Raw genomic sequence first — 142,105 nt, 5'->3', positions numbered from 1 at the left:
TGTGTGTGTGTGCATGTGTGCATGAATGTGTGTGTATGCGTGTCAATGTATGTGCATGTGCGCATGTGAATGTATGTGCGTGTATGTGTGCGCATGTGAATGTATGTGCATGTGTGTGTGCGCATGTGAATGTATGTGCATGTGTGTGTGTGTGCATGTGAATGTATGTGCATGTGTGTGTGTGCGCATGTGAATGTATGTGCATGTGTGTGTGTGTGCATGTGAATGTATGTGCATGTGTGTGTGTGTGCATGTGAATGTATGTGCATGTGTGTGCGCATGTGAATGTATGTGCATGTGTGCATGCACGTGAATGCATTTGCTGCTTTCCATGTTGTATTTTCCATAAATGCGGCGCGTAGCCTTTTCCCCTGAACAAGGGCCCATGTGCTCCTGACAAGCGTAACAGCTGCCTCTCGAAGTGCAGCTGCAGGCCTGTGGCAACTGTGAGGCTGTTGAGCACCAGAGCCGGTTCCAGCCGGCAGCCACGCTGCCTGCCACATTGTAATAAATCGTCCTGGGCTCTCACCCCAGCACTGAGCCAGCCCGTCCCACCGGCCAGCCTGAGCAGCTGTGGGCCGTGGGGCTGGCTCTCCATCCGCCAGGCCCGCCCGCGTCTGAGACTCAGGCAGGAGAGTCCCAGGGACAGTCGCTGTCCAGGAGGGGCAGAGCGACACACAACCAGCACCTCGGGCTGCCCGACGGCACCTCCTCCGGGCGATAGCTCTCCAGCCCTGCCTGGGGAGACGGCAGGCCTCCCTCAGCTCAGGGCCCCCGCCCCGGGCCACAGCCTTGCCGGGGAGCGCAGATGGCCCCCTGGCAGGAACAGGGCAGACCTGAGGAACTGGGGCTTTGCTCTGTCCCGGGGAGAGGGGACGTGGCTCTCCCAGGGCTTTGCAGCCTGAGACCTGGAGTTGGCTGACGGGGCAGAGACCCAGCCCCCCAGGAGACCTCTGAGCAGGGCAGTGACGTGGGAGGGAGGGAGGGGCGGGTTTCTCGCGGCTGCCGAGCCAGGCGCTGGGCACAGCCGTCCTTTGGAAGTGCCCGGCCACTGCTGCCATGGCTGACGAGAAGGGGTCCACACAAGCCAAGTCCCTTTGCTGGCTGGGGCTGGGGCCCAGCCCTGAGCAGGATGAGCACAGGCCAGCAGGGAGGATGTCAGAGGCCCCGGGGCAGGCTGCTCTCAGACACCGTGGCGCACTCAGAACCCCCGGGGCGGGCGCTAAGCGTGGCCTGTTCGGAGCCAGCGGATTTACTAGGCCTTTTGCCTCCATTTAAACGAGTTATTCCCAGGCCTGGGAGCCAGCACACCTGGGGGCAGATCTTCGCAGGGCCTCTCAGCCTCAGACGGGCGGGGAAAGGCCCCTCGTGGGCTACGCAGCCCTTGGAAGGGGCCGGCATGTAATCTGCGCCTGGTTTCAGTCCTCCCTTCTAGCAGGGGCCCAGGCAGTGAGGTTCAGGCCACAGTCTGTCTCCTGTATGTAAGGGACGGGAAGTGTTGTGGTGGAAATGCCCTTGGGCCCTAGCCAAGGAGATTTAGAGCAAGGGGCCTTCAGAAATAACCCTGTGCAAACGGGGACATTGCCGGGCCTGGCGGAGCCGCTGGAAGGACACAGCTTGTCGGGGGGACCCTCTGACTCTGGGCTAGCGAGACCTTTGAGTCTGTTCCCTTTGTGGACGTGTCCCTGCTTTGTGAATTGCTGCAGCTCAGCATCCCCAGCTGGAGAGGCGGTTTGGCTGGGGTGGGTTGTCTGCCACCAGCACCTGGGGGCCAGGCATTTTCTCCAGCTGACTCCAGTCTCTGAGCGTTACCCGAACAGACAGAGTGCGCTTCAAGCCCCCTCCCCCCACTACACCCCCACAGCCTCGCTCCAGCTGCCTGACACAGCCAGCCTGGAGAGGCTGATTCCAGCACATCTTGCAGGGCAGTTGCTGCCAAAACAAATCTGGAATCTCCCCGTAGCTGGGGATTGCTCACATCTGGCCCCAGGCTGGTGACAGAGGCATTTCCACAGCTCTGCGGCACGACGGGGGGTCCTGAACCCTCTGCAGCAGGAGTCAAAGGAAAAGGGAGGTTTGTGGCTGGCTGGACGGTTCAGATGGGCAGGTCTAGCCTGGCTTACAGGCCCATGACCCCTGGCTTTGGCTAGTGAAAGACAGGGAGGGCTTCCTGCTGGGCTCTCCTGCAGGCTGCCCTGCTAAGCAGCGGGCAAGGGAAAGTGCTTGCACCCCACACCCGGTCGGGACTGCCCAGTCACCCCCCAGAACGCAATTAGGGGGAAAAGGGGCCGAAGCCCCACCCCCACATTCCTACCAAAGCTGCCTGCTGCAGTAGCCTCCCCAGGAATTGAAATGAGGGGGGTGCTCAAATTAACAGGGGGGGTGTCAGGGCCGATGTGGGATGAGACCGTGAGGGAGAAGGTGGGCTCCATGGCACCATAGTTCACAAAACTGGGGGTTGGGGAAATCCCTGGCCTGTGCTTGCTGTTCCCCCTCCTGCTGTCGGGGAGGGAGAGGGAAGCGGGCAGCTCGCCTGTCGTCCTGGCACTGAGGGCGGGGGCAGGGGAGTGAGGGCCCCACGCTGGGCGCTGCCCCCCTGCTCCCTGGCGGAGGGGAAGAGCCAAGCAACACGCAGTGTCCGTAGGAAACGGGCAGGACTTCAGCCCCCCTGCATTGACCACACACCACAACCCCCTGGCCTGAGCCCCCTGCCCTGGTCCTGCACCCCACCACGTACAACCCACCCACTGCCCTGAGCCCCCTCACCCCCAGCCCCCCTACATCTGCACCCCCTGGCCTGAGCCCCCCTCACCCCCCTCAGCTCCCTACATCCGCACCCACTGCCCTGAGCCCCCTCACCCCCAGCCCCCCTACATCTGCACCCCCTGGCCTGAGCCCCCTCACCCCCCAGCCCCCTCACCCCCCAGCCCCCTACATCCGCACCCACTGCCCTGAGCCCCCTCACCCCCCAGCCCCCAGCCCCCCTACATCCGCACCCACTGCCCTGAGCCCCCTCACCCCCAGCCCCCTACATCCGCACCCACTGCCCTGAGCCCCCCCCACCCCCCAGCCCCCCTACATCTGCACCCCCTGGCCTGAGCCCCCTGCCCTGGTCCTGCACCCCTCCACGTACAACCCACCCACTGCCCTGAGCCCCCTCACCCCCCAGCCCCCTACATCCGCACCCACTGCCCTGAGCCCCCTCACCCCCCAGCTCCCTACATCCGCACCCACTGCCCTGAGCCCCTCTCACCCCCCAGCCCCCCTACATCCGCACCCACTGCCCTGAGCCCCCTCACCCCCCAGCCCCCCTACATCCGCACCCACTGCCCTGAGCCCCTCTCACCCCCCAGCCCCCCTACATCCGCACCCACTGCCCTGAGCCCCCCTCACCCCCCAGCCCCCCCACATCCGCACCCACTGCCCTGAGCCCCCTCACCCCCCAGCCCCCCTACATCCGCACCCACTGCCCTGAGCCCCTCACCCCCCAGCCCCCCCACATCCGCACCCACTGCCCTGAGCCCCCTCACCCCCCAGCCCGCCTACATCCGCACCCACTGCCCTGAGCCCCTCACCCCCCAGCCCCCCCACATCCGCACCCACTGCCCTGAGCCCCCTCACCCCCCAGCCCGCCTACATCCGCACCCACTGCCCTGAGCCCCTCACCCCCCAGCCCCCCCACATCCGCACCCACTGCCCTGAGCCCCTCACCCCCCAGCCCCCCCACATCCGCACCCACTGCCCTGAGCCCCCTCACCCCCCAGCCCCCTACATCCGCACCCACTGCCCTGAGCCCCCTCACCCCCCAGCCCCCCTACATCGCACCCACTGCCCTGAGCCCCCTCACCCCCCAGCCCCCTACATCCGCACCCACTGCCCTGAGCCCCTCTCACCCCCCAGCCCTCCTACATCCGCACCCACTGCCCTGAGCCCCCTCACCCCCCAGCCCCCCTACATCCGCACCCACTGCCCTGAGCCCTCTCACCCCCCAGCCCCCCTACATCCGCACCCACTGCCCTAGCCCCTCTCACCCCCAGCCCCCCTACATCCGCACCCACTGCCCTGAGCCCCCTCACCCCCCAGCCCCCCTACATCCGCACCCACTGCCCTGAGCCCCTCTCACCCCCCAGCCCCCCTACATCCGCACCCACTGCCCTGAGCCCCCTCACCCCCCAGCCCCCTACATCCGCACCCACTGCCCTGAGCCCCTCTCACCCCCCAGCCCCCCTACATCCGCACCCACTGCCCTGAGCCCCCTCACCCCCCAGCCCCCCTACATCCGCACCCACTGCCCTGAGCCCTCTCACCCCCCACCCCCCAGCCCCCCTACATCCGCACCCACTGCCCTAGCCCCTCTCACCCCCCAGCCCCCCTACATCCGCACCCACTGCCCTGAGCCCCTCTCACCCCCCAGCCCCCCTACATCCACACCCACTGCCCTGAGCCCCTCTCACCCCCCAGCCCCCCTACATCCACACCCACTGCCCTGAGCCCCTCTCACCCCCACTGCTCTGTCCAAACTGGTTTTGTGTTCAAACCAAGGCTGCACAGTCAACTGTGTGCCTCATTTTGCATGTGCAGTTACCCTGAACGTGCATGCAAATGAGGCACCCCTCTGCATGGATGGCCGTCGTTGGTACAATCAGAGCTGACTTAGAGATTTTCAGCAACACTTTTTTTCTGTCAAAAAGTGCCATTTGATCAACACTGAACTGTTTTGTGGACACGTTGATTTCAACAATAGTTTCACTGAGGTTTCAAAACAAAGTGACTCTGACTTTTCATAGCCCAACGGGGAGGTTCTACGTAGTGAAATAGTAGTGTTGGGGAGTAGAAATGATCATAAATTATTAGCATGTTTAAAAGCCATTGCTAGCAGCTCCAAAACACTTTCATCTTATGCCACCAAAAGTGCAGCACCACAGCTTAGACGTCTACGACAAGACAGGGACTGATGCGTGTAGCTGGCTTCTTATCTGGAGCAACCTTGCGGCATGAAGTTATAATATGACAGCTGAGCAAGAATATGAGACCTTCACCCTGCTAGAAATACAAATGCCACGGAAGGACACAGAAAACCTCACCCAAACCAGTTCTGTGGCAGTTTCAAGGCAAGGGCTGGAAAGAAGGCGAGAACAACTCAGAGGCTGACACCTATCATACTGCTGGGGGGCCAGACATGAGGGAGAAGTCCCATGTGCACCTTGCGACTAGCAGACTGAGAGAGACAAGCTGAGCAAAGACCATTGCTACAGAACACTCTGATCACAGAGCACAGATATTCTCCGTGTGCAGAACTTCATCGCAGCCATGAAAGCAAGAGGCATCACACCCTGGCCAAACGTGCGAGGGGCTCTGAGCCCAAGCGAGGAGTCCTGGTACATGTGGAGAAACGCAGGCCAAACAGCAGAAAGAGACACCGAAATGTACACTCTTCCCACCAGACTTGAAGTGCATCAGGAATAGACCCTGTTGCTACAAATCCCACAAACTACTGTTGCCGACAGATTTCTGGGAACTAGCTAAGGAGACACTACAGCAGTGCCCATCATCCCAGAGAAAGCAATGCCACGCTGGGCTTGGCCCGCAAACTGTGCAGTTAAGACAACAGATCTGTGTACTTGCTCTGAGTTTGTGGGAATGGGAGTTCGGTCAGATCCCTCAACGCAGTGCTATACAGCCAGGCGAAGGGCAGGTAAAATTGTTAAGGCTCTATTAAAGATAGCTGTGAAGAGCAAGGTACATGTATGGCAAGCCACTCCTGACTGGAGAAACACTCCCACTGAAGCCTTAATAGCGGCCTAGTACAAAGCCTGTCTAAATGCACACAGCTTCGGAAGGAGTAATGGACAAAAAACAAGAGAGACAAGCAAAGGCCAAAGATTATTATGACTGACAAGCTAAGTACAACCCAGAACTCCAACCGGGACAACCTTTCCGGACCAAGCTGTTTCCTTGAGACAAATTGTGCTCTTGGAAGCAAGCGACGTGTGTTGAAGAGAGAAATCCTTATTCATATGAGTAGTGAGGGGACGTATATTTCACCACAGTGTGCATACGCTCACCCCTTATGAACACAAGACAAAAACATGCACGTGGAGGATGTTGAACTCTTGCCCTCTGTTAGAACTTCACCAGCAGGACAGGGAAGGAACACAGGCCAATAAGTGACCGATAGGTATTAGACAGGATGTGCAAAACACCCCCAGCCACAAGAACCAAACCCCAAGCAGCTTTCTGCCACTACAAGAAAGACTTGCACTAACTGCCACATCACTTTGCCCACAAGACTTTGTCCAATAGGAAGGCAGAAGACAATACCTGAGCTTCCAAGCACACTTCTAGTGAAAGTGTTTGTTTGTTTGAAGAGTTGGTGTTAAGTGATGTGTCTGCCTTCAGGGGCTATACCAGCATGTGCAGGTGGAAGGCTGTGGGGGCCATGTTTAGTTTTGTTATCAGATACATGGGACAAAAGGGATTAGACAAAAAGGCCAGGTCTATGCTAGGGGATACGCTTGAATTAAGATACACGACTCCAGTTACATTCATTGTGTAGCTGGAGTCAATGGACCTTAATTCAGACTTTGGCACTGTCCCCACAGCAGGAGGTCGATCAGAGAAATGCTTCTGTCGACTTCCCTTACTCCTCACGAATCGAGGGGTCCCAGTGTCAAGGGAGGCACCTTCAGGATTTGATTTAGCGGGGCCTTACTAGACCCGCTAAATCGAACGCCAGAAAATCGAGCTCCAGAGCGTCGCTGCGCTGTAAGCATAGATGTGGCCTAGGCAGCGTCACAGTGGGGTCCGCTGTAGCGTGTGCTGGGACAGTCACCCCTGGCAGTTTGGGGAGGATGAGGGAAGGCAGGGACGTGAGCCTCAGAATGGTTAAAGCCCTTTCTCCTAGGAACTGAAAGAGGTTACTGCAGGTTAATTATGGACAGCTGAGTCTAATTAAGGGCAGCCAATGACCTTTAAAACCCCTTCCCCAGAGAGGGCTGAGTGGAGGAAGCTGAGCAGCAGGCTGCAGAGGGGCCGTGTGCAGCGAGGGGAGAAGGCGAAGAGCTGTCGGTGTTTGTGGCTGTTTGGGGAGGGGAGGGAGGGACCCTGGAGCTGGGCTGCCGGGGGCAGAGAGGGAAGCGGGGGATTGGCGGGCAGCAGGGCAGTGGGATTAAGGAAATGTCGTTTTGTTTTTGTTTTAAGAAGCTCTTGGGCCTCCCCTGTCCAGCTCAGGAATGGGGCAGATTGCTCCAGGCTCCCTCAACGCTAGAGGGAGAAACTCGAAGCCAGAGGTAGGAACCTTTTTTGGGTCGGGGGCCGCTGACCCCTGAAAAATCAGTCGGGGGCCGCACACAAGTGAGAAGCAAAAAACCCAGCCCAACCCTCACTGCCGTGGCCCTGACTGAGCAGCAGAAAGACTCTTGCCACATTCCCCTCCCACACCAGAGCCTAAGCGGGCCCAGGCGAGTAGATTTTGTGTGCGCCAGCCCCACGGGGAACCGCAGGAGGTTGGAGTGCCAGAATGGACTCCCCAGTGCTGGTGGAGGAGCCCCGAGCCTCGGGGGCCAGATCCAGGAAAGCAGGGGGCTGCATCCGGCCCCAGGGCCGTAGGTTCCCCACCCACTTCGTCACGGTGCCTGCATGCACAGGCCCTTCGAGAGCTCTGCTTGCAGGAAAACAGAGCGTGTGGCGGAAGGAGTACAGCCAGCACGTTGCATGAGAGCGCGTGTATCTCTCTCTTGCTGCTCGACCACTTGCACGGGCCATCACCGGACATGCAGAACACGTTGGGATCATGCCGTGGTGCGAGCCAAACTTACAAACCAAAATCCATTTCCTGAGACTGCCCCTGCTGAGGGGAAATCCGTACAGCAGCAGGGACTCTTTAGGGAAGGTCCATTTGGAGGCCATGCCTGGACCCCATTTCGAATACTGTTCCAACCGCCTCCGAGGGAGGGTACTGGGGGTCAGCACCTCTGCTTTGGCAGAGTTTCCGTGTGATGACCGGAAGCCGGCCCTGCTAGCGTTCGCTGCTTGCATCCAAATCGCCTTCTGCTCTCCGGCTGTAAGGCTAGTAAGCACCGATCGGGCAGGGGGTATAGTGCCGAGGGAACTCAAACCAGAAGTTGCAGAACTACTAACTGGTATGTCACCTAGCGCTGAAATCAGCCTCTCTCCCAGATAACTGTAAAATAGCTGGTCCTGGACCTTGATGGAGCCAGGCCCTGGGCCGGGAATATTCCTGGTACCCGGCACCATGGGCCCATATGACTCTGGGAGGACTAGGGGAGAGGTAGGTGGGACATGAGAGACATACTTGATATAACGGAAAAAAACAGAAAAAACGAGTGGTCCTGTAGCACCTTCGAGACTAACAACAATATACAGATACTGTCCTGAGCTTTTATTTTGTTGTTAGTCTGGAAGGTGCTGCAGGAACACCCGTTTTTTAAAGTTCCAGACTAACACGGCTGCTCCTCTCCGATCGCTACAACGGCTGCAGCTCTCAGCTCCTTCCCATTGACGTCACAGGAAGGTGGGGGCCTCACTCAGCAGCTCCCCGGGTCAGACACAAGAGCCGAGTCTTTCAAATGCATCTCCTGACAGGGTTGTCCCTCCGAATAACGCTGAGGTGTGTTGTCAGATCAGCTGATGGAGAGCAGGGCCAACATGAAAGGCTTATTGGGACTGAGGAGAGCTCGCTCAGCCCTGTTCCTTCCCTGGTCTTTGGCTATTATTTGTCAGCGAATGGTCGTGTTTCTAAAAACGATAATGCTGCACGCGCACAGAGGGCCACAGACACATGAGCACATGGCCCCTCCAACAGGACGGGGGAAACAGAGACACATTCCAGTGATGTCAGATCCGGGGCTCTGCAATTCTGTGCAGACTATTCAAATATACAAGAATTCTGCTCTCCAAAGCACCTGGAGGGATGATTGTTCTGCCTCAGACAATTCTCTGGTTGCTCCAAGAATGAACACGTATTGTGTGTCACACACACACACACACCACACGCGCGCGCGCACGCACAGGTGGCTTGGACAGATCTCATTTTAGCCTCAGCCATGCTGACCCTGAAGGGGAAGATGCCCGGATAAACAAAATGTTGCATTTTCCCGTTGCAGTTCCAGGGTTACGTATTTTCGGTGTCCAAGCTCGGAGCTGGGGGGGGCAGGAGATGCAGTGTGTATCCAGAGGGAACTGCTAGGAAAGTGCTTCCCACGGATCGGATCGGAAGCTAGCTGCCCTGAGGACGTGCCCATCTGAGACACTGCTGGTCTCCCGTGTGCGGCGTGGCAGCTTGATCAGTTAGTGCAGACATATTGCCTGGAGCTGGAGTTTACCGCTCAGCCTGACGAGCAGCCGGCCCTAGGAACACGAGCTCCACGGATGCTCTTTGGCTGTAATGATGGGTTGTGGTTGGGCCATGTGCAGCACCGGGGTGGCTGAGTGGAGGGTGCAGTGGAAAGAAGGGTCATTGGGCCACCTCCACCGCCCCTCCCCAGCCAGCAGTGCAAGGCCAGGCACTCGGGCTCACTCTCAGGCCCTCTCAGTAGCTCATCGGTGGGGACTGAGGGATTTGAGACTGTGACAGGGTGCACCAACCTGCACTGGACCTGTAAGGGTTAACCAGGGCTCCCTAGTGGAGAAAGCCCCGCCCCCATGCCCTACTGGGCATGCTCCAGCTGGAGGACAGGTATAAAGGCCGGAGGAGCAGCTCCGTCAGAACTGACCGCTGCAGGGGGAGGTGCCGCCAGCGCCGGAGGAAGGGCTCCAGTGGGACCGACCGACAGAGGCCAGTCAGTGGGGAGCAGCTGGAGAAGCTTCCAGTCTGGTGGAAACTGGTGAATTGTCCCTTGGTGAGTCTGTAGGAGGTAGCCCAGGGTGAGGAGTTAATTCCCCAAGAGCTCAGTGGCTGCGTCTAGACTGCTAGGCAGCTGCTTTTGCGGAAAAACTTGCCAGCTGTCTACACTGGCCGCTTGAATTTCTGCAAGAACGCTGACGATATCATGTAAGAAATCAGTGCTTCTTGCGGAAATACTGTGCTCCTCCCGTTCGGGCAAAAGTCCTTTTTCACAAAAGGGCCAGTGTAGACAGCTCATATTTGTTTTGTGCAAAAAAGCCCCGATGGCGAAAATGGCGATCGGGGCTTTTTTGCGCAAATCCGCGTCTAGATTGGCACGGACGCTTTTTCACAAAAAGTGCTTTTGCGGAAAAGTGTCCGTGCCAATCTAGACGCTCTTTTCCGCAAATGCTTTTAACGGAAAACTTTTCCGTTAAAAGCATTTGTGGAAAATCATGCCAGTCTAGATGTAGCCAGTGTGTTTTGGGCGGATTCCCTGCTGAGCCAGCGGTGGGATATGCTCACCACTGAGAGGGCTGTGGGCTCAGACCTGGTAAAGAGGGTGGGCCTGGGTTCCCCTACCCCACTCCTACAGCTATGATACTGACTCTGGCTACTAGGCCTCACTGCCCGTCAAGAGGGGGTGTTTTACTGTCTGTGGCTGCTAGGCCGAGCTACCCTAGTGGACGGGGGTGAGTAGCGATTGGCCATGAGCCAAAGGGACTGAGATGCACGTGGGGTAAAGCACTTTTGGGGCGGTTGTGAGGCCTAGGGTCCCTCCCCCCCAAGGGGGCTGGGCATACCCACCCTCTGACAGGGACCAAAGCAAATGCCTCGGACTCCGGGGACCCAGGTTGTCGTGCTGGTCACTTTCCTCCTCCCTCCCTCCAGTACAATGGGAGGTCAATACGAGCTGTCAGCTGGGGGCTCCCTTCCCGGGTGCCGCCACGTGCACTGAAAGCCCCAGCTAGAGGCTTGGCTGCTTTGATACAGGGCAGGCTCAGAACACCTGGGGATGGGTTAAACCAGCCCAGCCGCCTTCCCTGTCTGCCCCCAAGTACGCGCTGGTCCCAGGGCCGGGTGGCAGGAGGTGGCTGGGAAGGGCCAGGCTGTTTGTCTAAAGGGCTCTCCCTCCAGTCAGTGTGTTGACTCTGGAGCCGGCCCAGCACCCACTTCTCACCTGTGGTCCCATTGCTGGTGCCAGCCCCGCCCCGCCCCGGCGACGTGAGATGACAGCAGCTGGCTGGTGTAGTCCAGGGCGGGCGTGGGTCCAGGGACACACGGCGGAGGTGGCAGGCCAGCTGCAGAGTGCTGTCAAACAACACCTGTGAGTCACCTGTGCGGACATGAGAGCCAAGGCCCTGTGGCCAGCAGGCAGTGCAGTCTAGTGGCTGGAGCACAGCCATGGCATCCAGCTAAGCTGGGATCTGGTCCCAGCTCTGGGGTGGAGGGCCTCTGGCAAGTGACTTACCTTGAAAATAGATGGTGTGATTGTGAGGGGCTGGGTCCCAGAGGTCCCCTGGAGAGTGTCCCCGGGGTGTGCTGATCATACCACTGAGCCCACCTACCTGCTCTCTGGGGCTTCCCACCATCCCGTCCTGCTGGGCCAGAAGTTCTGGTCTCCCCCAGCCAAGGCGCAGAGCTGGGGAACCAGCCCCCGCAACAGAGCGACCCAAATGCCTCTCCACTCTGGGAGGGCTCGTTTATAAGGACTGGACAGTACCCCGGAGCACAGCCAACCCCTAATTAGTCCCTTTTACTCTGTGTGAAAGTGCTACACCAAGAGAGCTCAAAGACGTCTGTCCCTTTATCCATGAGAGGGAGAGAGAGAGAGACAGCTGTCACCCTCCCCCCCAAGGTAACAACGATTTATACTGTGCTTGATAATACACAGAAGGGGGTTTATTAAGTGCTAGCAAATTTACCTGGTGTTCAAGTCCTTATTTTTTTTAAATAAAAGGAGACTGTACATGTTTGATTTAAATGCCAGTATTTTTCAAAAAGTGTTATTTTTATGAAGTTAATTTTTATTTTGGATTTCTTTAAAAGGGATTGTTAAAATTGTCCATTGAATTTTTTTTAGTAATATTTTAAAATGAGAATTCCATCAAGTGTATTTTTTTCTTCATCCCTATAAACTCCTATCATTTCCTATGTTTTAACCAAAAAGGGCTATAGCTGATTTGGTTTCCAATAACATTTTCTTCTTGTTTTCAAATCTTAAGCATTGATTTAGCTGTGCCAAAACAGAGCACTACTCCACATTTCTCCATTTTATCTCTTTTCTCAGGCTACGTTTAGACCGCAGGCTTCTTTCGGAAGAAGCTTTTCTGGAAGAGATCTTCCCATAAAACTTCTTCCGAAAGAGAGTGTTCGCGCTGCCAAAGCACATCGAAAAAGTGATCTGCTTTTTCGACAGATAGCATCCACACTGAATGGACGCTTTCTGGCATTTAAGCCATGATTACTATGGGCGGAGTGGCCACCAGGGCACCTGTGCTTTTTCCTCTTCCCTCTTCTTTCGAAAGAACTCCCTCTCCCCCATCCACACATGCCTTTTTCCAAAAGGCTTCTTCCTCGTACAATGAGGATTACCAATGTCGGAAAAACCCCTTTGTTTTTTCGATTTTCTTTCCAAAGGATGTGATTGTAGCATGGATGTAAGTGAAGGTGGGTTTTTTTGGAAAAAACAGGCGTTTTTTTTTTTAAACCCTCTGTAGTGTAGACCCCCTCAGGTTATTGAGATGCAAGCCTATTCCAGCTTCATCCTATTTTTCTGGCCCATCGGTTCAGTCTCTTTCAACAAGCTTCCTCTGATGATAACTTAAAGCAAGGGCGGGGTTTGGTTGTGCCAGGAAAAGGGATGTGCCTGGAATGGGATTGCTGCTCATCACCCTGTAGAGAAATGAGAGGGAATTACCAGGCAGGTGAAAGAGGCTGCCGGGGGGGGCAAGCCCCCCTCCAAGATATCCACCCCTCCAGGAGCTCTTTCAGGAGGGTGGAGGGGTTGAAGCCCCCCCCTCCTTACGCATGGGAACATTGCTGGCTGTTCCCCTCTGTCAGGGAGCAAGGGGAAGGTGCCCAGTTTGCTGCTTTCGTCACTCTCTCTGGGGAGCACGGGGGCAAAAGTACCTGGACCGCTCCAGCCGGGGGATATGCACTGGCTGTGCCCGCTGGAGCTGCAGCAGCCATGGAGAGGCACCTCATCTGGCCCCAGCTGCTGCAGCAAGAGAGGGCGGGGCAGTGTCTCCTCGGGGCAGCCTGCGCCCTGAACCCCTCCCCCCAGCCCCGCCCCCAAGCAGTGATTTCAATGAAGCCGAGACACTTTTTATTTTCCGAGAAACTAAACAGAGTTAAGGTCCTAGGCAGATCTTCTAGTCTACAATGAACAAAAGACCAGCTAAGTCTAGTACACGGAGATAAATGCATTTCTCCCTCTACTACTGTTTGTTTCTCACCCTAGTCCAGAGCTGGCCTGGCCTGGGTCTAACAGCCTCTTGTGTATCCTCTTAGGTGGGGAGGAAGTTTTCAAAAGCCAGGCTGAAGATGATCCTTGGCTGCTCTCTCTTCCTTAAATAGAATTGCTCCAGGGTGGCCATCCTTTGTTTAATCCTCCATCCCAATGGAAAAATACTCAGTTCAAGATGGATTCCAGCCCCAGGTGGCATGGTCACGGGTCTTTGTAGAACCAGCCACGCTTCGGGCTTACAGGACAAACAAGCCATTTACAGGCCATTGTCCAGTAAGTCCCTTAAGTACCACTAATGGCTCTCACTCCAAATGGAATTCTGCAGTAAGAAGCAGGTTGACACTTCCTCTGTCTCCCCATCCAACAGTGATACCTGTGCACACACCGAATGGAGCTAGGCAGGGGACGTGACCTGTGTTACATGAAGCATGTCTGAGTTACGGTTTGATATGGATCTGCATATTTCCATAAAAGTGGGGGGTGGCGGTGTCCGTGTCCCAGTGCGACGGCGCCTCCTTGCTCAGCCCAGCGAGGGCTGCAGGCGCTTAGTGGCTGGGCTGGCAAATCTGGAGCGGAGCGAGGCGTCCAGGAGAGGTGGGGTCACTGGCTGCAGCCTGAGCAGGATGTCTGGGGGCAGCTGTTTGTTTCTCATCCCTGGCAGATGTTCGCCCTGCTCTGCCTCGCAGGGGATGGGGGGGGGGATGCTGAAAGCTTTAGGGCAGGCACCTGGCACCCAGGCAGCACCGAGGTTTGCAGCGCTGGGGTGAGGCTGCTGTCGATCATCCCCTCCCCATTTCAGGTGGGCGTGGGGTGACTGAATCCAAAGGCTGAGGGCACCACCCTGTTCTGATGCTGGTGAAACTCTATGGCTGGCATTGGAGAGGGCAGCATTCCCCTGCCTTGTGAGTTGTGGGGTAGAATGACAGCCAGGGACCCCGGACCCCCAAGCTATCGTCCTGGCTTTGCCATTTGCTCACTAGGTATGAGCATCTCTCCACATCACTGCCTCAGTTTCCCCACCTGTCAGCTGCACTACAAGCCAACGGGCTTGTGAGACTCAGACTCAAAACTGCAGTGTAGACATGGGAGCGCCGGCTGGCGGCCGAGCCTGTAGCCAGTGGGAGACGGGAGGTGTCTCAGAACGTGGGCTCCAGCCTGCCCCCAAACATCTTCACTGCATTAGGATAGCCCAAGGCCCGTGAGCCTGAGCCAGCGGCTTTGAGACTTGGGGCTGTGCCGGTTTCACAGGGCAGCATGGGGCTTACTGGCAAGGAGAGCGACCGAGTTAGCCCTGACAACGAAGCCTCCAGCAGGCAGGTGAAGGTGGCCGTGGGGTCTTGCAACGTGGGGCCAGTGGCCGTGGGTCCTGCGGCGGGAGGCCGGCGGCCGTGGGGGTCTTGCAATGTGGGGCCAGTGGCCGTGGGGTCCTGTGGCAGGAGGCCTATGCTCACTGGCTGGCTTGAGAGCTGGGACAGACAGGGACACAGTCTTGCGCCCACCTGGCTCCTTCCCAGGGACAGGAGCCGTGTACTGCTCCTCTCTTCGGCAGTCGTCTCTTGGCACTGCTGGCCTGGCCGGGTGAACACCCCAGGCTGCCATGTGGTGCTTTACGGCGAGCCATCCGGTCTGCCCTGCCTGGCACCGGGGCTTGGCTAATGGGCTTACTGGTCACGCCTAGCAGGGAATGGCCTCAGCAAGGGGGTGTCGTGTTTACTCTGAGCCGACAGCTGCGTGGCGGACGGAGAGAGCAGGTGGCGCCTGCGGCCGAGGGCGCCAGAGCGCAGGGCTCCTATCCGGTTAGTGGCCGCCCTGCACCGACGGGGAGGCAGCATGTCGTGCCGGCCCTTGGGATGACCCAGTGATGTTATTCTACAGAGAGGCAGGCTCCTGGTACCACTGCACCGCGCTGGATGCTCAATTGAATCGCGTGTTCTTCCCTCCCAGCCTCTCTCTCTTTAACTTAGGGAAAAGCGCCCTCGGCATCTCTCCCGGAGGTGAACAATGCCAGTTACATGCCAGAATCTGCTGGGTTGTGCCTGGAGGCCCAGCCCGGCCCAGGCCAGGGTGTGTCAGGAAACATGAAGAGAGGGCGAGAAAATTCAAAGAAAGAAGGAGACACGCGGAGGAGTCTTGAATTGCGTCCTTCTGTAGGGCTGGGTGAGTCGCCTTTTTCTACCTGCGGTTTCCAGCTGTTCTACCACCACAGCTCCCTAGCTACTGGCAATGCTGGAAGTGCTAGTGCTGATTATATCCTGGTCTTCAGCCAGCGATCTCTGCTTGGAGCATGTCTGAGGCCTGGTCAAGACTGAGAACGAAGGTCGATCTAGCCACTTTGCTGAGAGGTAGAGATGTAGGTAAGCCAATCCTAGGACTGGCTACAGCAACGGAAGGGGTTTTCTGTCACAGAGCACTGGAACTGGAAGGGACCTTGAGAGGTCATTGGGTCCAGTCCCCTGCCCTCACGGCAGGACCAAGCTCTGTCTAGATCATCCCTGATAGACGTCTGTCCAACCTGCTCTTAAGTATCTCCAGAGATGGCGATTCCACAACTTTATTCCAGTGTTTGACTACCCTGAATGTTAGGACATTTTTCCTAATGTCCAACCTAAACCTCCCTTGCTGCAATTTAAGCCCATTGCTTCTTGTCCTGTCCTCAGAGGCCAAGGAGAACAATTCTCCCCTCCTCCTCCCTGTGACACCCTTTTAGACACCTGAAAACTGCTGTCATGTCCCCTCTCAGTCTTCTCCTTTCCAAACTAAACAAGCCCCGTTCTTTCAGTTTTCCTTCATAGCTCATGTTCTCTGGACTTTTAATCATTTTTGTTGCTTTTCTCTGGACCGTCTCCAATTTCTCCACATCTTTCTTGAAATATGGTGCCCAGAACCGGACACAACACTCCATTTGAGATCTAATCAGCGCAGAGTAGAGCGGAAGAATGACTTCTCGTGTCTTGCTCACAACACACCTGTTAATGCATCCCAGAATCATGTTTGCGTTTTTTGCAACAGTGTCACAATGACTCGTGTTTAACTCCTGTGGTCCACTCTGACCCCTAGATCTCTTTCTGCAGGATTCCTTCCTAGACAGTTGCTGCCCATTCTGTATGTGTGAAACTGATTGTTCCTTCCTAAGTGGAGCACTTTGCATTTGTCCTTAATATTAATCTTCATCCTGTTTACCTCAGACCATTTCTGTAGTTTGTCCAGATCATTTTGAATTTTGACCCATCCTCCAAAGCACTTGCAACCCCTCCCAGCTTGGTATCATCTGCAAACTTAATAAGCGTACTCTCCAAATTGTTGATGAAGATATTGAACAGAACCAGTCCCAGAACAGACCCCTGTGGAACTTATGCCCTTCCAGCAGGATTGTGAACCATTAATAACTACTCTCTGAGAATGGTTCTCCAGCCAGTTATGCACCCACCGTATAGTAGCCCCATCTAGGCTGTATTTCCCTAGTTTATTGATACGAAGGTCATGCGAGACCGTATCAAATGCCTTACTAAAGTCTAGGTTTATAGCTTCTCCCTTATCCACAAGGCTTGCTATCCTACCAAAGAAAGCTGTCAGAGTGGTTTGACGTGATTTGTTCTTTACAAATCCCTGCTGGCGTTGCATCTGCTATTCTATTACTTAGTCTAGACGTGGCAAGGATTTTCGGTGTTCACACCCCATCCCCTACCCCCAGCCCAGGGTGTAATACTGCAGGAATGTTGCTCTTAATGCTTAGCATGCACGGGTCTGTATGCCCTCAAGGCACTTGCAAAGGTGAACTAAGGCCTGTGTCAGGCGAGGAAGAGGAAACGTTACCGCCCTGTTACCAAGGGGGAAGGGAGGACGAGCTGTTCTGTGCCTGGGTCGAAGCTAAGGGAGGCACTTGCAGAGGTTGGGTTGGAACTCTGGGGGGCGGGATGCTCAGGAGTACGGCCCCACTTCTCCTGCGGCAGGCTCCCTGGGGCACCGTGCCGGCTGGTCAGGGAGCGGGAAGGAGACGCAGCGGCAGGATGAGCAGGGCCAGGCCCACGGGCAGGAGCTCAGCAGGAAAGCCTGAAGGGCCCTGAAATGTTCTGGTGTGGGAGGAGGGGCGCAGCAGGAAGGGCTGGCCCGTTGCACGGGGGCGGAAGGCAGTGGGGCGAAGGGGTCCTAGGCCACCGTGAGGGCGAGGGGCAGGAGCAGAGGCCACGGGAGGCCACTCACAAGCCAAGGATGAACAGGAGGTGGAGGAGGGCTGGCACCTGGCCGGGAGCGAGGGGAACCTCGGAGCACCAGGCAGGTTGGCGCTTCAGGGACGAGCCAGGTCCCCTGGTGAACGGGGTAGGGGATATTCGCAGGGACGCCGGGACAGAGCCCACGCTGCTTTCCGCTTTCGAAGCTCAGCCCCAAGCAGAATCCTCTGCCCTCCCCCCGCCTACGTTTCTGTTTCCAGCTCGGTTCTTCCATTAGCACCTCTCCCCCGCCCAGCCGTGCTGCCAGCCTGCCCCTCCCCACCAAGGCACTGCTGCTGGAGCCCCCTGAGCCATCAGCGGAGTCCTGCCCCTTGCCCTGCATCCCTGCTAGTTCCAACCCTGCCCTGCGGCAGCAGAGGGGTTCGCTCTGCCCGTTCTTCCGGGGAACCCAGGGGCCTGTCCAGGCTAGTGTTTTCCCCGGCCTGTGTGCCGGAGGACAGATGCTCCCCTGCCCCGTCCATGGCCAGAGGCAATGGGTGACACCAGTGTGGTGCTCTCTGTCTCTGCAGGCGTCAGCTCCCTTATCCATTCCGGCCTGTCTGTCAGGGAGCCGCTCAATGTCCCCCCTCGCTGTGCGTACCCCAGCCTGTTCCCCGCGGGGGAGTGGCTTTCATCAAACACCTCACCCAAAGCAGCGGTCACACCAGGCAGAGCTGCTTTCCCATGACATGTTCAGGGCACGCTGCCTCGTTTCCACTCGGCTGTTAACGTGGGTTAGCTAACACTCCCGCATGCATTGAAATCTAGCACGGGTGGGCACCAATGTCTGAGAGTCTATAATGCTGGAGCGCTACAGTCTTGCCTCTGGGGGACGCTCTTGCCTCCGACCGGGGTGCTCAGCTGAGTTCTGCGCCGCTCGGCCGGGCCACCGCAGGGGAGCCCAAACGGCCGCTTGCTTCCCCGCGGCGGCCCAGCCGAGCGGCGCAGAACTCAGCCGAGCGCCACAGTGGGAGGCAAAGGGGGCGGGGCGGTGACGTAGACAGCCCCGCCCCCCTGGCTGTATATGTCACCGCCCTGCCCCCTTCCCCTCCTGCCGTGGTGCTCGGCGGAGTGCCGCACGCTCAGCCGGGCCGCCGTGGGGGAGCCCAAACAGCCGCTTGCTCCCGCGCGGTGGCCCGGCTGAGTGGCTCAGAACTCAGCCGAGTGCCACGGTGGAGGGAAAGGGAGGCGGGGCCGTGATGTACACGGCCCCGCCCCCTGACTGTGTACGTCACTGGGGTAGGGTGTAAAAAAAAACGGACACCCTTGATCGGGGGCGGGAGGGGGGAGGGACCAGCCAGGAGAGGAGTGGGGCTGGCTGGGGGGGGGAGCAGAATGGGAGGGGTCAGAGGCAGTGTAGCTGGCCAGGGGAGAACAGGGGAGGGGCGGCCGGCGGGAAGCAAAGCTGGTCGGGGGTGGGAGTCGGGGGCAGCGAGGCTGGCCATGGGAAATCAGGAGGAGGAACTGGCTGGCGGGGGGGGGGGGGGGGAGAGGGAATCAGCCGGCAGGGAGCCAGACTCACCCGGGCGCGTGCAGATCCCAGGGTGCTGCCCGCCCCGCTCAGGCATCCCCACGGAGACAGAGGAGAGTGGAGAGAAAGTGAGAGGCAGGAGGGGGAGGAGAGAAAGAAAGAGACGGAGAGAGAGGCAGAAGGCGGAGGAGAGCTGAGGGGGGGAGGCAGTAGGAGGGGGAGAGAGAGAGACCAGAGGCTCAGGAGAGAAGACCGACATGGAGGAGAGACCTGAAAAACCCGTCTTATGACGGGCTAATTGGCTAGTTATTAATAACAGCTCTAGTACTTGGCATCAGTAGATCTGAGGCAGTATCATTATCCCCCGTTGACTGATGGGGAAACTGAGGCAGGGAGCAAGGCAGTGACTGGCCCTGGATCACGGGGCAGTTGAGCTAGGAATAGAACCCAAGTATCCTAAGTTCCAGGCCAATGCACCTCCCCCAACGGCCTTTCCATTCCAAGTCTGAGTCTCCCTGGTCTCCCTTCCCATGGAAGCAGTTAAGATTCAAGTCGTACCCTTGGCCTGCTGGCCCAGCTATCGCTGTGATGGGGCTCTCTGGCTGAGACCTTAGAACTGCTCTCCACCTGCCACGCAGAGCTGGCTGCCAACGTAACCGCTTGCAAAGAAAGAGCCTGGCTCTGCACCCCAGGCTGGGGGGGCGGGAGTGTACGCTCCCTGGGGCCATCCCGGAAATTGACCCTGGCACAGAGCTGTCGTGCGTGGCATCTGCTAGGCAGGGAGCTCCTCCAACGCCCCGAGTATCCGTTTACTTTAAAAAGCAAATATTCGCTTCCGGATGCTGTGTGTGCAGCAAGGCTCATATAGCGTTAAGGCATCGCCTTTCGCCGTGTCACATGCTCTGACTGTGCGTCTCCAATGTGTTTACAGCCGCGTGCGGGGCCTCTGGCAGATGGCAGGCAGGCTGTTAGGCTCACCACGGAGACAGATTAGAGCCACACTGAAACCGAAATGCTGGCCGGTTTGGGGAGCAGCGGACTCATCTGCTGCAGCGCTCTGAGCTGCACCTCTCCATGGCGGCGTGTCCGCGCTGTCACAGATGTCGGCACGGTGCAGATCCGTGTCTCGCCGTTGGGCCCACGTTCATGCTGGAGACACTCTGCTAGCCAGGTGGCATGAGGAGGAGGGGGGCTTCTGCGCATAGGCACAGCCCAGAGGCATTGGCCTTTGCTATTGCCCCTGACCTCTGAGGCTCAGCTTGTGTTCCTGCCTAGCAGCAACAATGGGAGCTAATCTCCAGAGCAGGAATAAAAAGCCTCAGCCAGCTTGCCTGAGATCCAGCCAGAGCCAAGCTCCAGGCAAAGAGATTTCAGTGGCCAAGGGTCTAATAAGCTACGACTACACTTACTGAGACCCTGAGGAGAAGGGCTCTCGTGCGTCTAGGCGGCTCACCAGCCAGGCTCCGGAAGTGACTCTCCGCCCGGCATCAAAGCACAACGGGGCTTTCCTTGGACGTCAGAGGAGACAGACCGAAGATGCCGGAGCAGCCAGGCCAATGCTGTTTCTTGGGGCCATTCCTACGCGGCTAGCAGCCCAACACATCCGGCATGATGCCAGCTAACGGAGAGGAACCTGTACTCCAATCCCAGCTCCTCCCCTAGCCCGTGCGGGGCTGAGAGGAAACGACATCCTGAGCGCCTCCGTTTCACGCTCCAGAAGTAAAACACCATTTCAGGGTGACCGCGAATGCAGATTCCTCGCAGTCCATCACTGGTGACCCCCCCATCCGCTGTGGCCCCAGAGGCTGTTGGCATCACAGTGGCCGGTGTGACCCACTCACGCACACCAAACCCACGCGAAGGCAGGGAGGCCACGCTGAGACGCCAGCACAGCGAGCCACGTGCCAGGACTCACAAAAAGAAGGGGAAGAGGGACAGCCTGGGGTCAGCAGGTCTCTGCGGGGATGAGGATCAGCTCTCCTCTCTTCTGGCCTCTCCAGCTGGGCACCGCACCCCAGGGACAGCCCTCCTCCTTGCTGGTTTCTGCTGTAACCCTACCGGTGCTCCTTCCACTCATGGGGCCTCACTCTAGAGGAACAAGCATTTGTTTCTGCACCCACTGACTCGCTCGGGGGCTTGTGGGACAAGGGCCAGACAGAGCCTTGGACTGGAGGAGCAGAAACCCCTCCACAAGCATCACGTCCTTTTCTCCGTATTCGGAACATAAGAACTTAGGAACGGCCACACTGGGCAGACCAAAGGTCCGTTGAGCCCAGTGTCCTGTCTGCCCACAGTGGCCGTTGCTAGATGCCCCAGGGGGAGTGAACAGAACAGGGAATCATCAGTGATCCCTCCCCGGTCGCCCATTCCCAGCCCCTGACAAACAGAGGCTGGGGACACCATCCCTGCCCATCATGGCTAATAAGCAGGGCTCAACAAACCGCTGTTTCTACTCTCCCGCGGCGAGTAGATTTCAGCAGGTCGCTCCGTGCGCCCCATTCACTGGCGCTGTGCACATGTGCAGTGCCGGTCTGGCACATGCGCGGTACGGGGCTGGCGAGAAGCTCTCGCCTCAGTTGATGGACCTAACCTCCATGACTCTATCTATGTCTTTTTAGAATCCTGTTAAAATCCTGGTCATCACAACCTCCTCTGGCAAGGAGTTCCACAGGTTGACTGAGCACTGCGTGAACAAAAAACTTCCTTTTGTTTGTTTTAAACCTGCCACCTATTCATTTTCAGTTGGTGAGCCCTAGTTGCTGTTTACTTTTTCCTGTCAGAAAGCAACTGACGCACAAGGGATTGAAGTGTGGATGCATCAGTCAGGAGCCTCTCCAGCAAGCGCTGAAACTGACGTTCATGGGAACGCGAAGAGTAAAACAGCTGTTCGTTGCAAGCACTGTTCCATGGTGCTTTCCTTCCAGCCCCTTTGCTGTTGCTCAGCTCAGCCATCCTGCAATCCAGGAGCACCAAAGGGCTTCTCCACTTTCCCATCTGGTTACAAAAGTTTCTTCACCCCAGGGAAGGGCAGCGAAAGCAACGTGCACACTCAGTGAGGAGTCCGGACTCTGGGTAGATTTTTCCCTTTGCCCTCCCGGTCACAGCCTGGCCAAGTGCAGGCGCTTCCTTCGCTTAGCCCTGCACGGCAGAATTGCTTGGGTGTCCCGTTCTTCGGGGGCTGAGAAATCCACATGCACTGACCTTCCCTCCTGGTGCAGCGTGGAGAGAGAGCGTCTCCTGTGGCCCCCGCTCCCGCCCCTCGGCTGTCCCGCCCACGCCAGGGCAGCTTCACTAACGTGTGGCACGGCTGTCGTGCTGTGCGGGAAGACAGGCCCCTTGTCACAAAGCCCTTGCTGTGTTGCTGGCTGCCTGGGGGGTAGGCAGCCGTGCTGGGGGAGGGTTTGCTGCCGTGGTGGTGCACATTGCGCAGGGAAGCTGAAACGGATGCGCCGTGCGGGGGCTGTAGCACCACCGGACGTTGGGTGGGAAGTGGCAGAGCTGATGTTGCCCACGCTGCAGGGGGAAGCCATAGGGCAGGGGTTGCACATGGCACAGGCACTGGCTTCTTCCAGGCTTTGGGGGTGCTCAACACCCCTTCTGTTCTACCCCAAGCTCTGCCCCCTTGCCTCAAGGCCCTGCCTCCACCCTGCCTCTTCCCATGCCAGGCCCCTTCCCCCAGGCCTCCTGCATCCTGGGAACAGCTAATCATGGTGGGTGGTGGAGGAGTCCATCTGGAAGGCAGGAGGCGCTGCCGAGAGGGAGCAGCTGGCCGCCGGGAGGTGGCCAATGCCCACTCATTTTTTTACGTGGCCAGTTGGCCCCTCTGGCACGTGGGAAAGCGATAGTGCAGGGTCGCATGCCACGTTTCCAGTCCCACCCTGGCCACCGTGCCTGGGAAAGCTCCTCTTCGGAAATTTCAGAAACTTTTCATTGATGTTTTAATCTGTTGTGAGTTTATTTTCCTAAAACCTCCGGCCAGATTCGATCTGCCAAGTGGCCACGAATTAGTTTTCTTTGATTTCAGAGTGCGTGCGGTCCCGATTTACAGAAGTACTAAGCACTCCCTTCTGCAACTGGAGTCCATGAAAGCCACACCCTGAACCCATTCATTCCTGTCTAATGCTAAGGACTTGGAATTCTGGTTCTAGGGTTCTCAGATCAGGCGCCCAAAATTAGTGGATTCTTTTGACCTTAATCTTGCAGTGCCTCAGTGTCCCCATCTGTACATAAGGCTAATGCCACCCTGCTGCCTCAAAGGAGAGTCCTGCAGATACATCCATTAATGATTGGCAAGCACTCGACCCTAAACAACTCATGAGGACTGTGGCGCTGGCAGACAAGTGTGAGCAGCTCATGCCGAGATCCCCATGTCTCAGCTGACAAATCCAGTCTGGCTCCCCTGAGCATTGGGATTGCGAGACCGTGTTTAGATTTTACTGAATGCTTGTGAGTTGCTGCCATGCGTTAGTTTCACTTATACCGTGGAAGGGAGTAGTTGAGCACTGGCGTTGCAAGCCTCTATAACAGAACCATGGCAGGAGGGGATAACTACCCCTAACAAGGAACCACATCTCTATGTGGCTTTGACTCTGGAGGGCTAGGTTTTCTAGGCATGCGCAAGGGCCCCCCCACTGGCTAGCCCTTAAGGACCTATAGAGTTTGCTTATTATAAAAGCTTCTATTACCTTTTGAACTGTAACTCACTTGGGTATCTCTTAGATTTACCTGCTTTCACCTCATACTACAACTTTCCTGTTAACACAGCTGTACGTATCGTACTGTAGACGGGCCACAAGCGTGGTCTTTGGGTTGAGATCTAAGATGTGCTTGGCTGGAGAAGTAACTGGAACTTTGGGCCCGAGTTACACCGAGAAGTGCGTAAATAGTCAGAGTAAGGAGCCGTCTCTCTCAGGCAGGCTTATCTAAGTGGCAGGGCAGGTGTGAGTCCATATTAAGGCTGTCACAGTGCCTGAGGGGTTCACACTTAATAAGTGGTGGGTGAAATCAGTGCATAGAAATCATCATAACCAGTCTGGGGGCTGGATTCTAGCTCCTAACAGGCTGCCCTGAGGCTGGTACTCACACAGCAGGCAGCTGTCAAGGCCATTAATAATTGTCTTCGGAGCTGGCTTTGAATGGCATGTGGAAATGCGGCCTGGAGCCATCCACGGAACAATGAGAAGAAGCATAATAGTGCAATAACGGCTCGCCATCTGGGGAAGTGGGTTTTCCCCACGCAAGCTCAAGCTAGAATATATTTGTTAGTCTCTGTGGTGCTGCAGGACGGCCCTTTGTCTAAAACTCTGGTCATCTGAAGAAGTGGGCTGTGCCCATGAAAGTTCATGAACCCATCGACATATTTTGTTAGTCTGTAAGGTGCTACTAGGCTGTTTGTTGTTGTTTAAGTTCTTCCTGTTACTGACTCGCTTGGCTCCCCCCATAAGCTTTGTTTTTAAAGTTACAGACCAACACGGCTGCCCCCTGAGACTTTTTGCTTTCATTGAGTGCTCTGCTTCCTGGGCCCTGAATGAAACATGGAGCAGTGGAAAAATAACACGGGATCATGTCCTTGAACAGTACAATCCAATATGTACTCAGCAGCTTGACAGGCAACCTTCAGTCTGGCATTTCCTAACCTCTGAGTCCTAGACTTTAACCTGAGTACTCTGCTTTTGCTGTAGCCAGTGTTCACACACACACCACACAGCTTGCATTTTACACCCAAAGCATAGTTCAAGAATTGCATTTGCAATGATCAAATGAAGACAGGGCCACTCTTCCCTGTGCCCATACATCTCCCCAGTGCATGCAGCTATTTAAAATCTATTGAGCAGAAGGACAGCTCCTAGAACACAACAGGGAAACAGACGGACGGACGCTGCTCAGTTGCACACGGAACATAAACCCCTAGGCACAGAAAGAGGTCAGGGTTTTTTAGCGCAGCAAATAAAAACTGCTCCCTATACTGGACTGGGCTAAGATGGCAATTAACCTCTGTGGGCGATGGTTATACAAGCGACTGCACTTGCCTGCTGTACCTCAGTCTGCCCGGCAAGCTGCAAGACACTCCTGGCTCATTATGGGGTCACACAGAAGGATCCATAACCCTAACGCTCAAGGCAAGAGGGTTCCTGGGTGGACGATCGCTCTCCTGAGAGAGCCAAGAGGCAGAAAGGGAGGAGCTGATCTCTCTTGACACAAAATGTCACATAAGTGCTGGGGCGAAAGGGCTGTTACCGCTCAAACTTGGAAGGAAGGAAGGAAGGAAGGAAGGAAGGAAGGAAGGAAGGAAGGAAGGAAGGAAGGAAGGAAGGAAGGAAGGAAGGAAGGAAGGAAGGAAAAAGGGGGGAAAGGAATAGTCAATTAGAGTGTTCATTTCTTTCCCCCTTTTTCCTTCTTCCCCCTGCCCATCCCCTATTCATTTTGGAACTGGACCGTTATTCACTCCAGTCATCTGAAGAAGTGGCCCACGAATGCTCATAATCCCATGGTTTGTTCGTCTCTCAGGTGCTGCTAGACTATTCATTGCTTTTAAAAAGCTTCAGCGGGGGAGCGGAGTGGGTCTGGTAGCACTTTAGGCTGTGTCTAGACTACATGGCTCCATCGACGGAGCCATGTAGATGAGGGCTGTAGGCAAAGGGAAAGGAAGAGGCGATTTAAATAATTGCCGCTTCATTTCAATGTAAATGGCTGCCGCGCTGAGCTGACAAACAGCTGATCAGCTAGTCTGGACGCTCTGCTGTCGACATCAAAGCCCTTTGTCGACTACCCCGTTATTCCTCGTGGGATGAGGTTTACCGGGGCAGTCGACAAAGGGCTTTGATGTCGACCGTGGAGCGTCCAGACGAGGGCGCTGAGCCGACAAACAGCTGATCAGCTGTTTGTCGGCTCAGTGCGGCAGCCATGTAAATTTAAATGAAGCGGCGATTATTTAAATCGCCGCTTCATTTGCCTTTGCCCAATAAACAAATCTACATGGCTCCCTCGACGGAGCCATGGAGTGTAGACACACCCTTAGAGACGAACAAACCCCGTAGATGGTACCGTGAGCGTTCGTGCGCCCAACCCACTTCCTCAGATGGCCGGTCGTCTGAAGAAGGGGGTTGTGCCCACAAAAGTTCATGATCCCATCTACAGGGTTTGTTTGTCTTTAAAGTGCTACTAGACTATTCGTTGTTTTTAAGTTTTTCCAGAAACCGAGCAGTTAGCTGCAGCCACGTCTGGTAAGAGCCTCCTGCATTCAATAGCATGCCTGTTGCAGTCAGACCATGTTTTCAATTATCTGAGCAGCGCAGGGGGGTGTATTGCCTCACCAGACCCCTGGGCACAGCGGGGGGCGGCTCTGTGCACCCAGAAGGGGCAGGGCCTGGGGGGGTAAGCACAGGGTTGGGGCAGCCAGCTCTCAGCGCCGCCCCGTGTGTGCCATGCTGCGCCCCCTCCTCTCCCAGCCAGCCCTTCATGCTGCTCAGAGCATGCTCCCTGGGGCTCCAGCGGCGATTTAAAATAGCCGTGGGAGCCAGGAGTCTCAGCCCCTTTTGGATTGCCAAGTCCAGAGGCAGCTGCCCCTTTTGCCCTCTCCCCTGCTGTTGGAGGCTGGAGCATCGCTGCTGTCTGCCTTTCCTACAGGTGATCCAGCCATTGAGCCTAGACCACGGACAATCAGCTGTTTGTACGGCTGCAGGCTGACGTGATGGTTGTGGGGTGCTACTGTTTCTGCAGAACAGACTGTCCTGCCTCCTCTCCTCCGGGCATCCATCTGCCGCTGGCGTCGGAGCCAGCCCCAACTGAAAGCTGTCTGCTGTGACGAGCGCCTGCGGGTCCAACCCCAGCAAAGCAGAGTGCGGGTTCCCATGCTCCTCCGCCCCTCGTGCTCCCTGTTCGATCAGTCAGTCCCCCAGCGGGTGTTGTGGGAAGCCGGGGGGGGGGGACGAGGGGGGGGTCTAGTATGTTAGAAAGTGATTTTTACATTTTACCAGGGTTTCTCCCCCACAAAATTCCTCAGTGACTCTACAAGGCACCTCTCTCAGAAAGGCCAGCGACTCAGCGCGAAAATAGAGTGACTAGCCCGAGCCCTTTAGGAGACTGCGCCCCAAGCCACATTTGAAATGAATTCCAGATACGTTTTTTCCAGACGCTCTAACGTTCAAGTCCTTTCCTGGATTTTCTCCCAGAGAATTCTCCCGGGATGAGCTGTGCTCTGTGGAATCTCAAGCGCCCGCTTACTCTGTGGAAGTTAGTTTCTTTTCTCAAGAGAGGCTGTCACCCAGGGCTCTGCTCATCACTGGGTGGGTGTCTCCTTCTGGCAGTTTTGGGGCGTCGCTCCCCCCAGTTCACGCCCACTCTGCTCTTCGAAGTGCAGCTCTCCTCCGGCTCACAGTCACACTGCAGCTTCTTCACGCCAGCTCACCCTGGTATCTGCCCTTTCAAAGTCTCTGTATCAGCAGCACCAGGGAGTCCCCAAGTCACCCCTCCAGTGACTCAGGCCGTCTTCCTGTTCACCGCTCCAGCAATTCCGTTCTGCAGTGGCAGGCAGGGGGACCCAGGCCCACCTCTGCTCTGCATTCCCCTGCGGGCCCTACAGCGAGCAGTTACGGCCTGGGCCTCCATTGATCGCACTGCTCTTGCCCCGGACTACTTCCTCAAGCTTTTCCTTCTCCAGCCTTCCCAGGCAGAGCCCGCAAGGCCAAACGGTTTCGGTGGGTGGGTTGGTTCATTCTTCCCCTCCCTCAGGGAGCAAGCCCACAGCCTTCTTCCAGGCAGCCTCTGACTGCTCCTTACCACGCTGATCAATGTTTGAGTTGTCTGGGGTCCTGTCTCTAAGGCCTTGTCTACGCTTCCCTGCACCATCGACCTACTCAGCTACGCAAACAGCAGCGGTGAAGGTCACAGCCTCACTGTGGTCTCTTGGACGCAGTAAGGTTGGTGGGGGCTGCTCTCCTGTCAACGCTGGCTACTCGTCTCACCTGGATGGAGCACAAGCATCAATGGGAATGCTCTCGGAGATCGATTTAGTGCATCTACTGCAGACGCAAGAAATCCATGGCCGGTGTAGACAAGGGCTGACAGTAGCACGTACCGGATGCCTCAAAGGGTAGTTCAAAACCCCCTGTTACTATGGCATGTGAGATCCATGTAAGTGTCCTTCTACCTTCCCACTCTGCTGGTTGGTTTTCATGTGAGTTTATATCCTCTCTAAATGTTTGTCCTGTCTCCAGGGGCATCATTTCAGATTTTGATGGCAGAGGGCTGACCAGGGACATCCAGTATCCTAGGCAGGGGGAGGCGTTGCCCTTCCCAAACCGCCAGCCTGGCCCCGCCCACACTCCGCCCCCAGAAGGTCTACTCTAGGTGTTCTGGGGGCCGAGTGTTGCTGCCCCCCAGCGCCAGTCCGCCCTGTGTCCTGTGACTCACAGATTTATTTGGACATCAGTTTTCCTGGGTAAAAACGACGTCGTTGGATGCACTGGAGTGGCAATTACAGAAGTTCTTCATGAAGTTGATGGATTTCCACTTCATGTTGGGAACCATGGGTGACCTTTCTCTTATTAGTGCTAGGTCACTATGTAGGAAAGACCTCAGGTTAGATTTTGACTGTGAGTCACATTTCTTCTTTGTTTTTGCAGACACAGACCAACATGGCTACCCCTCTGAATCTTGTCTCCATGCAAGGCACTGAAATCCATCAACTTCATGAAGAACCTCTGTAATTGCCACTCCATGCATCTGACAAAGTGGTTTTTACCCACGAAAGCTTATGCCCCAATAAATCTATTAGTCTTTAAGGTACCACAGGACTCCTTGTTGTGAACCATTAAGTTGTGCACATACCTACATAACTCTTGCTTCTCTCTTGTCCTGCTCTTACTCTGCTTACTACTCCCATGCACAGTGCCGTGTCTAAAATGAGATAGGAAAGTCTTCAAGGCACAGACCATGTCCATACCTATACGTTGTGTAAAGCATTTAGTCCATTTCCAGGAGCTGTAATACAATTAGAAGGGGGGCAACTCTCTTGAGGAGGGAGGAGGTGAAAAGATTAATACAGGCATACCAGAATGGTGAGGAGCAGATGATAATGCAACAACAAAAATGTAAATATTAAATTCTACGTAAAAAGGCCTCAGGGAAAACTTTATGGCAGTGTGAAAAAGAATAGGCAAGAAAATATCAGAAATATTGCCAACCATACGGATGCTGCTATCATAAAGGCTCAGACCTGATGGCCGGTGGAAATAACAAATCTTGGCAGCATAAATCTAATCCAAAGGCAGAACAAAGTAAGTGGGAAGAAAGAACATGAATCAATTGCATCCAAAGAGGCAGAATTGATGTTTACCAAAGATAATGGAAAATGAAAGAAAAATCACTTAAAAGAGAATGAGGCTGCTAAGAAACAGCTCTCGACACGAAAGAAGAACTGGAGCGGGAATCTGAAAAGCTCCATTCTAGGCTCTTTGTGAAGATTCATACCACAGGTCAAGAGATCCATGAGATTCCAAAGGAAGCTAAAGCAAAAGCTGCTTGTCTTGAAGTAATCAGCGGCTACAGAGGTAAAGGAAAAGTGACTCAAGGTCAAAAGCTAGCCTGAGGCCTTTACTATGAGCACTAGTAATAGAAAGCTCATCTGTGTTTCCCAACATGCATATTTTACAGTATGTTCATATATATGTTTAATGAGACAAAGTGGAGCAGAAAATGTTAAATATATCTAGGCTTGCAAGGATTTATCTTTTATTAGTAAATGTCAGTAAATATCAATTTCACTGCTTGCAAAAACCTCACAAAATAATAGTTCAACTGATTATAATCCAAATTTACATTATTAGAGTTAAAATCCAATTTTCGAATTAAACTTGTTACAAATGGTCTAGTGAATGCATTGTAAAAATGGGTCTGATTTGCTGATGCAAGGATATTTACTTTGTATATTTTGACAATTTGTGTTTTAACACTTTATAGAGCTTTAACTTTTGACTCTCAATGTCCGTTGTCATTAGATAATTGTCGCCGCCCCATAATTTCCTGTAACTGTGAAAATTGAAATAGATAAAAAATAAAAATGTTTAAAAGTAAACTTCAATATTACCTATCCAAATTAATAAAACAACCAACCAAATGCCAAAGATAAAATATATACTGTGGAGTGCTGGCCCATTATTAGGACCATTCTGACCATTTGTTATGGTAATACAAATAATGAATAAAACGGCCATGCAATGTTCCCTCTATTTTTTCCATCCACGTGTGGAATAAATTTTGTTATGTGCACAAAGGCATGTGTAGATGTATACCACAAGTAGAAAGAAGTTGAATTTCTCCTGGGTGGCTGCCCAAGCACTCATCTTACAGGAACACTGATGCCATGTGCCATTTTGCTTTAAAAAATGATAAACTAAAACATGATTTACACAACAGATCTACTCTGCGTAACCACAGTCCTCTCCTCCTGCATTTTGCTACTGTTAACACTGCGGAGTTAAAACAGGTACTGGAAAAAAGTGAACAAGACTCAATTCCCCCTTGTGTCATCTGAACAGAATTAACAACCACAATCCAATCACAATACCAATTTCAGTCCCTCAGCCTCCACTGAAATTGTATCTGGGCATAAGAGCAGAACAGGAGTAACTGAAGATAAATGGAAAGCAACAGGATTATGTAGCTATAACTGGGGGCAGAATTTCATTTCTGCATTGTAATGCATGAGAAATAAAGATGCATGTAACTGCTGGCAGTTCATTTGAAATTACTGATACAATAACCACAAATGGAACCATATCATGGCATTTTTATGGTCACTTTGCAAAGTAGAATTAAACTTTGTTACAAATGGAATCTTAACTACGCATTTTCCTTTTTACATTTTAACCACAGCTCCTTAATGTTGCACTGATTATTGCATCATCCAGTGAGTAGGGATTGGGGCTCCACTGTGTTTACACACTGTGGCTACGTCTAGACTGTCATGATTTTGTGGAAATACTTTTAACGGAAAACGTTTTCCGTTAAAAGTATTGCTGCAAAAGAGCGTCTAGATGGGCAAGGATGCTTTTGCGCAAAAAGTGCTTTAGCGCAAAAGCATCTGTGCCAATCTAGACGTGCTTTTGCGCAAGAAAACTCTGATGGCCATTTCAGCCATCGGGCTTTCTTGTGCGAAAAATTAAGGTGCCTGTCTACACTGGCCCTATTGCGCAAGTATTCTTGCACAAGAGGGCTTATCCCTGAGTGGGAGAGTGAAAGTATTTGCGTAAGAAGCCCTGATTTTGTTCATTACAAAGTCAGTGCTCTTGTGCAAATTCAAGTGGCCAGTGTAGACAGCTGGCAAGTTTTTCTCCTAGACATCTTGCCAGTCTAGATGCACCCAACAATTCTAGGTAGTGAAGTAACAGAGAAATAGCCGTGTTAGTGATGTTACAGTCCTGCCCCAAAAGACCTTGGTCTTTGATTTTAGATAGATTAACTCTATGCACAATTTAAAATTATTTCTAGAAGGTTATCTAGTTGTTATAGCTGGAGGCCCAGCAGTACTCAGAGTTAAGGTTCTCAAGTAAGGATGTAAAATCCTGTTTAATTGGTTAAACATTTTGTGGTTCCCAACTTTTTTGAGCATACCAATGCTTTTCCATTCCATTAAAATTTCATGGACCCACCCCTCTGGGGGAGAGAAAAAAAGAGAAAATAAAAGTAAAGAAAGAAAAGGAAAATAAGGATCGGGCCCCACCATGGTGGGCCCAATTCTTATTTTGAAACTTTCCGTGGACCCCCTGCAGTACCATCGTGGACCACTAGGGGCCTGCAGACCACAAACTGGGAACTCCTGGATTAACTAATTAAACGGGGTAGGACGGGGGAGAAGGGAGGAGGGGTGGAGAGTAGCCCCCTGCCTGCTATGGACGGGCTGGAGCATGCCTCCTCCCTTCCTGCCGTGATCAAGGGCTGCTGTGGACCACGGGTTGGAGCAGCCCTTGACTGTGGTGGAGGTGAGGGGGGCTGGGCCAGGCCAGCCACATATAGGAGCTGCTCTGGCCAGCTGGTCAGAGCAGCCTGTGGCTGTGATGCGCTGCCTGGGCCAGGCCTGCCACAGATAGGGGCTGCTCCGGCAGTCCGGTCGGACTAGCCCCTGACCGCAGTAGGCCCTGCAGTGCTGAAGCAGCTCCCTGCCCGTGGCCCTAATCCTGCCCCTGCCCGTGGCTCCGGCCCCACCGGAGCTGGTAAGGCTCACCCATTAAGAGCAAGGCTTACAGGTTAACAGGTTAACCGTTCACATCCCTGCTCCCAAGTCTTTGCAGCCTAAGTCCCCATTTTACACTATTCGTGGCTTTCGGATACATTCACCTCCCGAGATGAAACTCCCCAGGCCTGGCTTGTGTACGGGATGAACTTTTAAGGGGCGAGAGTTGGGGTGGGCCGTGTGAGCGCCCCAGGGAAGTGCGTCGCGGAAGGGGCAGAGGGAACTTCTTTTCCATTAGCAAAAGAGCTTTTTTTGGTTTGTTTTAAAACCACAACTACAGCCCTGTGCCCTCGGGACGCTCGGGGCCCAGCAGCCCTGGGGACGGGGGAGCCAGGGACCCCAGTGCTGCAGAGAATCTGCTTTCCCTGGCCCCCCACAGGAAGGGGGCACATTGCAGGGGGCTACTGCTGCAGGGGCAGGGCCTGCACGAGCTGGACCCCAGCTACCCCCCCATGAGTCAAAGGCTGCCACTCAAATCCCAACCCCGCCCCAGCCCCGCCCCCACCCTTCTAGGCCGCGCCCTCCCCTCTGCTCACGCCACTCACAGCCGCCGGCTTCCTCCGTCGGCCAATCAGGGCTGGCGAAGGCGGGACAGTCGCCGGGTTGAGCCCGGGCGCGCTGACGTAAGCGCCCCGCGGGGGGCGGGGCCATCTCGGCGGGGCGGGGCCTGGCTGGCGCGGCGCTGGCAGTAGCCGCCCGTCTGCTGTCCCGTGCCGGTGTCTGGCGCGCGGCCCGCCCCGCCGGAACAAAGCGCGGCCCGGCCGGGCCATGGTGGGGATCCCGGGAGCCTTCCAGTGTAAGCGCCGCCCCCCCGCCTGTCACCGGCCCCCCCCCGCCTGTCACCGGCCGGGCCCCCCCCCCCCCCCGCCTGTCACCGGCCGGGCCCCCCCCCCCGGCCCCCCCCCCCGCCTGTCACCGGCCCCCCCCCCCCGCCTGTCACCGGCCGGGCCCCCCCCCCACCCCCCCCCCCCCCCCCCGGCCCCCCCCCCCCCCCCCGCCTGTCACCGGCCGGGCCCCCCCGCCCGTCACCGGCCGCGCCCCCCCCCCCGCCTGTCACCGGCCGGGCCCCCCCCCCCCCCGTCTGTCACCGGCCGGGCCCCCCCCCCCGCCTGTCACCGGCCGGGCCCCCCCCCCGCCTGCCACCGGCCGGGCCCCCCCCCCCCCGTCGCGCTGACTTACTGCCCCCCCCGCGGTGCAGCGGAGCGGAGCCGGCCCCTGAGGGGGCTGATCGCGGCGTAACTCGGGGCGAACTCCGCGGTGCCGCGGTAGCTGCTGCGCCCGGACCCTCCCCCGGTGCCCGCTGAGCGCCTCCAGCGCTGGTTTGGCCGCGGGGCTTGGGGCACGGATGCCATCGCCCTCTGGGCTAACGCTGCGGCGCGCCGGCCAGTCCCTTACCGCAGCCCTCGGGCAGTACGAGGACAGTGCTGCTGGGCTGAGCCGGGCATGAGGCATAGTCCTCTGCAAAGCAGCGCTTTGAGAGCGAGCTGGGGTTGCAATGGGCCTCGTTGTGTTGTTGCATTCCATGACTCTTTGGCTTGGCGAAGAGAAGTCTGTGTTTCAGAGATCTCCGGTTTTTAGGGCCAAATGTTGGACTCATTGAAGTCATTCAAGGTGTCTGTTTACTTCACTGAGAGCAGGACTGGGCCCATGTGGTAAAATTTGCTTCTGGGCAATGAGTAAGTGCAAGGGTTGAACTGTTATGTAGGCTGTGTGCTGGCATTCTGCTTTGGGGTATAGTTCACCTCTTGTGAGGCAGTGATGATCTCAAATGTTAAGATAGCATGGTAGTAAGGCTGGGCTCTCTGTATGCACGTGTCTTCACTAAGAAGGAATAGATACTGTAGTAGGATCGGACCGTTGATGGGGAAAAAGCTTGACTCTCTCTAATTGTGAGCGGACCTTACAAACGCGTGTTCTTAATTTTGAGCAAAACTTTGAAGGTAAATGTTTTGTGGATACCTGAGGATTATACGCTTTTTTCCTCTGGGAAATTGTTTTCATAACAAATGTAAGTTTTTCTGCAACTCAGCTACATTACAAAGCTCAATTAGATTGATTTACTCCAAGAATTAGTTCAGTGTCATGTAACATTTAAGAATTAGGTCTACCAAGCCATTAATTATGATCTCTTCATAAAACAGTAGAATATAATTTATTTAAATTTTTGAATATTTCTACATTTTTATTGCACAAAATACGTGTACAATGCTTACTTTAAATTTTGATGACACAAATTTGCACTGTAGAAAACAAAAGAAATAGTGTTTTTTCAATTCACTAATACAAGTACTGTAGTGTAATCACTTTATCGTGAACACTGAATTTACAAATGTAGCATTATGTAAAAAACCCTGCATTCAATAATAAAACAGTGTAAAACTTTATAGCCTGTAGGTCCACTCAGTCCTACTTCTTTTTCAGCCAATTGCTCAAACAAATTTGGTTACAATTTGCCATAGATAATGCTGCCCACTTGTTTACAATGTCCTCTAAAAGTGAGAATTGGTGTTTGCATGGCACTGTTGTAGTGGCTGTTGCAAGATACTTAAGTGCCAGATATGCTAAAGAGTCATATGTTTCTTCATGCTTCAATCACCATTACAAAAGGACACACATCTATGCTGATGATGGGTTCTGCTCATTAATAATTCAAAGCAGAATGGACCATTTTTATCATCTGAGTCAGATGCCACCAGCAGAAGGTTACTTTTCCTTTTTGGTTGTTTGGGTTCTGTAGTTTCTGCATCATTGTTGCTCTTTTAAGACTGGATGGCACTTCAAATTCTTAAACTGTGAGATGAGTGGTATAGCTATTTTTAGAAAACTCACATTGGTACCTTCTTTGCGTTTTGTCAACACTGCTGTGAAAACGTTCGTAAAAAGAGTGTGTACTGGGTCATCATTCGAGATTGCTATCATACGAATATATGGCAGAATGCCGGTAAAACTGAAGAGGAAACATACAATTCCCCCCCCCCCCCAAGAACTTTGGTTACAAATTTAATTATTTTTTTAATGAGCATCAGCATGGAAGCATGTCCTCTGGGATGATGGCTGAAGCATGAAGGGGCAAGCAAATGTTTAGCATATATATTGCATGCAGAGTGCCATGCAAACACCTGTTCTCACTTTCAGGTGACATTGTAAATAAGAAGCAGGCAGCACTATCTCCCATAAATATAAACAAACTTGATTAGCTAAACAAAGAAGTAGGAATGAGTAGACTTGTAGGCGCTAAGCTTTTACATGGTATTGTTTTTGAGCGCAGCTATGTAACCAAAAAAAATTTAAAATTTGTAAACTCAACTTCACTGATGAAGAGATTGCACTGCAGTCCTTGAATGAGGTGAATTGAAAAACTTTTATCACTTTTATAATGCAAATATTTATAATCAAAATTAAGTATAAAGTGAGCCCTGTACACTTTGTGGTGTTATTGAAATCAATATATTTGAAAATGTAGAAAAACATTCAAAATTTCAAAAAATCAATTTAACAGTGCTATTAATCTCAATTTTTTGCATCATCGTGTAAGTCAATGGTGGCTAATTGACAGCTTTATTAAAAATTAATATTACTCCTGTTTGCTTGTGAGTGTAAGCTGTCAAATGCTTAGGGCTGTCCACAGTAAAATAGCAGCTCTGCAATTGTATTGGTTGGGAGAGTGAATTTTTTTGACCATTGTACCAGTATAGTTAAGCTGATAGAGCTATGCTGGAAAGGCTCTCACCTTCAGATATGGTATATTAGTGTAGTAGCTTATTCTGCTTCAGCATGAAAATATGCTAACCTGATATAAACACTTATACAGGTATAACTGTTCACACTATTAGTGTTGTGCTGCTTTACATTGGTATGTATATATAGCGAAATAGCTTCCTGTTCATTCTTTTAATCTTTTCTTATATGTGCACCACTTGTTGATTTGTGGATAAACCTGTGTGTTCAGAATTAATGTCAAGAACCGGGACTGAGTAGTAAAGTGCTGGAAGACAATGTGATGTCTTTGTGTAACTATGGAATAGGATTGCTAGCCTCTAACCTCACTGCTAAACTGTATCCTGAGTGTGAGCGTGTTGACAAGTTAATTATGGTGAAGCAAGGCAACCAGAGAAAGTGCATCCCAAAGCTCATAGAAAATAAGGGCATTTTAAAACGAACTTAGCTGTTCTGAAAGCGAATCAGCCTAAAGACAGTTGCCAGCAATAATGCTGAAACAGCCAGAAAAGCTATACACCTGGTTACTTTGAATGAATTTCCAAATGAAAGAAGGTGCAGATGATGAATGAATCTTTGTTGGGATGCACAACATATACTGGGATGTACTGGGAGTGAGAATATTGTGCCAGTCTACACCAGTAGAATATTTTTTGTATCAAACTGCACACTCAAAATATGGTATTGCCAAGATGGCTTCTGAGAGAAGTAAACTCCAGTAGAATATAACAGGTTAGATCATGTAATTACATGTCACATATCTGCAGGCTGTGGAAGAGGTCTCTTCAGCTTGGATGTGTCTTGCTCAAAGTCCCATTGTGACTATTGTGCAGAATGACTCTGTAGTCAGTGATGCAGATAAGACACCGTACATTTGGGGCCTTACCAAATTCACAGTCCATTTTGGCCAATTTCATGGTCCTGGGGTTTTAAAAATGGTATGTTTCATGATTTCAGATATTTACCTCTGAAGTTTCATTGTGGTATAATTGTAGGGGCTCTGACCCAAAAAGGACTTGTATGGGGGTCACAAGGTTATTGTTTTGGGGTTGTGGTTTTGCTACCCTTACTTCTGCGCTGCTGCTGGTGGCAGCTCTGCCTTCAGAGCTGAACAGCAGGAGAGTGATAGCTGCTGGCCAGGAATCCAGCGCTGAAGGCAGAGCTACCACCAGTAGCAGCGCAGAAGTAAGAATGGCCTGGCACAGTATTGCCACCACCTTTATTTCTATGCTGCTGCCTGCAGAGCTGGGCTTTTAGTCATCAGCCTCCATTCTCTGGCCACCCATTTCTGAAAACAGCAGTACAGAATCAGGGGGACATGGATATGATATTATCACCCTTAATTCTGCAGTGCTGCTGGCAAGGTGCTGCCTTCAGAGCTGGGCACCTGGCCAACAGTATAACCATTACTCTCCTGCATTGCCTTCAGAGCTGGGCAACTGAAGTAAGGGGGCAATACCATGACCCCCCGCCCAAATAACCTGTGATCCTCTGCCCCTCCCCTTTGGGTCAGCACCTCCAATATGAGAAATGCAGGAGACCTCTGTAAACTCTGTAGTCTAGGGTAAAAGCACACAAAAAGCTAGCCTTTGCTAGAGAACACAAAATTTCATAGAACATGAGGTGTCTTGCATGGCTGTGAGTAGGTAGGTGGGTGTAGTGGGGTGGAATGGCACCCACTGAGCCAGAGGCAGAGGAAACCCTCTGGGAGCCATTTTGGGCCCCGCCTAGCCCCGCCCCCTCACCTGACCGGAAGTCAAAGGGCGGGGCTAGGACTATAAGAAGGCTGCCGGGGAGCTCAGTCGGAGCCCAGCCTCTGAAGGAGCCGGTGGCCTGTCTGGAGCTCCTGCCTGGGGAGGCTAAGACCCGGGCTAGGCCGCCCTCAGCGGCCGCCTCGGAAGCCAGCCAAGGCTTCCCTGCCAGGGCTACTGAGGCCTGGGCAAGCCAGCCAGCGGAACCTCCCGGGGACCCCGAGGACTGGACCGAGCCGCTGGACCAGCTGGAACCCCGATGGGTATTGGAACGCCGGGGCCGGGTGAGCCCGCAGGACGCTGCGGGGTTCCAACCCCTTGACCCCTGGATTGGGCCAGCCGGACCCTGCTGGGACAACAGCGCCTCGACTCCCTGCTCAGACCCGCTGAAGGTACAGGTACCAGCGAAGGGGGAGACAAGAAGCGGCCCAGGGGGTAGCATGGGCTGAGAACTGCCCTAGGCCAGCAAGTTGCGGGCTGGAGCCCCTGCTGAGCCCGTAGCAGCTGAACTGCTGCATTCAGGGCCCCTGGGCCAGGGCGCAGGAGAGTGGGTGGGCCTGCGCCCCCCCTGCCACCCACTAACCGGGTGGCAGTCTCCCCCCTTTGCCACTGATGCAGGTGCACTACCTGCCCAGCTCTTGAACTAGGAGCGTCTACAAACCTGGGTGTTTGTCTACGGCCCTGCCTTGGGTTAGGGCCGGCTCAGCTTACTGTGGTTTGCTGCCATTTGTTGCCCTGCTCGAGGGCCTGGGCCTCCGTATGGTGGTCTTGGTACCTGGCCAGGATCCGGACCGGGCCTTTTTAAAGGGCCAGGACTAGGACTGTTGCCCTGCCCTAACTGAGTTAAGGGACTGAAGTATATGCAGAATTTCTTCCCCCATGGCCCGGGCCTGAAGCAAGGCCGGGCCCCTGAACTATTGTCTCTCACCCCGACCTGAAGTAAGGCCGGAGGTAGACTCACAGACTCGGACTGTTTTAAGGCACGGTAGGGCCATAGGGCGGACTATCCACCCATTGGTCCAGGGCGGAGGAACCGCCTCCGAAAGGCCTGCTGACCTACAACTAACAACTGCCCCCGAAAGGGGGGAAAGCTCAGGCTATAGTGGGCATTGCCGGAGGGCAGTGTCCTGAAAGACTGCGCCACCTGCCGGCAGGTCTAATTCCCCGAGCAGACGGCAGGGGGCGCTGTGGTGGAGCGGGAACCCCGCTACAGTGGGGCACCAGGCCTCTGGTGTAAAGACAATCTTTTAACACCCTACTCAGAAAAGCCATTCAAGAGGAGAGGAATGAACCGGAACAGTTAGTCACCAAGTGATCCCTGTTGCCAGCCTCTGACAAACAGAGGGTAGGGGCACTATTCTTACTCATCCTGGTTAGTAAGCTTTGATGGACCTAATCTCTGTGAGTTTATCTAGTTCTTTTTTGAGCCCTGTTAAAGTCCTGGTCTTCTCAATATCCTCTGGCAAGGAGTTCCACAGGTTGATTCTGTGCTGCATGAAGAAATACTTCCTTTTTTTGTTTGTTTTTGTTTTAAACCTATTAATTTCATTTGGTGACCCCTAGTTCTTATTTACTTCTTCCCATTACATAACTTTTCCTTATTCACTTTCTCCATACTAGTCATGATTTTATAGACCTCTATCATTTACCCCCTTAGTCATCTCTTTTCCTCGCTGAGAATTCCCAATCTTTTTACTCTCTCTTCAAATGGCAGCCATTTGAAACCCCTAATAATTTTCATTTTCTGAACTTTTTCATATGCTAAGATACCTTTTTTGAGATGAGGCAGTACACTGTGTGCAGTATTTAAGATGTGGACGTACCATGGATTATACAGAAGCAATAAGATATTTCTTAGTAAGGGGAGGAGGGATAGCTCAGTGGTTTGAGTATTGGCCTGCTAAACCCAGGGTTGTGAGTTCAAACCTTGCAGAGGCCATTTGGGGCAAAAATTGTCAGAGATGGTACTTGGTCCTGCTGTGATGGCAGGGTACTGGACTTGATGACCTTCAAGGTCCCTTTCAGTTCTAGGAGATAGGCAAATCTCCATAAATTTAATTTAAATTTATTCTCTATCCGCTTTTTAATGATTCCTGACATTCTGTTTGCTTTTTTGACTGACGCTGCACACTGAGTGGATGTTTTCAGAGAACTGTCTACAATGACTCCAAGATCCTTCACTTGCATATCCCTTTCTTTATGATAGTGAGGACAGTGCTGATGCACAAACTGATCTTTTAGAGTACGTCTACACAGCAGTGTGATTTCAGAATAACTGATATTATTCCAAAATAACAGTCCACACCTATACTACAAGCAATTATTTTGACATAATATCAAAATAATTTTGAGCAGGAAAACTTCTTCCAACTCCTTTAACCCTCATTTTACAAGGAGTAAGGGAAGTTAGAAGAAGAGTACTCTTCCTCGGACTTCCTGCTGTGTAGACAGCTCCAAATGCCGAAATAAGCTGTTTTGACTTAAGCCATGCGATTGGTGGTGTTGAAGTTGTGTATCTTATTTAGGCTTTAGCCCTGCTGTGTAGATATGCCCCTAGGGACTTGATTTTGCTTTTACACTGGGGTAATTTTATTAGCTTTAGTAGAGTTACTCTTCCTTTTCACAAGAATAGGTAAGATTAGAAGTGGGCCATTGAACCTTTAGAGCTGTCTGAATAGGAGAAGCATTTTCTTGTGTATGGTGTGCAACTCTTCTGAGGATTGGCTGGAAAACAGCAAGTATATGAGGTAGAACTCAGGAACTGATTTACTTCAGTGCAGTGTTAAAATGAAAAATCACCAAACTTGAGACTGTTACTAAGACTTCCATCATATTTTAACCAGGTCTCACAACTAGCTCAGTTTTCACAGAAGCCTTTGAAGTTTTAAAATTAGGGAAAAAAACCAACCAAACAAAAAAAACCCAGGCCTGCTCTGCTTTCACTTCCATTGATGTAAATGAGGAAAAGTCCGTCCATGGAGCTGGCATGGCATAAATCCCGTGTTAGTGAGAAGGGAATGAACAGTCTCAACCTAGATAAGTGATTTGACCAAAACTATTTCTGGAAGTTCTAAACTGTTTTCCGAGGCTTGTGTGGCAGAGAAGTGTCCCTAGATTTGTCTTGTCTTCTTTTCCCCACACCCAAAGCCTAATTCAACAGGGAAGGTACCATCTGATGTCTGTTCTGTTGTCAGAATAAACTTTGGTCTCCAGGGTTATCAAACCTGTGCCTTTTGTTAGTGCAAAAATCCCCCCTCTTTCACCTCCACAAAAGTCCCTCCTTCTGGAAAGCGAAACACTAATTGCTACAAGCAATGAATTATCCTGCAGCTGAGCTTGATTCTATACATCAGCTTTTACGTTATAAGCAGACACACAAGATTAGTGGGCAGACAACCCGTTGAGAGGGCAGAGTCTTCATGCAACATTTCCCTACAGCATTCTGGAAAATGTGAGACATCATTTGAAAGTGGCCCTCACCCCTCTGGTTGTAAGGATGCTTTACATCATCTGTGGCTGGCCTGATGGAGCTGGACAGTGACACAAGAATGCCTCATTCCACTGAAAAAGCCATTGAACTGGAGTGGAGTGCTGGGTTTCAGAACTTGCTGGTGATAGAAAATCTTAATATTAGACATTTTTTCTGTGGATCATCTCAGAAGGAACTGTTTAAAGCAAGTATCTAGAGGGGTGGGCTGTACGTGATGTTTTGGTAATTTGAAACAGTGCTGTAGATGAATACTGCTGCCACTTTTAAAGACCATATAAACTGGTCTTTGTTACAATAAATTAAAAAAAAAGGATAAAGGGTTGGTTCTAATGTCTCTACTTCTAGTGCCAACAAATATATGCATTCTAGATTTGGGGTTCCTGTCCCACTTACTCTTTCTGCTAAAATTCTGCAGAGATATCTGCATCTTAATTATATGCTGTTCTAAATCAGAGATGCTTAAAAGCCACGTGGGGCTGTTCTTTCCCCAAGGCCATACCCTTGAGAGCTAATGAAAGTTGCATGGCCCTTATGCCAATGGCTGTTTCGTGGAATCAAATCTTCAGTGGTCCCTGTGGTTACACTGCAAACTAGGAAAAACAAGGAGTCGTCCTGTGGCAACTTAGACTCCTCATTGTTTTTCAGATACAGACTATCAGGTCTACCGGTCTGAGACTGCAAACTAGAATATCTGACGCACTTATCTAAAACTTCTAAAGCAGCAGTGACTCCAGATACAGGGGGTTTCAGTAAAGGGCTGCCTGGGTAAGTCTGTGGGTGAAGAGCTGAGGAGCCAGGGTGTGGAGTGTTTTAACTGATTCACGGTGCCAAAACACCAGGGAGCCCATACGCGCCCAGGATTTTCACCACAGTCCTGGCTCTTCTGTTCAAGGAGCCCAGCCAGCAGGGTTTCAAGTCTGCAGCCAGGGTCTTCCTTTCCCCTTAGCCTTGTGAGGGACCAAGAGAGACCAATTATCACCTCTAATACTATTAACTCACAGACATTTCCCCTTCCCCACCTCTAATATCATTAACTCACTGGCATTCACCTTCCTTCCCCCTCCCCCCTACATCCCTCTTCTGTTCTGTAATGTGATTTGTCCTTTTCGTATGTGTTCATTTTTTTAAAATTGTATCCTTTGGTATATATGGTTGTGACTGTTTTCTTCCATTATTTGATCTGAGGAAGTGGGTCTGGCCCACGAAAGCTCATCACCTAATAAACCATCTTGTTAGTCTTTAAAGTGCTACATTGTCCTGCATTTTGCGTCAGCTACCCCAGACTAACACGGCTACATCTCTATCACTATTCAAGAGACTGTTGGATATTCTGGACTCTGCTGTATAGGGGTTTTGCTAGGGAGGAGAAAAAGTCTTTAAGATGTTTGGCTCCCTGATGGGCCATACTCAGGCAGTGGCCTGGGTTTGTGTTGTGACATCACACTGATGCCTGACATTTCTAGCTCCCAAACCATAACTTGTGCTAAGCTTGACTTATCTGTGGACATGTTTTTTTAATTAAAGTTAAAGCTCTGTAAATATTTTTTAAATGATTGAATTGCCAAAATATGAAAACCACATGTTGGAAGTCAGACCCACAGAACACCATGTGCAATTTCCCATAGCCCTGCACTTGGGAAAGTTAGTGTGATGCAGATCCTAGAGCTGTGGATGACAGGTTTATCTGGGATGATTGGCAAAGATTTATAAACTAAGAGGGGATTTACTTCACACCCCTCTCTTTCCCTCTCTTTGGTTCCACCCCATCTCAGAAATAGGAAATGGGGATCACATTCAACTCCTAATTGGTTTGGCTCCAGGAAGAGTTTGGCCGCTGCCAAATAGTTAATTTATTGTGTGAGAGTTTGGCCATGTGTTGGGGAGGCAAATTTGCTTTAAGCAAAAGATCTTTTGTAAGTGGAGTCTATTCATTCGGCAGGCTCTGTTTACAAGGGAGCTCTGAGCAGGCCTCAGGAGGAACAGGGGCCTGTTTTACATAACAATCAGAACACACCAGGGCCCATGGATTTCAGTGCAGCACGGGAAGAGCAGAGAGAGGTGGCTTGGGTCTTTCTTAACTGAGCCTTGAGCTCTCTTTGTGAGGAGCTGTATCAATGGCTGGAGGGTTTGTCCTCTCGGCCCCCTTTAGAAAAGCTTTGGAAATACTTGGACAAAACATTTTAAAGGGTTTTCTAGACTGCCATTAGTTCTAAATCTCCATAATATTTGTCTTAGCGAAAGCGGGGAAATTTTGAGAAGAAAATTTTGGAAAGACAAGCCCTTGCGCTGTCATCTCTAGCCCAACCAGGTGGGGAGACCCTACAGGGTAGTTAGTTTTCTTTTCCTGTAATGAGGAAGGGCAAATTGGAATGCACTTTTATCTGGCTGACTTCCTGTAGGCTTGGAGGACTCTGCTTTGTTCTTGCCAACACTGTAGTGAGCCTGGTGCTCTGTGAGATCGCGCTTGCTGGTGATAATTTTTCATGTCCGAGGTTTGTTACCTCTGGCTGTTTTCTCTTGGGTCTGGTGGATCTTGTAACGTTTGACTCCTGTGAAATCGCGTGGGAGGCAGTCTCAGACTCTCACAATGGCTTTTACAAAAAACAGAACTTTATTTAGACTGTCAGCTTTGTTTGGTGATACTGAAATGGAATTTGCATGTATTGATAAGGATATTGCAGACTGTGATGCAGTATCTTATTCCTGTCATGGTTTGGGACTTGTATGGTTTGAAGAAGCTGATAGGGACTAAATCATGGCTGCAATATTGTCTTTAATTGATCACTGACAGTTAAATGACTAGCTCTGTGTTAGGGAGCTGCTTCCAGCCATGGAGAAACAGTGGTATTACTGCAGTACCCAGTGGCACCCTTATCGTTAGTTGCATTTCCGTTACAGATTTGATATCCTAAGGGCCAATACTTTCAGCTGTGAAATGTACCAGGCATGCTAACTAAAAGGCAGGAGCTCCAAGGGGGATTTTAGGTACTTAGCCCTGAGAAGGAATTTGTTCTCGTGCCATCAGATATTTCAAAGTGCTGAGTGTTCAGGAGAAATTGGTGAGTGGTTGCACATACTCTCAGCAATACTTTTTCTTTGTAACTTTCATCTGCTCCTCAAGCTACTTCCTGAGCTGTGATTAAATCCATTAAGTCCTATTTATGATATACAGCCAAGTACAATGCATCTGTTGATTTGTTTGTATACATGTAACCTTTCTACTGATTATTGTAATAATTCTGAAGCCCTCTAATAACAGTATAAAATAGTCAGTAAAGGTGTATTTTGCATCTGTATCAAATATTCCAGTGGAAGCATTGCTGTTATCACAACTAAATGTTAACTAGTTTGTGGGGAGAGAGTTGCAGAGCCATCAGTTCAACAAACAAAATTAGATCAAGTAGAACCTCTTGGTATCAAAGCTGCTTCTGCCTGAGGCTGACACACATTATTCTGATGCACAGACTAACATTCAGCATGTGCCACCCTCTGTTTGCCAGTTTTTTAGTGTTGCGATGATAGCAGGTTCAGGCAGCATTAACAGATAAGCTGGGTGAGTAATGGAGCAAACAATAATGATTGTTTTATAGAACATCTTCGCATCCAAAAGGTTTCTGAAGTTAAAATTGTGTCCAAGAAACACCTCTTCTGCACCCAGAGCTCAATTGGAAATGTAACAGTTATGCGAAGAAATAGTTGAGTCAGGAGTAAAGAGGAATACTGTATGCAGTTGCAGAGCACAATAGAATGAATATCAGGATTTGCCTCAAATAGAACCAACCATCTTCGTTCCAGCTTTGCCCAAGTTGGAGGAAAGTCTTATCTCTATTATCTTGATTTCAGTGAGATATTCTTTAAATCCTTACATTGAGAAGAATTTTAAAACAAAGTAGCAATTTTAGCCAGAAACACTTGTGAGCTCCTACCACCTTTGTGTTTGCAGTTCAGATTACTTTACCTGTGAGAGCTGTTGACCTTCAAGCTTTGTCTACACTGTACACGGAGTTCTGTCAACCAAATGGAAAGGTCTGGCAGTGTAAACATTTTGCCAACTAAATACAGTAATTCCACCCCTACATGTGGCTCAAACCTTTTGCCCTTTGCAGAGGGGAGGGATTTTTTTAACCCCCTGTGAACAACAATCAGCAGTGTAGACAAAGCCTCAGACTCCAGTGGGTCAATCTTTGCTCATTAAGCAGGTTAACTCTGTAGTATGAGCACGTTGGGATACAAACCAACTCCATCTTCATAAAATTGTTCTATTCTCATTCTCAAAGCTGTGTGGACTTGGAGCCATTACAAAGAAGTTAAACCTAGTTTGGGGTCATGTGCATCAGTGTAAACACCTGCCTCCTGTTCGTAACCGGATACAGCTAAAGCAGCAGTGGCTGGATCTCTCCGTTGTAGGGTAACTTGGGTGAAAGTAAACAGTGCCTGGGTTGGTTAGGATCTGGAACCACCCTGTACACCTTTCCAACTGGTTATATTTACCAGGATTGCGCTATCGACAAGTAGGGGTGCATCAGTGCTTTTTTCACCTGTTTTATAAAACAGCAGCACAATATGCAGCATGTCCAAGTAATTTATACCCAGCAAATACTTCCTGGCATTGGGAATGTGAGTTTCCATCTCATTAAGCTGCTGGCAAAGCCTTGGTAATTCCAGTCAGTGGTACAGCCCAGGAATTATCCCACCAACGCTGCTGGTTATGTCAGTCTAGAAAATCACTGTTTATCTTTACCATTGTGAACTGTTGCTTCAGTGGGGTCTGTGTTAATGTTCTTGTTTTAAGAAAAAGGGTTTTTAAAAAAATACATGTAATTGAGGATTTATGTCCATGGAATTTAGTATTGAGGACTGCACATAGGTTACAATGATAACTTGTTCAAAATCCATGGTTTTACATGTAACAGATTGCTCTGATATTAAAGCATACAGAGGCTAGATTGCTTAGCAGTTTAGCCATGGTGTATGAAGCCTTCCACTTCCAGATCGACTGCAGCCCAGGTTGGCATTGACAAAGTTGTTATTATCAGACAGCTGTTTGTTGGCCTGTGTGAAATGAGTTGTTGGTTTCAGTCCATTTCCTAGCAGACAGGTGTCCATATCACAGTTGGTCCCTTTTTGGCAGCCTCAATAGAGATGCCAGGAATTAAAAAGACCTTGGAGGCAGGCTCTCAGATGCCTAGAAAGGAACCTGCCTGAGTAAGAGGTGAGGCACATTGATGGAAGAGCAATATGCGTGGTGGGGGGTTTTCTTGTGGTGGTGAATGCAAGGGAAGTTTGCAGTGTTTAGGATTTTACAGGTTTTGAAATATTTTGTATACAAAGAGGAGAAAAATGTACCTTTGCCTTGTGTTTCAATACATAACTCATAATGCCTTATAGACTAACTGAAGTGTAGGAGCATAAGCTTTTGTGGGCAAAGACCCACTTCGTCAGATGCAAAAGCTTATGCTCCTACACTTCAGTTAGTCTATAAGGTGCCACAGGACTCCTTGTTGCTTTTGCAGATTCAGACTAACACGGCTACCCCTCTGATACATAACTCATAATAGTCTTCTTCAAAAGACCCTTTAGAGGTCTGTATTGCAACCTTAGTGAGAGAGGGCTGTAAAGGAGAGGTCTTACAGGTCTTTCACGAAAATCTCTGCATTTCATAGTGATAGAAATGTAGCCGTGTTAGTCTGGTGTAGCTGAAACAAAAAACAGGACTATGTAGCACTTTCAAGACTAACAAGATGGTTTATTAGATGATGAGCTTTCGTGGGCCAGACCCACTTCCTCCTGGCCCACGAAAGCTCATCATCTAATAAACCATCTTGTTAGTGGAGGAAGTGGGTCTAGCCCACGAAAGCTCATCATCTAATAAACCATCTTGTTAGTCTTTAAAGTGCTACATAGTCCTGTATTGTGTTTCTGCATTTCATGAAACACTTTGCTGTTTCTTCATTAAAACAGGATTATCCAGTTGAGATTATCCATTTCACATGGGTTGGGCAAGCAGTATGCTTCCATTTTTATGTTAAAACCCTCTTGGCTACAGAGCCATTGTAAATTTGCAGACTTTTCAGGATCCAGGAGGCTACGCACTGAAAAGTTTTGAAAATCTGACCAGAGTTGAGAGAAACTTTACCAGCATCAGTTCAGTTGTGTTTGACTTTTGGACACAGGGACAGACTTGTGGGTTGTCTTTGCAAACAGCATCTCTGGTGATTCTTATCATTCAAGAATCCTGTCTTAAAGATTCCTTCCAGCCTTCGCTAATTGCTTTTTAAAAATCCTAACCTTAGGAAAAGAATGCAGAGTTTTCTACGCTTAACACCAAACGAAATTGAGAGACTCCACAGTTTTCATTTGCCTAGAGGTGTTCTCTATGATGACCACTCACGCTTCTTTTGAAACAATTGTCAGATGATTATCATTTCCTTGTTACACCTAAACATAACATTGGCTACTGCAAAAACTTTACCTCATTTCTACGTTTATTGCATTTGATACAGTTTCATACAACTTTAGTAAAATTCATCTCACGTGGGAAATACTCATCTGATCTTTTCCATGTTTGGGTTGGGAAGGCTGAGAGAACTCACTCCCATAGAGATGAGTCCAGTGCTTCTTGTCACTGCCCGTTCTTCACTGCGTCTGCAGTCGCAATGCAGACATCTCATTTGCTTCCATGGAAGCTTGCAGAGAGTGGTTGTGGAGGTAAAGCTAAAAGTAGCAATGTGTGGAGTAATCAGATTTATTAGTAGCTTAGCTGAAATAAGGTTTGGATTCTTTAGGCTCTTTCTGAACTACTTTATCCATGTTGCAAGAGCAGGTTGTACAGAGGTGTAATTAAAAATGGCCAATGTATGAAACAAAGGCTGTACGCATTTGTTACTTGGACATTTTCCTTTGCCATTTTCTCTAGATTTATAAATAGAATGGAGCCTATCCAAGCCTCCAGGTATCCCTACCCTAAATGACAAAAACAAATAAAACACCTCATCAAAACTCCCCTCCTCCACATCTAACCCCAGTCAAGGGTAGGGATGTTAAGGACTAGTCGACTATCCAATAAGTAAATGTTATCAGATAGTCAGTCGACTAGTTGATTCCCTCCTTCCTCCTCCCCCCTTGCTGCCTCTGTCAGATAGAGGCAGCAAAGAGGAGGGGAAGAGGGGGTATTTCAAAGGGGCAGTGCTGCACAGCTGAGCCCAGGATCATCTGTGTGGCTGTCCCTTTGAAACATGAGGCTCGGGCCCTTGTACATTTCAAAGGAGGAATGTGGAAGTGCCTATCAGCTGGTTGAGTAGTGGATGGAAATTCCATTAACTACACGACTAGTAAATTAACCGTTACTTAATATCCTTAGGCAAGACCCACCCTGTTTCAGAGCTTGCTGAAGGCTAGCAGTCCTGGGCTATTTTAGACTTGTGCTGAGCTTATTCCAGAACTGAGGATCCTGTTGGAGAATGCTCCAATGCCAGGCCCATCTCCTACCTGGTGTACCTCTGCTGATTGAAACCTGCCAATGGGAGCTGCAGGGTTGGTGCTTGCAGGTGCAGGCAGCACAGAGACCCGCTGTCCCCCTCCCCTCAAGGGGTGTGCAGAGACACTCTTGACTGCAGCATTTGGCAGTTTAGAACGGTATCATACAATACTAGGACTGGAAAGGACCTCGAGGGGTCATCGAGTCCAGTTCTCTGCCCTCATGACAGGACCAAATACTGTCTAGACCATGCCTGATAGACATTTATCTAACCTGCTCTTAAATATCTCCAGAGATGGAGATTCTGCAACCTCCCTGGGCAATTTATTCCAGTGTTTGACCACCCTGACTGTTAGGAACTTTTTCCTAATGTCCAACCTAAAACTCCCTTGCTGCAGTTTAAGCCCATTGCTTCTTGATCTATCCTCAGAGGCCAAAATGAACAAGTTTTCTCCCTCCTCCTTATGACACCCTTTTAGATACCTGAAAACTGCTATCATGTCTCCCCTCGGTCTTCTCTCTTCCAAACTAAACAAACCCGATTCTTTCAGCCTTCCTTCATATGTCATGTTCTCTAGACCTTTCATCATTCTTGTTGCTCTTTTCTGGACCCTCTCCAATTTCTCCACATGGGGCCACCATGGCATTCAGGCAGCTTGCCGGCCAGGAGCCACCTATGGTAGCACATCCCAGCTAGCACCAGATCCTGTGCTTGGCACCCCTTCTACAAACTAACCCTCTGCCCCAGGTCAAAACCACCACCTGCACTCACATTCCCTCCCAGATCCCCCACCACGTCCTATACCCCTGTCCCAGGTCAGAACCTCCTCTTGCATCCAAACCTCTCCCCCTCACCCTCTCTCCACTAATATAATAGAAAAGTGCAGCCAAAATTCTTGAAGTGGCTCCCTGCAAAAATTATTGCCCACCCAATAAGAAGGCCTGAAGCCATTTAGGGCTTTATTGCTCAAAATCAACACTTCATCTTCTATCTGAAAGCCAGGCAGCAGGCAGCGCAGCTCATGGAGCACAGGCGTCATGCATGTACCAGGAAGCGTGCTGCTGCTTACTGCACTAGTAAGCTTCTGGATCAATTGACTGTGTAACCCCAGGTCGCAAATCAGAGGTGGAAAAGGCAAAGGTAACTGGCCAAGTCCACATCCAAAAGAAGCATTTATAATCATCTAGCCAGGTAAAGGCTGTAAAACGCCTTCCTGGACAAAGCTGCTGTGTGATCATTTGTGTACCCCCAGATGACAGGCATGGGTCACAAATGAGTCACACTCTTGATCAAAGATAGTCACATTACACGTGCTGTGTCTTCCAGTTGCTTCCAGCATCAACATAGTCTCCTGGGACTAAGTTTCAGCCTGCTTGCTCTCATGCTTATTCTCCCTGGGACACTGGGCCTGACACTGAGTACCTGCCCAGGTGAAGAATATTTGTAAGTCTGACTTTCAAATGTAACATGTCAGCCATTTGAAACTATTTTCTTACGGGTAGTGGGTTTGTTGGTTTGTGTGAAATGTACCTTTAAAAAAAAAATCAAGGTGTCGGGTTGGCAAAAAATAGACCACATGAGACTCAGGGACTTCCATTGTTTATGCTAAACTGTCAATCAAAAGCTAAGCAAATGTTAATGGCCCTTGTCAATATAAGAATCTGTGTGACATTCAGAAATTTCAGATTGGGGTGTTTGAAATGGCCAGCATTTTAAGTGCCCAAGTAGGCTTTACAGTCAAAATGCTTGATACGGCCTTAACGAGGTCAGTACTGTGGGGAGCTGTTGTAACGCTAATCTACTTATAGGCCAGGTGTTTGCCTTTAACTGCAGCTGCACCATCTGTGGTAACAGGTGGAGATACACAGGGCAGTCAACAAAGCACAGCTGGTAAAAGTTAAGAAAAGACCTCTGTGCTATTTTACCTGGTTAAAATGGACCCCAAGGGGAATCACATGCAATTAAACACAGCCTCACCTTAACACAGGTGTCAGCTTGGCACAGGATTTAGAAATTGAACAAAAATGGATGTTTCAGCTGTGTTTGTTCTCTCTGGGAAGCAAAGATGTCAAATCAAACCAGCCATTTCAAAAGCTGTTTGGGGGTCACTGAATATTGGGGAGATTTGCCTGCTTCACAAGATTCTTAATGATGAGCCCTGCATGTTACTGAAATATTGTGTTTTTAGCATTGATTTCTTTTTTGTCATCTTCCTTGAGGTCCGTTCTGTTTTAATTAATGTTTATATTGAAAGGGTTGTATTTTTAAACTATTTGGTGAATTGGCCTGTTGGAATCTGCCATGAAACTATATTGTAGACAAACTGTGATTAATTTGAATCCATGCACAAACTAGGGATGTAAGAGTTTAACCAGTTAACTGATAAGCATAATCTAACTGGTTTCTGTTTTACTTCACCTCTTCTTCCCTGCAGGGTTACTATATCTCCTGGAAAGCCGGCTGCATTGCAGGCTCTGCAGTGCAGTATAAGCTAGAACTGCTAGGATTTTTAGTGGTTACATGGTTATTTTTTTAAAACCTTTTTTAAATTCCTAGTTTAAACTGGATGTGGACTGGTTGTGGCTCATAAACATGAAACCTCTATAAAGTTCTCTGATCTACAGTTGTGTGTGTAATTCAGCAAAACTGTTTAATGTAAATGAAAAGTTCTACTTTTTGAATGGTTTTCTTAAAGCTTGTCCATGTATTATTGATTTGCACTGCAGGAATACCTGCAGGCTGTGGTCTATGATGACTGGGTGAGGCACTGGGCAAATGCATAGTAGTAAGTCAGTTCCTGTCACAAAGAGTTTATGGTCTGAATATTTGGAATGTAAAGGACTGTTTTCAGTGTGTGAAATTAAGCAAATGTATAATGATAATAAAAACAACCTAAGTTTAAATACAGTGCAACAAAAGAAAGTATATATACAGTACTGTACTACCTAGCACAAATTTAGCTTATAGACATGAAAAATGGCAAAGCACTGTACTGTGCAATTAGTGGTCTTCTGCTTGATTACCTACATATGATGCTAAAATCAAAATAGAAGTTTGAATAAATTAAGGATTTATTTTATGATCTGTTATACATGTACCACACTCTATAATGGTTTGTACATTCAAAAGCTTTAGTAGTAGACTTTGTTTACCCTCATTATGGCGAACACCCATCGTCTGGAAAATTCCATAATCTGGCTTAGCCTGTTTGCCAAGGTTGCCGCATTAAAGTGGTTCAAGTGTATTCTGTCATATTGGCTCACTTGAGTGACGAAAACAGTTTTTTTTCCTTTGCTTTTTCCTCCTGTTCACCATGCTGAGCCTGCTCGGCTAAGGGAGCCAGCTAGAGTTGGTATTTTATGTGTCCTTAACAGAATTGTTTGTTAAATTCTACAGACAAAGATGGGTGCAGTAATATCTTTTATTGACCAACTTCTGTTGGGGTCAGAGACAAGCTTGCCATCTGACCCAGAGCTCTTCTTCAGGTGAACTTTTGTTCAATCATAAGATAATTTGTTTGGGAATTTTGAAAGAGCTTTGCCTGTTTCTGCTCAGCATGGCAATCCAAATTCTCCCCTGGGAGAAGCACTTCTCACCGTGGAGTAGGAAAGCAAACGTTAACCCTGGAAACGTGTAATTGTGGGCCCAGTTTGAAATTCTCCATGGTGCTGGAAGAAAGCTTCATTTGTGACAAAAGGTGGTCGAGATTTTCAGACCTGTTGGCCTAGAACTTAAGCTCCTAAATCCATATTTAGGGGTTTACAAATTTAAGTGGCCCAGTTTTCAGAAGTGCTGAGCAAGGGTTGCTGTTGATGCTTCGCACTTTTGAAAACCAGGCTGCCTTTTCTTTAGTTGCCGAAATACGGATTTTGGAGCCTACATTTAGATCCCGAGGTTTGGCCTGAGGTAAGTTCCATCTTGGTCAGTGTCATCCTCTCCATTTTACAAAAGGGGAAGGTGAGGAGCCAAAAGGGAAAGTGTCTTGCCCCAGTTCAGCCAGCAGATCTGTGCCGTAGTTGGAAGTAGAATCAAGGTCTAGCAAGTTTCAGTCCAGGGCTCTCTCCACCTGACCATGTTGTATCCTGTAAGAGGCCAGAGTGAGGAAACAAAGTCTTTAAGAATCTCAGATCTTTAATTCCTCGCAGTTCAGCATAAACTCTGCGTACGGTAATGCAATGCTAAACTGTTATTTTAATGGACACACGTAGCTTGTGCCCAAAACAGAATTTATGTGGAAAAGAAATCTTAATATTTAATAGAAGTATATGAACTTTGAAAGAGTCAAAGGAAGTATTTGCTGGGCTGGATTTAACTGTTCATTGCTCTGTTTGGAGCCCAAACATTGAAGCTCGTAGGTTGAGAGATCTAGACTATACATGCACTGGCAGCCCAGGTTCAAATAAGTGCTCTGAAGATCTCAGTAGGTGCTTATCTTCATCTTTGGGTTCCTAAATACGTTTAAAATTGGCCTTTGGTACTTAAAGAGCTGCCTGTGGCTTATGGCCATGTTTACTTCAAGTCATAGTTCAGGGCCATTGCTGCATCACTGGTCCAAGCAGTAGAAGTCCAAAAGCTGTAGACTCTTCGTGATCCAGCCCTACACCATCTGAGAAGGAGCATCTGGCTATGTCTACACTGCAGCGCTGCTATCCCGCATCTTAACATCAAGCCTGTTATTTTGAAATATAATGGGCTCACTATTCTGACTCCCTGTAAACCTCGTTCCACGAGGAGGAAGGGACATTTTGAAGTACAGGCAGTCCCCGACTTACGTCGGATCCGCACTTACGAACGGGGCTTTCTCGCCCCGAAGGTCGGGGCGAGAAAGCCCCGTTCGTAAGCTGCTCCGGTGCCCCTGGTCTGCTGGAGACCGTCTCCAGCAGACCAGGGGCACCGGGCGGGTTCCCGCGCTTCTGAGGCTTTGCCAGAGCAAAGCCTCAGAGGCGCGGGGAACCGCCGCTGCTGCCGCTTCAGTCTGGGTGCCTGTGGTCTGCTGGGGACGGTCCCCAGCAGACCACAGGCACCCGGACTGAAGCCGCAGCCGCGGGGGGGTCCCGCGCCTCTGAGGTTTTGCCAGAGCAAAGCCTCAGAGGCGCGGCACCCCGCTGCGGCTCTGCTCCCTGTGTCCCTGGTCTGCTGGGGGGGGGGGGGGCGCAGCTAGTGTGCTCCCCCCCCCCCCCCCAGCAGACCAGGCTTTTGTTTTGGACTCTGGGGCAGAGCAGCTGGGGCGCTGCTGATTGGTCCTGCAGCGCCCGCTCTGGGCACTACTGTCCTGATCTGTGCCCCAGGTCCTGATTCAGCCGCTGCTGGTCAGTTTCAGCAGTGGCTGAATCAGGATGCCTGGGGCAGAGCAGATGGGGTGCTGCTGGGTTGGTCCAGTAGCACCGAGGAACGGAGCTACTGGAGCAACCCAGCAGCACCCCAGCTGCTCTGCCCCAGGCGTCCCCAAGTCAGCTTCTGCTGAAACTGACCAGCGCTGACTACAGGAAGCCCCAGGCAGAGTTGCTCTGCCCCGGGCTTCCTGGAATCAGCTGCTGATCGGTTTCAGCAGCAGCTGACTTGGGGACGCCTGGGGTTCTTAAGTTGATTCTGTATGTAAGTCAGAACTGGCGGTCAGTTTCAGCAGTGTCTGAATCTGGACGCCAGTTCCGACTTACATACAGATTCAACTTAAGAACAAACCTACAGTCCCTATCTTGTACGTAACCCGGGGACTGCCTGTAGCTGGTTATTTAGAAATTTACAAATAAGCTATTTCGAAATAACATCGAAATAAGATACGCAATTTGCATAGCTCAAATTGCGTATCTTATTCTGAGCTACGGTGCAGTGTAGATGTACCCTCTGAGGCCTGCAGTTATCTGTCAGTAGTGATGCCATTTGAACAAGCAAGCAGTCAGCTATACTTTCCTTTTCTGTCAGAGAGATCCTGGCAGGCTGGGCTGTCAGGCAGCAGAGAAACAGCCTCATGGGTCCCGTCCTCCCTCCTTTGGTGTATTGATTGAATGGTATGCTTTTGGATGGAGTGAGCATCTGAGACAGGAATGAAGGGTATGGGGAGGCAGCTGGACTTGATGTAAATGTGGGGGGGAGGGATGAAGGGAGTAGAAGGAGCTTATTTTAGGGCCTAGTGATGTCTGTGTGTCTAAGGAATAGAGGAGGAGTTGAGAGTAGAATTGAAAGAAAGGAAGAACTACACAAAGGACCAAAAGATGCTGAAAATGTGCAGGAAACACCCCAAGAAGGAAGGGAAATTAGAAGTGAAGAGCAAATGAAAGGGAGGTACTGGAATTCATAATCTCAAAAGTTACTAGTTGGGGGAGAAGACAAACACTTCCCCCGAGTTGTGCTTTAACTGCTCCTTTGTATTTAGCAGCACCACAGAATGACTGAGATCTGGCCATTCTTGTCTGATCTCCACTCTCCTCCCCTGAACATGGTGGGTTTGATAGGTTGCTTGGGCTAAGTGAAACCACAACCTTGCAAACTCCTCTAGGCCGAATGAAAGGCACATGGCATCCATGTGAGGAGCCTCTTGCAGTCTAGTGTGCTTGGGTGGGCGTGCTGGTTCTTTCATAAACTAATAGCTCCCAGCAGTGCTGCTAAATCAGACTTCATGGAGCCAAGAGCTGAGAGCTTGGAATGCCACTGCAGGCACAAAAGGTCTGTCTCTCTTCCAACTGCCACCATTTGTTATGAGGCTAATGATCCAGAGGTCCAGTTGACAACAAGAGCAGGCTGGCAAAAATTGCCTCTGGGAGGAAAAAGTTCCCATTTAGATAAAAACAAAACCGAAAGTTAAGTTCCTTTTTTTTGTTTTGTCTTTAATCAGGGAGGGGAGTGAGTATTTCGTTCAGCATTACATCTGCAAAGCTAACAAAAGTTTGGCAGCCATCAGCGTTCTAATTTATATTACTTCACTGGAAAGTGCTACTTCAAATCCATTAGTTGCTGGTTCACAGTACTATGCTGGACACAACTTTATAGCTTCTGGGTGCACTCTTTTAAGAGAGGCTGTGGTTTGGGCTAGAATCTTTGGTTTGAAACCTCAAGTTATGGGGTTAGTGACCTCTATGAAAGTAAACCTGTGCTGGATGACCTTGTGAGGTCCCTTCTAGCTCTGCGTTTCTTTGATTTCCTTCTGTGCCTCTCCACAGAAGGTAAGGTACACCTGGAAGCAGCCACTTGATAGTAAATATTATTCAGTTAGAATGTGTTGCTTTTTTAGTGCAATTGAAAAGATAACCAACATGATTTTCATGTAAGACTTGTGAATTGCTGAGTGCTGCAGTTTTCTCCAGAGACAAGAAATAAACCCATGTTGAGGTATTTAAAAACCTCTATTAAAATAGAGATGTGATGAGAGAGCAATAAAACAAGCTATGGGCTCGGTTGGGAAAAGTCATCAGCCTTTAAAGAATGAAGTACTGATAGAGGAATGTACAGTACCAGGAAGTAAACTACCTGTTGGGCATTAAGTCCTACAGCATACTTGAGATGTTTGGAATCCATCACAGTAATTTTATTCATATTCTGGGTTGTGCATGTTATTCCTACAACAAGAGACAAATTCAGCAAATCTTAGTATTACAAGTTCTTGTTTCAGAGGTTTTTAACTATCGGTTGGCATTGATAGGGGCTAAGGCAGGGGTGGGCCAAAGGGCCTCCGTGGGCTGGATGCGGCCTGCCAAGTGGGTGGATCGGGCCCGTGGCGGCCCTGCTGCTGCCCCGTCCCCAGGCCTTAATTGGCTGGGGGCAGGGGAATGCGCGAAGCCTCCTCCCACCCTGCGAGCAGCACGCGGCGTGAGCAGCGCACAGTGCTTCAAAGCGGGGGGGAGGGAGGGGGAGGGAAGGAGAAGAGAGGAGGATGCTTTGCGTGCTTCCCTTCCCCCCCAGGCCAATCAGAGTCTGGGGGCGGGGGAGCTATGTAAAGCTTCCTTTGCCCTGCCCTGGCCCTGCGAGTAGCCCGTGGCACTTCAGAGTGCCACGTGCTCCTTGCAGGGCGGGAGGAGGCTTCGTGTGCTCCCTCGCCCCCAGACCGTGCTTGGCCTGAGGGTGGGGAAGCATGCCACGCCTCTTCCAGGGCATGTGTATCTAGTGGGAAGGGGGGGCAAAGGCGCTCCCCCACTCCTTCCTGTTTAGGCCCTGCCCCTTCCGGGATGCCACAGTGCTACTTCAAAAAATTTTGCCCACCCCTGGGCTAAGGTTTGACTAATTGGTGGGGAGAGGGGTATCAAAGTGAATTGACAGATGCTGCCAATAAGTGCCTGGGAATCCCAGGGCTGTGTGGAAAACAGAGAGATGTGACTGAACTTGGAAATAGATTTTCAAAACTCTCTAAATACACAGTCCATTTTAACTCCTAAGAAAAAACTTGTGGGCAGAGAGGGATACAAAAGGTTGAAGCCCTTTAAATACCCCAAAATGTCAATGTGTTTAGTTAGAGAGTAATGCTGGGTGTTTTTTGAAGTGATTGAGTTAATTATGCCAGAAAAATACTTCAACCAGTTTGTTCCAAAGCTGGTAAATATCTTTGGTAACTGATTAGGAATAAGATGTGTGGATATTGGAGTTATGAGGTATGTGTATATCTTTTAATGAACATCTGAAGTTGAATGAATCCAGAATCTGGTGTCTTTTCTCTCTGCCTTTTGGAAAATGTTGAGTTATTGCACTATTGAACTGTTTAAATGCAATCTTCTACAGGCTGGGTTTTACTCTTTCCTAACAGGATTACTCATATTTTCCATTTTTCAGTATTTCGTTTAAATACCCAGGACAGTTACACGCACTTGGATTTCTGGTCAGGACAAGGAGGGTGTTAGATGTAGAAAAAGTTCCTTTTGTTGGAAAGGATACAGATTTCTCAGGTACTTTTCCTTCACTCCTTATGTTGAGTGGCAACAATGAATAGCTTATTTTTCCTCCTGTTTTTCTCATATGACAAACGTCTGTATCAATTCGGTAGACTGCATTGTACTGTCTGCTTATTCATTGCTCTTGAACTTGCATTCCCAGCCTCTTTCCTAGGCCGCCTTACTGTTAAATGAAATTCCGTGCACCTCTAGTTCAGACTTTGAAATGAGCTGACATCACTTCATTCTGTGTGTGTGTGTGTGTAATTTATTTTACTTTAAGGTGTGGAAATTTATGCATTTTAACTGCATCCGGCTTCAGTATGTAATAAAACCAACTGGTAAAACCTTGACTGCTTAGTCCATGTAAACAATCAGCATTAATTGCACTGGCACCAACAGGAGGCATTCTGGTAAGGCCAGCCTGTTACGATAAATGAGCCTGTTAGCAGAATTTGCCATGTGCTAGTTCAAAGAATGAACTTGTTGAAATGGGGATGTTTGTGAAATGTTCTGAAATTATTACCCACCTAGGGGAATATGGCACCACTGCACAATGCAGAATTTTGCAGAAATTGGCGCACATGCAGAATTTCCTCGTTTCCCTCCACTGTTGGGGAGCGGTGGAGCCACTGGATCCAGCCTGCGGGCCACTCTGCCAGAACACTCAGGCACAGAGAAGCCCCACTCCACCTTTAAGCGGCTGACTGTTCCTTGTGGCTCTCTCCTCTGGGTGCTGGAAGGGAGCGGGAGGGGACATGGAAACCAGCCAGTGGGAGCTGAGAGATTTTCCTAGGCGTGGGGGGCAGCCCACAAAGCCTCCCTCTCCACCCTGTGCCCGGAGCAGAGAGCCACAGGGAGCAGCTAGTCATTTTGAGCAGCCTGGGGCTGTGGCTCAGGGTTCTGCAGGGGCTGCTGGTCGGGAGCCACCTAGGTAATAGGAATGAAAATGGTTAACCAGCTGATGCTTACCAGACAGTTAACCAGTGGGGGCTGGAGCACCTCCTTGCCAGCCATGGGCAGGGGGCTGCTCCATTCTCACTGGGCCTGCCATGTGCAGGAGGCATGCCAGCTCCAGCCCAGCCAGAGCAGCCCCTGCCCACAGTGAGAGGGCCCCTCCAGCCCAGCCAGGCTGGAGTGTCCCCCTCAGCCACCCCCGTTTTAATGGGGTAACTCATTAAACATTATATTTAACTGGTGTACTAAACAGGATTTTACATCCCTACTAGGTAAGCGCCTCCCAGCCCCAGCCTATCCCTGGCACCCCAGCCCCAACTCCCTGCCTCAGGCCACCATTCAAACCCTCTGCACCCCGCTCTCCCACCTCCACCAGGTCCCAGCTCCCAGTCCCTGAACCCCACGTCCCTGACCCAGGTCACAACCCTCTCCTTCCCCCAAACTCCCTCTCAGACCCCTCATTCTCTCCTGTACCCCAGGCCCCCTAACTTGAGCTCCCTTCTGCACCCAGCCTGCATCCCAGACCTTGCACCTCCTCCATAGAAAAGTGTGGTCCTTGATCTTGGCTTGGCCCCCCATAAAAAATTATTGCCCAGCCCTGGGCTAAGGATTCCTGATAGCTGCAGTTTCTAGCATGAAGGAAGGAGAGGGCTGCAAGCAAGAAACTCCCTGCGAGCCTGGGACTGAACATCAGGTTGTTTCTGCATGCCTGGTCTCTGGGTGGGAGGAGGCGGAGGGTATCTGGGCATGGGGGACCCTGCAACTGGGCTGTGGTGGGAGAGAGTGTGGGTTTCTGGGCTGGGGAATCCCACGATGGGCTTAGGGTTAGGGGGCTTGGATGTACTGTTGTGTGTAGGGCAGGCATGTCCAAAGTCCGGCCCGCGGGCCAATTGTGGCCCGTGTTCCGATTTAATATGGCCCCCGCTTCCTCCCCCTCTCCTGGCTCCCCGGTGCTCTTTTGAACTGGCACGCCCAGCGCGCCACTTCCGGCCGCGCCGCCGCCACCGCCGCCCATGGCCTCCGCGGTCCTAGAGCCTGCCCTGTAGGGCACGTCCGCAGCCCCGCTCGGCTGCGGGTTCGCCCTGCGCCCGGGCCGCCGTGAGGCCGGCATGCCCTGCGCTCTCCGCCCGCCTCCGGCCTTGCGGGCCCTCCGCCTTGGGGCTGAGAGTGCAGGGACGGCCCTCACGCATGTTCATTTCTTCAGATCTGGCCCTCTTTGAAAAAAGTTTGGATACGCCTGGTGTAGGGGGTATGGGTGTCTGACCTCCTGGTTGGGCTGTGTGGAGGGAAAGGGGGCAGAGATATAGAAACTGGTCTGTCCTAGGGGATTCTTTCACTCTCTACTCCTGGGTGAATTTGTGTGTCTATGTGCTGTTACCAGTATACTTGCTGACTGGTATTTGGAAATAAATTACAAACATTATTGAAATGAGTGTGATTATGCAGCGTTGGTTTGGACAACATTTGCAGAATTTTGCAAAATTTTAAAATATTGTGCAGAGAATGTTTAATGTTGTGACCCAGAATGCCCCCAGGAGTAACACACAGAGCTAATCTGCAGATAGCGTACCTGAGAGACCGACTTCCATGCAGCATTCAGGGTAACTTGAATGAGCATTCGCCAGGCTTTCCCAGACAGCGAGACAGGTGAGCCTCGCCTGAACTTTCACATACACCTGAGGCTAGGTCTGCACTTAAACCATTAATGTGCTTCCGCAGCAGTGCTTTGAAATGAATGTATGGCCTTGGCTCCAGCACTATATGTAAACCACCTAACCAAGGAGCGTGGCTTCCAGCATCGGGGGGGGGGTAATTTACATTGGCATTTTCATAGAATCATAGAATACTAGGACTGGAAGGGATCTCGAGAGATCATCGAGTCCAGTCCCCTGCCCTCATGGCAGGACCAAATACTGTCTAGACCATCCCTGATAGACATTTATCTAACCTACTCTTCAATATCTCCAGAGATGGGGATTCCACAACTTCCCTGGGCAATTTATTCCAGTGTTTGACCACCCTGACAGTTAGGAACTTTTTCCTAATGTCCAACCTAAACCTCTCTTGCTGCAGTTTAAGTCCATTGCTTCTTGTTCTATCCTCAGAGGCCAAGATGAACAAGTTTTCTCCCTCCTCCTTATGACACCCTTTTAGATACCTGAAAACTGCTCTCATGTCCCCCCTCAGTCTTCTCTTTTCTAAACTAAACAAACCCAATTCCTTCAGTCTTCCCTCATAGGTCATGTTCTCTAGAACTTTAATCATTCTCGTTGCTCTTCTCTGGACCCTCTCCAATTTCTCCACATCTTTCTTGAAATGCGGTACCCGGAACTGGACACAATACTCCAATTGAGGCCTAACCAGCGCAGAGTAGAGTGGAAGAATGACTTCTTGTGTCTTGCTCACAACATACCTGTTAATGCAGCCCAGAATCATGTTTGCTTTCTTTGCAACAGCATCACACTGCTGACTCATATTTAACTTGTGGTCCACTATAACTCCTAGATCCCTTTCTGCTGTACTCCTTCCCAGACCATCGCTTCCCATTTTTTATGTGTGAAACTGATTGTTCCTTCTTAAGTGGCACACTTTGCATTTGTCTTTATTAAACTTCATCCTATTTACCTCAGACCATTTCTCCAATTTGTCCAGGTCATTTTGAATTATGACCCCATTCTCCAGATTAGTCTCAACCCCTCCCAGCTTGGTATCATCTGCAAACTTAATAAGCGGACTTTCTATACCAATATCTAAATCGTTGATGAAGATATTGAACAGAGCCGGTCCCAAAACAGACCCCTGCAGAACCCCACTTGTTATGCCTTTCCATCAGGATTGTAAACCATTAATAACTACTTTCTGAGTACGGTTTTCCAGCCAGTTATGCACCCACCTTATAGTAGCCCCATCTAAGTTGTATTTACCTAGTTTATTGATAAGAATATCATGTGAGACTGTATCAGACGCCTTACTAAAGTCTAGGTATACCACATCCACCGCTTCTCCCTTATCCACAAGACTCGTTATCCTATTAAAGAAAGCTATCAGATTGGTTTGACATGATTTGTTCTTTACAAATCCATGCTGGCTGTTCCCTATCACCTTGCCACTTTCCAAGTGTTTACAGATTTACAAGTCCTTAATTACTTGCTCCATTATCTTCCCTGGCACAGAAGTTAAACTAACTGGTCTGTAGTTTCCTGGGTTGTTCTTATTTCCCTTTTTATAGATGGGCACTAGATTTGCCCTTTTCCAGTCCTTTGGAATCTCTCCTGTCTCCCATGATTTTTCAAAGATGATAGCTAGAGGCTCAGATACCTCCTCTATCAGCTCCCTGAGTATTCTAGGATGCATTTCATCAGGCCGTGGTGACTTGCAGGCATCTAACTTTTTTAGGTGATTTTTAACTTGTTCGTTTTTTTATTTTACCTTCTAAAATTATAAATTTTACAGTGCTGTGACTTGCTGCACTTGGGGGGGAGGGGTGTTTTTTCACACCCTGATCCAGAAAGCTGCAGCACAGTGAAGTGGCAGAGTAGACATGGCCTAAGTCTGCTGGCCCCTCCTGCGGCTAGTGACTTTTATGTAAGGAATAAACAAGGCAACCTGATGTTTGACTTTCCTGCCCAGCTTGGAGACTAGAGGAAAAGGATTCCAACTGGTTTCCATTGGATTCTATTTAGCATGAATTTACAGTTTCCATTTACTCTGTTAAATGACTTTGGCTGCCCTGGTATTTGGGTTTATTTTCTGGGCAGTGGAAAGTGAGGAGCGTAAGATGGCAAACATGGTTGCCATGAATAAATGCAAGGCGACTTTCCAAGATAAGAGCACAGAAAGCAAAAATAATGCCTCAGTCCGTCACGAAATATGTGAGGAATCTAATAGAAGTCAAAGCGAGTTCAGATTTTCTTTGCTTGCTGGGGAAATAGGCTGTGATAGGCATAAAAATTCCACTGGAAACAAAAATTTCCAGATTTCTCTGCTTTCCCAGAAACCACAGCTAGCAGCAGGTATCAATAGCCTGCAGTGTTCAAGCTTTGTTTTCATAGTTCTTTCCATGGAACATTCCCATGTGAAGAAAGTAGAACCAGATTAGTGCACAGAGACAGAGAAGCAATTTTCCTAGCTGCTGCAAGTGTAGTCGTTCTTTCCATTGTGGTGTTCATGCACAATATCAACATCTGGGTAGCAGAATCCTTAGGGATGGCTGCTGTCAGAGCAAGCTAGTTTGTTGCCTGTTTTAATGAGGGATCCTGCTTGATGACTGGCAAGTTATATGGTTTATTTTTTCTTGCTGGTGGATCTCACCTTTGTTTTCCCTTCTGTTGGCAAAGGAGCAATTAGTGGAAGCCGAAACTTTCTAGGGAAATCCCATCACAGTAGAAGGAGTTGTGCTTTTTCTCAACTGCTGAGCTTTTGTTGTGAGGAGTCATCAATAACGTGTTTTTGAATGCGTTCCTCTCTGAAGAAAGAGTAAAGGATACAAAAGCCATTCCCTTTTGGTCTAGTCATGAATGGATACTGAGCAGGAGGTTTGGAGACGTTTTTTCAGCAGTTGCATTGGTGGGCTATGGAACCATGGGGAAGGTCACTCTAGGCTTGAGCCAAAGCCCATGGGAGTCAGTGGAAAGACAGCTCTTGGCTTCTGTGGGCTTTGGATGAGGCCCCTAGGCAAAGTGACTCAGTTTCTCCATTTGCAAAATGGGGGTAATGGCACTCGCTGTTGTGAAATGATTGATAGCTGGAGATTAAAGGAACCAAATGAGTGCTGCTTTTATTATGGTGATGCCCCTGTTTGACCAGATCCATCTGTGCAATGTGTCCTCTTTGTATGGCACTGTGTAGAGAGTCTGACTGTTGAGCTGGTGTATTTGGCCCTGGGAGGATCGTCCCAACACCTGAGGGATTTCTTCTGGCATAGAGCAGTCTCTGCCCCCCTCACCCAACTACCAGCATATGCGGTTGACTAGAGGAAAGAGGGTGTGTTTGTGACCAGTGTTTCCCCTAACTTTTGTCTACCCATGTGCAGAATAAATTTAGTTATGTGCACTAAGGCATTTGCAGATGCATCTCACCACTAGAAACCTATATTGCCGGCGGCTGTGAGGGCTCTGCTAGTCATCTGGGTGGCACCTGAATCTCTCTCCTGAGTAGCTGCCCAAGCTGCCCAGCTATTTAACAGGATTCAAAAAACCTAGATAGATTCATAGAGGTTAGGTCCATCAGTGACTGTTAGCCAGGCAGGGCAGGGATGGTGTCCCTAGCGTCTGTTTGTTTGGGGCTGGGAATGGGCAACAAGGGAGGGATCACTGGATGGTTCCCTGTTCTGTTCACTCCCTCTGGGGCACCTGGCATTGGCCTCTGTCGGCCGACAGGACACTGGGCTAGATGGGCCTTTGGTCTGACCCAGTCTGGCACTCCTATGTTCTCTCATCTTACAGGGAACACTGGTTGGGACTCCCTTGTGCTGTCTGTTCCTGACTGTAGCTTTGGCCCCTGGGGGTTGGTTGTAGCTAGAGTTTAAGCAGTCTTCGCCTATTCTATTATATGCTGGAAAACCAGCCGTATGTACAGCTGCATTGGTGGAAAGCAAGAGCAACCTTTATACCTCTTCTCCCCCCCCCCCCCCATGTCCCCTTCCCCTTGCTTCAGCTGTTCCCCCTAACAGTCTGGCTGGTTTCTTTTAATGACATGCCCTGCAAACTCACTTTGAGTTCTGGAAACCAAGGTGGGTTCTTTGGCTTATGTTCCATAACCAATTAAGGGTTGCTGCAGATGGAATCTAGTTGACAAAGGGAAAAATTAGTTTAACTCCTCTTGGCTAGTTGAGTTCTGGATGAAAAGGGAAAAACTTTTGTCACAAAAGAAAGATGAATCTGCACCACACAGCTGGTCTGAGTAAGGTGCCATCTGGATAAGAGGATGGAGAGAGATTTCCAGAGGCTCTGAATTTGGAGAAATACCTTTACGCAGCAACAGTATTAAAACAATACTTAACAGTACTGAACAATCTTTTGTGAAACTGCAGCATTAATATTTGACTAGTTTATCTAATTATGTTGTTTAGTATCTGGACTTAACCAGCTGTCTGCAGCTGCTGCAAATTGGCTTTTCCCTGTTGGTGTTTGGGACTGCAGGCCAATACATAAGGAAAATAATTGTTAAGTTTTGAATAAAGGTCCATTTTTAAACTTTTTAGTCTCTGCATAACTAAGATGCACATTTTATCTTGTTTTGTGAAATATTGAGCCTCAGTATTTTGCACAGGTTTTGGGTGTGTTTACCACTTTTACAAAGCACAACTATTTACAGAACAGATGCATATCTGGATGAGGCTGTTTGCAAATGTACATTCTGGTTCAACTTCTTTGTGGACAGGAAGGCTAAATGTGTCAGCTCTCCAAGTGATGCCCTCCCCAAGCTAGATGAAAGTGTGCACAAGGGCAAAGGGAAGCAATTGTAACGGGACCGTTATGTTGAAATTTCAGCTTCCTTGAGGAGATGGGTTCAAATGAAAACGAATAAACCTAAGTTTGTTGTGGCCACCTTTTGTATTGGTGTACCGGACATGGTGGCTGTCATTTCTTGGGACATAGCTATCTGAGAACAGGCTTAATCTAGTGCCCCCTCTGCTGGCTGGTTGGCTGACTGTAAAGCACACAGAAGTGGCTTTTAGGATGTTTGAATATGTTTTAGTTAGAGCTAGAAAACCAATCCCAAGCAGTTGGAGGTGTGAAACCTTGTGATTGGATGACTTCATAGGCTAGTTAGGAGGAATTCTCCTTTGTGAGCAGACCCCTCGTTGGCATGCTGTGATAGAGGCTGCCTGAAAGGCACCACCTATTGGGATACCTCTGGAGCATTTTCTGGGTCCTTAAATCCTGACTGAGGCTCTGTGGGCTGGAACTCCAAAGCTGAAGACAGAAGATTATTAGCCCAGGGTGCTGTTGTTATCAGCGATGTTAAGAAGTGGTTAATTAGGTAATGGTGTAATTGCTGAGAAATCTCAGCAGTTACATGCTCCGGACTCTGCAGTATAAAGTTTGTACTGCAGAGCCTGCTGTGTAGCTGGCTCCCTGGGAGCAGAGCCGGCAGGTCCCACTCCCGGGGAGTTGGCTGCACTGCCGGGCTCTGCAGTATAAGCTCTGTACCACAGAGCTTGCAGCGCGAGGCAGCAGCTGACTCCCCAGGAGTGGGTGCACTCCAGAAGCCACCTTTTAAGCCAGCTCCTGGCAAGTACCTGCTCCCTCTGCCAACCCTGCTCCCATGGAGCCGGCTGCCACCCTGCAAAGGAAAGCTATAGTGAAGTGACAGGTTTATTCATTTTCATTTGAACCCTGCCTCCCGCTTGTATTAGAGGCAGCAGCCGGCTCCATGGGAGCCTGCGTGTAGCCATTAACAGTAACCAGTAGGCCCAAGTTTATGGGCTAACCATATAAATGGTTATGCTATTACATCCCTAGTTACTACTGAGTTGGTAGGGGCCTGGCATGCTTGAGCAGCTGGAGTTCTTTCCCTCAGGTGTGCCTCTTACTCCCCCCTTGCTGCTTAGGAAGGACTAGCTCCCTCTCCCACACCTTAATCAGCTCCTCCTCTGCCTAGCCCCCCTTCTGTTCCTCCCTTCCACGGGAAATGAGGGGACCTTAACCTCTCTCGGAATGATGAAAAGGGATGAAAAATGGGGGATGAAAAGGCAGGGGAGACATGGAAGTGACCAATCTGTTGGGAGCCTAGGACTGTGAGTTTCTGAGGACCAATAACCAAGCAAAGCCCTGGGAAGTTAATTGGGAGGCCCATTTCCAACCCCAAATGGGCATCTGTAGCCCTGGGTTCTGATTGGCTGAGGCCATTGAATTTCTGTATAACTTCCTGTTCCTGCAAGTATTTATTGCCATGCATAGTAGTACTCTGTTCAGAGCAGTCAGATTGTATGCTTAGCCCTTACTGTGCTAGAATCATGCTGTACAGTTCTCAGGGAAACTGAACGTGTCGCCCTCAATCTGCCACCTCTGTCCTACTCATGGCAAAGATTTTCAGAAACGCAGTATCTTAGTCGAGATTTCCATTGCTTTAAAGTCTGCAGTGGCAATGCTGAGATTTACATTCTCATTAGGTGCTGGGCATTGTTGAGCTGCCTAGCTTTCAGTGATGCCCACAGGGTTTTCCGAGGGCCAGGAAACATGACTGAGCCTGCACAGCTCAAGGAAGTCCCCAGGAGCAGTGTGATGGTGCTGTCACCTCTCTGCTCTTTCAAGGAGCCAAAGCAGCGCTGAGCTCAAGCAGGGGACCGTGGTGTGCGCGGTGTCAGCTGTGAGTGTAAGCCATGCTGCCCTAGTTCCCAGCATCTGCAAAGCCCTGATGCACTGGAGTTGCTGCCAGGTGAGCTCTGTTGTCCAAGGTGTATGCTGTGAGTGGCTACAACCAAGGGGGAGTCCTGACAGAGGTGCTCTCATGTTGCAAAATGATCATGTGTAAGGCTGTGCTTGTTAACCATACAGTGGCCCAGCTGAAGCACTGCAGTGGAGCAGTGTAGACACCTATTACGGTTATGGGAGGGGTTCCCTGTCACTGTACTGACTCCACTCCCTGAGAGGCACTAGCTAGGTAAACAGAAGAAGTCTTCCTTTGAACAAGCGCTAGGTCAGCCTACGGTGTGGATTTTTCACACCCCTGAGCGATGTAGCTAGGTCGATGTAATTGTCTAGTGTGGACCAGCCCCAAATACTTTACAGATTCATGGGAAACACTTTCTTCTGTGAGCTTGCTCGGTGACTGCTAAAAGATTTATCCCACGAATCCTCTCCATGTAGTGTTAACCAACAAGACACGTTTTCCTTTAGCACTTCCCCTCCACTGTGATTCGGATGTTATGTATTTAATAACTCTTCCTCTGAGTTTTCCAGTCCTAATTTGATTTCCCTGCACCATGAGAATAGTATGTTCTTATTGCTTCTAATTGTTAACACATGCCAGTTCTGCAATTTACTTTAAAAAAGGCAGTTTACGTGAAAGATTTACATACACTAGGAAACCTTTGGAAAATTAATTTGTTTTCCAAACAGCATATCCAAATCCAGTTTTTAAAAGAGTTCTACAATTAAGGCTCTCTTCAGCACTACAGGCTGCCTGTGTGAGTGATTTACAACAGACGTTCTGTACAAACAAGAGCTGCACAAGTGTGAAGGCATAATAAAGGATTTTGGAATGGGCAGTCCAATTGAACATCCTTTGAAGCCCCTCTTCACTGGGACCTAGCATGGATCATTGTCCCACAGTGCATTATCAGTGTTCTTGTCAGCCACAAACAAAATATGTGTATTTAACAAGTTAATGTCAAAGTGGTTGCGAGTCACTGGTAGGTGTGTGCTTAGTGACATCAGCTGGCAAGGAGCCCTGGTAACAGAGCAAGCAGGGTGGGGGGGAGAGAGAGAAAGAGACAGCGAGGAGGGAGGGAGGGAGGATGTGTGTATATCTGGGTATTCTGGCGCGGTAAAGAGCTGGTCTGTTTGGCTGGACCTTCCCATCTGGGTTCCATCTGTGTTTCCCTGGAATCGGACAGGCAGCTCTAGTCAGTGAGAAATCGCAGATGTGAGAGAGCTGACACATGTCCAGCTAATGAAAGGAGGAAGGCTGGTCTGAGGCTGTGCTCGAAGATTAAGAGCAGAAAAAGAAGAGCATTTTATTTATATGTCAAAGAAATTAGGAGTATTCTACAATAGCTGGATTGTTGTAGCCTCCTGGGTATTTTGGGTAAGCAAATTTTTAAATTCGGTTATTTAAAATGTTAATGAGGTTTATTTGGGTTTTTTGTTCAGCTGTTTTGCTGTTTGCTAATTTTTAAGAGTAGAAATGTTTTTCTGTTCTGTGGATCAGTTGAACCTTGAGCTAGATAGTGTGAGAAGGTGTATATCTGTGCGTGGGAACCCTCACATATGTAGTGCTTTGCAATATCGCCTTCCCCTCTCTAACCACCTCATTTTGACTGCAGTGGGTCTGCTGGTAAAAACTTCAATAGATGAGCTGACTTGGTGTGCGGATTATGCAGCTGAAAAAATAGTAAACTGTTTCTCTGAGGAAAGCTGTGATGGAGCTTGCTGTCCTTTCTGTCGCTGTGGAAGGGTTTGGCTTTCCTGAGTAGAAGGCTAGTATTCAGCATTTCCTAGGCAAATGGAAAAGTGGGAGGATATTTGTTTGAATGCAATGTGTTTTTCATTGTGGGAAGCCTTGTTCTCAGTTTTGCAAAATATTTTATTCGGAGTAAATATATAGGGCTAAGTGACCTCCATCACCTCCCAAATGTTCTCAATGTGCTTCATATTTTTTCTGCATTGTGCATGAGTGTTACCTTTTTTTCTTTATACTCAAAAGCAGCTATTGATGCTACCAACATTTAAATCTCTTCCTTCAGTGTTGTGATGCAGTAACCTCTCTCTTTGCTGCTACAATGTTCATTGTAACGCTACTGTACATTGGATTCCATTTTATTGGACTGGAATGTGCAGTCTTTCAGATGTATCTTAAACCTGCTTTGTGTTCTTTTTTTTTTTTTTTGCAAAGGTTCAGCAGTTTTAAAATGTTCCTGTGATCCCTCGGGGCATGCTACTGTAAAAATTATACCATTATACCTGGTGACCTATTGGCTCCCTTTTTTTGCAGCATTAAACTCCAGAGCTACTGCATTTATAATCCATTGTGTTCCCCTTATGCTGCTCAGTTGCACCAAATATGCCAGAATCCACACTAAAGTTCGGAAGGCTAAGAGCGGGTGGGAAATTTTGCTTCACAATCATAGATGGAAAATGTGTTGGGTTATCTACTCTAGCTCCCTGCCAATGCAGGATTATTCCCTATTGTACGCTTACTAGTGCTTTGTCCAGGCTAGTTTTAAACCTGCCAAGTGACAGGGCTTCCCCTGAGACACTGTTCCACAGCCTGATAGCTCTCACTGGCAGCAAGTTTATCCTGCTGTTCAAGCTAAATGTCCCTGTCTTAGCCTCATTCCATTCTTCCTCCTTATGCACTCTGACCATCCAAATCCCCCTTTTCTCATAGTTTGCAAACTCTCTCTGCGTGCAGACCGTTTCCATGTGCTTTGTAAGCCAGCATCCTGACTGAGGAAAGGGACTTTACACTTGCTCTTTGTTTCTTGATTTCCAACACCTCTGAGGTAGCTGTGAGAGCGTACTGGGCAGCGTGTGCACGTTAGCATCCCCAAACACGCCAGAATGAGGAAAGAAAGTCACAAACCATACAGACGTGCGGTTTCCTAACAGTGAAGTTTTGTCATGTTTTATTTGCATCAGGATGTGCACTATTTCTGGTGCAGTTGAGTAGCTTCAGCTAGGATGGTACTGAAGAACTGCCGAATTTGCCAGCATTAATGCTATTACTTGTTGATGTTACTGTAATAGGGATGTAATAGTGTCGTCAATTAACTGATCAGCAAAAGCATATCGGTTAATGATAGACTATCTGCATTTCCCTCCCACCCCCTTGTCAGTAAATTTTTTTTTTAGCAGGCTGGCCTGCAGTCCAGCTCAGTCCCAGCTTGCACTGGGTCCGGGACCTACCACTGCTGCAGCTCAGCATTTAAAGCGTATTGGCAGGCAGGCAGCCTGTCTTCTGCTGGGTCCGGGAGCTCAGACTTCCCTCTCCCCGCAGATGGGCTGCTGCCTCTGTATCAGAGGCTGCAGCACAGGGCAACAGACAGCCAGTCCATGATGGGAGCCAGTTTTTAAACTGGCTCCCCTTGCAGACCAGCTCTCACCTGGCAGGGGGCTTCCCGGGAGTGGGGCAGGAGTGCACTGGTTTCTGGACCCGCCCCCAGGGTCTATAGAATAGTCGACTAACTGATAAGAATTCATGAGGTTAATCAACTATTAAATTAACTGATATTTAACATCCCTATCCTGTAATCCATTTAAGACTTGATCCTGCAGTCACTATGCAAGCAAACCCCTAGTTAAGTAATCAGGAGTTTTGCCCATATTAGGTGTTCAAAATTGGGCTCTTGGTCTTTATTTTAAATAACTAGCCTGCCAAATTCACATTCAAGTTCTGCAGAAGACTGAGTCCCGAGAAGAGGCGATTAGAGGAATACTGCAGGATGTTCAGGGAACATTTGGGGGAAAAGTGCTTAGAACAGAGAGGGAACATCTAGCTATATTTTTTGTTTAACGTTGTTAAGAGTAGGGATGTTAAGGACTAGTCAACTTGTTGACTATCCGATAAGCAATCAACTAGTCGATTTCCCTCCTCCCCCGGCTTCCTCTATCAGATAGAGGCGGGAAAGGGGGTGCTTCAGAGTGGCAGTACCGCACAGCTGAGCTGGGGATCAACTTTGCGGCTGCCCCCTTGAAATCCTGAGGTGGTATTTCCATGGAACTCAGGATCAGCTGGGGAGTCCCCAGCTGCGTGTGGCATTTCAAATTGGCAGCGCAGCATGGAGCCCGGGGTCAGCGGGGGACTCTTGTACATTTCAAAGCTAGCACGCCGCGTGTAGCCCGGAGTCAGCAGGACATTCCGCTGGCCCCGGACTGCATGCGTAGTTCCACATTCCTCCATTGAAATGTACAAGTGCCTATCAACTAGTTGAGTACTGTAGTCGATGGAAATTCCATCAACTACTTGACTAGTAAATTAACCGTTACTTAACATCCTTAATTCAGAGTTACATGGGTAATCATTACAGATAGATACATAGGAATGGGAGAATTGTGGATAAACAAGGATCTGGTCAGTGTTCAGCAATTCAAAAGAAGTGGAAGCTTATGACTTTCTAGTAGTCTATTTCGGACCTTATCCTGCCACCCTCAAGAAGAAGCATCACCTCACTATTTCACAATGCAAAGGGTGCATTCTGCTACATTAACACACAGTTAAGTTTGGAAGCAGTGCTGATGTAGCTGTGTTGCTCCCAGGACATTAGAGAGAGAAGGTGGGGGAGGTAGGTGCGTGAGCTGTTTTTGAGCTCCCTGTTGGAGTCCGTGGGAGTAGGTTTGTGTTTTTCTGAGCATCTCTATAATGAAAGACACAAGCAATTGGCAGCGGAAGGAGGTGGGGATTGGAAAAAGATGTGAAATACAGGGGCTTGAAGGGCTGATTTGTGGCTGAGGGTGAAAAGAACAATGCAGGATGTGTAGCAGGATTTATTACTGAGGGAAATACAATAATCAACACTGAACCTATGTATGCATTACCGCAGAACGTTGACCTAAGGTACACAACTCCAGCTAAGTGAATAAAGTAACTGGAGTTGACAAACCTGACGTTGATTTATTGTGGGGTGTATACTGCACTGGGTAGGTGGCGGGGGGGAAGGAACTCTCCAGTTGACTTACCCTTCACATTGTAGGGCATGGTAAGGTGAGTACAGGGGGTCGATCGCACAGTGATCTGCCGATGATTTGGCGGGTCTTCACTACACCCACTAAATTGACTGCTGGTGGTTCAATCTCAGAGCTTTGATCCCCACTGTAGTGTAGATGTAGCCTGAGCATTAGAAGGCTTTAGCCACACAAAGGGAGAAGAAATTGCTCAGAGTAGGCCAGTGAGGCATTGCTAAAAGTAAGACATTTCTCAGAGCACAGAGAAGCTTAAATTGGGATAAATTCCTACTCGAATAATCTTCCTAGGGCAGTGGTCCCCAACCTTTTGAGGTTGTCAGGCGCCAGGGGGCGTGGCTGTTTGCCTGCCAGGGGGCAGGGACACTTGCGCGCCCGGGGGCGGGGCCCCCCCGCCAAGCACCCGTGCGCCATGTGCCCAGGGCCAGGCCAGCCCCGAGCACCTGGCGGGCGCATTGAAATGCCCCCGCGGGCGCCATGGCGCCCGCGGGCACCGTGTTGGGGACCACGGTCCTAGGGGAATGATGGACGCACCATCATGTGATTCATTGAAAATTGGAAAAGATCATCACAGTGCAGTTTTACTATGAGTAGTGACTATGGGAAAGTGTTATCTAGTTACTTCGAATACCTGCTTGGTATTTGAATTGTATCCGCGAGTAGCACGTCATCCAGTACCCACAGAAGTCCGGGAAAAAATCCCGTCTATTTCAGCAGGTTTGGGATTGGATTCTAATGTTACAGTTTCACTTCTTGTGTCTCCAGAGCCAGTCGTCAGGGGATGTCTACAGTGAAACTGAAAACCTGCGGCTGGCCTGTGCCTGCTGACTCAGGCTTGCGGGACTGGGGCTGAGGGGCTGTTTAATTGTGGTGTAGATGCTCGGGCTGCAGCCCAAGGCTCTAAGACCCTGCAAGGTGGGAGTGTCCCAGAACTCGGGCTGCAACTTGAACTTAAATGTCTGTACTGCAATTAAACAGCTCCTAGCTCAAGCCCCGGTCATCTGGCATGGGGCAACTGTGGGTGTCTAATTGCAGCATAAGACATACCTAAAGAGACATCTGGGTTCAATTTCTTCCAGTGCTTTGTCAACAATTGTTTATCAAGTATCAGTTGGTTGCACTTTTGCAAATCCACTTGTAGGCAAGGGGTTGCTCACATGTCCTTGAAGGCATCATTTGGCTTGCAGAAATTTTTAGTCCTGATGCTAATGCACAAGGAAGAAAAAAAACTGTCTGGATTCCAGGTTGAGTTTGCAAGACTGGCAGTTCCAGATGCAACATTTGGTAAACATGGAAACTCCCAATGCCATGTTGAGTTACTCTTAGTAGAAAATGCCATGGTTTATAGCCCTGATTTGATATGGGAGGACTAAGGGGCTTGTTGGCTTCTCCATTTCTAGTTTTTATGATTTGGAGAATCCCTAATTTAATCGTTAATGAGACTCAGGCCCCATTATATTACCAGACATACTCTAGTGCCACAGAATATGAAGAGACTGCAGTAAAATATGTGGAAGCAGATATTCGTTAAAAAACCTCTGGGCAGCAGAGATAATGTGTTTTTAAATATGAACTGGAGAGAGAATCACTTAGTGACACCGACTTTTTTTATACATGCTAGAAGAGATGACTTTTCTGTACCCTTTGGGTTAGCTGGCAAACCTCCTTTTAAACAAACCTAACGGCTGGCTAGTATTTACATACAGTATTGTTTTTCAGAGGTTAGGTATAAAATTATGTTCTAATAAAAACTTGAACAATGGTTATTGGGAAAGCCACCTTGTACCCTTCATAAAGGCTAATTAAACTTTACTTCTGAGATGTGCTTTGATTTACTTCGTTTTTACAAAGTATTGGATACCCCTTCTGAGTGAATCAGAAAATACCTGTATTTCTGCTTACATGTGGTATCTGTGACCTTAAAGTACAGGGTTATGAAGGTTTTTGTAGTTAAAGTACGAAACTAGGAATCAGACTCGGGTTCCATTCCTGGATCTGCTAGAGACTGTGTGTGTCCAGGACGTGTAATTTCTTTGTGCCTCAATTGCATAGACTCTGAGGCTAGACGGAAGTACTATGAAATTCTAGCCTGACCAATATCCATGGGCAATAGACTTTCCCCATAAACTGGATTTCCACCATGTGTAAAACTGGTATCATCCGCACAGTATGAAGAGGCTTAACCCCTTACATTTTTATAGCACTTTACAAAACAAGTAATTAACATTAACAGCTTTGGGCAGTGGCACTTCAAACCTACCCTGAGTTCTTAAAACAATGTTTTATGAGTTTCATTGTCTCAGTTCCCTGCTCAGATGCACCATTTCCTCCTTTCCTGTTCGTGGCAGTGTCCCTGTTGAAGTTCATGATCAGGTTGGTGGGGACAACTTTTGAGCAGAAGAACATTATTAGTGGCTCGAACTCTTAAGTGTCTGCTGATAGTCTTCAGCGCCACACGCGCTGCACGACCAGAAGCCACAAATCTACCAGTTGGCCCACAAATGGGATGATTTTCTTCCAGTCTGACTATGGAACTTAAATAGTCATCTGTGTATTGACAGCTGCCTGTTATTTAACTCAATCTAAATGGGGAGCGAAGGGGAGTGTGCAGAGGGAGAATGCTGCTGCTTTGAAAGAACTCAAACCTGTTGCTGTGCTGCAAGCTGTGAATGTTTAAAGCCCTCGTATTACTTACCATGCTGGAGGAGCAGGGAGGGAGGGTGGGTTATTGTGAGGGTAACAGATGTGCCCTATGCTGTTGACGCGTGCCGGCTCTGTTCCTCTGCTCTTAACACCAGGTGCAGTTATTGTTCTGGCTGGTCTCTATTCATCCAGCCTCGTCTGTTACTCTGCTCTTTCTAGCTCATTGTTTCTGAAGAAAATTAGCATTAAAAACCCATCCGAAACCCCCATGTCCCTCAACTGCAGGTGACTGTTATTGGCCCCAGCTGCCACCCTTGCGCTTGATTACTTCCATATGGGGTTGTGGTAAGAAGTAATATCCACTTACTCATTTCCCTCCCCCCACATGCACTTTATTACTCACAAAGAACAATATACTGAAATCTACTAGACCCCCACCCCATTCCCATAGGCTCCACATCCTATTCAGTGTTAGGAGGGTGATGAACATTTTACAAGCAAAGCTAATTACACACACACACACACTCTCTCTCTCTCTCTCTCTCTCTCTCTCTCTCTCTCTCTCTCATACTTCCTTCCCCTGTAAAAGTGAAATAATCAAGGGCCAATGGGCAGTCAGCTAAATCTTTGAAATATCCAGAGATGAGGCGTCTTGCTAACAGGAAAATTCTGCTAGTCTTTGGATGATATGTAATGGAAACTATTTAGCCATCATTTATATCCTGTGGTGCCACACCTTATAAACTTGGTGAGCAAATTGTAATTCAGGGAGAAGCCATGAGAAAATAGATGCAACTATTTTTACCAGTTGATTAATTACATAAGTTTAGACAGACAAAGGGTGGGGAAGCAGAGACACTTTTTAAAAAACATGGATCGTATAATTCTTCGGAACAGAGCATTCTTTCTTTTTTAATAGAACACCTCTCCAGAATGGCGTGTTTTGAGTTTGTTTTAAATCTAAACCATTTCATGTGTGTGTTTACTATACAAATAGCACATTGGAGCTCCCTGTTTCTCCTTGTGACTGCAGGTTGACACTGCTTAGATGAGGATGGAAGGGGGGGGAATGTCAGCTCTGTATCTCAGCTTAGGATCTGAAATTAAGCTGCCTTCTTTCTGGCTTGTGCATCATCAATACCAGCAAAAAATGTTGCTCTATTCCACCCGGAGAGCCCATTTATTATGCTGCTTGACCCAGACAGGAATCAAACTCTCACTTCTCTTATAGCTGTGTGGACCTTGCAGAATTAATATGAATCAAACTAAAAACTTTTGTCACCTAAGTCACCCAGTAGAAGTTTAAGGGAGCGGATGTGTGGAGTAAAAGGCCACTTTTTGGTTTACGTGGTCACTTTTTAGAGTAGAACTGAACCTTGAAAGGCATTAAGGAAACTAGAGCAGCCTCAGTACAGGTAACCAAGGCTGGTGTATAGTTCCATGTGGAACAAAACAACGTTTACATTATGAACAAGGATTCAGAAACTTTCATGGGAAACTGGAGGAAAGGCTAATGCAAGACTTCCAATATACTTGTTGTAGCTTTCCAGGTGGAAATAAATCCACTTGAACTGTGGCATTGTAATGCACTGGGTTCTGAAGAGGTTACTTCTGGGTGACCAGCTAATTTCAGTTGCTGTGTTCTCCAGAGCACTTAGTGGTAGAGTTTTCACACACATGCCCCTGCGCCCTGGGTGGCAAGCTGCTGTTGGGAAGATTGACAACAGTCACTGAATGGCTCCAACACAGATGCACTTCCCATGTGATGCTGACTGAAGGAGGAAGCCTATTAGGCTCATGTAAACCCCAGCAATTATACATTGAGCCCTGTTTTCAGAAGAGCTTGTCTCAATCACACGTAGAAATCCTGCATTTTAGGTGGCCACTTATGAAAACTGGACAATGTATGCGGAGAGCAGACATTCTGCCTCACTCTTAAGGTTCCAGAGTGAGCTAGTGGGTAATAGCTGACTGGGAACTGGGGCTCCTGCCTTCTCTTCCTGGCTCTGCCACTGACTTGCTATGACCTTGGGAAAGCTAACCCGTCCAGTGCTGGCTTTACCTCACTAGAGTGTTGGGATTCCTGGTTGTATTCCCACCGGTGACCAGCTGCATAAACAGCTGGCTAGCCTTCTCCGGAGAACTTGGACGGAGGGCAGACCTTTGAGGTGCAGGGGCTAGAGTGTGCCCCTTCTGGGGAATTACCCAGCATTCTCTGCTTCCAAAGAAGCCCGAGCAGTAGATTCTTTCTTTTTTAACCAGTTTTCCTCTTTTTTTAAAGATAAATTACATTTTTATCCCCAGCTGTGCTCCCTACCAAATTCTGACATCGGAACCAAATTCAGTGGGAACTGAGCTTTCTGGGGCACTGTGGCTATTTTTTCCCTACTCTGCCTTCCAGTCTGAGTGGGCAAAATGGTGAAGCAAGGGAAGAGGGATGGGATTGAGAAACAGCTCTGGCATGCAGGGGCTGGAGCAAGTAGATCTCGATGGTGTTTTCAGAATAACAGGTCCCCCCACAGTTGGTGTTCAGGCCAGACAAAGTTCTAGCTGTAGGAGTAGCCATCCCGTTCAGAGACTTTTCTGTTCCCCGGCTGTTCTCAAGAGACTTAATAGTAACTGCAGGCTGCAGAGATGCTGCTAGTTCAGGAACCTATCCAGCCTACACCTTCTTTCCCAGCAGCAGCTCCCATGGGGGAGGGTTCACTGCCGTGGTCCCTGCTCTCTAGTGGGCTCTGCAGAGGGGCAGCCTTGTGAAATCCACTGTTCTTTTTGAGTTTCAAGTCAGCCAGGGGTAACTGGGCTGCTTCCACCCTTCTACCTTCCTTTACATTCTCTCGCTGTTACAGTCTGCTACACATTCCCCAAGTAATGAAGAAGCTCCTTCTTTCTCTTGGCTGCAGTGTGTGTATCGCTAGCACTCTTCTGCCTTCCCCTGCAGCAGATACTTGTGGATCTCTGTCATACTGCTTACATAGTCACATGTGGGAGGGAACCAGACTGTGCCTACTGGAAACCAGAGAAGGCTAACAGCCTCCAAAGATTGACCTGATTGCCTTCCAGCTCCTAAAATGCTTCTCTCAAGTGAAAGGCCTCTGTTGGAATCAGTGAAGCACCGGTAAAGAGAAACAGGAAGTCAGGCAGGGCTCCCATGAACACAAGTTGAAAAATCCAAATGCTGTTCTAAGGAAGGTCCCGGGGCTTCATACTCCTCCATCTTCTCTCCTCAAGAGTTAGGAAAGCTGTCCAGATCTCCTCAGGAGGAGGGAGATCTGAAGAGACTATTCTCCTCACCCCATGTTGTTTGAGGTGAGGCTCAGCAAGTTCCTGCCTGTGCATGGGAAGCAGCCTCCATTGGCACAGGATCCAGAATAGGACAGTCGGGCTGGCCAAGTCACCAGAGGTGCCCTTTTCCAAATCCAAGGAGATTTGCATTTGCCTCGGTCACTTGCTGGATGATCTTTCCAAAGCAGAAGGACAATATCCAGGTAAGGAAAAAGGGTTGGATAGAGTAAGGGTCAGTTTGATTAAAAATGAGAATTTGTTACTGCTACAGTATCTGCCCTCAGGATTAGATCTGATCAGCACCACGGTGACCCTGTGGAAGGGGTGCCCAAGGCATCAGCAGATAAGAGAATAGAATCATCTGATGAGATTGAGGCCCTACTCTGTGTCATTCCATAGGGTACTTGTCTGGTTCTCCATGGCCATTCTAGCATCATCAGAATCGCAGGGAAGGGCAGTTCCCTAAAGGATAAGAAATGGACCTTGAGCCTCCAGAAGACATCGGACAGCTTTATTCATCACCGAGTCTTCCTTGCATTCATCTGAGATCACTCAAAAGGTGTGCAGTGCGGACGTCTCTGGCTCTGGAAGGTGGGGTTCAGGCCAAGCATTTCAGTGCTGTACATAATTGGTTTTGCACTTATGAAGGGGTCATTTCCTTGGAGTTGGAGTAATAGACGCTCTGCATGGGAGAACGGGATACGTGTAGATAAATTGGAGGTTAGAAAATGTGTATGTCACGTTTGAGGCTGGTAAAATGGCCTTTCAGAATAGCCCCAGGAACGTTCTTCAGATTTACAAAGTCACATCCCAAATTTAAGGTTTTTTTTCTTCCCCAATTAAGTGATTAGACCATATGGTGTTTACTGAAAAGTGCCTGTGATATGGAAGGCGCCTACCTACTGTATCCCTCTTTCAAAAGAAGCTGCTTTACCTGATGTCTCTGTCCTGAAACCACAGGTTCTTTTCAGCAGCAGACGAGCTGGGGATTATTCCAGTGACCTTCTCTAGGTTGTTGGTTTAACCTTCTGATTCTGCTGCTGTGAGGCTGCTTAGTCTTACATGCGTTTAGCAATCTCCCCGGTCTTTCACCAATCTAACAAATGGGCCATTTTCTCAGCGGGACTCTGCCGAGGTCGTTGCCTTTCACTCTCCTATAAAAAAAAATACTGGTTTAAGGTCCTTGGGATGAGATGGTTGGAGCAGCATGTTTTCCAAAAATTACTAATTACTGTCATTAGTCAAATAGATTGCTGCTTCAGGGGCAAGTGTGTGGATCAGGATATACTAACACCCTGATTTTAAAAACATGAATTGTAAAAACCTGTTATCGAAGACTGCACATGGAAAGAATTCTCACATGACTTCTGAAGAGGGATTAATTAGTAACACGGGGAAGGAGGGAGGAAATCAGGCAGCTGTTCTGCTATTTGAACTTTGCATTTAAGGGAATGGAAAAGTGGCAAAGTAATCCCCAAATCAGCAGGGGGCACAAAGGATTGCGAGAGTCCATTGTCCTTGGCTAGTCCCATTAATGTAAGATTTGGGCTTGAATGTTACCTGATGTGAGTTCTCGCCTGTCTTGCGGGTAAATAAATTAACTAGCAGACTTACCTGGCATTTCCTATGTCCAGACGGGACCACGCAGGCTTCCAGTTGGCACAGCCCAGAGTCGGAGGAAAAGGGACAGTCCAGTGCTTGTTGGGATTGCCTGGAGGTTGGGATGGCAGGGGCAGAGAGGAAGGGGGGGGAGGGAGGGCTGCACAGGCCTCCCCCGCCAGTGCTCCAAGGGCCTGGCCTGGGGGAGGAAAGGTTGCACAGCCTGGCCCCCATTGGTCATACTGGGTGGCTCAGCAGTGCAAGGGAGATGGGGGGCACGCCAATGGGTCCTGTGAGGGGTGGCTAGAACTGGTCTGGCTGGCCTTGGTGGTGTGGCAGTGGGGCCAGGAGTTGGGGTTTGAGGCAGGAAAGCTACATACTAGAAGCAGGCAAGATGGCAGAGCCCCATCCCCAACTGGCCACTAGTTAAAGGTATAGATGCCCCCAGTGGTGAGGATAGCTTTCCCCTGCGCTCACTGCCCCCAGTGGTGACTGAGGATTGCATCCCTCCTCTCACCCCTCCCTTTCCATGGCATGGAAAACAATCAAATTCCAGGCACAGCCTACTTTTCTGGCACAACCAAGCCTTTACCTTGCTCTGTTAGGGTAAGAGGAAGCTGCCTACCAAATTTGGTGGTCCTAGTTCTTCTGGTTTAGGAAGAGTTCTGAATAAACAGACTCACAGGCAGATGCACCAATCTCTAAAATATAGATTCTGTGACACCTTGCTGAAGTCTAATTAATTTCAAGTCACTGCATGTGGCCTACTTATGAGACATTACGCCAGCAGTCGGCAACCTTTTCAAACCAAAGAGCCAAACTCATCAAAATTCAGAACAAGTGGTCCACAAAGAGCTGTATCAGAATGCCCATTTGCATGACTGAAAATATACAACTTAATATTGCTGATAATTGGCATGATGATTAATAATAGCATAAAGGAAACATTGTACTCGCAGACTTTAGTAATGGGACTTCTGCTGCTGCATCTTTTTGCACATTTCTTTGAAGTTTACATCATAACTGGTCAAATACAGCTTCATCATGCATTCACGCTACATGAATAAGTATAGATGGCCCATTCATCTCGAGAGACGGTAGTAAGCAGCAGCAGTGACAGTCTGAGTTGTGCCTGGATCTGCAACTTCTTTCATGGCTTATGCATCCAATATTGGATTTGCACAGTCGATTACAATAGCTACATGCCAGTCTACTTCCATTTTCATGAGTCTGAGACTTTTTCCTTCTGAGATGGAGTTCTTTTGAATGACTTGCACAGGTCCTATTGAAAAATTACATGCCCTGTTGTAATAATTGTCGCTGAGTGTTGCGATCTGATGACGTAGATTCCCAAGAGCTTGGATTGACGTTAAATTTTTTCATAGTGTTTTTACAGATATCCTTGAATCTTAACTTTGGCCTTCCTCTTGCCCTTACTCCATTTGCTAGTTCACCAAAGAGGATTTCTTTGAGAAGGTGTTTATCACTCATTCTCCTCACATGGCCAAGCCACCGGAATCTTCTGTTAAGGATCGCTGTGAGACTGGGTATGCCAGCTCTTGATAGAACATCTACATTTGAAACTTTGTCTTGCCACTTAATAGTCATGATTCTGTGAAGGCAGCAAAGGTGGAAACTGCTCAATTTTTTCTCTTGGCACGAGTAGGTAGTCCAGTTCTTAGATCCATAAAGCAAGACATGAATAAGTACACATTTTTTAAATTGTGATTTAATTTTTCATTTTAATTTAAAAAGTTGCATGCATTTTGGGAATGGCAAAAGAGCCATATTTGGTTCCATACTGAGCTGTATTTGGCTTGCAAGCCATAGGTTGCAGACTCCTGGATTACACTAATATAATTCTTTCTCCTCTGCTGCCCCCTTTTCCACTCACACAGTTTGTTCTCCAGCATCAAAGCTCCTAGGTTCAAAATCCATGCTCAGGTTACCAAAAACTGCCATGTGCTTAATATTAGTGGTCAGGGTACTTGAAATATGGTTTTCTGAAGAGCATTGCTGAAAATAGCACCAGGAGGTGCTGTGCTATCTCAGTGGTTTTTAGATCAAGTGTTCTCATTTGTCACAATTTGCAAATGTAGTCTGGGTTTTGAGAGGTGAGCTGGATTATCTCCACTTCGCACACAATCGTCAGTCATGAAACTACTGCAGTCAGTGGTCTTCCAGTTTATACCCTGAGTAACGTTTGTGCAGTCTCTATCCCTTCAGTAAGATTGCGTGGTTGTAGCTCGTTGGACTATATTAAATAAATTTGCTGATGGACACAAGAAGAAACAGAATCGGTGGCTTTTTCAGAGTGAGCTGGGATGGACCTTTGGGTAAAAGGAGTAAAATCAAATGGTTAGAATCCATTCACGTTCGTTTTGAAAAGTAATGCCTTAAGGCTTAAGCCAATATCCAGTGTGTTGTGAGAGACTGATCTTGAAGGCCTTACATAGGTGGGTGGCTGTTATAGCAGAGCTGGGTCAAGTGAAGAAATGCCTGTTAGCATGGTTTATAATTCTGTACACACGTCCACATGCAGCCCCCACTGAATATCCAGGGGATTCTCCATCTCTAGCCAAAGGGCCCTGCAGTGGCCACCTCAGCTGTCCTGTAGGCAGGTCCCAGAGGGTTACTGGGGGGCCTGGCGTAGGGCTGCAGCCGGGGCCCCCTTCACTCTGCGGCGGCAGCCTACTCTGTTCCATTGCACCGTTGTCGCTCAGCAGGCTGCACTCCACTTCACAGCGCCCCAATCCCCGGGCACCCCACTTACCGCTGCTGCAGCGAAGCTGAGCACAGAGGGCTGGGAGAGGGCAGCAGGCTGCTGGGGTACTCAGGGGGGCCACCTCTGCTGCCCTGTGCCAGGCTTCCCCATATTCCCTGGCTACTGGGGAGGGGACAAGAGGGTGGAACGGGCAGGGCAAGGGGCAGGGCCGATGATAGGGGGGTTTCCCTGGGCCCTGCACTTGGGGAGGGGTTGTCCCATGCCTCTCACTGCCCTCTGTACAACTAGCAGCATAATTCACGTGCATATTGATCGTGTTTTCTTTGTCGATTTCGATATCTCGTGCAAATTTAATTTGCCTAATGGCTTGGTGGGAGTAATTGAAAGGCACTCTGCGCTCGGTTGTGGAAAGTCTCCCTCACACAGATAGGACTCTGCCTCTGCTGAGAGGAAATCTGTAGGCACCGCTTTGTAGACTGTGCTGTGGCTGGAGAAGGAAAATGCCATTGGAAACACACTTGGCTTTTACATTTGTTGCAGGCTTTGAAGGCCCCATTTCTGATGCCAGATTTCTCTAAAGCTGGAATCTTCCTTTGCTGGCTCTTGGGGCTGGTCAGGGCTGGTGTGTTTTAGTGCCTAACACCAATCCAGAGACTCGTGAGATGGAATAGCATCTGTTTGTTATACTGCATTGTAGGGGTAGTCGATTAACCTCATGAATTCTTACCGGTTAGTCGACTGTTCTGTAGTCCTGAGGGGTGGGGCCAGAAGCCAGTGCGCTTCGGCACCAATCCTGAGGCGCCCCCTGCCACTCCATGCTGCTGCCTCTGCTACAGAGGCAGTAGCACAGCGTGCCAGGCAAGAGCTGGTCCACAAGGGGAGCCAGTTGAAAAAACCAGCTCCCCTCATGGACTGGCTGCCTGTCACCCCGTGCTGCTGCCTTTGATGCAGCAGCAGCACAGGGTGGCAGCAGCCCCTGTCTAGGGGAGGGGCTGAGCTCCCGCACCTGGCATGAGCCAGAACTGAACCCGGCTGCCTGCTCGCCTGGCTCCTAATACACTTTAAATGCACAGCCACAGCTGGGGTAGGTCCCAGACCTGGCAGGCCAGCCTACTAAAAAATGTACTGGCAGATGGGAAGGGGGAGGAGGGGGGAGATGTATGTAGTCTATAGCATTAATCTATAAGCTTTTGCATATCGGTTAATTGGCTACACTATTACATCCCTACTGCATTGTAGACTAGACATGGCTAGTTTTTTAAAAACAAATGAAGTGACCAATGCTGCTCATCATGTTAGCAAACAACATTCATAAAGCTACAGTAGCAGCTGAACATGTGTTAAGATACACTAGATCAGGGTGGCCAACCCATTGAACAAAAAGAGCCAAAACAGTGGCAGAAAAAATGCAAAGAGCCATACCACAATTATTGGGAGGAGAGGGGGGGCTGCCCCTTCAGAAACAAACTTAGGCTTTTTGGTCATATCAGGCTCCCATCAATGGCCATCATCTTGGGCGCCATTTGAATCGCCACCCTGGTGAACACGGGTGCTGGGGGCAGGGGCCGTTGTAGAGGGAGGGGATGACGCAGGAGAAGCTTCGCAAGCTGCACTTTTGGGGAAAAGAGCTGCGGGTTGGCCACCCCTGCACTAGACCAGGCTCATTTTGCGTCACTCACTCAGCTCTAAATGAATTTAAAGTGTCCAATGGCTGCCGCGGGTAACTCCTCCCATCTACCAATGTTAGGTATGAGGCCCAGCGTGTACCAGGCACTTTCTCCAAGGAGAACGAACATGAATGATAACTCGAGTAGTTTGTCTTGGTAGATGAGTAGCAAGTGTTGGGGTTAAAGAAAGTAGCACAAATGGAATGTGACTAATGGCTACAACATCAAAGCCACAGCTGAGCATCGTGATGTGGGGCAACATCCAACCTGCCTCTTAGATGGTGCTGAATTCTGATGTCTTGACATTAAAGGAAATTGTAGATATTGTACATGAGAAAGACCTGTCATTCCATCACTAGAACTAGATCTGTCGGGGCATGACTGACAACGTGCCCACATGTTCTGTCTGTGGGCAGGGAAGACTGAGACCCCTTGCCCACTGCATTGAAATAAGGTGATGGAACTGATGCGTAAAACATGGCATAGGAATCTCTGGTATCTGGCATTAGTATCTTCCAGGCAGGAAAAAATGTTTTACGATCAACAGTCTCAGCAGGTATTTTTCCCGAGACAGCATATGGGAATGAAGTCCCCAGGGCCCAGCTCAGCATTGCCCAGGTTTGGGAATTACCGGAAGCGGACCTCTGTACAACAGCTACAAACACAAAAAAGCTTCCTGTTGTGTTCAAAGGGCGGGTTAGGTCCTAGGACCCCTTCTTGCTCCCTTGGACAGGGCAGCTGTTTTGTGCTTTTGCCCCAGCACCTTTGATCTTCAGAATGATGAACAAAACCAGATGGGACAGGACCAGAATCATTCTGCTGTGAGGTTTCCTTATGGCTTGCACTTCACTCTCTGTCCACCAATAAATCTTCCAGTCACTTCTCGATGTCTTTCTCGGGCTGATGCTCGATTGTTGCATCCTCGATGGTTCCCAGGGCGTCAGTCCTGTTCTGCAGAGCTTGGCACCTGTTATTAAATAGTAGGAAAAGATTCTACCAGAAATAATTACTTTTAGAAGTGGAGATTTAGTCGCTGATGTGAATTCTAGGGCACTGTCCCACAATCTGCCCCAGTTCAGCTCATTCTGGAATACCTGTTGCAGCTAAAGAAAATATGTCTGTCGTAATTCTCTCAAAGTTCCCCTGGCAGCCATAAGAGTATTTCATAGCACTGTTGGCGGTTCTCTGCTGCAACTGCTAGACTCCTGAAAAGCCTGTGGCATTTCTCTCCACCAGTGCAAGTGCACGCTCCTGTTAATCTGGTTCTTAAAAGTTTTTTGAACACTCCCTTTGAACTGATGGTGAGTGCTTCTTATCAGATTTATATTTGAACAATAGCCTGCCTTGAGTTTGCGGGGTCAGAGAGATTAGCACTTTAATAGTGGACCCTTCTTTCAGTTTTCGACAAGAATAAGATTTCCTTAGGTCTGCCTGCCCAGTTCCATTCTGAAGTGTCTTCTAAGTTTTATCTGAATTGGATCATTTACCAACTAGTTTTCTTTCATAAACCACCAGTTCATCATGCAGCCTGCACTCCATACTGTAGATGTCAGAAAGGCATTATATTTTTGTCTACGTAGGATTAAACCATTTTATAAATCCTCTAGCTGCTTTGTTCATTTGCAAACAGATCAAAAGACTCTGCTCTGTCTACCCAGAGGTTATCAAATTGGATTTCTGGATGTCTTACAACTTGTTACAGTGCGGTCAACAGTCCCTGTTGCTGGCATGTCAACTCGCCTTGTGAGGTCACTGTGTACATCTGTGGCTCCACTTAAAAATGCCCCAGTTGCTGAGATTTGCAGAGCTCTGCTGCATGCTTTCTTCAGAAACGGTGCTTTAGACAAGGGTGCCTCCAAAGCTGATGCTGCAGTTGGCAGTGCAGTTCTTTCCTCTGTAACTGACTCAACTCTGAAGCTCCCTCCTCCTGATAGGGAGTCACATGGAGTGGAACACCCATCAGGCACTACTGAAGAAGAAAAAGGTTACTCACCCTGGGCAGTAATTGTAGTTCTTCAAGATGTGTGCACTCCATTGCCCACCCTCCTGAAAAGGTGGCTGACCCCTGCCCTAGCTGGTCTTGTATGTATTCATCTTCTGTGTTCAGGTTTCAATGCTCCCTGCCCCTCTGTTTAATTATTAAGACTGTGCTTTTAACTGTGCTATTTAGTAATTATTCATGACACTTGGACAGTTGATGGGGGCATTTTCAGGCACACTTCTGGTACAATTTTGTGTGTTGTGCTTGATTTGGTGGTTTGACACTCGGGTTACACGTGTGTCTTGTTTCTGGTTATGTTGGGACCTATTGCTCATAACCTGTGGGGTCTGTACACTCAGATCCGTTCCTTGTCGGTGAAGGTAATCCAGGTTTACTAAGGTCCTGACACTTTTCAACAAGGTTTTAAACTTAATTGATAATGGCTGCTTGGGTTCTACATTTTTTGTTTGAATTTCAGATATCCTTCCCTCGTTTTTTACTGAAGCTAGAGTTCCTTCTTTCAAGACTTGGGGTGGTTTGCTAGAGGGCTTGCATACTGAATTTGCTGCATCATCAGGGAATATCTGTTTCTCTAATTATACTCAGTTTTTTTGTTCATTTTGTTTTACCTTCTTTGGTCTCCAAGGATGATGGTGTCTATTGCTGGGGTCAGACAGTAACATGCTACAGTCTGTTAACCATACATGCAGCTCTGGTTTCTTTCATTCAACCTAAATGGTTCACGGATAAAGGACTTGCCAGGGCTAGGAAATAGGAAGAGCTAGCTATGGCAAAATGAACATGCTGCTAGCAGTTCAGGAAGAATCACCTCAAGGCTGTGATAGGAAGGTGGGGCGCATGGTCCCATTACTAATGGGGTTTTTATCCATCTTTTTGTGAAGGAAGCTTATGATTTGGGTTTCTTCTTGAGCTTTCCACTTGCTCCTGGATTCTCCTGGGGCATCAAGGACCGAACGAGTCTTTATTTCTCATGTGAGAATTTCTCTTGGGTGCAGACCCCTTCAGGTATCCCCACCTTGGTGACTGTGTTACTTTAAAAATGCTTGGGGACTGCCTGAAAGGCCCAGCCTGTGCAGACCTGTGGCCTCCCATGTCCACAGTGGGGACTGCCTCCTGGCTATGCCAACTCCTGTGCCCGTTGAGTGCCATTCAGCACAGGCTGACACACAACACCCTGCGTGGGTGCTGGCTGCCTGAGAATTATCTCCGGGGGACATGGATGCAGCTGCGATCAGATGGAGTATTTCAGGTAACAGTCTGTAGAACTGAATGGGCTAGAAGTGCAGATCAGTCTTCAGGGCGAGCCCCTGAGGATCTTGAAAATCCTCTGAATACCTCAAAATGTTTTATGAACAGGAAAGAATTGGGCCCCTCTCATGCACATCCCTGCTCTAGATACTTCATGAACTCCTCACGCAGCAGTTCTGCACGGCAATGTTGTGACCAGGTGTAGGAGCCAGGTGTTAAACTCCTAGCCACATCTTCAGCCTTCAGTGGCTTCATGTCAAACTTAAAAGTTTTTTTTACAAGTTCTTGAAAGGAAAACGTGGAATGCGTTGAGGCGCACATGCACAGATACAGGGGAACAGCAAGTCTAGCATGGCCTTTCCCTCTCCATGTCAGACATAGGTGCCTCTCATGGGACCGCGACCCCAGGTACCTAGTGCCCAAATTGATCAGCTGCCCAGGTTGGATCATCCTTTGTGCTGGGACTGTCTTGTTCAGCTCCTCTCTCCAGGTTGCTCTCAGCAGCCCCTCTGCTTCCAAGAAGGATGCCCTAGCTTAGCCAGACATCTGGTCCCCCTCCTTGACCTTACCCTGTCCCTGCCCAGGCCCTCTGGAGGAGACAGGCAGGTTATGCAAGGAACGCTCCCTAGTAGCCTCTGTTCCCTGATACCTGCGGATGCCATCCACAGGCGGGGGTGCGGCAGCAATCAGCGGGAATCCTAGGCTGCACAACTGTATGCTGTGAAAGAAACCACAGTGGCCCTGGTGCAAAGGGCTACAGCGTCTCTGTTCTGAACTGGAACACCTCTGCGGGCGTGGGGCTTTGCCTCCTAGACAAGGGACGTTACCAAGTGTTCAGCTCGGGAACCGTGTACTTGCTAAGAATCTTAGCGATTGCGCACAGTGCGGCCTCTGCAGTATAAAGCTTTATCCTACACACCCTGACGCGAAGCCTCCCTCGGAGCAGGACCGCCAGCCCCAGCCGGCCCGGCTGTTGCAGCAAAGCCACCTTCCTGGGAGCCGGCTGACTTTGAGTTTAACCAGTACACATCAGCTTACCGGTTAAACTCTCAACATCCCTATCAGAGACGCTCTCGCACAGGTTCTCTTTCGTCCTCAGAAGCTTTCTGGGGAGGCTGCCTGATTGCATCCTCCCTGGTAGAACACCTGTCCACGTCAAGCCAGCCATGAGTGGTCTGGCAGCATTTGAGCACAAAGCAGTGCAGCGTAAGGCCCGGGTTCCTGGCCACATTCAGTCGGCATCCACTCCCTGTCATTCTGTGTGATGCGGAGAAGACGGATTTCTTGCACGGCAGGCTGGATGAAGTGGGGGAAGCTGTTCGCTGATGCCTCTGCAGTAAACCACCATTTGCTCATTCCCCAATGAAGCATAGTAGCTTTCCGGTCTGGGGGCACAGTTTCAGCCTGTAGCTTGCTGAACAGGCAGGAGTTCATAAAAATGTGCATCATGCATCTTTCCCGACCGTTCCACCTTGATAGGGAAACGGCCCTTGGGATCCACTAGCGCCTGCAGCACCATTGAGAAGTGCCCCTGGCGGTTTATGTCCTCCTTGGCAAGGTGGTGAGGTGTGCAGATAGGGATGTGTGTTCGATCTGTCGCCCCACCACAGTTAGGGGACCCCGGTGCAGCAAAGCTATATCCACTGCTTGCCAGAGTCACTGCCCTCCATAGTAGCAGGGTGTTGAATCACAACAGCACCCTCTGTAGATGTCCCTGCTCTGAATTGATTCCCGACTGACCGGTAGCTGTCTGGCATTGCAAGCTTCCGCAGGGCAATTGCCATTCTCTTCTCCGCTGTCAGAGCAGGTCTCATCCTGGCATTGTCTGCACTTCAGGGTGGGGAAAAAGCAATTTGCAAAATTCCATGAAAGTGACCTTCTGCAGGCAAAAGTTTTGCAACCACTGCTGATGGTCCCAGACCTGCATCATAGTGTGGTCTCTCCAGCCTGTGCTTGTCAGGCAGCACCAGGGTCCCACTGTGCCAATAGGATCAAAGGCCAGCGGCATTTTCATGTCACTCAACTCAAGTGCTTCGCAGAAGAATATGTTCATGGCCCCCCAAGAGTGTTCATTGTTACAGTGGACCCTGGATACGCTCTAGACGTATTCCAGCATTGGGTGCACCAAAGTTATCATTATTATCATCATGCCTTGATGCTCAACGAGATCCGTGCTGGGTTCCATGCTTACACTGCTATGGCATCTGTGCGAATAACTGAATGGGAAAAGGGCCCGAATGGACTATTTGCCATTGGTCTTAAGCAGCAGAGGGAGGGAGGGAGGGAGGGAGGAAACGAGTGCATTATGGGCCACTGATGACATGTACCCAGAAGCACCCACTGCACAGTTTTGGTCCCAGCGTGCATTGGGAACGTAACACAGAATGCAAAGGGGCCCAGGCACTGTGGGATAGCTACTTCATCGCAGGGATGTAAGCAACTGGTTAACCATCCGATAAACAAAAGCTTATTGGGTAGTCGACTAATCCCTCAACTAGTTGCTTCTCCCCCCACACCCTACCCTTGTTGTCTCTAATAAGGGCAGGAAGGGGGGAGCAGGAGGTGGTGCTGGGGGGAGCCAGCTTAAAAGCCAGTTCCCCTCTGCACCATCTCCATGGGAGCCAGGGGAGGGACAGGGGTAGCAGGGACCGGGCGTGAGCCGGGTTGCACCCAGTCCCAGATGCTGCACTGTCCCAGGACAGCTGATTCCTGGCTCGTGCAGGGTCCCCACCACTGCACTAGGAGCAGGCAGGGCCGTACATTTAAAAGGAAGAGTCACAGCAGGGTTAGCTCCTAGGGGCAGGAACTAACCGCACTAAGGCTCCCCCGCTTATTGACTAATCAACTAGTCAATGGAAAATCCATTGACTAGTCAGTTAGGTTGATTAAATGAAATTTAACACCCCTAGTGCATCACTGTCAAAAGCTGGCAGTAGCCACCCTCCTTGGGACGCACTACTTCGAACTGCGTCAGATTTGTACACTCTGGGTAACTATCTTTGCCGTTGCCCAATCAGGTATAAAAAGTCTACCGTAATTCGACCTTATCTCGTAGTGTAGACATGGCCTTGGTAACACACAAGCAGGATAATAGTCCACAGTTCAACAAGTGACGTTGAACTTATTTTCTATAAGTTTTAAATTGGTGCCTCCAAAACCCAGAAAATAACCTTGAGGAGCTCCAAGGTACTATGAGCCAGAAAGGTTGTGGCTTGCTCAGGACCACACAGAGCCAAGAGGTTTCCTATTGAAGTCAAGGGGAGTGCTCATGTGCTTAAGCACTTTGCTCAACTGGGGCCTAGTGCGGGGGCAGGGAATCTTTTTGGGGGCTGCTGACCCACAGAAATCAGTCAGGGGCTGCACACAAGTGAGACACAAAGCGAGAAACCCCTGACTGAGAAGCAGAAAGACAGTCCCCATGTTCCCCTTGCACACCAGAGCCCAGGGGGCCCAGGCTAGTAGATTTTGGGTGCACCAGCCCTGGGGGTGGGTGGCAGGGGGCTGGAAAGCCAGCACGGGCTCCCCAACGCTGAGCCTTGGGGGTCAGATCCAGGCAAGCTAGGGGCTGCATCCAGGCCTGCGGTTCCCCACCTCTGGCCTCAAGGGACAGATCTTTTTTCACCTTACATAGTAGGGCTGGATTTACAAAGGTATTTAAAGCACCTAAAGATGCTGCACATACCTTTGTAAATCTGGCCCTTACTCTTTTAAAAGCCCTTGGCAGAGATTTAAGGAATGCAACAACAGTCCGTGCAGCAGAGACTTGGGTAGTAATATTGTGAAGGAATTCTCTTTCCAAACTGTCTGAATGGCATCACCTGTGCACTGCCTCCATATTTATCACGCCAAGGAACTCAAGGGAGAGAGTTTGTACCTTTGTAACTTTGCAAGTAATAAACCACGTTTTCTGTCTTGTACAGTGAATAATTTCAGAACATTTGGAAGCTTAACTGCTTAAAGCCAGGTTTTTTTTTTTTTTTTATTAAACAGAGGGATAATCTGGCTTCCTCCATGTATCTCTTAAATTAGCACATACAGGGAAGATGTGCATAGACAAGTAGGGTGATTATCATAATTTAAATATTCATATTCAGTGTTTGCTTCTGTTCACAACTTTTCATGTAAATATTACCACTGGACTGTGTATTCCATGCCCTGTTTTTACGCGCATACACTTCACACAGGCAAGGAAATCACCCTGAAATCATCTTTGATTCAGAGTTGGTGACTGCTCAACTATAGAAACTGCTACTCTCAGTGTTCTTAGGGGTGTATCCCAGCTTTTCTTGTTATGTTTGGGCTCCATTGGACTCAAAGACATTAATCTTTCTCGTGTTCACCAGCAAGGCAAATGTGAGACAGATGTCCACATCTGCAAGTTAGTTCCAGCCATTGTTGTGACATTCAAATAGTTTAAATTACAGTAAGGCTATTTGCAGAGCACTGAAGCAAGAAGATATTTTTTTTAAAACTCTGAATGTTATTTTGGTGTCCATTAAAAATGTTTAGCAGCTGTAAATTTTTCATTCCAAATGCTAGTAATCTAGTAAATAAATATTGCAGAGGATTAAATATCTGTTACATTAGTAATGGATTTTCAACTTGTTTTGTACCCCACGGGCAGTTGTAAACAAATTAAATGTTACCAAAATGTTTATATTTATAACCAATTAAGCTTGGTTGGAGAACCTTTTTTTTTTTTTTTTTGCTTCTCACTAATGTTGCCCACCCCTCCCCAACTGTTTTTTTGTGGGACAGTAGCCCCCTGACCCAAAAAGGATTCCCACCCCATAATTAAGCTAATTTGCAAGGAACTTTTGCTTCACTTAACCATGGTTGGTCTTCTGAGATCCGGCTGTTTTTATGTTTCTGGTTACAACATGGGACAGCTAGATTGTGATGGTGAATAGGGTTTTGCTTTTCGTGGAAGGAAGCAAATTCTTCTGTGAAGGGGCTTGGAGGTGTTTCATCATTCTGTCACGGCAGAACACCAGGTCCAAAGTCTAGACAGGTTGATTGGCTCCTTTCAACAGTTGAAAAAGGGTAAAGATGGACTCCTGAGGGAACAGCTGCGCTAACTTGATTCTTGTACGGCTCAGTGTAAGTTGTGCGCACAGCGGGTATGGTTTCACGACAGAAGTGTTTTAGGGGGTGCATTGGCTTCCTCTGGGCTCCCACTTCACTCACATTGCATGCCAAGGGCCATAAGCCACGTGCCTACAGCTGAGGGAGAAGTCATTGTGCAGTGCACACTGTCCCTGCAGGCAGTGCTGCTCCCATTTCTCTCCAGTGTGGAGTCCCACGCTGGGTGTCCTGCCGCTGTGGAAAATGGTAGCAGAAGAGCAAGAGGAAACGACTTTTTCTGACACTGCCTTTATTTTACAAATGGTCCCTGGGTGTCCTGGAGCCCTTCTCCCCGGCCCTTTTTATCAGAAAGTCTGAATGGTGGATACTGAAGAGCTCTTCCTGCGGCATTTCCAGTACAAAGTGAGGAGAAGGGCTTTGGGATCCTGAACAGCTGCTGCCAGGGCAGTTTGTCATGGGGAGGGGGGGGCAAATTTAATATGCAACTTGGTTTCCCTTCCTTCAGCTGCCTCCTTTCAATTCTTTCACCCCTCCCCCAGCCCACTCTTCATTTCTCCCCCACAGCACATACCTGTCCGTTTAATACAAATTTTGTTCTACACTGATTCCACCCCAGCCATGTCCCATTGAGACCTAGGGCATGGCTGCAGAATGATCAAAAGCCCAACCAGCTTCTCAGTGTTCCCCCATGTCTGTCAGGAACTAGACTGAGACTGCTAAAGATATTAGAATCCTAGAACTGGAAGAGACCTCAGAAGGTCAAGTCCAGCCTCCTGCTCTAGGCAGGTCCAATCACAACTAAATCGACCCGGCCAGGGCTTTGTCAAGCCAAGACTTAAATACCTCTAGGGATGGAGACTCCACTACTTCCCTAGGGAACCCATTCCAGTGCTTCACCACCCTCCTAGTGAAATAGTTTTTCCTAATATCCAGCCTGGACCTCTCCCACCACAACTTGAGACCATTGCTCCTTGTTCTGCCATCTGTCACTACTGAGAACAGCCTCTCTCCATCCTCTTTGGAACCTCCCTTCAGGAAGTTGAAGGCTGCTATCAAATCCCCCCTCACTCTTCGCTTCTGCAGACTAAACAGACCCAACTCCCTCCGCCTCTCCTTGTAGGTCATATGCTCCAGCCCCCTAATCATTTTGGTTGCCCTCCGCTGGACCCTCTCCAATGCGGCCACATCCTTTTTGTAGTGGGGGGCCCAGAACTGGACACAATACTCCAGATGCGGCCTCACCAAAGCCGAATAAAGGGGAATGATGACATCTCTGGATCTGCTGGCAATGCTCCTCTTAATGCAACCTAAGATGCCATTAGCCTTCTTGGCTACAAGGGCCCACTGTTGACTCATATCCAGCTTCTCATCCATTGGAATCCCCAGGTCCTTTTCTGCAGAACTACTACTTAACTGGTTGGTCCCCAGCCTGTAACAATGCTTGGGATTCTTCCGTCCCAAGTGCAGGACTCTGCACTTGTCCTTGTTGAACCTCATCAGATTTCTTGTGGTCCAATCCTCCAATTTGTCTAAGTCACTCTGGACCCTATCTCTGCCCTCAAGCGTATCTACCTCTCCCCCTTGGGCCAATATTACACTTGGGCTGTAGGTGACAGGGAAAGCTGTTAATTGTTTTGCCATCTAACTCCATAAAACCCCGTTGAATGAGCAGAAAGAAACTGGGTACCAAGCAGTGCTCCTCAGACCTTTTTAGAGAATTCATCCTCAGGGATGCAAATCCATCATTAGCAAACTTCTATTGGCAGAGATCATTTGTGTGTGTGAATTAGGAAAATGATTTCCTGCATACTTGGGCTGTGTATTTAGAGATTCTCAATTATCTAGTCACAAGCGATAGCATTCTAAGTGTGCCGTTAGGTTGTGGACCAATTTTTATGGCACTTTTCTCTCGGGGTGAGCCTGGAAACCAGAATTGAGCACAAATGCTCAGTGGGATCTTGAGCCAGTTCCATGTACTGATTAGTACTGCACTTTTTGATGGAGGCAGGCAAGTTCTAGCTGAAATGAGAATGTAGGTGATAACAAAATAGGAAGAATCAAGATAAACCCCCAGCAAGTGCTCCTAACAACTTTGTATTGCCAGACACACTACTCATTGATGAATAGACAGATAAGAATCAGCAATCAGCCTTAAAAGAAAAATAAATTAACCTTATTTACCTTAACTGCTTTCTTGTCTGGCTGCAAGAGCCATATTCTGCTAGTTCAGTTTCTTATAGCTGAGTTCCACATCAATCAGCTTGGAAGTGAAGCAGCTGTGTGTGGGAGAGGACGAGATGGCAATGGAGCTGCATTCATTTATTTTTTGAGTTGTGAAATGCCTGTCCCAAACTCTGGGGGCTGAGTCCTGCAAGGTGGTAAGCTCTGCTGTAAGGTGCTGAGTCTCCCCCTCTCCACCCCCCAGCATCTTGCAGGATTAAATCCCCCAGTGCTTAGTAAAACTGAAATGTACAAATGGATTGGTCACATTCAGTAAAGTACCCAGGCAGGAATCATATAACCACCCATCACAATAGTAACCCCTTAGAAAACTGTCTGGCTACAGCTAGACTGGCATGATTTTCCGCAAATGCTTTTAACGGAAATGTTTTCTGTTAAAAGCATTTGCGGAAAAGAGCGTCTAGATTGGCATGGACGCTTTTCCGCAAAAGCACTTTTGCACAAAAGCATCCGTGGCCAATCTAGACACGCTTTTCCGCAAAAAAGCCCCGATCGCCATTTTTGCCATTTTGCACAAAACAAATCTGAGCTGTCTACACTGGCCCTTCTGTGGAAAAGCTTTTGCGCAAAAGGACTTTTGCCCGAACGGGAGCAGCATAGTATTTCCGCAAGAAGCACTGATTTCTTACATGAGATCGTCAGTGTTCTTGCGGAAATTCAAGCGGCCAGTGTAGACGGCTGGCAAGTTTTGGAAAAACTTGCCAGTCTAGACACAGCCTCTATGTATAAAGGAGGATGCGTTGGGTGTCAGTGAATGTGCACTAACCCAGATTGGCCACTGAGTTACTGTGGGACCTTGGGCAAGTCACTCAGCTTCTATGTGCCTCAGTTTCTCTAACTGAATGGAGCAGTAATATTTGCGGTCTTTGCAAAGAAGCTAGACAGATTTAGACCAGAAGGAAAGCTAAGATTTAACAGTGAGAGTAAGTAACCATTGAAACAATTTACAAAGGGTGGGGGTGGATCAAAATCAGGTATTTTTCTGAGAGATCTGCTCTGAGAAATATTTTAGGCAAACTGTTGTTGGCGCTAGTCAGCCCGTCCGGTATCACTGTTGACCCTGAGCTATTTGAAGAGGGGGTGGTCTGACTAATAACACAAAAGCTTTATCTTCATATTGTTCCTCTCACCTGAGTCTCAAAGCACTGAGCAGCAGTGGAAACGCTTTACAAGTGACTTGAAGCTTCCGGGGGAGGGGCAAAGACAATCTCCAAGAGCAAAGGAAGGATGTGAACAATAAAATGTCAGTGCAATTCTTCTCATTTCTCAGTTCCTAATGTGAAAGTGATTAGCTTGGTGGAGACTGAAAACAGATGGTGAGCAGTTGGAGCAGATAAGCACCTTATTCAAAATAAACATTTGCTGAAGCTGGGGAGGTGACAAGCTTTATTTCACTCCACCCTATTTACAATTATCAGATCAAGTTACATGGATGCTGCTTTTAAAATTATCAACAGGATCTCCTGGAAAGCAAGGAAATGATAATGTGTCCTTTCAATCACAGAGTCCTTCGGGCTGGAATGGATGTCTGGTAAGCCACCAGCTTCAGGGCACTATACATTTAATTACCCTAACCATTGTCAGCAGGATCTGGTTTTACTGTTGAATGGTCTCCAGAGATGGTAACTCCATCCCCTCCCTTGCTCTCGTTCCTTTTCTGAACTGTGTTTCTTCTACTATTCCAACTGAAGGCTTCTCTGCTTGGGGTGTGATGCGCAGCAAGCCAGGGAGTGAATCTGCCGCGTGCTAACTTTCTGTGCTGCAGCATAGCATGTGGACCACTTCCACAGCACACTCGGTTCTGAAATGCACAGCTTTGCGTGATCTTAAATCTCATGTTCTGTCCTGTTAAATGGTGAGATTCCACGCGGCAGTCTGAGGGATGTCTCACATGGGCTGAGCCTCCGCTTTGAAGTGCTGTTACTCTGGGAACCTTTCGGTTCATGACCCTGCAGAATCATCTCAGTCTTTTTTTTCACTTTCATGGCAGATAAATGTGAGTTCCATTTGTTTCCCTTTTTTGGGAGTGGCGGCTCGTTCAGAGGAAATACAGTCCTGCGTGCTATGCGAGGATCTCGACAATCTCTGGGCATTTATTGTATGAGCAGCGTTTTGCACTGGGGTCCCACCTGAAATGGCTCCTTTCTCTGTTCTGCGAAGTCAAGTGCTACATTCACGCTTTCACTCGAGGCTGCATTTCAGTAGGTGCATATGCAGACTCCTTCGCTCCAGAAGGCATCATGTAAAAACAAAATCTGGCTACTGTACAGGCATTGGAATCCAGTCATCTGGTGCAAGCGCCTTGCTGACTCAGTTCAGTTTTGACTCTGATTAGTCCAACTGTGATGTACAGTGGGTAGAGAGGGAACAGGGAATCTTTTGCTATATGGTAGGTCCTACTATACATAAAACTGTGAACGTGGCTTATTTTGCATGCAGATGCTTTCCTGCCTTGCTGCAGCTTACATGTTTGGTTTTAAATACAAAAGGCAAGAAATCAGTTGAATAGCAACGTTGGTTGGACCCAGCCAGCATTCTTTTTGTGTTGCTGGTCAGAAGCTTTGCTTGTTTCCAGCTAGGATCTACAAACGACGGGCTTGTCTACACTTGAAACATTGCAGAGCAGGACGGGGGAGTCTTTCTTCAGTCGGGAGCCACACACCAGTGAGAAGCAAAACACGCCCCCCCCCCCCCAACCATAAACTCACACTGACCTGGATCCCAGCAAGCAAAAAAGTAATATAAACACAAACCCCCTCACTGCCATGGCTGAGGGGCTCCGTCCCGGTGTGACCATGTTCCCTCTAAGCTGCACTGCAGCACAGCCTCACAGCTGATTAATCAGCCCCACCCAGACAGAGCCTCAGGGCTCCCTGCAAGGAGATGACTGGCTGGGCAGGGCTGATTAATCAACTGTGGGGCTGAGCTGCCCCACACCTTCGGGAACGCCAGTGGGGAGGATGCCGAGGAACTGGACTGCTGGCACTCCTGCACCAACACAGGGAGGGAGGTGCATTTCCAGGCCTCATGCTCTCTGGGTGTGTCTAGACTACGGGTTTTTTCGAAAAAACTTCACCTGTGTCCAGACTGCAGCCACGTTCTGTGGAAAGTAAATCGAAAGAATGTGGCAGTTTTTTTGATCACGGCAAATCTCATTTTATGAGGAATAACGCCTTTTGTTCCAAAGTACTCTATCGAAAAAAGGTGCTATAGAATGCAAACGGTGCTTTTTCGAAAGAGTGTCTAGACTCGCTTTGAAAAAAGTGGCTCGCTTTTTTGAAAAATCTGCTTGTAGTCTAGATGCTCTTTTGAAAGAGGCGTGTAGTCTGGACATAGCCTCTGTCAGGGTTAGGTCGGTTTAACTATGTAACTCAAGAGGGTGGATTTTCCATACTTGAGTGACACAGCTGGGTTGACCTACTGGTTCAGTGTAGACCAGGCCTAACTTCAGATGGAGGCATGTTCTTCCTTAATAAAATTAACTTTTTTCCAGCCCTGAATCAAATCCATGTACAAACAGGAGCAGCCTTGTCTACAAAGCCGTAGCCTTTGTCCAATTCTTCCCTACACGGTAATACTTCCCTGAGAGCTCACAGCTCTGCCTTTTGTGCTAGGATCAGCATTTACTCCTCCACTTTTCCCCAGCCAGCTTAATGCTCACATCCAGCTTTGGCCCTGGGAAACCTTCCGCTCCCTTTTTAGAACTAATACAAGATGGTTCCTCATTGTGCATTGACTGGATGATGGATACTCCGATTCCCTTCATCAGAACGCAGCTGCCCCCAAGCAGCACGGCTCAGCACTGCAAGGTTAGCAGCCAGCATCTTCCCAGCCATTGGCTCTGCTTGGCTTCCGGTTGAATCTTCTCTTCCTTTGGTGACTTTCCATTTCTCCTTCTACTGGGCTGTGCTTTGCTGTCGTTCGTCTCCCTCTAGGAAGGTACAGTCCTCATGTGCCAGGACACCAGCTTTTTAATAGTGGAGTTAAAGGTTGCTATTGAACAGGTTCACACGCAGCTCTGATCCAGTCCGATCTTCCTTCTGGATTCGTCTCGTCCCACCATAGGCCAGGGTTATTCTCTACTGTGTTCTCTTCTCCTCCCCTTGAGTTCTCACGATAGCTGCTTCTCCAGCTTTTGTCCTGCTCCCATTTATTTCTTGGTTTCTTTCTTCATTTCCAAAGACTTCAAGAGAAAAATTAAATTTCTGGAGCCTTTGAGACACTCCCTAGCCACCCAGCTATTCTGATGTTTATTGTGCCTTTTTCAAAATCATATTAACACTGAGGATTAAGACTTTTCTTTGTTGTTTACAGTGTAAGAAATTGGTTATTCTTTTGAGGTCATTTGTCATAGCAACACTCTTTCTTAAGTGCAATTGCAGGAAGGTTTATTTAAAGAAAGTAAATACCATGCAAACCTGTCTTGGCTGGTGTTTAAGCTGTTGAGTTGGAAAAGTGCATCTATTGGGGACAGAGCAGGGTTGTTCTGCTGTTGCAGATGCTGAGGGGAGGAACTTCTCTGATTTGCGAATCAAGGCAGAGTTGGTCTTGACAGCTTCCTCCAGAACCTCTTCGAACCCTTTGTTCATTTTGGGACTTGATCCTCCAGTGGAGCTTAGTCTGTGCTTGTTAAATGAGAAGTTGATCAGCAGTGGTACTCAGCAATTGTTCCTCTTCGTCTGCTGCCTTAAGAGAACAGGGAGCAAAATTAAATACAATGCAAGGAAAATGTAGTCAGGCCAGCTACTGGAGTGCCCTGCAGTCTGGTTTTTGGTTGGGGAGGTGTCAAGGGCCCACGTGCTGCCCGTGGTGCCTTCTGGTGGCCATCCTTGATCGTTCTGCAAGGTACTCAGTCGTCCTCCAGCGGGGTTGCTCCTATTGTGTCATGCTCCAGCCTCCTTTGTTGTGACTTAGCTCTCTGGCTAGGTCCCGGAGTGTCGCAAAGTCTTCCCCGGTCCAAACCATCCCAGGCAGTCCACTGTCCTTTGCCTGGTATGTGCCATGTCTCTAGTGGCCGGTAGGAGCACAAGGGCCTGCCCTCTACTTTGGGGTCCTGCTCAGGGAGCCTCCATTTAGCCAAGGCCTGCCCTGCTGTCCCTTGTTGCTTCCTGCCTTCCGGCGTTGCCCCCTTTGGGCTTGCCAGGGAGTAACTGTGGCCTGCCCCCTGTAGCAGGGTGGCCAGACTGGCTTACAAGCCACATGCAGCTCTTTCACCATGTAAGTGCAGTGTGTGGAGCCCTCCACACCCCCCATTCTCCAACTACCGGATGTGGGATGCGGAGAGCCGGGACCTCTGCCTGGCAGCGGGATGGGGCAATAGGAGCTCCTGCCAATGGAAAGGGGGGTTTGGCGATTCAGGTGTTGGAGCTTCAGCAGGGGCGGGGCTGAAGCTCCAAGGCTCGTCTCCCGGCAGGCGACGGCTGATTGTTGTTTGTGGTTCAGATGGCTAGCAAGCTTGGCCATCCCTGCTCTGTGGTCACGATGTGCCTCCCTTTTGCCAGCAAGTGACTGCAGCCTGCCTGTTCCTCTTTCCAGCTCCATTGCTTAGTTAAGGCCTGCCTGTCCAGATAGCTGAGCCTCCTGTCGAATGAATCAGTCCCTGCTCCCTGGCTCCTTCTCCAGGTGCAGCATGGCCGGGGAGTTGGATCTGAATTACCCGCAGGGCCAGTGCGGGGAATATTCCCCGTCCCGGGGGATACAGTATAGCTCTGCGGGCACAAAATCAATCCCAGCTCTTGAGCGCATGCATGAGCATTTGTGTCTCGCTCCCCGTCGGTACCCAGCCCAGGCTGGGGAAGCTAATGATCCAGCCAGCGCACCCGACCTGGTGATGACTTCTGGTCACATGCCATCTGAAGCAACGTTGCACACATGCTGACAAGGATGAATTGAAATTCCCTGTTTTTCCACAAGGATTCTTTAGTGGGACCCCCAAACCAAATGTCTTCTACCTCCAGGCCATCCAATAGAGAAAAGAAGCTTTGCTGTTACAGATGCTTTATGTGGAAATCATCTGAAATCTGTGTATTAATCATTGTAAAACCTGGTTTTCAAACCCACTGTGTCCTTGTTGCTTTTTTCCTTCAAGTTTGAGAGGATGGGGGCACTAACAATTGTCGAGTAAAGAATAAAACTATCTTGGTGGCCAGGGTTCTTGTAAAAGTGCGTGTTCTATCCTGCTAGAACTCCAGATTGTTTCGGGTCAGATCAGTGTAACTTTCATTCCTTGGCACTGGCAGGGATATTCTCTTGTTCATTCAACACATCTTCATTAGCCAGTCAACATTTGCTTTCTCTGACAGTAAAGTCAGCACCAGGCACATAAAATTGTGATGTTTGGCAGCTTGGTGGCAAAAGCTGTGTGCTATAAACATGTTCAATCTGTGTCCTGCAGGCAGCATTTGGAAAATAGTGACACAAGTTCATAAATGTGGCTAAAATAGATGCGGTCGGCACCATCAGACCAACCATGTCAGCTAGCTTTCCCACAGGAGACATGGAGCAGCAAGTTTGATCGCTTTGTAGAGGAGCAGGAGTTAGCACTTAAGTTTGTCTGGAATTTTGGAAGGAAGCCTGGTTAAAATATAACAGATTAAGATCTCCAATTTAGGAAGTGATGCTAAATTGACCTTGAGTAGCCAAGCTATCAAATGCAACTGCTCTTCTTAAAGGGAGTCTGTAGGAACAAATGTTGCTGTGGAAGGAGTGTGGTTTGCCAGGGTTGTCTTGTTTGGTGTAGGGATGTAAACACCCATTAAAAATGTTAACCGGTGAAACAATGTAATTTTAATTGTTTAACCAGATAACCAAGGGCTGGTGCAGAACAGTTGGGGTCCCGCAGCAAGGGCTGCTCCATGCAGGAGCCCCCCACAGATGGGGGACTGCTCCAGTTGCACCATGGACAGACAGACAGAGCAGCTCCCCCATGAAGTGTGTGCTTTTACCTATTACACAGGTTTCACAGGGAAACTAGCATTTCTCAAATTGGGAGTCCTGACCCAAAAGGGAGTTTCAGGGAGAGTCACAAGGTTATTTTAGGGAGGTGGTGGAATTACCACCCTTCTGTGCTGATTTCAGAACTGGGCAGCTGGAGATCAGCGGCTGCTGGCCGAGGGCCCAGCTCTGGAGGCAGAAGTGCAGGCGGCAGTACCATACCACGCTCTCCTTAGTACTTTGCTGCTGCTGCTAGTGGCAGCTCTGCCTTGGAGCTGGGCTTCTAGCCTGCAGCCACCACTCTCCAGCTGCCAGCGCTGAAGGCAGCGCCACCCCCTCAGCAGTACAGAAATAAGGGGAGCAGTATCTCACCCCCCTCGTTAATCCTTTTTGGGTCAGGACCCCAACAATTACAACACTGTGAACTTTCAGAATTGAACAGCTGACATCATGAAATGTATTCTTTTTAAAATCCTATGACCATGACATTGGTAGGGCCCTATTCATCAGTCTGTACTGTCCCATTTTAACTCATTCTTCTCTGTGTAAGGGTGAGTAAAACCCATGTGATTCCCATTAAAGGGATATATAAAGTCTGAATGTTTAAAAGACACAGTGATGTCCTTATCTGAATTCCAAACACCACAGTCCAATAACCGAAAGCTTGTGAAATCTAACAGTGCTGCTTGCATTTTGTATTTCTCTCCTAGTGAGCCATGAAAACAAGCCACTTGATTTCTTGAGAGTTTTGGCTTTCAGGTTCTCTCACAGGGCCACAGAGCAATGCAGTTTTGGCTAGTTTATTGGGATGGAGGTGGGAAATCCATTGAACTTTTGTTATAGCTGACAATGGCAATATGCCTATTCAGTCTTGGGCTTTAAGAAAAACACTTTGTTTTTAAAAACAATGTGCCCTTGGTAGTGTTTTGACTAGGGGTGTTAAAAATCATGTAAGAGGGTAACTGTGTAACCTCTGCAAATTGTAGCTGTTACAGCCTTACACATGCTGCAGGCTCTTCAGCTTAGCTTTGTACTGCAGAGCCTGCAGCAGGGAGCGGGGCCGCCAGCTGGTCGCCCCTGCCAGCCTGACTCTGGGGAAGGAGGCTTTGCTGCCCTGCCGCAGCTCCCTGGGAGCTGGCTGAGTTTAACCAATCCCATTAACTGATAAGCAGCAGCTTCGGAGTTGAACGGTTAATCGGTTTTACTCTAATGTCCCTAGTTTCGACAGTATGTTTAATGTGTCCTGCACCTGGTCTGGAGAGAGCTCACCAACTCAAGGTTCCAGGCCATGCTCTAGTGAGAAATCGTACGTCTCATAGCATGTTCCCCATGCGTTTGCGGGAAGGGGTGAAGAAAACAGGCAATGAAGGAGGTACCTTGCATATGTTCATAGGTGAGTTGTCTGGTTGGGGGGAAAGGAAGGAAAGAATACTGAATTTTGTAAACCAGGGCAAGAAGAACAATTTACAGTGAATGACACTTATCAAATGTAGTTTCTTTTCTGTTTGTGAATTCTCTGCCAATGGAGCGTAATGTCCAGGAGTTAGCTCACTGTTTGCATTTATGCAAATGATTTGTGCAAACACATTTCAGTCCTTGAGTAGCTCTCCAGTAGAGTGTAAGTTTGGGATATTTACACTTAGGACTGCTTTGCCTGGCTGCTGTAGATCCCATGGTTTGTTTCTGTTCCATGAACAGATGAGTGCAACTCTAGCATGAAGTTTCTGGTGTGAATCCATTTGATTGCTAATTCAAATTTACGCTCTGTGAATATTCTGGAATGCGTGGCTGATTCCTTGTTGGGGGCATTTCCCAAACTCTTCTGTCAATAAATGTATCTGCTGGAGTATTTGTAGAAAGTGAACACCCAAGAAGGACAGACCCATTCAGTGTGAATCAGTGTAAAATTATCAGAGGGGGAGCTGTGTTAGTCTGAATCTGCAAAAGGGGCGAGGAGTCCTGTGGCACCTTATAGACTAACTGAAGTGTAGGAGCATAAGCTTTCGTGGGCAAAGACCCACTTCGTCAGATGCAAGTGTAAAATTGGGAATGAAAGCTTGCATGTGGAAGTTGGAATAATCTCACTGGTCACTTTCTCGATGGATGAAAGGACAAAACTTAAACAGAAAATTGCTGCTGTGAAATCAGCTTAAATTAGCTACCACACACGCCCGCTGCTGTATGAATACTTTAGGGCTGCAGATTTGATTTGATTTTTAATTTTGAGCAAACGCATTGAAATGGAGCGAGTTAACCTGTCTGAGAACAGGAGTTTCACTGCTCGCGCTCCTGAGTCACCTCTCTGTTCTCACAGCCGGGGATTGGTGCCGTGCCACATGCTGACCTGAAGGACGATTTTCCCCAAGGAGAATAACTGAGACATTGGCGGCTGGGGAAGTGCAGGAAGAACGGGCTTGCGACTCACATAGGGGATCCAGGCCATGTGACAGTACCAAGTGTTTAGTGCAGAAGGGCTCTAGTGCCAGGTTGTTCCCTAACCAACCCCTCTCTGGAGGAGAACAGATTGCTGTCGTGAACTGCAAAGCAGCAGGTTTTGTGATTAGAATTCAGTGAAAGTCTCAGTTCAGTCAGTTTCCTTTTTTAAATAGGATTGTTCCACTCAGAGTTTAAACCCTGACATAATTGAGTTCTTTAGTGCTAATTGATAATGGGCAAAAATAACATGGTTCTGTAGTATTTCGGGGTTTAGTCCCTGTCAATGGCTTCCTTCTGCAGGCTGGATACAGTTCAGAGAGCCAGGGATCTACGTCCAAATTCAGATTTGGAAACTGATTCCTTCCAAGGTTTTAGGTCAGTTAGCTTTTTTTCTAGCTTGAAAAATGTGTGTGCTGCTTATCTCTCCTGCTGGGTAATGCTTTGAGGGTGAGGAGGGCTGCTCTAGTGCTAAAAAGCAGCATTTGATGTTGCTAATCAGCCCCAGAGTAGCCATCTAGCTGGGTCTTTTCTGCCTTTTAATTCCTGGCCTATAAGAAAAGATGATGCAACCAGAAGGTTGGTTGCTGACTGTTCTCTTGCTGCGGCGCGTGGCAGACCGGAGTCCAGCTTGCTCTGCAGCGCTGATAGACGTTCTATCTGGGTTTGGCAGTGAAGGAGCTGCGAGGAGCGATTTGCCACTTTTCTCTAGTGCTTCCTAATGCAAGCATGCCCCGAACTCTTGGGTAGGTTTGCTGTACAGGAAAATGCTTCATTATGTATAAAACCACCCCTCCTTCCTGAATGACAATGCCCCGTGTGCCCGGAGTGCTTAGTCCTTTGCCTGTGGCCAATCAGCGTTGAAGGCAATTAGTCAGTTTCAGCTGTTGCAAAAGTATCCGAGCAGCTGAGGCTTTTTGTTTTACACTAGAAAGAATCCAAACTTTCCCGTCAACGCGTCAGCAGGCATTTCGGCGCAGGGCTTGTGGGCTGCGCTGAATTCCAGCTTGTGCCAAGTGCTGAAGGTTGAAACATGTCTCTCTGCTAAGCTCTCCTCCAAGCCTTTGGCAGCCTTGCTGAAAAAGCAGGTGGTCTGCAGCGATGGTTCCCTATGGGTTCTCACACTGCACACAACACGTCGAAGTGAAAGACAACTGTCAGTTCCTTCCTTCCCGTGCTCCCTCTCCCCCACTCCCTGCGGGGGGGCGGGGAACACGCCAGGCCCAGATGGATGTGCTGGAAACCTTTCAAAGTTTTTATGAAGGGCATGTTACAACATAGTCACAAGGCATTAGGAAACTAATCAGATGAGACAGGCACTGATTCCAGGCGCAGAAAGTGGTCACATTGTTGAGGCAAGCTGATACGGATTGCATTGTCTCATGTTGCTCATTTTGGGTCACAGACTTAACGAACTACATGCCAGTGTCCTCAGAGCAGCAGCAGTAAGCATCTGTAGTCTCTGAATATGGGCTTACTGGCTCTTAGTTAAGCAGTCACTCTGGAGACTTGTCTCTGCTCCAGGAGAGTGGAGTGCTATCTCCGTGTCAATCCTAGTGGAAACAAGACACAGACAGTCTTTACTGGTGTAATTACAGGTTGAACCTCTCTAGTCCGGCACCCTGAGGAGCTGGCCGGTGCCAAACCGGAGAACGTGCTGGATCCCGGAAGGTTTTCAAACTCCGAGTGGTGACCCAGTAGTGGGTAGTGGAATGCCGGGCCCTGGGGCTCATTGCTGTAGGGGATGAGATGAGCAGCGGAGGAAGGGGGGGGCCAAAGCAGCTCCCTACCTGGCCTGGCACCGCAGTCTGTGCTGGTGCCCCAGAAGCGGCTGGCAGCAGGCCTGGTTCCTGGCGGGGGGAAGAGAGCGCACAGGACTCCCTGCCCTGAGCTCCGCACTCCCACTGGCTGGAGACCTGCTGATGCCTGCGTCTGGAGGCAGAATGGTCTGCGGGGCCAGGAGAGGCAGGAAGCTGCCTGAGGGCCCCCCCCCCCCGGCCCCCTGCTGCACTGCCAACCAGGAGCTGCTCAAGATCAGCCCCTCCTGCCCCAGCCCTGCCCCCCAAGCCAGAGCCCCCTCTAACACCCCAAAGCTCTCATTCTCAGGCTTCCCCCCCACCCCCGAAGCCGCACTCTAGTCGCAGGCATCAACAATTTTTTTCAACTGGGTCATGAGAAAAACAGCTTGAAAACCGCTGGCTAGTAGCATGCCAACACTGGCCCTGCTTCCTGGGCTCTGAGAAGAGACTGAGGGGCACATCAGAGCTAAATAACAGCACAGAGCCAGGCCTGGCAGCCGGAAACAAACCGCACGAGACCACAGGAAAACTTGGCCTTCCCCTTGCTAGATAGACACCCAGCTGATGGAACCCTGCCGGACCACGGATTTGCCAGGCAGTAGGTGTGACCTAGAGAGCTAGTGAGGCACCCGCCACTCAGGGTTGACATTAACTGGCTGTATCAAGATTGCAAACTGCTGTGCCACGTCTCCACTAGGAGTTAGTGAGCAGGGCACTGCCCGCCGGTGCAACGAGGGGTTGGTCTTTAAGGGAAAGTGGAATGTTTTGTAAAGACCAATTGTTTTAAGAACCCCAGCCCTTAGGAGAGCACTGCCCGGTGTGCGTGCGTATAGTGCATGGAAGTATTCCCCTGAACGCTTGCACGGCCTTTTCCTGTAGCCCCGTGCTGCTGCCAGGCTGCACAGCCTGTGCACAGACTGGAGGCGGCATTTGACACCTGCTGGGGCCCTGAATATTGAACCCTGAAACAAATGAGCTTTAAAAGTGTCTCCTTTCCTTGCCTGTCAGAGCCTGAGATTGTTCTTTTCACCAGCATGTGATGGCTTCACAGGCACCTCAAGCAGTGTAAAGGATGTAACTGCCTTGCCTGTGTGTGTGTGGGGGGGGGGATTCCCCAGAGCGATGTGCCTGACCTCAGGCGCTGATGAGAGTAGAGATGTACAAGTCGCTGACTTTCAGATGCCTTTTTAAAAACCCATTGGGGCCTTCTGGTGATCTCTGGGTAGGATTTTTAAAAAGCATGTCAGGGTAGTACCCTGTGTGGATACTAAATTGGTATCTGCATCTGCAAAAATGGTCCGTGGATATCCCAGGCTACAGCCACGACTAGACAGTGGATACCCGCAGATTTGCAGGGCTCTCGCTAAGGGACTTAGCCGCATAAATCATACAGACTTTCAGTGGGACTTTTGCTTTGGAGTCGCTTGTCAGCATCCCACCCACGTACATAGAGTGTGCTGGAGCGGGTAGGCTGGTGCTGCCTGGCAGGTTTAGTACCTGTGGAAAGATTTAACAAACAGCCAGACAAAAGCCCTTGGAACAGTGCATGTGCAGACTGGAACAGTGCGCTGCATGCAGAAGTTTGAACCTGTTCTCTTCGGGTTCTCACACCACCCTTCCCACTGCAGAACACCGTGGTTCATGCGTTCTCAGGGCAGCGTTGTGAGTTCAGAGGAGCCATTTGGTTTGGGAAGAGCTGAATCTTCACTGAGCTGTAAACTCTTTTTCCTCTCTTCACAGTTGCTAGCGAGAAGAGGGTGCCAGTGATGCCTGGGTCGCCCGTGGAAGTGAAGATACAGTCAAGATCTTCTCCTCCAAGCATGCCCCCGCTGCCACCAGTGAATCCAGGCGGACCTCGGCCAGTGTCCTTCACCCCTACAGCATGTAAGGCTTGTCTGGACATGGATCTGATCTGATGTTAGGAAACTGCTTTTCAACAGGACTCTTCATCTCGACGTAGAGGAAATGTTCCATTTTTAAAAGTTGCTGCAGCTGGTTTTGTGCGCTGAGACCCAGAGCAGAGAGTTAATTATGTCCTGTCAGGGTAGTGAGAATTGTGATGGGGGATGAAGCTATCCTACTCCATAGTTTCTCCAGTTCCTCTCCCTACTGGTGCCAAACTGGTCTCTGGATTACATTGACTCTGTGTTTTCCAGAGCACTGGGACTTGCGCTGCTGCCCTCTGAAGGCTAGTCCACAGACAGATGCCTGGAAGATCTCATTGCTCCTGCTTCATTCCTCCTCCTCCGCCCCAAATCATCTCTCTCCGTGTCAGTAGGGATGGTCTATTATTGCCCCTCTTGGCCATAATTCAGTCTTTCCGCATCCCTGCTCCGTTGCTGTTCCTTCGGCTCCCTCTGATTTTTCTTTCTAGTAATGTGATGCCCAGAAATGACAACTAGCACAGTACAGAGAGGGATTTCTGCTCCCTCGCAGTCCAAGGGAACTTGGACTTTTTTGTTCCTATTATGACATTGCAAAAGCGTATCCCATTTACTAGCCGCTGTCTCCCCTTAGCATTTCTCAGCATTGCAGCTTTCTAGGTTCCTGCCCTCTGGGCAGTGGCTGTAGTAAAGATGAGCTTTCCTCAGGTGAGCTAGCTGCATTTGTTAAAAAGCTGATTCTCACTGTTTTTTACCCAGACTTCTTATCTCTCTGCAGCTGCCGGTGTAGTGTTGGATTACCCTCACTGATGTGTGCAGCTCCTCACAATTTAGTGTCATCTGTGAGTGTCACTTACTGCATAACCCCTCTAGAATCATAGAATCATAGAACTGGAAGAGACCTCAGAAGGTCATCAAGTCCAGCCCCCTGCTCTAGGCAGGACCAATTCCAACTAAATCAACCTGGCCAGGGCTTTGTCAAGCCGAGACTTAAACACCTCTAGGGATGGAGACTCCACTACTTCCCTAGGGAACCCATTCCAGTGCTTCACCACCCTCCTAGTGAAATAGTTTATCCTAATATCCAACCTGGACCTCTCCCACCACAACTTGAGACCATTGCTCCTTGTTCTGCCATCTGTCACTACTGAGAACAGCCTCTCTCCATCCTCTTTGGAACCTCCCTTCAGGAAGTTGAAGGCTGCTATCAAGTCCCCCCTCACTCTTCGCTTCTGCAGACTAAACAGACACAAGTCCCTCAGCCTCTCCTCATAAGTCATATGCTCCAGCCCCCTAATCATTTTGGTTGCCCTCCGCTGGACCCTCTCCAATGCGTCCACATCCTTTTTGTAGTGGGGAGCCCAGAACTGGACACAATACTCCAGATGCGGCCTCACCAAAGCCGAATAAAGGGGAATGATGACATCTCTGGATCTGCTGGCAATGCTCCTCTTAATGCAACCTATTATGCCATTAGCCTTCTTGGCTACAAGGGCACACTGTTGACTCATATCTAGCTTCTCATCCACTGTAACTCCCAGGTCCTTTTCTGCAGAACTACTACTTAACCGGTTGGTCCCCAGCTTGTAACTATGCTTGGGATTCTTCCATCCCAAGTGCAGGACTCTACACTTGTCCTTGTTGAACCTCATCAGATTTCTTTGTGGCCCAATCCTCTACTTTGTCTAAGTCATTCTGGACCCTATCTCTGCCCTTAAGCGTATCTACCTCTCCCCCCAGCTTAGTGTCATCCGCAAACTTGCTGAGGGTGCAATCCATCCCCTCATCCAGATCATTAATAAAGATATTGAACAAAACCGGTCCTAGAACCGAACCTTGGGGCACTCCGCTAGAAACTGACTGCCATCCTGACATCGAGCCATTGATCACTACCCGCTGGGCCCGGCCTTCTAGCCATCTTTCTATCCATCTTACCGTCCATTTATCCAATCCACAATCCCTTAACTTGCTGGCAAGAATATTGTGGGAGACCGTATCAAAAGCCTTGCTAAAGTCAAGGTATATAACATCCACTGACTTCCCCATGTCCACCGAGCCAGTTACCTCATCATAGAAGCTAATCAGATTGGTCAGGCACGACTTGCCCTTTGTGAATCCATGCTGACTATTCCTAATCACTTTCCTCTCATCCAAGTGCCTCAATATGGATTCCTTAAGGATCCCTTCCATGATTTTTCCAGGAACCGAGGTAAGACTGACCCGCCTATAGTTCCCTGGATCATCCTTCTTCCCTTTTTTGAAGATGGGCACTACATTTGCCTTTTTCCAGTCATCCGGGATTTCTCCCGATCTCCACGACTTTTCAAAGATAATAGCCAAAGGCTCCACAATGACATTTGCCAACTCCCTCAGTACCCTCTGCTGGAATGCTTCATTAGATAGCGTGTAATACTTATCACTGGGCTACCAGATCAGATCTCTTCCCCTCCCCCTTCATCTTTGATCTGTTGGGTTATTCAGGGCATCCTAGTTTATGGTTATTCAGTCTTACCTAAGCCAGTTTGAATGAACTGTTCAGGGTTCTGTGGAATACTGACTCCAGCGCTTGACTAAAATCCTACTGGGATCTGGTAGCCAAGGCTCCGGAGTGGGGGGGGGGGGAGGGGTGAACTGTGTGGCCTGGCCCTGACAAGCCCTGGTGGGGTGGGAGCCAGGGCTGTGCAGGCCTGTCCATGGCAGGCCCTCAAGAAGGCTGCAAACCTTCCCTTTCCCGCTGCCCCCTCCTGGCACTGGGGCTGAGGACCCAGTAGAGAGGAGTTTGGGAGCAGGGTGGCCACTTATCCATGGCCGGCGATATGGATGGAGAGCTCTGGCCCCAGCCGGCCACCATCATCCTGGTGTGATCACTCGACAGTATAACGGTTCCCTGCGGTCGCTGCCCCCTGTGGTCATTGAGAAGCAGAGCTGCTCCTGCTTTCAGTCCGCTCCCTTTTTGTGTTATGGAAAGCAGTCTGATTCCAGGCACATCCCGATTTCCTGGCACAGCCAAACCCTGGCCTTGCTCTAAGTTAGGGTGAAAGGAAGCTGCCTAATGTTACCATTTAGGAGACATTCTTGTACAAACAGACTCAATGGACAGACAGATGCACAAACTAAAATACACGGAGAGCTGGTTGTTTAATGGGAAGTTATACTATGAATCTGTTAATTATGGGAAAGTAATTGCCAGGATCCTCCTCCTTAAAATTTGTTGCATTTGCGTTTAGCCAGTCTTCTGAAACGGTCCCAATATTTCCCTTGGCTACATCATACATGCTAATTTCATAGCATGTCCCTCACCCAGTTTGGCATCCTTCAAAGTGTTTCAGTGTTCCATAGCGTCTTTCCTTGCCCATAAAAGTGACACACACAACTTTCAAGACCCTCCCCGCCCCCACATTTTTTTTTCTTTTCAGGTCACCTTTTAAACAAGAGCACAGAAGGTGGCTGTTAGTTTCATTTCCTCTCTCTTCATTAATGGATCTACTGTCTGTCTATCAATATTATCCCTCTGTAGCAGCCTTTTCTCCTCCTTAGTTAACATGGGAAAGCTTTGGTATTTTTTTCTGCCCTTATCTTTCCTGGGAATCTTTAACTGACTCTGGTGGTTCTTTGGTTACCCTCGGCTTCCCCACACCTGCCATGGCAGTGGAGAGCTTTTATAACCTCAGATCTCCGAGCAGCCCTTGAGCGGTTTAACTGCCCTGATCCTTCCCATCATTTGAAAAAAATCTCACTGTTGTTACCCTTTGAAGTTGAAGGATCTCATTTTAGGAGGACTCAATAATTCTATAATTCTTATTCATCTGTCAGAGTTTGCACAATGCTCAGTTTGTGAACAATTTGTCCATGCTGTTTCCCATTGTCCAGTTCAGGAATCCTTGTAGGAATTCCCTCTTCTTTCAAGGAAGATGAAACAGTTGTGTGTGTGTGTTTCTTGAACAGCCATCTCCGCACACTCTTTCTCTCTCTGTGTCCATGTGTGCGCACGTCAGCATCCCAAAAGACAGCCCAGCCCAGGGAATTGTTTCTGCTCCAATCAGTGCCCCTTAAGAGGAGGTGCAATATTTTATACTCTTTGGGGCTTGATCTGCCAAAACACTCAGGGACTACAGTGGGAGTTAGAGTACAAGAAGCCCAGGATTAGGCCGGGAGTCTTGAAACAGTAGAATGACTTAATGCACATTTAGAATACGATGTGTTTTTTCCACTCTGCAGTTCATAGTTTATATCACATTTGGACCTGGTGGGGGTGGGAGCCAGAGCTGTGCTCACTTTAAACGTTTCCCAGACAGGACCTCTGATTGCACAAAAGCTGTAACGGGATCTCAACAATGTTTCAGTGAAGCCTCTAAACATCAGCAACTTAGTCTAGTGTAGTCAGAAAGCCTGTTGAAATAATCTTAACAAGGTCACCAATACGATCAGCTCAAAACCAACAGACACTCGCAGCACTGAGCCCAGTGTATGGGAGAGGATCGCACAGAATGGACCTACAGACGGGGCCGTTACACCTCAGCAAAAGCCTCTTGATGTCAGCAGTACTGCACGTGGGGCCGGGATCTGCTGTCAAGTGCTTGGCAGAACTCAGGGCTAAGTGGCAAAATTGATTTACCTTGAATTCATCAGTGTTTAAGGCCAGAGACCTTTGCAGTGATTTAATGCAAGCCAGAGAACATTGCTCAGCAATTCTGGCCTGCAGCCCGTGCTTCCTGGGTGCGAGTTACAGCGTCCCGGAGCCCTCTCTCTCCCTCTCTCTCTCTAGATGAGATGATTCTGCTCACGCCGCTAAACTCTGTGAAGCTCAGCTCCCCCAAGAGCTAGTGCAACCACAGGCATTTAGTTAGAAAACGTGTTTTCCCATCCCTCATTGTTAGTCATTAGTTTGTGTCTCTGGAAGTGAAGCTGGCCCCCTGGAGTCCCTGCTCCTAACTTCAATAGGATTCAGATGAGAAACATTAACAAACCCAGCTGATTGGTAGGTTTAAAAAAGAAGCCAGGGTCTGCTGCTCTGGCCTGCAATTCTTCCAGCTGGTCTGCGAGAGACCGAATGTTGAAACTTGCGTATGGCAACCGAGCCAGAAGCGGCAAGGTTAGAATGCTGAGACGTCATGTGTAGAAATGCCGCTAAGCAAAGCTGCGCCTGGCCTTGCGTTCGAGCACGTCAGCAGGACACGTCCTGCGCTCACATGAGCACTGAGAGAAACGGGTCCCGGGGTTGAGGAAGTAGATTGTGGCCATTTGAACTCCGTAGTGTTGCTTTAACCCCCAGTTCTGGGGGGCTGCGCTTTTCTCTAGTCAGTGGCCTGAGTCTCTCGAGCCAGTGTGGAAGTGTTGGGCACGCCTTTGGGGTATTTCCACAGCATGGTCAGCGGTGCTCACTGATGCTTCTTTTTTGGTTTGGCTCTGCATTACAGTGCCCAATGGGATGAACCATTCTCCCCCCACGCTGAACGGGGCACCCTCTCCACCCCAGCGCTTCAGCAACGGTCCTGCCTCCTCATCTTCGTCCTCACTGACCAATCAGCAACTCCCAGCAACCTGTGGGGCCCGGCAGCTCAGCAAACTCAAGCGCTTCCTTACCACTCTGCAGCAGTTCGGCAACGATATTTCACCAGAGATCGGGGAGAAGGTCCGGACCCTCGTCCTAGCACTAGTGGTAAGCGGTAACAACTGCCCGTCTCCTGGGACCACTCAAATCCAGGGCCTCCCAAATGGCCAGTGGAGCTTTCCTGGGGGCCCAGAGCTCTGCTAGTGCTGGGGAGCCCAGCAGCTGAGCCGCCGCATGTGCATTGTGCTGTGCATTTGTGGGAACGCTGTTTCCCAAGCCACTCTAAACTTGTATTGCCCACTCTCATCACTTTTCTGTTTTTCATGGTCCTCATTTGGCTTCAGTAAGCTCTTGGACTCATCTGGATGCCATTAAGCTCCATGAAATCCAGTGACGTTTGGGCTAAACTTTCCTACCTTACAAATCATAGGCCTTTTGTGTGTGCGTGTGTGTTTGGGGTTTTTAACTGGAAGGAGAGTAGCAGGTCTGATTTTTTTCGAAACCCTAATTTCTTAGGATATAAATCTTCTGCTAAAGGGACCCAAATATGCACCCCTCAGCCACCTCTTGCAGACAGAGCTTCCTTGCAACTGAGAAGTGCCTGTTATATCATCTTCACCTTGAATCCTGTTGTAACCCTCTAGAATAAGAAGAATTCCTCATTTTCCTGATCCTGGCTGCTGATTAATTTCATTCTTATCGGCTTCCAAATGAAGACATGCCAGTTTCACACACCATTTGTTAAATGCTGTCATGGTTTCAGTGTGGTCCACGTCTATTTCCTTGCTGCGGGAGGCTGTGTGGGCTAAAGGAATGTGCAGAAATTGCAAGTTCAAACTGGCTCTGCCGCTGACTTGCTGTGTGGCCTCAGGCCTGTGGTGAGGATGGATTGAGGGTTTGCAAAGTGCCATGAGAAGGCGGTGATGGAAGTGCTAGTGCTGAGATATACAGGCCACCAGGATGTTTTCTGTAGCAGTTCAGTAAGGGGCTGACTGCTTGGATGCAGGTTCTCCTGATGATCAGGAGAAAGGTCTCTGGCTACTACTGTGCAGGGGCAGTTTCTGTAAATTCACTGATTCCGTCACTGTTTCAGAAAAAGGTCAATGCTTAAGCCTTCAGTGGGCAGAGAGCCTCACGACCTTCAAAATGCTTCTGATGGGATATGGAGCAAAACACGGGCTGTGCATTAATGGCTGTGCGCTCCCAGTGCAAGGTTTGGGCTGCCCTGCATAATTGAATGCGGATACACTCGGAGAGCAGGTGAAAACAGCCTTCACTTGCTAAGGCCAGAACTTTCAGAGGCCTCCCTCTTCATGCCTGTGCCCGTACTATGCAAATCGGTCAGTGCCTGAGCAGACTTTCTGTGGTGGTAACACCTGCGTAAATATGAGACTCCAGGCTGGTTGATACACACCTACATGTGCACTAAGGTTTCTCTGTGCAAGTGCTGGGAATGATTGTAGTGCGAGCAGGCCCTTTGCCTGCAGATTAGAAGGCTGGGATGCACTTAGTGTTTCCAATCAGTTTTTAAAAGCCAAGTGCGAAGCCTCCACAAAACTCAAGCACTTTCTCCAACTGGGAATACAATCTGGTCTGTTTCCTGGCTTGGGGCAGTCTTTTAGTCATCCTCCGTGGCAGTGGACTGGCGGGTCAGTTCAGTTCCTAAGGGGCTACTGAGACTCTGGTGCACCCCTTGATCCCGGGTGGCACGTGGAAGGGCTGGCTGTAGGGTCCTGTGGTTCCCGTCCTCACAGCATTTATCTGGCGGGTCGAACGGTGCAGAAGGTGGAGTTCAGCTGCGTTTCTTTTCACAGAACTCGACGGTGACGATTGAGGAATTCCACTGCAAGCTCCAAGAGGCCACCAACTTCCCTCTTCGCCCCTTTGTGATTCCATTTCTGAAGGTGATGGTGAAAGTGCAGGGTCTCGCTAATGTGTCACACGCTGAACGGGGCAGCCTGTGTTGTCCGGCAGCAGGGCCTCTGGATGAGGCCCAGGGTGGGCCAGGAGATTGCCTGGAGTGGAGGGGGGGGACACCTGGCGCAGGATGGCTGCAGGGGTCGGACCCCGCTGCACTCAGAAGGAGCTGGAGCACCCCAGCAGCCTGCTCTGCCCCTCCCAGCCCACTACACTCAGCTTTGCCGCAGCAGGACCCAGAGCACCCCCGCCCCGAGATGCTTCGCCTCCTGCTACAGAGGGCGGCGGGGCAGGGCGGAGCGGAGCGGGCTGCCGGCTCACTCCAGGGTGAGTGCACAGGGAAGGGGGACGATGACCCCTGCCATTGCCGCCCCCGTGATTCCCCAGCTCACGCTGCTTGGGGGGAGGAGCAGGGCAGAGCAGGGACTGGGTGGAGCAGGGGCGGGGCCTGTGGTGGAAGGGCTTGCCCTGGGCCCTGTGTCTGGAACAGTGTGGGGGAGAGGGAGGGCAGAGTTTGCCCCAGACCCTGCGCCCCTGGGAACCTGTCAACAGGAGGCTCATCAAGTCACAGCCCATACTAGACAGGGGTGACGGCCTAATCTGACCAGCTCCGAGGGAAAGCGTGACTCGTGGAGACGTTAAGGTCCTGTATTGGCCATTTCCCCTGGGCTAAATTGATGGCTGAATTCCCTCATCCCTGTCTTCCATCATCTCCTTTCTCTACACAGTCCCTTCAGCTCCAGGGGCTATCATTTCAGCAGCCCAGCTGGGCCTGTACTGAGGAGAAGGGAGTTTCAGAGAAGTGGCCCACGTCACCCAGGCACACCAGTATTGTGTGGTGGCGCATGCTGCCATCTTCTCGCTAGATCCACCGAAGGCGGAAAGCGCTGTTGGAAATAGTCTGGTTCCTGTCGTGATCTGGGATAACCCGAACAGCGCGTTCTAGCCAACGGCCCTACCAGAATCTCAGCCCTGAAAAATCCAGGGTCTCTTGTGTGCTCTTGCCCTGTGCTCTCTCCGGGTTTCACAGGAGAGACCAGTATCAGAGGGGTAGCACCTCCAGATCAGCGGCTAGAAGTGGGCCTCATCCTCCTTGATTGGATCCACCTCCTCATCTCCAGCCTGATCCTGGCCTGCATATTTATTCCTGCCTTTGGGAATTTCCACTACATGCATCTGACGAAGTGGGTCCTTGCCCACGAAAGCTCATGCTCCCACACTTCAGTTAGTCTCTAAGGTGCCACAGGGCTCCTCGCCGCGTTTCTGAAGTGGGGTGCTGGCCCCAAGGGGACTTGTGTGGGGAGGACACGCAGTTATTTTAGGGGGTTGTGGTGGTGCCACCCTTACTTCTGCGCTGCCTTCAGAGCCAGGTGGTGAGGGGCCAGCTCTGCAGGCTGCAGTGCAGAAGGGAGGGTGGTGACACTGTACCAGGCCATCCTTGGCTCTGCCGTTAGAGCCGGGCTCCCAGCCAGCAACTGCTGCTCGCCAGCTGCCCCACTCTGAAGGCAGCGCCGCCGCCTGCAGCAGTGCAGAGAGAAGGGGAGAACTTCTGCAACCCCAATTGTGACCCTCCCCTCAAATGCTTTTTGAGTCGGACCCCTCCAAATCACAGCACCGTGAGACTTCAGATGTCAGGAGCGGAGATCGTGAAACAGACCGTTTTTAAACCCTTGGGACACTGACCAAGATGGACAGAGACCATCCTGTGGTTTTCTCTGTCGGAAAGAGGAAGCCGAGCTAAATTCAGCATGGCGGTGCTGATCTAATCGGGTCTTACTTTCAGGTTTGCAAGGCCCTGAAATAGTCAAGCTGCTGGAGTCGCAAGGAAGGCTCTTGTGTACATTTTTGTTTCCTAACACAACTTGTTTCAGGCCCGCTCTAGTTCTTGAGAGAGCAGTTTAGGCGCACACGCACACAGCAGATAGCCCCCTTTGAATGCCCAGCGAGGCTGTGGCACAGGCAACATTGATTTGCAACTGTGAACGCTGCCTGTGCCATTTTGGACAGATGCCGGGGTGCAAACCCGGCTGTCAGCCTTCACAGAGCAAAGCTGCAATGCCGGGCAACCTGTTTTCCAGGCCAACCTTCCTTTGCTGCAGCGGGAGCTGCTGCACTGCGCCCGGGCTGCCAAGCAGACGCCGTCCCAGTACCTCGCCCAGCACGAGCACATCTTGCTGAACACAAACACCGCGTCCCCGGCCGACTCCTCGGAGCTGCTGCTGGAGGGGAACGGGACTGGGAAGAGACAGAGCCCGGACAGGTAAAGGCAGCGGCACATGCGGCTCTGTCCCAGGAGCAGCGACGTCAGAGTGAAGCCGGACGCTGTTGGGGGCCATTGTTCCTGCCCCATGGCCTGTTCCCCTCTAATTCTCTCGCCCCTGCTTCCTTTCCCAATGTGGCTCCATAAAAATTCCCCAGGCTGGCGTGCTTGCAGGGCTGCCGTGCCGGGCTTCCCTCACAGGCTCTCCAAGCATCGCCGGGCGCTCCAGCAGCCTGTGCAAGTGTCCCGCTGGCGTCCTCTGTGGCTGGTCCCTGAGGCTTGCCCTGGCGGTGCTGGGACCAGGGAGGGGGTGTTTTGCAGGGGTGCGTTAAGCCTTGGAAAAGTTTTGTGAAGAATTACACAGAAGGTGCCTGGAGTTTGGAGAAGAGCCACGGGGAAATAATCTGAATTAGCACCCTTCCCCTGCTCCCCAAAGGCAGTGTCCTGCGCCTGTGGCTTGGTCTTTTCCAAGCGTAATACGTGTTTTTTGGCTTCCTAGCTTGTCCCCACTAAGTGCAGCTGCCCAGACTCCTGCAGCTGGGGGCTGCTCTCTGGCCAGCCGAGGTCCCTCTTTCCCTTTCGGAGTCCGTTCGTAGTGCTGACACCCACCTCTTCGGGCTTGTTTTCAGAAGAGAAGAGACTAGTTTTGAGAGAGACCCCCTCCCGTCGGAGCCGCCGGCCAAGCGAGTGTGCACCATTAGTCCAGCCCCGCGGCACAGCCCTGCCCTGGCTCTACCCCTCATGAATCCCGCGGGGCAGTTCCATCCGACCCCCCCGCCCCTCCAGCACTACACCTTGGAGGACATCACCACGACCCAGCTGTACAGAGACCCCGGCAAGCTCCTGGAGCAGAGGGAGATGCGCGACAGACATCGCAATCTCAGTAAGAAAGGCCCGGCCCTTCTCTGTCCAGACGTCGCCTTGCGGGATGTCATTCTAGGGCTCCCGTGGGGCGGTCGCGTACCCAGCTGGGTGCACAGTGCACCGAGGGGATCCGCCAAGAAAATGCACATTGCCAGAACCGTTTTCTATAGGCAGATGCGGGGGGGAAGCTGCATCTAAATGGCTAGTTGCGGTTCTTTACAATCCAGCGTGAGTGGTGCTGTCTGCTCTCCTCCGCCTGGTCCCTCTTGCTGTAGGCAGCCCGCGTGTGAATGCATTGCAGTGGGGAGCACGGGTGGACAGACTTGTCTTGGCTCTGCTCAAGCTAATGCCCTAACGTAGCACTGCCTCCAGAGCTCCCCCCCGAAGGGCTGCTGGGCTTGGACTCCATGCAGCCGTGTTCCCAGAGGCCAGTTTCCGGGAACTACTTGGACAAATCCCTGCTCTGCACCATTGCAACCTACATTTTTCAGGGTAACAAGCTGCTGGCTAGAGCGCCCAGGCCACTGTTTGCCAGCCTGGTGAAGCCTAATGGGAAAATCCTCCAGTCTGGTCCTAATTTGGGGTGTCGTTCATTGCAGGTTTGAATGGAGGCTACCAGGATGAGCTGGTGGACCATCGCTTAACAGAGAGGGAGTGGGCTGAGGAGTGGAAGCATCTCGATCACGTAAGGAACCTTTAAAAAAAAAAAAAAAAAAAAACCCCAAACAAGCCTCTTTGAAGGCCCAGCATTCAAACCACCAGCTGCTCCATTTCCATGGCAGTGCCATAGGCGGTATCAACGCAGCATTTTCCAAGTGGCCCATTTGTAGTGCACACTGAAACGGTGTGAAAACTCCTGCTGCATTTACCCTCGCCAGTCTGACCTGTCTGTCATGTCTGGATTTTGGGGTAAAACAAGGTAAATGTCTTTGTGGGGGGAAAGGCAGTCGGAAGGGCGCAGGGCATCCTGCAGGTAAGGAGGCAGCAGAGGCGATCTCTTTTCATGAGAACTACATTGTAAAATAAGTCCTAGTTAAAGAAGAACACATCCTTTTGTTGTGGCTGGTGATGCAGTGCGAAGTGGAGCTGCAGCAAAGCTATTTTCTTGGGTCTGTTTGGAAACGGAGGCCTGCCTGCGACATGGACAGGTGGCTTAAATGTGTGTCTCTGCGAGCCCTGTCGTCCTGTCTGACAGTGTGGGAATTGAACCCAGGATCTCCAGAGCTATTGCAGCTTTAGCAGAAGTTCTGACCTCTCTGGGTCAGGCCCCAGGGAATCTGTAGCAGGCATTGTGTGGGTTACACCTGCACTTGGCAGGCCTGGACACCTGTGAGGACTTGCACTTGTTTATAACTTTTAAATGAGCTAATGCCTCTGGAAGCTCATTTGGTAAGCGCAGTACCTGCAAAACCACTCAGACCCCCTGCTACCACTTGCATGCACGTACACACGCTAGGCTGTGCTTACAAGTTCTAGCATTGTAACAGATATTTTCATCTGCAAAGTGCTGAGCAAAACACGGGCTAATAGTGTGTGTGCAGAAGTGGGGGCTGGAGAGAGGCCTAGCTGGAAATTTACCCCTCCCCCCCCCGCAAATGCTGTTCATTCTTCTGGCACTAATCCTGGATTCGGGGACTTGGGGAAGTCAATGAAAACTATTAAAGTTTTCTAAAGTTATCCCTGCATATAACGTCATTGTGATAAAATTGTATTGAGAGAGGGGCTGGTAATCAAGGCTACAACATTTCCTAAATCCGGCATGGCTGGGAGACGGCTGGTTCTGCTACGAGTCCTTCCTCGTGTTTCTTCCACATGAACGGGTGCCAGAAGTTTTCCCCCTAGCGGTACTTATAGCACAGCACCTCCATGGCACAGTATAAGTGGCTCTGCATGAACTCCCCACCCTCAGTGCATCGGAACAGCTCAGCTGTTCTCCCGTTCGATAGCTTTTTCTTGGTAGGTAGTTTACCCATATTAATAGTTAGAGTAACTGGTCCCCTTGAGGACTTGGACCCTGATCGGGGCATATCCCAGTCTTGTGATTCCCGCAAGGGGAGCTGCCTGGCTGAAGCACACGTCAGCAAAAGGTATAAGATTTGCAAATCCTTTAAACCTAGGATTTACGAAGGAGCAGGGCATTCGGCTTCATGTCCTCCTGATGGAGTCTGCCTTTCCCCCAGCACCAGCACACCAATCGGACTCCGCGCTGGCACCGAGGGCTCGGTGTGTGGTGCTCCAGCAGCACCGTCTGCCCGTCGGCACGGCTCCCCCTCCCTGGCCCCAGCAGAGAAGCTGAAGAAGTCAGCAAGGGGCTGCTTGCCCCATCCCAGAAAAGGGGACAAGATGGCATAAGCGCAGATAAATCCGTGACAGGCGGCTGCCAGTCGCTTTCAAGTGCGCAGGGTCCACCTCAAGCAGAGTGGAGCACCCCAGCCCACTCCGTCCACACCAGAGGCTCTGCAGGCCGCAGAAGAGACGCTGTCTCTGCTGGTACCAGCTTCCCAGGCCTCTGCGACTCTGTGCAAGGGGCATTCCTGGACTGGGGGTGTGCCCCTAGCTGGCCTCTTTCCCCTGCCTGGTGATTCTCTCGTCTGGTTTTCTGAGAAGCCATCCCATTGCAGAAACATCCCATGTTCCTGGCACACCCAAACCCTGACCTTGCTTTGACGAGAGGAAGCTGCCTGCCGAGTGCCAGGTCCGTTTAGGAGGAGTTCTTGACTAAACGGACAGATTCCCTCAGATACTTCGTAGATTTGAAATGACCAGTGTCCAGAAGCTCTCAAATTGGGGGTACACCCCCTGGGGGGAGTGGAATGTATTCCGGGGCAGGGTGAGAAGCTGCTGGCGGCAGCACTGCCGATAGTAGCACAGAAGTAAATGTGGCGTGGAATGGCATTGCCACCCGTACTTCCCGCTGCTGCTGTGGGCACTGCCTGAGAGCCGAGCAGCAATTCTTGTGTGGTGTTACAATGATGGATGGCACTAGTAGCCTTCAGGTGTGCTTCAAAATGGTAAATCTCTCAATAAAATGTTGTGTTCAACTGCTGTCTATATATAGGGTGGCTAGGGAGGCCAGCGTTTCATTTTAACCATAGAAAAACGTGAATTTTTTTTTTCTGAGAGAACTGGGGGCGGGGGGGGGGGGGGTTAAAAACAGAAAACGAGGGTCCCTCCTGGCGACTGTCTGTTTCCTAAGGCAAGGTCAGTCTGACTGGCTGAGGGGAATCCCTACATTCCCCGTGTTCTGTGCCGTTCCAGATGCTGGGAGGTGGAGAGACGTTTGGAAGCCAGTGTGCTCTTGAACCTGTTTGGGCAGAGCCGTAGAAGTATTAATCAGATTTCAGTGTTCGTCACAGGGCTGCTGTGAAATGGCCCAAAACTGTTGCCATACGAAATTTCACTTCTGTAAATCAGTGGCTTGGTTAGCTGCTGAGTTGCCGATACAGAGAAATTTCTCACTAATTCTGCCCCACAGTCTTTCAAAGGGAGGTTTTTAATAATAAATGGAAGTTATTTTTGGACAATAATTGTGTGAGTAACTGAAATTGGTTTTTTTCCCGGCTCTGTGTGTGTATCGGTTACCTTACGGTGGCTGAAATCGTGCTGATGGGTTAGCCCAAACAGGGACAATGCCCTGCGCTTGTCTGTAGAATAAAGAAGGGGGAGTCCGAAAGGAGCCAGCTATCACGAATCTGATGATGCTATATCAGAGCCCATTTGAATAATACTTGAAGCAGCAAGAGAAATCTCAGCTGTGGGGAAAGAATGTTCTGCTTTAGTTCCCCAGGGCGCTGAATGTCTCTGGTTTTCCCACTGGTGCCGAGTGACTCGTGTTCTGTGTTCTGCGTGAGCAGACGGTGCTGGTTGCTGGGAGGGAACGCTCTCCATCGGGTGGCATCTGCGAAGAAGCCGTGCTCTGCTCTAGAGAACCCCTAGCCCAGGCCTCGGTAAGAGTTCTGAAACCCCCCCTTTCCCGCCCCCAAGGCCTTGAACTGCATTATGGAAATGGTGGAGAAGACGCGGCGCTCGATGGCTGTCCTGCGGCGCTGTCAGGAGGCCGACCGGGAAGAGCTCAACTACTGGAAGAGGCGGTGCAGCGAGAGCACAGAGGCGAGAAAGGGAGGGAGCGAATTCATCTCGAGGCAGCACAGTCCCGGGAGCTCGGACTCCATTAGTAGCGGTAAGAGGGGGAGCCAACTGCTCGGCGCTCGCTGGAGGCTGTGGTTCCACAGCAGCGGGCTCCAGGCTTGGACCGAGAGGCTTAAAACCAGCCAGGGGGTGAGAGCTAACAGCAGCAGGGGGCAAATGTTGCCAGGCATCATTGGGTTGGGTATAGTGCTCTGGAACCTCCGCGCGTTAGTGAGCGAGTGGAGGGAGCGCACGCTTGTACGCTTGGAGGCTGAAAGGGTTTCTCTTTGCCCTGCTTTGGGAGTGTTTGATGGCTCTAGAACCTGTGAACCAAGTTGTTGTGAGTTTCAACTGCACCCAAAAATAGTGAGTTAAAAAAAATTGGAAGCATTTTTGCTTCCTCATAGCTGCCTGGAATTCTGAAATGGTTGAGCAGCTTTCTCCAAGCTTAGCAAAAATTCAACATTTCTCTACAGAAATAACCTTAAACTATTTAGGGAGGAGGGGGAATAGAGTGTGAAATGGTTGCAGCCATAATTATAAAGCCAATACCAACTGGCCCGCTGATACCTCTGCAAGTACCAGGGAACTGTAGGCTTTGTTTGAGAAGCAGATTTTCATTAGGAAAAAATCCTTTTCAGCCAGCCAATGTAAAGCCATGAAGAAGTTGTACCTAGGAATGGCTACTCTTAACCAGCTGAGAGGCTCCGAGCCAGCAAGTCTCTCAGCTTGTGCAGCTTCCCAAGCCGCAGGAAGCAACGCAGGTTGAAGGACGTGCTGGCTGTGGGAGGCTCTGTGCGGACCCCCTACAGTACCACCGCGGACCTCAGCGCTCTGTGGACCACAGGTTGGGAACCACCTCCCTACAGCTTCCGATGTCTGATGTGTGTACATTTATCCGGTGTCACAGAGACTGTCCGGTTTGGCCATTGTACTGGCAGAGGGGCGTTGCTGGCACTTGATGGCATCGATCACATTAGTGGATGTGCAGTTGAAGGAGCCCCTGATATGGTGGCTGCTGTGGTTAGGTCCTGTGACGGTGTTGCTTGTGTAGATGTGTGCACAGCATTGGCACCAGGGTTTGTTGCAGGGATGATGGCTTTTACCCACAAAAGCTCATGACCTAATACATTGGTTAGTCCCTAAGGTGCCACAGGACTGCTTGTTTTTAAAGTTACCGACTAACACGGTAGTTCTAGCTGGCTCAGCGAAGTGGAAAAAAGGTGGTACTGAACTCAGCCAGGCAGCAGATCTGTTAAGAACAGGGAGTGAGTAACGTTGAATGGTAGTTGTTTCTCAGAGCAGAAAAGCCTTTTAAAGCTGCTCAGGTAGCTACAGCCAGCACCAAGGTGTTAAAAAAGGCTTAAAAGAGCAAGAATCTTGTTGAGTTCTCCCTTAACAGGCGTAAGATCAAGAGCTGTAGTACCAGTGCTTTTAAGCTAGGGGGTGCAATTAGATCAAAAACCTCCAAGTCAGTGAAATAGCTGGTATGTACAGTGCCGAGTTTTGTAGAAACCTATTGAACAACAAACTCCTCACGTCTGCCTCTTCCGTTACCCTTTGACCTCAGTTTAATTTTTCTGATGTCATGTGAACCTTTAGTAAAACATATTTTTTTTAAAATACACCCCAAAGGGTTGTGTGTAAAAGCCGCACTACTACTGACTTTCGAAAACCTCTCCAGCAGAAATATATCTTGAAAGTGCTGAGATCACGTGAAACCAACTAGAGATACTGTGTAGCAGCACCTCTCGCACTGGGTCCCCCTGGGTGTGTTGTGAGGGCACCTATAGCTGTAAGAGAGGCATGGTTTGTACTTGTTTGACTGCGAGTTGCCTGTGAAAAGTGCTGTATTTAATGCAATACATTGTTAGGATAGATTGATGTTCACAATCATTGCACAGGGCAGATGTAAGATGAGGTATATTTATAAATACAGTCTGGGATTATAAAGTATCGGAAGATGAAATGGATTGTGCTGTGCTATAAATCATGCAGGACGCTAATTAAAAGTTCATTTATCATCTTGCCATTTGATGAATGGTCTGAGCTGCAGAAATCACTTGCTTGGGTTTTCACTAGGAAGCCTGGCGTGGTCCCTTGGTGCTGTAGTTAGGTTTCTAGGCCCTGTCTGCGGGTTCTCGTAGTTTTCTCACAGGGCTTGGAGTGCCTGTTTAAGCAGAATCATTCAGCGAGAGGAGACGCTGCTGAGCCACCTGTGTGTTTCTTGTTTCCGCAGATTCCCAACGGGACTTCAGCAGCAGGTCAGGGGCAGGCTACGTTACTGAAGAGATATGGAAAAAAGCTGGTACGTACTGATCGCGGGGTCACGTAATGAGTTACCACAAGCTCACGGGGTAAATGCAGCGTGGGGGGGAGGGTGGCGTAGGGCCAGATGCAAAGTCGTGCTTGTAGAAAAGCATCTTGAATGTGGGTGGGCCTGGGGGCTGGGTGTGTGCTGGCCCAGCTTTGCACAGTGGCATGTGCCTGCGCTGACCACATACACAGGTGGGGGGTGCGGTTTGGGAGTTGGCCTGGCACCTTCCAGGCCTGCACGGCCCCACAAGGATCAGTCCCAGGAAAGGTGCTGGGACACCTTTGGGAAAACGTAGGTGTGAACTTGATGCACCCAGTGGCCAAATGTGGAGGTTTGGAGTAATGCCCTGGGGAGACTAATCCCATTGCCATGGAAACCAGCATCATTTCATCCACATTTATCTGGGGCTCCTCCCCCTTTCCTTGGGCCTACAATCTCGAGTTTTTCGAGCCCGTTTTTTTCCCTTTCATACTCTTGACCTCCTGCCTGGGTTTCCACCACTTTTGGTCTTCAGGGGCTGCTAGCTAATCGCTACTGACCAGAAGCAAGAGGCATCAGGGCTCTCAAAGGGTTGTGTAGAGCCAGGTGATGGATTCAGGCTGTTCCTAGTGTGGAGGCTGATCCTAGGAAGCATCGTGTCCATGGGCGCTAGGTACTCTTCTCGGCAGAATGGCCATGGCTTGACTTGCCTGTACCACTGAATTTCTCTCTTCCCCCTAGAGAGGTTGCCTCTTCAGCTCCAGGATGAGGTCCCCTGGCATGGGCCAGCATTCTTATCTGCTTATTGTGTGTCTAATGCCTCCACCCTACCGCTGTCATGTTCCCAGTGTCTCTGCCAGCTTGTCCCAGGCTGGCTTTGCCTGCCAGGCCGGTTGATGAGGGTGTTTTCTTCCAGAAGAAGCCGTGAATGAGGTGAAGCGCCAGGCCATGTCTGAGGTGCAGAAAGCTGTGGCGGAGGCAGAGCAGAAGGCATTTGAAATGATTGCGTCGGAGAGGGCCCGCATGGAACAAACCATTGCAGATGCGAAGCGCCAGGCTACTGAGGATGCCTTCCTAGTCATTAATGAGCAGGAGGAGTCTACAGAGGTAAGACGCCAGGGCCATAGCCCTGCAGATTGGGCGGGGTTCCAGGGTGAGAGGCTGGTAGGTGCCGGTTCACGTTGACTGGGAGTGGGCTGCTGTTTCTTGGATAGCAGAGACCGCTTAGAAATGATTCCGTTTGACTGGGAGGGGTTCCCTAGGGAGGGGGTGGAATCTCCATCCCTAGAGGTGTTTCAGTCCCAGCTTGACAAAGCCCTGGCTGGGATGATTGAGTTGGGTCGGTCCTGCCTTGGGCAGAGGGCTGGACTCCATGTCTCCTGAGGTCTCTGCCCGCCCTGGGGTTCTATGACATGCAGTGAAGTCTGCAGAAGAGGCTCAGTCCCTCATGAAACTGGTGTTGGAGGCTCCTGACTTGGAGCAGCGCCACGATTGCTACCCAGGTTCATCGCCGTATGAAAGGGAAATCCGAGCGGCCGGGTACAGTTCTGCTGCACGTCCCTCTGGCGACGGCCACGCTGCAGTAGCTGATTTGGTTTCATTCCCTCAAGTGGTTTAACAAACGTTGCTCAGTTTTTCGTAATGACTTTAATACTGAGCTCTTCTCTAGTGCGTTCCCTCCCTAGTTCTCCAAGCACTTGGCCAAGGAAATCAAGAGTGGCCTGATATTAGGGGCTTTGTCCTGCATAGGCTGCGATTCCCCCACCTCCTCTGAAAAAGTGTCCCTGATTTGTCATCCTCATTGTCTCGTCACCCTCGCCATTATCCCACATGGGGAGACAAAGGCAGAGAGGGAAAGTGACTTAGCAGACCAAAGAACCCAGCTCTCCTGAGTCCCAGCCCACATACCCTTACCCACTAGGCCGTTCTACTGCCCGAAAGATGCAGCATTCAAGTTTGATTCCTCACTTCATTCCAGATGGGGTTCTGAGACTTAGGTGGCTCAATTATACATCAGTCTGTAAGGATGTGACCACGCGTCCGTCCGTCTGTCTGTGCAGTTAAATCCGGTGAATAACATCTTGGATATTGGGGATTGCTCTTACAAAACACATGCTGCAAAACAGAGTCATTTTGATATGAACACTTACCTGCACTCCACAGAGAGCCCCAGTATTTTTCTCATTGTGAAAACTCGTAAAGCCTAATGGAGTGCATGAAGTAGAAACGACAGTTGGGCAGGTAAATATACACACGGGCAAAGATGGGCGCGTACGTTCCCAACCGGACCCAGTCTGGAGGTGTCAGGTTTGCGTGTGAGTTCCAGCTCTGCAGTTTCTCACTGAAGTCTGGTTTTGAAGTGGTTTTGCTGAAGAATGGCTTTCGTGAGCAGGAGAGTATGAAACTTTCATTTGATTTTTCCGAAACTAAAGAAACACAAAACATACCCAGCAGGGTGTTTGCATGTATTCTAGATGCCTTCCGAGCTAATAGGCACCGACAGAAGTCCTCTCGGCTTCAGCCAAGAAAATAGCTCGGTCCATTCTTTCTCTCACTGTTTCAGTAATAGGCCTGAAGCTGTTGTAGGGGACGGTTCACTGGGCTCTCTCCATCGCTGGCAACATCTCTGCCGTGCTCCCCGTCATTCAGCGGCTCAGCTGTGGGTTATCTTGGACTCCTTCCCTTCTGTCCTTGTCACACCCAGGCCCTCGCCAGCTGACACTCCACCACTTCCCCTGATGCTGATTTCAGTGTGCCCCGTGCAGTGCGTTGCGCGTGGGAAGTGATGTCACAGGGTTCTGGGTAGAGCTAATAGAGCAGGGAAACTAGTTTGGCGCTAGAAGTGTCATGTGAGGCACGGTGAGGGCCAGACCGGGAAGGGGGAATCCCAGTGACACTCGTTTTTTTTAAAGAGGACTCTTAAGATTCTCGCCACTAATGGAAGCAGGTAGGGCCAGAGCCACCAGACTGGGTCAGAGCAGTGGGCCATTAGCCCCGTGTCCTGTCTCTGGCAGCAGCCTGTGCCAGACGCTTCAGCGGGAGTGTACAGAACGTGGCAGTCATGAGAGATCCGCTCTTTCTATCCCCTCCCAGCCTCTGATAGAGTTTCGGGTCACTTGGGTGGTGGGTTGTATCGCTGAGCTGGGATTGGATGGCACTGCCTGCCAGGTCCGACACAGCTTGCACCAGCTGGTACACAGGCCCTCTTCGGGCTGAAAGGAGCAATCTGCTTCTTCCATATTATTCTGGAGAGACACAAAGCAAGGAATATAAAAGGTTGGCCCAGAAAGGTCTCTCTGAGGGGAGGGTGTAGCAGTCGCCAAAGCAGTGAAGGATGCGGGTGCCAAGGAGCGGGAGGAGTCGGTTACCATGACACCGAAGTGATGAAAGAAAAGGAAGCGAAGGGATGATTTTTAGGTTAAATATTGGGGCAACCCTGGGCTTGTGAGATCTCTTCAAGTGAGAGTTCTCCCAAGAGAAGTGGTGCAAGCACCAGCACGTGATAGATTCTGGAAAGTGCGCGGGAAAACGCTGGGCTGTCCAGCCAGGGGATCGCTTCGTGGCTAAGCTCGGCAGTCATTCTGTGGAGAGCATCATTCGCTCACCCCCGCGTTACTCCAGTGTATCCTGTGAGCCGTGAAACGCGCCGCTTTCGGCAGGAGTGTCAGCGGTTTTCAAGCTCTGACCCGTTTCTCAAGCTTTCCTGCAGATGTCAGTGAAGGATTTTTCCAGTCTCCTTCCGGAAGACGGATGGCTCTCCTGCGCGTGTTGACTCTAAAGCCATTCCACTGCCAAGCAGCGGAGTTAGGCTCTTAGCTACCAGCCACGCAATTATTGCTAGGAGCAAACAGTGTTAGGCACAAAACTGCCAAGCTCCTGCTGACAGGCACCTTTGCTGCCAGCCTTGCAGCAAGAGGGACGTGAGATGCCATCTGAGAGATCCCTGAGGCAGCTTCACTTCCTGCTCCCTTAGCAGCTGTTTGTCTCCACAGCGCCAAATCTAATCTCTAAAGGAGAATGTTTGTGTGTTTGTGCGCTAATAACTTGGACACTGTCAGAGCTACCGCAACCAAACTTTGCATGGGGTAACCTTTCCTCCAGGAGAGGGCTTTAAGGGACTGTGGGAGGGAAGAGCCTTCCCCGGGGCTGCACGGAGCTTGGCAGTGCGGGGAGAAGCGGCTTCCCGGCGGGGCCAGTCACTCACTAAGGCCAGCGGAGGGTGGGCTCGGGCACCAGCGGCAAGCGCGTGGCTCCCTTCCCCCTCCCTCTCCTCAGGCTCCTCACCTCAGTTATATCAACTGCCATCTTATATTTCAACAATGTATCCTGCCAAAGCGCCAGGACAGTCACTTCAAGGAGCTGGAATGGATCTGGAGACATGGCCTTTCACATGGACAGCTCTGTGTTGCGTGTTCAAGAGTGGGAAGTGGAAAATATTTGTACATATTTGTTAAGAATAATGAACCAAAAAATATAGTTTACAATAAAGCTTTTGGTGATAACACGTAAAATTGGTTGTTTTGTACTTTTTTTAATATATTTTAATCCCTATAAAACTCAGTGCAACTTTTCTACCATTCAAAAAACGATGCTGGGCGACTGTTTTTCTACGTTTTGTTCCTCCACTTTCCCAAGCAGTGCCAGGTAACGCCCGCGCCCGCTAGTTTTGAAATAAAGCGCCGTGCCAACAAGTCCCTGACCCTTGTGGAGGGAGGCCGGCAGCGGCGCTGGAGTGGCGCAATCTACTCCAAAATAACGGGGGTGTTTAAAGATGCGGAATGGCTATTTCAGGATACTTCTGGTGTCCAGACATAGCCTTCCAGCCCACCAGGCCCTTTCCTTGCAGTACTGCCTGTGGCAGTGCCCTGCACTCTGGGCTCCTTCCCTCCCAGGGAGCCCCAATCCCCTCTACCCTCCCTGCTCGGTGACCAGCTCCTGCCCCGGGGCAAACCGTATCTGAAATGGCCACTCCTCATTGGCAAGGGCGTGTGGACCTGCTGCCCTGGCTGCCTCCTTGCAGCCCTAGTACCGCTCAGGCCTCTGTATCAGGCACAGCCTGGGAGTGGGGTCAGGTCAGGGCACCCCAGCTCCTGCCTTTCCGTAGCCGTTCTCTGTAGCTTCCCAGGCGGCCAGGTTCCTCCTGCTGCACAGCTGTGCTCCTCTCCACCCTTGCAGCCTTTTTCTAGGGCCCAGCCTGGCCCGAAGAGGCTGACTGCTCCCTGCCCTTGTTGGCCAGGGTAGTGCAAGCCTCCTCTGGCTCGTCTGTAACTCTCCCCCACTACCGCACCACTACAGCGATGGTTCCTACGTGTGGGCTGAGATGTCAGGGGCTACCAGCTGGGCACAGTCTGGCAAGTTATTCTCGGTCGAGCACAGAGGCCTGGGCTGTTGGTGGGCTGCGAGGTGAGGGAAATGGCTAGAAGGGGGGATTTTTTGAATCTGTTTCGTCTGGGAGAGCAGTGCCTGCAACCCCTGCAGGTGTCTAGCAGCCCTCCAACTAGAGCACCGTCCTTTGAAATAGATTTAGTGCCGGTGTGTTCTCTCTTGCAGAGCTGCTGGAACTGCGGTCGCAAAGCCAGTGAGACGTGCAGTGGGTGCAACATTGCCCGCTACTGTGGCTCTTTCTGCCAGCACAAAGACTGGGAGAGGCATCATCGGATCTGCGGACAGGGAATACACAGCCAAGCCAAGCCAACCGGGCGATTGGCAGCAGCCACTGCCAAGCCAGCTGATGGGGTTCCAAGTCCTGCCCTAGAGAAGACCTCTGCAACGACCTCCCGATCCTCTACCCCAGCTTCCGTGGCAGCAATAGACACTAATGGACTCTAAATCTTCCATTCCCTTCAGTCTGTTTTATACCTTGTCCTGTTTTCACACCTAAAAGACACTTCTGCTCCACGGAGTGTTGTCAAGACGCCACTGGCCACGCCAGAGCCCTAATGCTTCAGCTGCTGTCTGTGGGGCTTGGTCTGTTTTGTTATAATCCATCAGCAGTGCTTAGGAACCAAGGCCAGCCTAGCCCGTGGGACCGCAACGCCCCTCATTGTGAAGTCTTGGCACCTGAAAGCACATCACTTCGACCGAGAGGACTGTGGCCGCCTCCTCTTGGTCTTAACTGAACTTCCTTGGGAAGGCACTCCCATGTCCTGCCTTGGCATGCAGGAGCACCCGGACAACCAGCACGCCGTATCCAGGGATGAAGTGTGGTGATCTCCTTTCTGCTGGCTGGCTGGGCCGCCGGCGCAGCCTCCCCATGCAACTTGCTGCCCCTCCTCTTTCACCAGATGCATACTTTGCATCTGCCCAGATTGCTTTACACCTGCTAACTCTGCAAGGAACTGCCCGCCTGAGCAAATCTTCCACCCAGGGAGAACTTCTCACAATAGGAAATCCAGGTTTTTGGTCACAGATTTCTGCTTTTCCCCAGGCCTGAGCTCGCATGGACTGGAGGGGATGGGCATTCCCTGGAGAGGAGAACTCTGCACTGTAGAGGAGGGAAGCCAGACACGTCTCCGGGCCGAGAGGAAACAGCTGATCTTTGTTATATGGCCCATTTGTTCATCCTGTTCTCTAACCGGACAGTCCGTTGTTCATCAGTCAGCTCAGTTTGGAGCCCCCGTTCTCCGTGTTTGCTGATTATTTCAGACCAAATCTTGACTTGTCATTGTGCCTCCTGGCTGGATTGGGTTACTTTCCTGTGCAGAAAAGATCTTCCCACTGCATGGAAGCTGCTAGTTTTAGACTTGGCTTAATTTCCACTCTGAGTATCCACGCGATTACAGGGGATCGTTCGCAGCCGATTCAAAGGAAAGTCTCCGCGGTTTGCAGCGTGTTAATTTATGCCTAACTGGGATGACTAGAGCTCTGGCATGGGCTTTGCTCTCGGCTGCAGTCCAGGCAGAGATGTGCAGCCCAAGGAATACCCCTGCTTGCACTGCACTAGAGTGTTTTAAACCGGCGAACGTCGTCCTGCCCGTCACTCAAAGCCTGCTCTCGAGAGGGCTGCCCAGTAGGGTGCCATCTCAGGATCTGGTCCGGAGGGAAGGTTGGCTCAGTGCACACAGTTTACCTAGAACTCCTGAGCCCTGTGAGAGCTTGTTACGTGTGCAGCTACCGCAACAGGAATCGGAGCATGTTCATGAGTAAGGCCTAGCGTATCCATCTCCTTTGGGGTTTTGTTTCGCGGAGGCGGCTGCTGCTGTTCTGTGACTTATGGGTTGGCGCCAAGCAACGCAAACGATTCCCAGATTGTTTGGTCCCTTTGTAGAAGGGAAGCTGGCAATGGAGATGGAATTCAGTGTCTCTTAGGCTCGCAACAGCGACGGGCTTGCAGATGGCTGGTGGTGATCTAGCAGGTAGCGAGCAGGCTGGCTGCTGTGCTCCCTAGGGAGTGTCGTTTGGAGCCTGCAGCCTCCAGGAATGAAGTGCTTAATTCACGTCTCAAATCTCTCAGCTCGCAGGCGCAAAACTCCCCATGGCTGAAATTCCATAGTAAGAGCCTCTTGTTTTTATCCCGGGAGAGATGGTCAGTGCCACAGTTCACAGCATGGATTCGGATACGGCGTGCAGGTAGATGATACGGATGTTAAATTTTAGTTAATCAGCTAATTGAGTAGTCGATGGAATTTCCATCGACTACTCGATCAGTCGATTGGAGGGGGCACTTGCTATCCCGGCTGCGCCTCTGCCCTTTAAATGTAATAAGAGTCCCACACCTCTGCTCATGCCATTTTCCCCCACTGTGCCTCTGTTTCCCCTATCCCCCACAGAGACAGTATTGGGGGAAACTGGCTTTTAAGCCTACTCCCACCAGCTCCTGCTCCCTCCCCCCCATTGCTGCCTCTGATACAAGGGGGGAGCAACTAGTCGAGTAGTGACTCGACTACCTGATAAGGCTCATCAGGTAGTCAACTGGTCGCTTACATCTCTTGTAGATGAAAGAGCTACTTCTCCAGTACAAACTCTGCTGCTTCTTAGCAGTACACAAATCCGGATTGCAGGGTGCAGGGATAATTGCTGGCGATGTTCCTTCCTCGTCTGAAGTCCTTCCCTATGGATGTGGGCATACCTACCTGAAGCACAAGCTGGGGCCGTGTCTGGGGAGGAGGCTGTTCAGTAGCCGTCTGTATCCACCTCCGAGAACAGCTGATGCCTCCCAGACAACGGAAACCTGTTTGCAAACAGTTCTTATTCTAGGGAAGGTTCTCATCTCGGTTTCCTTCATCTCCTGTGGCTGTTCAGTGTATTTCTGCTGAAACCGCACTTCTAGTGTGAAATCCCTACAAAGTCCCTTTCTGCTTTTAACCGATCGGACCTTTCCAGTGATGATCCAGTATTCCTCAACGTTGAGCTGGGTTCATAAAGAACAGAGAAGCTGCAGAGTATGTAGTTTTCATGAAACTACCCTACATAACAGAGGGCTGGATTCTGCGCTCCTAGTTCAGTCAGCGCACCCAATGAGAGGGTTGATTAAGGACCCTTTTGCTACAGTGCTAATCCTGAAAACTTTTACCATGGCCTCCAGTAACTACATAACATTGCCTCAGATGTTTGGCGAGTCCACTATATTTTGCTACAAGTACTGATGTGTTAGTTGACTAAGGCCAGTCACTGTAAGATCAGACCCCAAAAAAGACGAGAACAATACCGTGCTATAAGGAATTGTTTGTAAATAGTCTTCCATCGTTTTCATGCAGCTTTGATGGCTCCTTATGTATTAAAGTAAAAATTAACCCCAGTGTAAATAAATCAAATACTAACAGTCATGATTAGAATGATTTTTTTTAAACATGGAATGATAAATGTGAAATTCTGGTATGGGAAGACTTGTTGGATTGAGTTTTCTATATTTTGTCATTTAATTCTGTAATAGGAATTTGTTAATTCCTGTGCATAACTTATTTAATGTACTGTATAAAGGAACCCGAACTGTTACAGATGTATTTAGTTTGTTCTACTCAAAGTAGTCAATAAAAAGACTATATTCATCTTACAACGCCGCCTCCATCTCTCTTTCAGAATTTTATCATGATCCATGCAATAGGCTTAGGTTCCTTGAAATGTCTGTAGGAACAGTGCAACCGTGTTGTCAGGTTATGGCTAATAAGGATTGTGGGAAGTGAAAGCAATTGTCCACTTCAAAGCAGAGAAACCAGTCTTCTTGACACATGCCTGGAGCACAAAGTGAGTCCCCAAAGTCAAGTACAAATGCAGAGTTCCAGCCTGAGTCATGCATAGAGGTTTTTCTAAAGAGAGGTTTGATTTTTGGTACCAAAGCCAAGCTGTTTATTACAAAGGGTATTCTCTAGTCCCCAAACTGCAGTGATTTTTATACACACACGGACACGCAAGAACTCAAAATTCCCCCGACATTTGCTGGCATTTTCAACTTGCAGAGGTCTCATTGTAGACGGGAAGCAACTATAATTTAGCAACAATTTGCTGCTTAAAGCTTGGCATGCATTGGGATGGGTTTCTCTGGGACAAAGCGCATGTTCAGTCACTTTATAGTATCATGGTCTGATGTTTCTCTTGCAAGTAAAGAGCAGAAATGAAAGAGAATGGTGGATTTCTGCTGGGCTGGAGGTCCGTTTTTCCACAAAAGGGAACGGCAAGTCACTTCATCTTGCTGCTCCTCAGCTCCTGACCTGTGACTGCAGCGAGATGCTGCCGAATGCTTTGCAAAGGGGTGCTTTGGTGGTATGAGTCTTGCATTGGCTAGAACACAGGTTCAAATCCCAGATGAGCCCAATTAACCAGTGGGTTGTGGTAGATTTTCAGTCCAGATTGGCTGTTTTGCTGTTAGCTCTAGGAATTATTTTGGGGAAGTTCTCTGAGTCTGTGCTATTCAGAAGGTCCAACTAAATGGTCCCAACAGTCCTTTCTGACCCCAAAATGTGTGGCCGCCTCCTTCCTCCCCCGGTTTGAGCGCCGTGTCTGTTTCAGTTATAAACTCGTGAGGCCAGCAGATGTGCCGGGCACGTACAGAACTGTGCAGGGGATCGCTGAGGCGGGCCGAGGTGTCTAGAAAATACTGTAAATGATTATAATAAATGCCTGCGTTTCACAACGGGATGTGATTGCCAAGCGATGGGATGTCAGGTAAACAAACTCTCCCATTCCAGTCATTTGCAGCCAGTGCACCTGGTCCCAGTGGCCTCTCTGCTGCCTGTGGAGAAGATCGCCCCTGAAATGTCACTGTCTCTGGGGTGGAACACACGTATCGGTGCACAGCTCATGATGGGATGCTGCTGTTCGGGACAGGAAGTGAACAATAACGTCCCTATCTGACACGACAGGCAAGGATTTGGGAGGCCACATGCTTTGTCTTGGCATATGTTCCAGCCATGGCCAAGGTCCAATCTGGAGGAGATTTGGAGAGCTCTTCCTACTCTTCTGACATGCTGTATAATCCCAGGATTTCAGCCATTAGGGCTCTCAGGCAATTTTTACAAACACTTAATTCGTTTGTTTAAACGAAATTCGAACCAGAAGGGAAAACATGCATTTGTATGTGGCAGCCGGTGTTTTACCCTGCTGGGCGGATGGCATTATTCACCAGGGTAATATCTTAAGCCATAATTTGCTCTAATCAGAGATTTTTCTCAATGTGAATTTGCATCTGTTCTTGGCTCAAGTCTGAATGTGAAGCTGCTGCGTTCTCTCGAGTGAGAGCCGTGCTCCTGCCTGCTGCCGGCTCACGCTCGAATCGCAAAGCAGCCCAAAACGTCGGAACAGCGAAACCGCCCACTCTGCAGCAAGATGCCTCTGGTCACGCTTGGAGCCTGTCACCGTGGCGCGTTCTCTGGGATCCACATTGCTCCGTATTAGCAGAAAGGCACCGGCTACTGCTCCAAGTGCTTCCTCTGCAAGTTTGCTCCTGTCCTTTGTGTGCAAGGAGTGTGCTGCATGAACCATTGCCAGAGAGATTCCCCTTCAGTAGCATCCACTGGGCCGGTGTCAGCGCCCTCGAGTTGGGCACTTACGTCCTGATAGGAGGTGTCGCCAGCCCCACAGCGTTTCAGTCACTACTTGCTTCCCGTGGCGGTTGCGGGAACAATTCTTGCTGCAGAAAAGTTTTTCCTCGCGGCCTTTGGGGTTTTTCTTCTCTCCTAGCGATCATAGTGGAGTGTACTTAGTTCCCATCCTAGCCCGACATGCCCCAGTCCACGGGCTTCAGGCCTTGTGTCTCCTGTGGCAAGCCTATGCCCAAGAGAAACCTGCTTACAGGGTCTGGGCAAAACTAGGAGTGACAAGTGCCAGATGCGATGGGACTTCACGCCCCGAGGATTGACGGCTCTCCTCGCAGAAGCTGCTCTCTGGCCTGTCTGGGAGCCAAGCCGTTCGGATTCGACACCACGCACCGTCCTGGGTGCCGTTCTCTGCCACCAGGGCCGAGGAGGAAGCTTTAGAGGCAGTTCGTGTGCTGCCGGCTGTGGGTGTGGTGGACCCGTCGCTAATCAGCGGGGCGGCCGCCCAAGCGCTCAGCTTGCCGGAAACACCGGTCGTGTTAGCTAGCCCTGCAGTTGTGCACAGCTCTGAAAGGATGGCCCGAAATTGCTCCTGCGCTGCAGCTGCTCAGACCAGCACCCTCCTCTTAATCCCTGGCTCTAGCCGGCATTGTCAAGACTTCCTAGGCAATTGTTCCCAGACCGGTAACCGCCTTTCCTCGGCCTTGCACCCTGCCTCCTGACTGGGCTGTAGAAATCCCTCTGCAGGCTGGTGAGGGCCTGTGGTTTGGGCACAGGACTTCTGGGTTCTGCTCCTGGTGACCAAGGGCAACTCGCTTCCCCTCTCTGTGCCTCCGTGTCCCCCTACACAGAATGGGGAGAATATTGGGTCTTTGGTTTGTCTTGACTGCTTGGACTGTGAGCTCTCTGGAGCAGGCGGGGGTGTGCGCTGTACAGTGCAGTGCTTCAAGGCAGTCAGTAACGATTGCTCAGTGGTTGGGATGGGAGGCCTGTGTTCAGGTCCGTGCTCTGTCAGGGTGTGTCTACACAGCAGGTCTAACGTCGAATTAAGCTACGTCAGTTGCGTCGCTGAAGTCGAAATAGCTGAATTTGGCTTTTGGCACTGACTGCACAGCAGGAAGTGGAGGGAAGAGCACTCTTCCCCCGACTGAAGTGAGGGTTGCAGGCGTCGGAGTAAGAAGTCCTGCAGTCGACATTGTTGTGAATACAGGCTTGTTGTGTAGACGCGCACAATGTTATTTCAGAATAATACTGCTGTGCAGATGACCCCTCACAGACTTTGCATCTGGCTTTGGGCAAATCTTAGTCCTATGCCTCAGTTCTCCAGTTGCACCCTGGAGGGAGGGCATGGCCAATAGAAGCTGAGGGATTTTGCTAGGAGCCAGGGACAGCGTGTGAAGCTTTCCGCTTCCTGCTCAGACTGCAGAGCGGCTCTAGCTGCTCTGTAGTAAGGGTGCCGGTGAGGCGGAGTCCGCTAGCCGCCTCCTGCCCACCCTTGATCTAGACAGTGCTTGGTCCTGCCGTGAGAGCAGGGGACTGGACGCGATGATCTCTCGAGGTCCCTTCCAGTCCTAGTGTTCTGGGATAGTAAGAGAACCAAAAGTGCCACTGTGGCTTGACAACCAAGCCGTGAGAAATAAAAAGGCATTGTTTAAAAAGTGGAATTTAAATCCTAATGAGGAAAATAGAAAGGAGCCTACACTCTGTCCAATGAAGTGGCAAAATATAATGAGGAAGGCCAAAAATAGATTTTGAAGAACAGCAAGCCAAACATTCCAAAAGTAATAGCAAAACCTTTTTTTTAAATACATCAGAAGCAGGATGCCTGCTAGACAACCGGTGGGGGCCTGCTGGATGGTCTAGATGCTACAGAAGCACTCGAGGCTGATGAGGTCATGAATTCTGTGCATCGGTACTAACGGCTGAGGAAGTGAAGGAGATTCCCAAGTCTGAGCTTTCTTTTTGTTTGGGTGACAAATCTGAGGTGGTCACAGGTGGTTTTGGAACAAATTGATAAACTAAACAGTAACAAGTCACCAGGATCAGATGGCATTCACACGAGTTCTGAAAAAACTCAACTGTGGAATTACGGAACTACAAACAATGGTTTTCAAATCAGCTTTGAAACAAAGGAAGTACTTCACACAACACCGTCAACCTGTGGAACTCCTTGTCATAGGATGTTGTGAAAGTCAAGACTGTGTAACAGGGTTCAAAAAAGTGCTAGATACATTCATGGAGGTTAGGTCCGTCAATGGCTATTAGCCAGGATGAGCAGGGAGGGTGTCCCTACCCTCTGTCAGAAGCTGAGAGTGAACAACGCAAAATGGATCACTTGATGATTCCCTGTTCTGTTCACTCCCTCTGGGGCACCTGGCATTGGCCACTGTGGGCAGATAGGACACTGGGTGAGATGGACCCTTGGTCTGATCCAGTGTGTCTATTTTTGAGGTTCTTACATAGAACCCAGATATATCTGCCCCTGCTGTAACCCCCTAGATCCAGTCCCCTCCCAGAGCTGAGCAAGAATTCAGGAGGAGCGGGAGGGTGGGGTGTGGGTATGGGGGTGTGTGTGTGTCTCTGTCTGTCTGTCTCTGTCTCCGTCTGTCTCTCTCTCTGCAGAGTTAGTAACCAATATAGATGAACATTTTAAATCCAGCAGGGCCCTTTTCAGATACCTAAAAGGAGGAGGGAGAAAACTTGTTCATCTTGGCCTCTGAGGACAGGACAAGAAGCAATGGGCTTAAACTGCAGCAAGGGAGGTTTCGGTTGGACATTAGGAAAAAGTTCCTAACAGTCAGGGTGGTCAAACACTGGAATAAATTGCCCAGGGAGGTTGTGGAATCTCTATCTCTGGAGATATTTAAGAGCAGGTTAGATAAATGTCTATCAGGGATGGTCTAGACAGTATTTAGTCCTGCCATGAGGGCAGGGGACTGGACTCGATGACCTCTCGAGGGCCCTTCCAGTCCTAGTGTTCTGAGTCTGACTTGCCACAAAATGTCAGAACATGTTGTTAGAGCTGAGTGGGGCTAATATTTGTCTCTTTCTATAGGAATTAGATAGGGGGCTCCTGTCAGCTAACTGCTAAATTATCTGCCAGAAAACTAGAGTTGTCAGGTGCCTACGTAGCCCCTGGAATAATGGTTGAAGAATCTGAAACGGCCTCTGAGAGAGGGCCCCTGCTGAGGCGGGTTCCCACAACTCTATTTTCTTATGCTACTTCTGGGCCGCCAGGTAACTGTGTAGAGTCTGGACAAGCCGTATACTGCTCCTCCCGTGCTCTGCCCCTCGGCGAGTCACATGCTGGCGGGGGGGGGGTGCAGGAGTGGGGCGAGGGGACAGGGAGGCAGGGTGGGGTCTGGATGGGAAGGTGCAGGGGAGTGGGGCGAGGGGACAGGGAGGCAGGGTGGGGTCTGGATGGGAAGGTGCAGGGCAGTGGGGCGCTTATCTGGCACAACTCCCAGGAGGTACAGGTGGCGCTATGTGGCCCTGCACTTTCAGGCACTGCCCCCTGCTGCTCCCATTGGCCACGATTCCCAGCCAATGGAAGCGGTGGGGGTGGAGCCTGCAGGTGAGTGGCACTAGCAGCAGTGCACATGGCTCCAGCTGGAGGGGAAAGGGGGCAGAGCCTCCCCCCACCCTCCGCCAGAGCTGCAGCTAAGGGCCCTGGGCTGGCGCCCCTGCTGGGGGCACAAATGGCTCAGCCTGAGCTCGGCGGGGCGGCAGTTCTAGGTGCCTCCGTTCCTGCGGGCGATGGCACTTCAACAGCCCGTGTCCAAGCCAAGTGTTGTGTGAAAGCTGCGGCCAGCGCCCCGTCCCTCGGCCAGCTAGAGCAGCTCAGCTTGGCTTGTCTGCCAGTCCCCTTCCTTAGCCCTGCCAACCTCCCACATGCTGGTGTCTGGTTCCAGGGCCCACCCCGCCTCAGGGGGGCTTGGCAGAGGCTAAAGGAGACTCACCCCACGTGTAGCACAGCCACCTCCTCTGTGAAACAGTCTCACAGCAACAGCCGCTTAGCGCAGGACAGTAGTGTAGCCCATGGAAGCACAAGGGCCATTTAGCTCGGGGGCTTGTGCTAATCCCCCAGGCATCTGGCTAGAGTGGTGACTACGCGAGGGCAGGGCCGCGGCGTCCCGGTTCGGCTGCAGGGTGCTGGAGCCGGGGTTTACTGCTGACTCCAAGGGACACCACCCAGGCAGGGCAAAGCCCTTGGGCACATCACAAATCGGCTGCACAGTGTAGTCGGGAGGCGGCAGCGCTTGTCCTCTGCCCGGGGGGATTCAGCCAGTGGCCCCAGCTGAGAACCCCTAAAAAAAGCCCTGGGAAAACCTTCAGGAGGAAACGTTCTGGCTTCCCATTTCCAGGGGCGCTTTGCTTGAAAACTAGGCTAATTTTTAACAACAGAAAGTGTAAACCACCAGGCAAGACCCCACCCTGACTGGAAAAGCAGCACGGGCCTGCGCGCCAGTCTGCCGGAGCCCAATGTCAGTCTGGTTTGAACGCAATGAATCGGGGGGGGATTTTCAGTTTGGCTCCTCCCCTGACAACCCGCCTGTTTGCTCAGATTTGGCCTGCACCCTGGGGGCCCCGCCTCACTGCCCTCCCTGGCCCCACGCTGCTGGGTGGGTCTGGGACCGGCCCCAGAATGACTCCAGGCTGCCGCCCAGACTGGAAACACAGCCGAGGGCGCGGTGGGGAGCAGCCTGGCTTGCGGGGGCGGGCGAGACGCCCAGACTGCCCCGGGCCCAGCTGACAGTTGATACAAGGCTCCGGGTGAGCTGCCCCCGGGGACTTTTGTCCTTCGCGTCTGCAGGAGGCGGGCGGGGCGGGGGGTTCCCAGGCTCCGGGAGCTCGCAGCCCGCGGACGTGACAGGAGACCAGGCTCTGCTGCAGGGCCGCTCACGAGGGGAGGTTCGCCCCAGCCCCGCCTGGCACGGAGCAGGGCCTGTCCGCTCGGTTCATTAACCAGCTGCCTTGGGAGCCTTGTGCAACCCCCGTCTGCCCTGCGCCCCCAGGCCTTCCCGCAGGGTTAGCGCGAGGTCAGCTGTGCCTGTAACCAGCCTCCCTCCCTCGTAGGGCAGGGCTGCAGCTGCCTGGCTTCCCCCACCCCGCTTCGGTCCCATTGCCCCTGCTCCGAAGGCAACTGGCCAGCTGCAGAGACTCGTCCGGGCACCCCCAGCCTGGACTGCTTCCCCCACCGCCGGGCAGGCCGGCTGTGGGTCAGTGAGACCGGCCCCACCTGGGCCAGCCGCTGGCCCTGCCCCTCCAAGCGCCACGCCTTGAACCCAGGCACCAGCCCGGGCACTGCGTGGTGACACAGCCCCACGGGGGCGGGGCACGTGCCCCCATGTGGTGCCCTGTCCTGCTGGGCCGGGTGCTGGGCAGTAGCTCAGCTCCTTGGCAGGCCCTAACAGCCGCCCTCCCCCCCTCACTGCACCTGAGCCTAGAAGGGCAGACGGGAGCTTGGCCTGGATCCAAGAGGCTTCCATGTTGGGGTGTGGGGGAGCTGGGAGCCCTCCTACCGCCTCTCACAAGCCACCCATGTGGCTGCAGGGGCACCCGGGGGGCTGCAAACTTGCCTCTGCTCCATGTTTCCTGGCTCCAGATGGGATCTGTTTAGGCCGGGGCCTCTCCGCCTTCCCCTGCGCAGGGGCCAGGAGGTTTGGTACCTGTGGCCGACGGTCATTGGCCGGGAAGGGGAAGAACGAGGAGGCTCTTTGCTGGGGCGAGCTCCCTCAGGCTGGGGGTCTCCGGGGGGGAAGCTCTGGGAACGTCCCCAGGGACCGGCCCTCACCTGCCCCCGGGGGCGGAACAACAGACACGGCTGCGCCAGTGGAGAGCTGGGCTGTCTGCATGCGCTCGCCCGGGGGCCTGCTCGGCCGCGTTGCCATACGTTCTGTTGGGTGTCATGGTGGCTCTAGCCAGGGGCCAGGCGCCTGGGGCCAGCGTTTCAGTCCAAAGCACGTGCACTAACTTCTCTGCCCTGTTCTCTGGGCACAGGCAACTCGCCCGCCAGGCTCATAGTGCAACCCCCGGGCCTGGCTGGCCCAGCAAACGGCGGCAAGGTGGGGTGAAGCAGGGGCTTGGCAGGTGCTGGCACGGCGGCAGGGTGTGAAGGTGTGGAGGGGAGGGTGTGGAAGGGAGGGCGTGGAAGGGAGGGTGAGGCGGCGTGGAGGGGAGGGTGTGGAGGCGTGGAAGGGAGGGTGTGGAGGTGTGGAAGGGAGGGCGTGGAAGGGAGGGTGTGGAGGTGTGGAAGGGAGGGCGTGGAGGCGTGGAAGGGGGCGTGGAAGGGAGGGTGTGGAGGCGTGGAAGGGAGGGCGTGGAAGGGAGGGTGTGGAGGCGTGGAAGGGAGGGCGTGGAAGGGAGGGTGTGGAGGCGTGGAAGGGAGGGCGTGGAAGGGAGGGTGTGGAGGCGTGGAAGGGAGGGTGTGGAAGGGAGGGTGTGGAGGCGTGGAAGGGAGGGTGTGGAGGCGTGGAAGGGAGGGTGTGGAAGGGAGGGTGTGGAGGCGTGGAAGGGAGGGCGTGGAGGCGTGGAAGGGAGGGTGTGGAAGGGAGGGTGTGGAGGCGTGGAAGGGAGGGTGTGGAGGCGTGGAAGGGAGGGCGTGGAAGGGAGGGGGTGGAGGGTGTGGAAGGGAGGTTGTGGAGGCGTGGAAGGGAGGGTGTGGAAGGGAGGGTGTGGAGGCGTGGAAGGGAGGGTGTGGAGGCGTCCCCCGGCCAAGCCAGAAAGCAGAGTGCACTGTTGGGGGAAGGGTTTCTGGAG

At 50.3% G+C, this 142,105-nt stretch overlaps 1 protein-coding gene across 5 annotated transcripts; it reads left to right on the top strand.

Annotated features, from left to right (window-relative positions):
- Nucleotides 1-32,860: 32,860 nt before the first annotated feature.
- Nucleotides 32,861-133,371, top strand: CBFA2T2 (CBFA2/RUNX1 partner transcriptional co-repressor 2). 5 transcript variants are annotated; one of them, XM_075901504.2, is made up of 11 exons: nt 32,861-33,019; nt 107,218-107,361; nt 112,778-113,019; nt 114,726-114,815; nt 116,907-117,088; nt 117,721-117,971; nt 118,552-118,637; nt 121,937-122,132; nt 124,320-124,388; nt 125,293-125,483; nt 129,927-133,371. In XM_075901504.2, exons 1-11 carry the CDS (start codon nt 32,992-32,994, stop codon nt 130,203-130,205), a joined length of 1,758 nt encoding a protein of 585 aa, XP_075757619.2. In that variant the 5' UTR covers nt 32,861-32,991; the 3' UTR covers nt 130,206-133,371. The 5 variants fall into 5 exon arrangements, with proteins under 5 accessions (XP_075757619.2, XP_075757620.2, XP_075757618.2 ...); XM_075901505.2 differs by having other exon boundaries at nt 117,718-117,971; nt 125,296-125,483; XM_075901503.2 differs by having other exon boundaries at nt 117,718-117,971.
- The last annotated feature ends 8,734 nt before the right edge of the window (nt 133,372-142,105 follow it).

Source organism: Pelodiscus sinensis, chromosome 17 (genome assembly GCF_052426305.1).
Source record: "Pelodiscus sinensis isolate ZL-2025 chromosome 17, ASM5242630v1, whole genome shotgun sequence".
NCBI classification, from domain to species: Eukaryota; Metazoa; Chordata; order Testudines; family Trionychidae; genus Pelodiscus; species Pelodiscus sinensis.
This window is presented reverse-complemented; position numbering and strand designations above follow the sequence as displayed.

Coding starts and splice junctions, on each gene's coding strand:
- CBFA2T2 (XM_075901503.2), top strand. CDS start 32,992: ATGGTGGGGATCCCGGGAGCCTTCCAGT. Junction 117,089..117,717: donor AAGAGACAGAGCCCGGACAG/GTAAAGGCAGCG, acceptor GCTTGTTTTCAG/AAGAGAAGAGACTAGTTTTG. Junction 122,133..124,319: donor CTCGGACTCCATTAGTAGCG/GTAAGAGGGGGA, acceptor TTGTTTCCGCAG/ATTCCCAACGGGACTTCAGC.